We start from the raw sequence: 144,179 nt of genomic DNA on the forward strand, positions 1-144,179 counted from the left end.
GTCCAGCAAGCCCCAGAGGTAAGCCCTCCTGCAGGACTGCTTCTGTGACTCTTGCAGAAAGCCACGCCTCATCCTGGGGCGGACGTCACATCTGGGATGTGACCATGCCTGGGCCACCCTGGCCATCAGCTGCCCTGGGTGACAGGTGTGTGCTGTTGGTGGCTTCTTTTCCTTCTGTTCAGAGGCAGACCACAGCTGATATGACATCTGATACTAGAGCCCTGCATCTTGCTGAGGTGGACATTAGGGTCTTGATTGATGTTGCCTAATGCAGACTGGAGAGCGGCCAGGGGGCTCTGCACTCACCAGGTGCTTTGAGCAGAGGAGCACCCCAAAGAGGAAACCCATGACCTCCACAAGAGGCTTTGCAGAGATCCAGGAAACTCAAGAGTCTTCCTCTTTGCTCAACCCTTTCAAGTCTCCCTCTGCAAGCTTTGGTTTTGACCGACCGCTAGACTCCTGCAACCAGCCACCACTCATTGATCCACTCTCAACCATGCAGACTGCCTCAAATAGTCATTTGCCTACACTCATAAAAATCAGTTTGTCTCCTTGTGCTTTAGAATTAAAATGTGGTCACTCCCTGGATCCTGAATTTGACCTTAATATAAACTACAATTTGGGACCATCTTGAGGATGCCGATCACTTGGTTCACAATTTACATTTGTTGGAAAAAATCTGCAAGTTTGTGCATTCCCATTACCACTTAATATGAGTGTTAAGTTCAGGTTTACTCCATTCTGTGTACCCTATTCACCCAAAGGGGAAAACCTCTCCCGTAATGGCGAAAATTTATTTTGAAGGTTACAGGGACTGTGATTTACCACTTCAACTGCATTTTTTCTGAAGCTTCTCTCTCCAACAAATCCATTCCAGTCAAAACAGCCATCATCAGTTATGCAGTAAATGAGGGCAGAGGCAAGACCTGAACCCAGGACTTCTGAACCCAGGACTTCCGTCTCTAGAGCCTATGTGCTGATTCCCTAGAACATTTCAATTCTTTTTTCCTTTTGGAGACGTACTGAGGACTAAATCCTGGGGTGCTTTACCATTAAGCCACATCTCCAATCCTTTTTACTTTTATATTTTTGAGACAGGGGCTCACCAAGTTGCTGAGGCTAGTCTCGAACTTGCGATCCTCCTGCCTCAGCCTCCTGAGTGGCTGGGATTACAGGCGTGTGCCACATCAGACTAGAGAACTTCTAATAGTGAGAAGATGTGCTTCCTGCCATGGAGAGGCCCATCTGTGCCCCATCTCACTCCTGATTAGTCAATGACATAACCTTCTGCTGGACAGCTATGTATAACCAAGGACGGATTGGCGCTGCCGTCCAGGCTCCCGCTGCCTCACGCCAGCCCTTCGATCCTTCATTTTTCACAGAACCAGCAGCCAAGACCAGGCCCGGCCCAGCCCCAGGCACTGCCCAGTGTGTCTGTTCCCAAGCAGGTCCCCAACAGAACGAACGGGCAGATGTTCACTACTGGGAAACACGAAAACAGCAGACAGATGTAGTTCCACTCGCAAGACCCTGGGGTCATTCCAGCCCCCCCCAGTTTAAAAATAAATAAAAGCAGAAGAGAGCAAATGCCAAGGAGCTTGCATTGTTCAGCCTGGAAATGGAAACTAGGACCAGGGGTGTGGCCTAGGGGCAGAGTTCCCACCCAGCAGGTGTGAGGCCTTGGATCTGAGCCCCAGCCCTTCAAAAGGAAACCGACATTGACACAGACAAATTAGAATAGAACCAGCAAATAGCAGAGGAGGGCTCTGGGCTGCAGGTGTAGCTCAGGTCCAGACCTGCCTAGCATGCAGGAGGGCGGGATCCATCTCCAGCACCTCCCGCTGCTGGCCCACAAGGTGGTGCAGGTCGAGTCTGAGTATTTCTAACCATTGGAAGTGAGTGGGGGAGGGAGGGACTGGCCTCCAATGATCAGCAATGAGCTTGCGTTCTGTAAGAGCACCCTTAGCCTTGGGTGGCAAGGCAGCAGGGTCCCTGGGCCCAGAGTTAGAAGTCCTCCTGGACTGGGGGCAGAGTCCTGGACTCTGCACTCGGGTCACCCAGATTGCTTTGAACCCTGGGCTTCTTCAGAGAAATTGACTACAGATGTGTCCTGGGGTGTTCCCAGCCTTGGAGAGGATGGAGAGTCAGGCTCCTGATGACCCGGTGACCCAGTGAGCTCCTAGCACGTGCCAAGTACTTTCCATACAGTTTTCAAGTCTCCATGCCAGACTGGACCGACTGGTCATTCTTTGCTCAGAGACACTGGTGTTCACAAGAGAAGCCATGTGCCCAGTGAGAGCCAGACTAAGAGCTCTGGGTGGGACGGGCAGGAAGATTTTCAGCGGTCCCCTGGTATCCACAGGATATTAATTTTTTTCTTTTTTGGTACTGGGGATTGAACCCAGGGAGTCTCTACCACTGAGCCACATCCCTAGCCCTTTTGCTTTTATTGGGAGACTGGATCTGACTAATTGCTGAGGCTGTCCTTGAACTTGAGATACTCCTGTGTCGGCCTCCTGGGTCTGGGATTACAGGCGTGTGCCACCACACTCAGCCCTCATTTTATCTTTTAATTTTGAGCCTGATATAAGAGGTTGAGCCTGGTATAAGGGACTGAGCCAGGCACTTTACCACTGAGCTACAGCCCTGCTCCGAGGAATAGAATACGCAGGAGGATGTCAACCTGGGCCCTGGGGAGGAGCCTAACACACCTGGCAGGCTGGGCTTCCTGCCCCTTGGGAGACACTGTCATGTAGGAAGCTCAGCCCTCCTGAGACCACCAGGCTGAGAAGGAGGCCCTGGTGGGCATCAGGCCACATACAGAAGAGGACCAGAGGGCGCTGAGGTACATACCAGCCACTCAGGAGGCTGAGGCAGGAGGAACACAGGTTGGAGGTCAGCCTTAGCAACTTAGCAAAACCCTGTCTCAAAAAATAAATAAATAAATAAATAAGGACTGGGGATGCAGCTCAGTCATAAAGCACCCCTGGGTTCACCTCATACCAAAAAGAGACCTCCTGAGGGGAGGTCCTACTCGTGGGAGCAGAGACATTGTTCCTGATGTGCCTCTCAAATTCCCGAGCCAGGAACACCGAGCAACAGTTCCAGATCTACACAGCCCAGCTCAGGTGTGTCCTACGGCCCTGGACAGCTGGAACATCCCAAGTCCTAATCTAAGCCAAAGTCCCATCTTGGCCTCAAAGAACTGGTGGGGCTGGGCCGGTGTCTAGGAGGTACAGATGCAGAGTGCTCACCCAGCCCTGCGAGGTCCTGGGCTTTGGTCCCAGTTCTACAAAAATCCATAAAACAAAACCAGGCGCCAGGTGGATCTTAACAACTGGATCCCACACTTCCTACTGAGAAGCCTCTAATCCCTCTAGGTGTTTCCGTTACTCTTGGAACAAATTCGAGCCCTTTCCCATGGTCTCAGAGGCCATGCACCGCCCAGGGACAAAAGTAGCTCCAGAATATGCCAGGCCTTTCTTGCCTGGGGCTCCTCTTCTTCCCGCCAGCCTTGCCTGGAGAGGGTGGGTCACTTACCAGGTTGAGATGACTTCCTAGGTCCACTAGGGCCTCCTGCCTGACCCTGGGCTTTTCTTTTTTCTGTCCTAGTTCATGAGCCGGTTTTGACCACCTCTGGCCCCAGCTCTGGGAACACGGCAGGTGCCGAAATCCAGGTGCCTGGGCCTCAGCAGATGCTCACTGAGTGAATGCAGCTGCGCTGATAGGGACTCTCAGTGTGCTCCTGAGAGGCAGGGGCTGGTGTGGGTGGAGAGGAGACAAGGTAAAGGGTATTTCCAGGGGATCTGCTCAGCAAACTTGCTTAAGAAGATTGTTAACAAATATGAGCTGGGGCCTGAAGCCAGAGAGCAGCTTTGACCACCAGCCCTCGGAAGGCCGATTTTTCATGTCTGAAGCCGCAGAGGGTGAAAGGAGATTTGGGAGCAAGAAATGGGGGTCAAAGCATGGATTCCTATCATCATGGCTGCCACCACCTAGAGTCTTTCAGTGTCAGGGTTCTTCCTACAGGGGCATTTCCTAGGCAACACTGAGCCCCAGACAGCACTAGGGCCCTTTATCCTAAAAAAAGCATCGTCTAAGGAACAATGACATTTTAAAGAATGTTAGATAACAGTCAGGCATGGTGGTACATGCCTGTAATCCTAGAAACTGGGGAGGGTGAAGCAGGAGGATTGCAAGTTGGAGGCCAGCCTCAACACTTGAATTAAGCAAGACCACAGCAACATGTTAAGACCTTGTTTAAAAATAAAAAATAAAAAGGACTGGGGATAAAGCTCAGTGGTAAAGGGCCTCTGAGCTAAATCCTCCATACAAATAAAAATGGGTCAGATAACAGTTTTAAGTGGTGGCTCTTTTGGACTAATTTATACTCTAGGCCCTAACACACTAGACTGAAAATCAAAATGTAGTAACCCATACTATACTCAAACAAAAATTAAGCTGATATAGGATCTTTGTAGGAATCAGGATAGAAAGAAGACAAAACTTGAATTCCCAAAGAGTCCATTTCAATGGCATGACAAGTTTTTTTTTTTTTTTTTAAGATGGACACAACACAATGCCTTTATTTATTTATTTATTTATTTATTTATTTTATGTGGTGCTGAGAATCGAACCCGGGTCCTGCCGGTGCAAAGTGGGCGCTCTACCTCTGAGACACAATCCTAGCCCCACATGACAAATTTTAATCCTTATCTTTTTTGTGCAATCAAAAATTTAATAAGAGGGATGTAGATGTTGCTTTGTTGGACAGTGCTTTCCTGGCATGCATGAAACCGTGGGGTCAATCCCTGCTTAAAAAAGAAAAATTACTAGCAAAAATACTATTTTTTTTAAATGTGTACTGTAGATGGATCCTAGCGATGCTTTACTAATGAGCCACATCCTCAGCTCTTTTTATTTATAATTTATTTATTTATTTATTAAAATAAATGACACAGGCTTTGTGCCACCTGAGTTTTTTTTTTAATATTTATTTTTTAGTTTTTCGGCAGACACAACATCTTTGTTTGTATGTGGTGCTGAGGATTGAACCCGGGCTGCACCCATGCCAGGGGAGCGTGCTACTGCTTGAGCCACATCCCCAGCCCTCTTTTTATTTTTTATTTTGAGACAGGGTCTCACTAACTTCCCCAGGCTGGCCTTGAACCTGCTATCCTCCTGGCTCAGCCTCCCAAATTGCTGGGATTATAGGCTTGTGCCATTGTGCCAGACCAGCAAACTACTCTTTTTACTATTTTTTACTATTTACTTATTTTAACTAGATTAACTTCTTGCTTCATGAAGCCCTATAGGATGAAAGAAAACTAAGTCCAGTATTTAAAATATGTTTCACTTGATTCTAAATGTAAAGATAATTTAAAATTAAAAAGAATTTCTGAAAAATCAGTCTGTTTAGAATCATAAAAAATTGAACACATGTATATGGAACACATTTAAATGAGCATGTAAATAATTAAATTATTATTAAGTTTAATTTTTTTTCTTTTGGGTACTAGGGATTGAACTCAGGGGCACTCGACCACTGAGCCACATCCCCAGTCCTGTTTTGTATTTTATTAGAGACAGGGTCTTACTGAGTTGTTTAGTGCTAAATTGCTGAGGCTGGCTTTGAACTTGCGTTCTTCCAGAATGCTAGGCAAGCATTCTAGAACTGAGCCACACCCTGGGTCCACCTCCCTGTCTGTACCTGTGTTTTGGAGACTGTAATTGGCCCTCTCCCAGCCCATTTCTTGAGAAGAATTCCCATTTTAAGCTGCCCTCCTTTGTGAATGGTGGTCAGAGGATAGGGGAAAATTTTTTATTTCTCATTTATTTCTGGATTTCTCTTTCTCTTTCTTTTTTTGGTGATTCTGGGGGTTGAATCCAGCACCTTCAGCATGCTAGGCAGGCGCTCTACCACTGAGCTGCACCCGTTCCCCATGGTACCTTGGTTTATAAAAGAACGAAATTTTGGTATTGCCAAATGTGTTTATCTTCTTTATGTTTTTCTTTTTTTTTTCTTTTTTTGGTTTTTAAAAGGTGGCTTTGCTGGTATGAGGTTGTGGCTCAGTGGTACAGCGCTTGCCTAGCTCATGTGAGGCTCTGGGTTCCATCCTCAGCACCACATGAAAGAAATAAAGGGGAACTGGGGTTGTGGCTCAGGGGTGGAGCACTCGCCTAGCATGTGCAAGGCCCGGGTTCAATTCTCAGCACCATATAAAAATAAAAAAAATTAAAAATAAAGGTATTTTAATTAAAAAAGAAAAAGAAATACAGGTATTGTGTGTCCAATTACAGTAACAATAAATGCTAAAAAAGGTGGTTTTGCTAATCCAAAGTTATAAACAGATTGTTATATTTTATCTAATACATTTATAATTTTAGTCTGTTTAGGTTTCTAATGCATAGAGAACTTACTGATGTACACAGTAGGAAGAAATTCCATCTAAATTCAGTTTTTCTCAAATGGATCCCCCAACACCATTTATTAAATGGTTCATTTCTCCACTCACGAAGTGCTTCCTCTATCTTACACTAATTGCTATATATGTGCAGGGTTGTCTCTGGCTTCTGGTCTATTCCAGTTTGGTACCTGTTCCTAACCTACAGCAGCTCTCATTTACCATTGCTTTATAAATATTTACATATGGAATATAGCTCCTTCGTTGTTTCAATTTTTTTTCAGAATTGTCCTGATTGTGCTTTTTCCCTTTCATGTGAAGCAGCTCGTCAAATTCTATGCAAAATGATCTTGGGGTTTTGGCTGAGAGTACGCTGAAATCACACATTAATTTTGGGAGAGCTGGCATTGAATATTACATTGGAATTTTCCGCCCACCGGCAGGTGCTCAAGGGCATTCTCTGACGGTCTTTGGTAAAGTTTCTCAGTTTTCTCTTCTGAGGTTTTCCAAGTTCTGGTTGGGCTCTTCAGTGGACCAAACTCTTTACAAGTTTAAAGTCTGTCCTAACCCCTTGCTCCCACACCCTTTCAGAGGCCTCTGCAGGCCCTTCTGCTTACACGATTGTTACAGATTGCTTACTTTTTCCAGCTGTTCCCAAGTTACATCCTGTGTGTTTCCACATGTGTCAGGAGAAGTCTGAAGGGCCAGGCTGGGGTTTCAAGTCCTGCTTGGGGGGGGGGAGAACAAGGTTGGGCGAGGATCTAGGAAGATGGGAAGAGCAAGGGGTGCTTGGACCCCAGCCCGGGGAGGAAGGAGCCTGTCCTTAGTCCCTGGGAGGTGGCCTGTCTGGAGGGAGGGCATCTGCAGGCCCAGGGCTGGGGGAAGGGTGGCTAAAAGCTCCCTTCTTGGGAAAAGGATGGGCAGCAGCCAGCTCCTCCATCCTGTGCCTTCATGTGTGTGTGTGTGTGTGTGTGTGTGTGTGTGTGTGTGTGTGTACGCGCATGCATGTTCTGCACACGTGGCATCCCTGGGGCATTCTGTTTCTAGCGGCTTCTCATGTTTTCCAAGCGAGTGGCCTGGGTTCAGAACCCAACTCAGCCACTTCCTGCCCTGCAACCCAGTGTCCCCGAATGACACCTCCTCTGAGCATCAGGGCTGAGAAATTCTCTGTCCCACAGACTGTGAGCTCCAGGGGAGGTGGGTGAGAACTCTTGCACATGGCTGCACTCCAATAGGCACGTGACTCATGGAAGGTCTAAACAGAATTCATACATCCATCCTGCTGGGGAGGGGTGTGCCCTCTGTGCAGAGAACATTCCAGCCTGAAGGACAAAAGGGACCCAGAGCCTCAGTGGGAAAGGGCTTGGCCTGTTTGGGCTCCAGAAAGAAGCTGGAGGCCTGGGGTGTTGCTCAGTGGGGCGCTTGCAGCCTGAGGCCTGGTTAATCCCGGCACTGCCCCAGACAAAACAAACAGGACACAACAGGGTCAAACACAAGAGGTAGGAGCCAGTGACAGAGAGGGACCTGCTCTTTTAACAGGCTGCTCTCCTGAGGACAAGAGGTGGAGGGGAGGAGGCTCTCCCAGCTGCCCTGGAGAGAGACACTGGGGCCTATGGGCCTCCCAGGCCCCTTCGCACCTCATGGGGACAATCTGAGCTCAAAGCATATCACTCTCTCTGGCATCCTCACTGTCGCCCATACCTGATGGTTACCAAGACAGAAGAAGAGAGTACATTGTAGGTATTATAGCCAGAGAAACAGAGAAATGACCTACTCCTTTTAAAGACAGGTAGAGTCAGGCCGGGCTTGGTGACCCACACCCGTAACCCCAGAGACTTGGGTGGCCAACACCTCAATTGTCGTGTAGGCCACCGTGTTTGTGGTACCTAGTTACAACAGTCCTAGTAAACTAATACCCTCTGGAAGGAGAGGAAAGCCTGTGTGAGCCCCCCCCCCATGCAGACCTGAAGCTTCCTAGAGGAGGTGATGGTGAATGGGGCACTGAAGGATGGTAGGAGTTCACCAGGTGGGGAAGTCAGAACATTCCAGGCAGCAGGAAGAACACATGTAAAAGCCAGCAGAGGCTGTTTTTTGGACCTCTTTGAATTTCCTGCCTGCCCTGCCCAAGCATCTGAGATCCAGAAACTCTTTTGCTCTGAGATAATGGAAAGATGACATTGACCAGGGAGCCCCTTGGGCCCAGGCCATGAGATGCATCATTCTCACGGGTAGGGGGTGCACACAAGCCTGCCCATGAAGCCCAGCTGGCTGTGGGGGTGCTGGCTAGGTGGGTGCAGGCAGGAGGAAGCTCCAGCTGTTCCTCAGGGTCCAAAGCCTCTTCCTAGTGAGGCTAGGGTGGGCTGCTCTGGGCTGGCTGGGGCTTTCTTGTGGTTCCAAAGGATGCACAGCACCCTGGAAGGACACTCAGACACAAGTGGCTCTCGATACAAGTACTTTATTTTAATTACAATAATGCCACACAAAACTACAGTAGCACGAAACATAATACAAAAAATAGATTCCCACCTCCAAACCCCACACCCATGTGCCCACAGAGAAGCAAGCCCGAGGCTCCCCTGGTCTTGGGAGTGCAGCTGCCCATCTCCCCTTGGCCTTGACACTGTGGAGGGGCAATGGGAGTGGGGACACTGCCTCTGCGTGGGCCTGGACTTCTCCCCCTGCCCCGCACATCCTGACGGGGAGTGCCATCTCCATTCCCTCTGGCTAGACTCCAGCCCAAGATACTTCTGTCTGGCTGGTGGTGCTGACAGTTTCCTGGACCACCCTTCCCTGGGGAAGGCAGGAGGGTGGGGCAGCGGAGGCACAGGGAGGCGCAGGGACGGAAAAGGCTTACCTCCCAGGTGGCTGGCTCTAGCTCCTTCCCTGGTTCCTTCTTTTTTTTCTTCCAAAGAGCTCTCAGGCCTTGAACTTGTTTGTGAGGAACAGGGGCCTCACCTGGAGTCCACTCACAAGCCTCCTGCTGACCCGAGCTGTCTGTGCCTCTTGGACAAGGCTTCCTCGGTAAGGGGCATGCCATGGGGCAGGGCCTGGTCTCTCCACAGGAGCTGCTGTGCGGCTGCAGTTGGGTCCACCTACCTGGTGGAGCCTGAGCATCTGCTGTTGGGAGGAGCTGTGGCCTCTAGGAAGGGGTGACCTTCTTGGTCTCTTGACTTCATGGGCCAGACTGCGCTGAGGAACCCTTCCCTTAGCCTCCTGTCTAAGGAGGGGAGCCTGTCCAGCTGCAGGGGCCGTCCTGATCTAAACCAGGGGGCCTTGATGGCTGGAGTGCAGGGTGAGGGCAGCAGCATCTACCTTCTACTACCCAGGGCCACAGTCCTGCAGGCCAGAGCTCCTGGGGGCTGACGGGTGGCCCTGTGAGCATCAGGAGTGGGAGTATGGCCTTGGGTTCCAATCAGGACACTTGGGGGCTCCACTGAGGAGGCCAGGAGCCGCTGGGGCAGGGGTCATCTCCTCAGCACTGCCCAGGCCGCAGCCTCAGATAAGGCACTAGAGAACTGGTCTGGAAGCTGACCAGGATGGGGGCTGAGGACGGAGCTCAGGGGAGGATCTGGACCCTTCTGGAGACAAGAACGGCAGTCTCTTTCCTCCTTCCCTTGGGGGAGAGGGATCCTGCAAGGCAGAGCCCAGAATGGCTGGGGTGGGGGGTTGCTACAGAGAAGCAACACGTCCCACGGGGTGACCCGAAGAGGAAGGGCCAAAAGAGAAGGTCTATGGGCAGCTGTGTGCATCTGGTGCTGGAGGGCCCTGTGCTCCAGATTCAGGGCGCTTGGGTGCCCTCAGACTATGCTGGGGACCCTGACCTGGCTTCATCTGCCATAGCCATGAGTCCCTGCTGTGAATGTGGGGCTGAGATCTTCCTTGTTGGGGTTTCCATGGTTGAACTCTGGGGGCAGGGGCAGCAAGCTGAGAGCAGCTGGCCATGAACTGGGCCTCTGCCTGGCTCCCACATTTCCTGTCTGTGGGTGGCCATGCAGTAGTCACCACAGTCAGAGGATTTGTTTAGTGGCCTGGGGCAGGTGTGTATGTGTCCCTGCCTCAGCCCAGCCTTGCAGTGAGGGGGTAAATCAGTGGGGCTTCCTTGTCCACAGGTTATTTAGGAAAAAAAAAGAAAACATAATAAATATAACAATCCTTCATGCAAAAAAAAAGTGTTTTAAATGCATTTTTCCCTGAAGATTTCCAGTGTATTCCACAATGTTTAAAATATAGTTCCCCCAAAAAATTTATCTTAAAGCATTTGACACAGTGGTAATTGTGGTCTATGTGGTGCTGGATGTGGGCGAGGGGGCTGTGTCCCCTGGCCCTTGTCGCTGTGGGGACCAGGCCTGGTGAGCCACCAGCCCGATACCCAAATGCCCGCTGGAGCTGGTGCACGCTGGGATGCCGGTCTGCACAGGGGAGCAACTCGGGTATGTGAAGGACCCCCACCTGGCCCAGTGCTGGCTGCAAACCCTGCAGTTCGGGAAGGGTCCCTGGGCGGCCAAGGGGCTGGAAGGAGGGGTGGACTCGGCAGCCTCCCCTCGGGGCTCGTCCTCAGCCCCTTCCTCTCCTCCGTCTTGGCTCTCTGTGCTCTGCCCTTTACCAGACTTCACATTTGTGACGAGGGTTCATGGGTGACCCAAGGGGGCAGTGGAAGTGTTCTGAGAACTCTTTGGAATTGGAGAGGGAGCCGATGACCCTGAAGCGGGAGGGGATGTGGGGGTTGGTGATGAGGCCTTCGTGGGAGCTCTCGGGCGTACAGACAGAGCACCAGACCTTTGAGGGAACAAGGGGGAGAAGCTGGGGTCACTGTGCAGGGGTGGAATGAGCCCTCACCTGGTGCTCACACCCCAAGGAGTCAGGAAGGCCCGTGGGTGGGTCGGAGGGGAGGCTGGTGTGCGCCCGTGCCCCTCTCTGACGCAGGTGTCACCGAGCTGTGTCTCTTCAGCCAGAGCTGGGTCTCTGTCTGATGCCAACGTACCAGGCTGGGATTCTGCCCAAACTCTACTTTACAAATCTTGGATTTAGTCCAGATCTCATCTTTCCTGGGCAGGGCACTCTCTCGAGAAGCAGCTCTGGGAATCAACTGAAGGCCAACTCAAGTGCCGACCTGGTGGGTCTTGATTTCTTTCTCCCCTGGTTATGGGGACCGAACCCAGGATTGCTCTCTCACTGAGCTACATCCCAACCCTTTTCATTTTCTATTTTGAGATAGGGTCTTGCCAAGTTGCTGAGGCTGACCTCGAACTTGTGATCCTCCTGTCTCAGCTTCCCAAGGAGCTGGGATTATAGGCATGCATTACCGTGTCTGGCTATGTTAAGAAGTTTCTAGAACCCCAGAACCAGGAGGGGCCTACTCCACCACATACAGGATACTAGTATTTTTTCTTGGCCCTTCCTTGAATCTCTCTAATGACAGGAAGCTCACCTCCTCACAGGGTAATGACCTGAAGATGGTCTGATGAGTCAGGGAGCTGGTGATCGGAGGGGACCTGTACCTGTTCCCCTAATGAACTCACCTGTGCAAACCCCAGGAAGAAGAGCTGGTCATTGGTGAGACCCAGCATGGGCAAGGTCTGCTCCTCCCCATTCTTCTTTACCCAATTCTGGTAAGCCTGGGAGGAGAGAAGGCCAAAGGTTGAGGGCAGCCAAGACACAGGGGCGAGGGGCTAGTGTGCAGGCCCGGGCTGGTTTCTGGGGTCTGGGCCTCGGCTCAGCCTGGAGGATCCCTCCTCTTTCTCTGCTCCCTCCCTAAAGGGGAGTAAAATTGACCCCAAGGCCTAAAACGCCATACAATGCCGATGGCTCTCCAATGTGCACTTTGGCACCAGCCTCTTCCCTGATCTGGATATTCAACTGCCTTAGCAGGACACCCAAGGTCACATCCAACTCAGCATGGCAAAGAAGGAATAAGTCACACACACACGTACCCTCACCAAACCTGCCACCATACGATGGCAGCACCACCCTCCTAGTTACTCAGGCTCAAAACCCAGAGTGCCCCCCAACTCTTCCAGCCAAGTCAAACACCCCAAATCTGACCCTCCTCACCCTTCCCCCTGTTCCACAGGGCCTCTTGCCTGGTTAACCACACAACAGCTTCCAACGGGTCGCCCTGACTCAGAGGAACCAAGGACACAAGCCTGGTCCCCTCCTCATGTGGCAAACCATCTAGGGTGGGTGTTGGCAGACCTCCTCTGTGAGGGCCGGAGTAGATGTTCCAGCTTTGGGGCTACCAGTCCCTGTTGAACTATCCTCCTCTGCGTTCAGAGTGCAAAAGTAGCCACAGGCAACCTGTGGACACAGTGTGGCCAGGTCCCCCAAACCTACAGGGACAGGCTGGGGCTGGATTTGCCCACGGGTTGCGGGCTTGCAGACCTGCCTTAAAGAAGGATTTATATCATTTCTCCTGTTTGACCCTGTAGTGGCTCCCATTGTCACCAGAATAGAACCAAGCTCCTTTCTCAGTGACAGAGGCCCTTGCTTTCTATTCCTTCCACCACCCCCTGCCCCTGGCCCTTTTTCCTTGGTGAGTTGCCAGGCTGCCTCTCGGGCTGGGACCTGTATGAGAGTCACTTGCTTTCACCTCTGGCCACCTGAGGGTGCAGGTCAGGGGCTCAGAGCCAAGCCAATGAGCTCAGATGGTGGCCACTTACTCTAGACTAGGATCAGAACCCAGAACTGGCTCTGTGCTCAGTGTCCAACTGGACTCTGCTGCCCTACCTGGCAGTGGGTTCCCCCTCAAAGGTAAGAAGGGGCCAGTTCTGCAGGTGGACCCCACCCTGGCTCTCTCCCGGGTCTCTCAGGCAGGTGGTCTCCGAGCAGAAGGCCTTGGGCACCCGCGTCAGGCTCTGCATGCACAGTCATTGCTCTCGTCCTCCCCACCCCCACCGACAGATGAGGAAACTGAGGCACATCACTCCTGCAGTTTGCCAGGCATCTCTACGCTGACCTACTGATGAGGCATCTGGACAGATGTGGACCTGGACAGGTGCACAGGGGGAGCAGACCCACCCGATAGGCCGCCTTGAGGCCCCCGTTGTCTGCGATGTTCTCCCCAAGGGTGTGGCGGCCGTTCACAGGTTCCCCGTTCACGCTGTAGCTGCTATACTGCTCCACCATGCACTCCGTCTACTGCTTGAAGGCCTCCACCGAGGAGTTCTTCCACCAGGGCCGGAGGTTCCCGTCCTTGTCATACTCCCGCCCTGTGGTCAGAGCGCAGGAGTGGCACCGTGGGACCTGTCCCTGCTATTGCTCTTCTTCCCTCCCAGTGACAAGTGGGTTCCTCTGTCTGACCCCCACCCTCCAGCCTGCACAGGGACAGGATGCCCATCAGAGGGCCAGAGGACGGGCCAGACCGAGTGGGAGAGGGTGGGGGAAAGTGGCCAGGCAGGTGGCCGAGTGGCTGTGCAAAGGCTTGAGGCGCGGGGTGGATCTCCACTGGCCAAGAGCCTCAGATCCCAAGGAATGGAGGCCAGCAAGGGGCCAGTGGAGTTGACAGAATCAGAAGCACATGACAGGCCTGGTCTCCAGGGTCTCTGCCACTTCCTTCTTGTCCCCAAGAGGGGGCAGTTGAGGAAGACCCTGGACATTAGCTGCTGAGGAGGGTGTGACTTCCACATCTCTGATTCCCACTTTGCACCGAGCACCCAGCACCCTGCAGAAGGTGCTCGCGATAGTCTTCACACGATCCTCTCCACCCCCACCTGGATCTGTTGCACCCATTTTGCAGATAAGGAGGCTTGGAGAATGACGTAACTTGCCGAGTTGAGAGCATTTGGCAAGCGGCTGAGCCAGGGTTTAGACTCTGGTCCTTCTCTCCAAAGCTAAGTCCCAGGGAGCAGAGGCAGCGGGGCTAAGAAGCTGATGGGCTCTATCTGGAGGGACCCCAAGGAACCTGTATGTTGATCATCAAAAGCGTGAGTCATCTCATGGCCCACAACGACACCAATGCCACCAAAGTTTAAGGCCCTGGAGGGAGAAACGCAAAGTGAGAACAAGGCCTCTGGCTCCTGCCCTGTCATGTGGCCCTCACTTCTTGGGCCTGAGATGTAGCAGAGTCTCTCGGGGCTCTGTGGGACACAGCCCTGGAGACAGTGAGAGGCTGGGCAGTCTAAGGGAGCCAGCTGTGCCCTGTGGGTGATATGCACGTGCTGGACACTCTAGAGGATCACTGTCCCCTCTCACAGACTAGCAGTTAAGCTTTAAAGCAAATGGAGCCTGGGAATGGGCCAGCACCTCTTCCCAAGCTCCACACGGTCATCCCAGGAGTCCAGCTTCTAAGACAGCGCCCTCACCCGCCAACTCCCTGGCTGTGACTGCTCTAAGCCACTGTCACAGCAGTATTTCCCACATGGGGCTCTTGACTGCACAACTGTGCCATGTTTCCTGGTTGCAGGAGCTTTCGGCCCCAGAGACCCCTGGAGGGAAGGCAGGGGACGGGGGATGCTGCGCTCTGCACCCACGACGCTGCAATTCTAGGCCACCTGTCCACCGGGGCGCAGATGGCTCAGTAAGATGGCTGTCAGGGTCAGCTGCAGACACAGGGCTGGCTAAGGGGCGGGGAACCCATCGGGGCACCAGTACCAGAGATGGCCTACTTGGGCGAGGAGCGGGTGTAGAAGGGCGCCTGCAGGATCCCAGCTGGAAACACGATCTCATTCTTGGTAGGCAAGTAGTAAGCATTCACCATGGGCGGGGTCATGCTCCACCTGCAAGCAACAGGTGCGAGAGAGCCCAGGCGGTGGGCGGAGTGGAACTCCAGTGGGTTCTCCTTGACCCCGGGCCCAAGTCAGCACAAGGACATCGGGCAGCACTGTTTCTGAGGGGGAAACTAGAAAACACCTGAATGTCTATAATCAGAGATGTCACCTCAGAGGATGCCACATCGAGGCGCTCACAGACAGCAAGAGGGACCATCAGATATTGAACTGAGGTTATTTTTGAGGCTTGAAATGTGTCTAGAAACTGTTCTAAGGTGTGGTCTGTGGACAGTCCCCAAGATCCTCTGGTTTATGATGTCAAAACTATCTTCATTATAACATTGAGACACTTTGCCTCTGCCACGTGTTGAGATGTGCATCATGGTACAAAAGCAACTGTGGATGACACTGCTGCCACCTAGGCAGGGAGCCAGGCAAGTCCTAGCGGCCACCTCTCCTTCCCCAGAAGGTGCTCCAACCAAAACAAACCAGCCAGTCATTTTCATTGACAACACCCAGGAAAAAGTAGCCTAACTATTAATTCCATTAAATCTCGGCCCCCAAGTACCAGTCTTTAATATCCCGTGTGACCAATGGGGATATACCCACGTGGTGCTTCAGGCCTCTCTCATCCTCTTCGGATGACTGACCAGCCATGGAATTTTGGACTTGGGCAACTAGGCAGACATGTTCTTGAAAATGAAAAGGGAAGCTTAGCACCTCAGGGGAAAAATTCACATTTTGTCATTTATTACCAATGATAAAAATCTGAGGTTTCAAAAAAACTAAAGTTTTAAAGAAAAATTAAAATTTTGGAAAACTTGTATTGACCATCATGAATTTGATAGTACTTTAAGACTTTTCTCAGGAGGTCAACTATGATGTTAACTAATGTGAAAAAAAAATTTTGGCTGCAGCATATGAGAGTGAAAAATCTGTAAATCTTAGTGGAACCACAATTTTTTTTTCTTTTCTGTTTTTTTTTCATACTGGGGACTGAACCCAGGGTGTGTAACCACTGAGCCACATCCTCAGCCCTTTTTAATATAGTATTTAGAGACAGGATCTTGCTGAGTTGCTTAGGGCCTTGCTAAGTTGCTGAGGCTGGCTTTGAACTCATGATCCCTCTGACTCAGCCTCCTTAGCTGCTATGATTGCAGGCGTGTGCTACCATGCCTGGCAAAACGCTATTTTCCAAAGGACCAATGCATGAGGCCATGATTATGTAAAAAATCCAAAAAGTGCAAGACAGATCAATGATTTTAGTGTACAGGGTATGAAAAGTTCATGGATAAGTTTTCAGATTTTTTATATTGTATTTTTTTTGTGGGGGGGCAAGGAGGCTAATGGGGATTGAACTCAGGGCACATGACCACTGAGCCTCAGCCCACCTCTATATTGTATTGTATTTAGAGACAGGGTCTCACTGAGTTGCTTAGTACCTCACTTTTGCTGAGGCTGGCTTTGAACTTCTGCCCATGCCTCCTGAGCCACTGGGATTACAGGTGTGCACCACCACGACTGGTTCAGATTTTCCACACTGCATTAATCTTTCCTTCCTTGGGGACTGAACCCAGGGGTGCTCTATCACTGGGCTTCATCCCTTGCCCTTATTTTTTACTTTGCTAAATTGCCTAGGCTGGCAATTCAGGCCTTCTGCCTCAGCCACCTGCGTAGCTTGGGTTGTAGATGAATACTGCTGTGTCTGGCTAGAAGACAAGTTTAAGTGAAAAATTTTAATCTAAAATTTAAAAAGCCAGGTAAATTGGCAGTAGTGTCTGTGCCATATTCTGAAGGTGAAGGCCCACCTACCTTCTTGTTTGTTAGGGGGACCCTGGTTGACAATGGAAAACTTGGAGGAAAAGGATGTTTGAACCTCCATTGCCCACAAGAGGGCGCCAGAGGCAAAGAGGACTCATTCTGACTTTTGGTAAGATTTATCCTGTTTCAGGAGTGGAGGGACTAGTACCCGGCTGACTACATCTAACTTTCCTGGGGAGACCATTTTAAAAAGAAGGGTCTTTCTCCAGATTATTCTGACTTAAGATCTGGGGTAGAAGTTAGGCTATGGCCAGGTGCAGTGGTGCCTAAGTGTAATCCAGCAATTTGGGAGGTAGAGGCAGGAGGATCACATGTTCAAGGCCAACTTCAGCAACCTAGTGAGGCTCTCAGCAACTTAGTCAAACCCTGTCTCAAGATAAAAAATAAAACAGGGCTGGGAATTTAGCCCAGTGATGAAGCCCTTCTGGGTTCAATCCCTAGGAACTCCCTACCCCCGCTGCAAAAGCCCCCACAACCAAACACCACCATAACAACAACAACAACAACAACAAAAAAAAAACATCAGGAGGCAACCCCCACACCCACACCCACACTTTTGGCAGTGCTGGGGAGGGAACCCAGGGTCTCAAGTACTAGGCTGTACTCTACCACTGAGCTACACCCTCATCCTAGGAGACTATTTTTGAAACTGCTCCCTAAGGGACACTGATGCACAGTGGGATTTGCAGTGTGCTCATGTGCTTGGTTATCAGCGCCCATCTAGAACCTTCCCCAGCTCTCAGGGAGACAGTGGGAGAAACCACCGCTCCTGTTTGTGAGGAGTTATGGGACATTCACCCATGCGGAGGGCCTCCTCTCAGGGCCTGGCTCTCCCCAGTTCCCACACTGGATTGCTTCAATGACCCCAGAACCAGTTCCCTTCCCTTCTACTTCGAAGATAATGAAATGAAGGCCCTGAATGCGGAGGCCATGAAGCTGGGATGTGGTGCCAGGCCTTCACTCTGCCAACAGGCTGGGCGCTGCGGCACAGACTGGGGCCAGGATGGGCTCTACTCTGGCTTTTTTTGCAGAGGGTTCTGGGGATTGAACTCAGAGGCACTCGACCACTGGGCCACATCCCCAGTCCTCTTTTGTATTTTATTTAGAAACAGGGTCTCACTGAGTTGCTTAGTGCCTCTCCGTTGCTGAGGCTGGCTTTGAACTTGCGATCCTCTTGCCTCAGCCTCTTGAGCTGCTGGGATTACAGACATGGGCCACCGCACCCAGCGGCTTTTGGTTTCTTAATTTGAAAAGAGGGCCTCTGTGACAGTCACACCTGGCACCTGACAGTGGGTGGGGAAGGCAAGCTCAGCGGGGTGCATCCCTATGGTGGGGAACCAAGGCCTTCCTGGCCGGGCCTGAGGGACTCACTGGTCTCTGTTGGGGGCTTTCCTGAGCTGGTCAGCGGTGACCCTCCATGAGAAGTTGAAAAATCGCATGGCGTTCTCGAAGTAGAGGTCTGGAACTGCCGTGTACTGAAAAAAGAAGCAGAGACACAGGATGGGAGCACGCCCAGAGGAAACTCAGAAACTCAGACCCCTCGAGGTGAAGGGATGGGTCGGCAGGCCCAGGGCCAGAGTGTGGGCTCGGAGCTGCAGGCTCCGCCCCTCTGGAGGCCTCTAACCTGCTGGGCCCAGCAACAACTGTCTCCTTCAGGCGCCTGACAGTGTCACAGTGCTGCAGGATGCCCCGGCAGTGGTTCCCTTGGGCAAAAAGTATCTCCATCACTGTCCTGCAGGACTGTGACGATGGGTGTGTTCTCTGTGTGTTCTATACCCACCCTGGCCAATATGGTAGACTCTGGTGACAGGTGGCTACCGAGCATCTCAAATGTGCTAGTGTAATTAAATTTTAATTAACTTAAGTTTTGATGAATTAAATAGACCCCATGGCTGGTAGCTAACAAATTGGACAGCACAGATTTAATGAACCACGCTGGAATCTAGCTCTGAAATGTCAGGGGACAGGTGTTATCACACCCCTATCCCTGGGCAAGGCCTCTCAGCTCCTGACAGGTGCAAAGCCCTCCCCCAGGTCCACTCTGGATCTTTACGGTGTACCCAAGGGCTTCGATAAAACACTGGGCCCTCAGGGGCAGGCCCCTTCCTGTGGGCCCTGCCTGAGCTATTTCCAGGAGACTCTGGGTCTCGCACCATGATGACCGTGGGGTGTCTGAAATTATTCTCAAGAAACATGGCTGTGGAATGAGTCTCCTATTCTCAGAAGTAATTTTAATAGTCTTAGGTTTTAAATAGAACCATGATGAGAGGTTATTATAATTTCAAAAATGCCTGAATTTCAGAAATTTCACTCATGAGAAGATAGGAAACTATCATTTGGGGCAAAATCACAACCCACTTAAAGGGGTGATGTGCCGAAGGTTCTGGCAGCAGGGAGGCAGCAATCCCCCTCTGCCTCAGTGGAGTGTCACCGTGCATTTGGGATGGCTGCCTCCTCGTTCCCATCCCCATCTCAAGGTCAAAATTTGAGGTCCAAGTTTTCTCTGAGGAGGTTGGGGTACAACCCTGAAGACAGATGGCCGCTCTGGAGCAGGAATGGGGGTGTGAGGGGCTTCACATTTCTACCCACCTCGTGGTGTTTTAGGGCCATGATGCTGGCCAGCTGACCCCAGCCCTATGGGCTCTGGGCTCAGTCAGGGTCAGGTGGTGCTGCACCTTTTAGGATCTGCTTCCCCAAGACCTTTTTTTTAAAAAAAAATTTTTTAGTTGTAGATGGACATAATATCTTTATTTATTTATTTATTTATTTAATGTGGTTCTGAGGATTGAACCCAGGGCCTCACGTGTGTGAGGCAAGCACTCTGCCACTGAGCCAACCCCAGCCCCCCTGCCCCCCATTTTATGTAGTGCTTGGGTTGAACCAGTTGGAGTCATGATGCGAGGCCAGCGTTCTCCCACTGAGCTAATCCCCTGATGGCTGTCATGATGCCAGGTCAGCCTCCCTGCCTCCAGAAGCCCTGGGCGTCCCGCCCACCTTGGCCCCTCCCCAAGTGGGCACTTGGGATGGCAGGGCGTAAGCCACTCACGTCGTTGAACACTTTGTCCAGTTCCTTGGGGTCCATAATGAAGTTGGGGTAGCCTATCATGTTGTAGATGGCGTCCGCCTAGATGGGAGGGACACAGAACTGAGCACCTGCGATGCTGGCCAGCTGGCCCCAGCTCTGTGGGCTCTGGGCTCAGGGTCAGGTCAAGGGGTGGGGGATCAGGCACCTCCCCACTTAGGACTTTCACATCTCTTTTTGGAAACATTCCCTCCTTGCCTAACTTATCTTTTAAAAAAATATTTATTTATTTTTTTTAGGTGGACACAATATCTTTTTTTTTTTTACTTTTATGTGGTGCTGAGGATCGAACCCAGTGCCTCACACAGGCGAGGCGAGTGCTCTACCGCTGAGCCACCACCCCAGCCCCCAGTTAATCTTTTGGGTTTCTGATTAAATGTTGCTTCCCCAAGAGAAGCTGCTATGGTCCAAATGTGTCCCCAAAGTTCAAGGGTTGGAACCTTTGGCAGGTGATGAGGTTCTGAGGCTCCATCCCCTACCGCTGGGGAACTGGGAGCTGTGGAGGGAGCGGGCACCACAGTGGCTTGGTCCACCTCTCTTGCGCGTGCTCTCCTGCCTGTCCACCCTCAGCCAAGAGATGTGTGACACTAGGATTCAGGCTTTGCCCCCAGCCTACTACAATGGTCACAAGGCAGGACAGCATCCATGCGTGCCCAGGGGACAGGCTGGTCTCTCCTAGCCCTGCTCTCTCTCTCTGCTGCTCTCGCCAGGTGCAGGAAGCCTGGGTGCCCGAGCCCCTGGGCGGCCTTACCTTCTCCTTGGCTGACTTCTGGGTGTCCTCATCCATTCACTTCAGCGTGCTCAGGCTCTCCTCAAAGGCCTTCTTGATCTCCAGGATTATCTCGCTGGCCTGAGGAGACAGATGTTGCACCCTCAGCTCTGGAGACTGTCCCCCTGGATGCAACCAGTGCCCCAGGCAGGATGACACTGGACCCGAGGTCAAACTGAGCCCACGCTCAAGGCCTCGGGTTCTGCAGAGCGGGCTAAGAGGGTGGCCACGGCTGTGCTTCCAGACCATGTTCCTAACATGGACATCCCGTGAGACAAGACGGGCTTTCCGCGCACTGGTCTCTGTGGTTGAATGAGCTTGGATGTGCCGTGGGGAAGCAGAAAGGTTCACAGCAGGACTTTTCGGAGCCTTTAGCATGGTGGAATGCTCGTTTGGAGCCATCCAGAAGACATGGCCTCTCCCAGGCTGATGGGATCCTTTTTGATGGAATAGAGCTTTAACACCCAGAGAACTTGATCTGAGGAGCACTCAGAAAGGCCACACTCATGCGCAAATGGCAGCTGTTGAGGGTGACGATGCACGGGCAGACCCAGGGGCCAAAGATAGAAGATGGAAGGATTCTGGGGAAGGGGAAGGCAAGAGCTGTGGGGTTGGGGCCAGACAGACCTGGATTCAGATTCTGCCTCAGCAGATGTGATAAACAATTGCTGCCATTGACTGTAGCTTATTTTGGGCCAGGTGTTCTTTACGTGTCGCATCTCATTTTGTTATGGCCAGGCTTTGTGGGCAATGACCACACAGACTTCATTTTGCCCTGAGACTCCACATCATGTAAGAAACGCTTCTCCCATGGAAAAGCTCCGCCTCTGCACCCATCAGCGAGCGGTTGCCTAGCATAGCATGTTAGGCGACACAGATGGCAATTCTTATACAACGTAAAAGTGTCCTCTCTTCAGTTCCCATTTTTCTTGGACAATCTACCCTGTCAGAGGTGGACTGTCTAGATGTTAGTAGCCATTCTTTAACTTGTCCTTGACTAGGGACGTTTTGGCCCACCCTCTTTACTGCTTATGATTTTAGATCTTATGATGTTTGTTTATGGTTTTGAGTCATAGCAACAGCCACTTATGCGTTAATATGGTTTTGGACTACAAAAGGTGTGCTCGAACCCTGGGAGGGGGGGTGGAAGGGTGTGGACTAGCAGCCTGGCCCTTGGCCTGTCTCTTGCTTTAAGATCCACTTGGTGATTTATTGCAATCTCACCTTAACAATTTAACACCCCTCTGCAGAAGGGACAGCCCTACTTTCATGTCCCAGGTGAGGGGAGAACACCGCTCAAGTCACCCAGCCAAGTGACAGAGCCAGAATCTGAGCTGGGGGCTGGCTGTCTCCCCAGCACTCAGACATGATGATCCTGTACCTGCCCAAATAATTCTGTCACCCTCAGAGTAAGAAAAATGTCACTTCCAGGTCAACATTACCTGGTGGGGTCCTTCACAGCCCCAGGAGGTGGAGATGGCTGTGGTAGCCTGTGGGGTCACTGGGAAGATCAAATTAAATAACACAAACTGGCCTGGCCCTCAACCACGGAAGTCATTTAGTAAGTCATTCCCTGCAGCCTGAGAAGACGGCCTCTGAGTTAAAGAAGGCCCCAGGATCCTGTGGCCTGGAACAGGAAAGGCCCAGGGCAGAGCAGAGTGTGGGCTGTCAGGCTGGCGGCGGGGTGGGGGGTGGTCCAGCAGATGTGATGCCCACTCTGTCCACAGGGGAGGTACTTACTATGTTCTTGCTGTCCTCGGCGAAGGTCGCTTTGACAAATGTGGGGCCCAGGGCAAAGCCCAGGTTGTTTTCCGTGTCACTCATGCAAAACTTCCAGCGAGGAAGGCAGGTCTGGAAAACACGAGCACAGAGGGTCACTGGGCCCAGTCCTCCTTCTCCCAAGGCCTGGCTGGGAGGTGGCGCCATAGGAGGCCTGTGCTTTCCCCCAGAACTCCAGGGAGACAGACCTCTTCTGGCTGCAGAAGTTATTTTAGTCCACAGACACCCCTCATGGCCACCATCTACTGTCTCCTGAGTACCAGCCTCTGTGCTTGGCAGTTCACGAAGGTCTGCCACTGAGCACCCCTAGCAGGCAGGGATGGGCCACTGGACAGACAGGAAGCAGAAATTCAGTAAGGGCAGTCACTGGTCCAGTAGGTGACAGTGGGTAGGGGTGCCACAGGGATGGGAACTCTGACATGCCTGGTCCTCCATCCGGGTCTCCCGCCAACTCCACCTGGTCCTGCCTCCTGGAGGACACAAGGAATCTTGGAGGCGCAGAACCTCGGGAAGCTGCCCGTCCACCTGAGCAATGGCAACCTTCCCAGAAGGCCAGGGGCCCAGCCCCATTTACAGCCTCCTAGAGAGAGAAGGCCACAGTGACATCACAAAACTTCAATGTCGGCTTTTTTTGTTAATGTGCTAAGGATGCCAGGCAAGCGCCTCACCACTGAGCCGCATGCCCACCCAAACCCCAGCTCTTTCCTTATATTTTATTTTGAGATAGGGTCTCTCAATGCTCATTGCCCAGAATGGCCTTGAACTTGCAATCCTCCTGCCTCAGCCTCCCCAGCAGCTTGGATCACAGGTGTGTCACTGCGCCGGGCTTAAGTTGGTTCTTCCTCAGTCTCACCCACAAGCAGTGCTAGCCCACAGGACACCTCAGTATGAACCAGAAATGGTCCTTGAGCTGCAGCTCCCCAGAGCATGGGCTGATAAAGAGCACCGGGAGGGTTTCAGCCTCGCTGTCCCCCTGCCCGGCCATCCCTCCATGGACAGTGTGTATGACCAGGTGTGATGACCCTGCTTATGGAAACCAGTCCGGCTGCAGGGTCCTCTTAACCCTGAGGAACAGGCGTGACAACCAGCTCGGGGCAGCCTGCTTCACACCAGCCCTACTGTGAACAACCCAAATGCCCATCGGCAGACAGATGGATAAACAAAATGTGGTGTTTTTCTACAGCGACATACCACTTGGCAGCACGGAGCACCAGCTACTCAGAGATGCCACAACATGACGAATTCCACAGACTCACTGAGACAGGCGGCCAGGCAGACAGTGTAGGACTCGGCTGCCCATCTGTAGCACCTCGAGGAGACGCAGGAAGGGGCCCGAGGGCATGCTGGGTAACTGGGTCCACGGAAACCTTGTTTGTCCTGACCAGGCTGGTGGTCACACACACGACTTCATTGTCACAAATCAACCAACTGTATCCTTCACCCACACTCTATGCACATGTGTGTGCATATTGTTTTTAAGTGCTGGGGGTTGAACCCAGGGCATCACACATGCTAGGCGGGCTTGCTTTCTTTTTTTCTTAGTGGGGTGCTATGGATGGAACCCAGGGCCACCCTAACACCACACTAAACTAGTCTATGTCTCAAATTTTTATTTTGAGACAGGGTCTCCCTGGAATTACCAGAGTGTGCCACCATGGCCAGGAATACTGAATACTCTATTGTATGTAAATTATGACTTAAAACATTTTTTTTCTAGTCAAGAAGGAAGGGAAGGCCATTCGAGTCTAAGTGTAGCCCCTGGATTCTGCTTAGCTGTCCCAACCTGTGTCCGTTTCAATGGCTGCTTTCTGCTCCCCTCTCCCTCCTGCCCGCCGCCCTGCCAGCCACTGGGCAGCCCACAGCTGGACACAGACTTGGCCTGGATATGCTGAGGCCAAGCACATACTGGGTCACAGCTAGGGAGTCTCCAACTTTGAGGCTGGGCAGAGGCTCTGACGGCTGGATCACGGGCAGATTCTTATTGTCTTCTGCCCGGTGTCTCTGGAGAAGCCCATTCACTTTACACACACGCATTTGTGTCCTGAGTGACTCCCCTGCTCGGGGACTGTGCCAGGTCTCAGGAATTTAGAGCTGAATCAACAGCGGGCCTGCCCTTGAGGACTCTGTGGAAATGCCCAGAATATCCAGCAGGAGACAGAGGTGCAGTAATGATGTCAACAGCCGTGACAGCACTGAGCGCCTGAGAGCCCAGGGTGTGCAGCCCGCACGCCTAGAATGCTCGAGGGAGACTAAGGGAGAGAAACGAGGCACAGAGAGGTTAAGTCACTGGCCCAAAGGGAGCACCCAGGGAGTAAGTGCTGCGGTGGGCTTGAGACCAGAGAGTCTGGCTCCAGTGATTTCCCGCAAAAAGGCCACTCTGACTGCCTACGACAAAGGTTTTGGAATGAGGAGAAAACTCTTTGAAACAAGAAAGGGTCAGGCAGGTTCATCTGACGTGGGGGCCACCTCCGGGCAGAAAAGGAGGGCCAATAGGCCCCTGAGGAGGCTGTGCGACGTGAAGCCTCTTCACCGTAACCCGAGGAGCACCAGCAGGGAGTGGAGAGGGGTCCCTCCTCCCCACCAAGATCTGCGGATTGTAGGCAGGTAGCACGAGGACAGCCGGCCAGGCGTGCAGCAGAAGCTTCCGCCTTTGGAACCGACTTTACGGCCCGAAGAAACGGAGCCCAGGGATCACCTTTTCACAGACGGGAAGACCAAGTCCCTGCCCCATTTAAGTGACCCGCCCAAGGCTGTGTGGTAAGAAGCAGAACCTCCCATTCAAATCTCTGCCCAGCCTCCCCTGCTCTGCAGCCAGGGCACTCCCAGCCATTCTCTGAGCCTTAGGTACATGAGGGCAGGTCAGCCCTGGCACCTCCCAGGCAGGCAGGGCTCCTGGGCACAGATCCATCCCACCCATCTTGGTATTCCCACACTGGGCTTGAGGCCTGGCCCACGGTGACAGTGCAGGAGTAACTGTTTGTTGGATGCGTAAATGAGATGGGAGGCCTCATTCTTGGCATCAGAATTCTTGGCATCAGCTTCCCAGGCGAGAGGGAGGGAGGGAGGGAGGCCTGGAAGCCTCTTACAAAAGGAGCCGCAGAGGTTTGGGGGCACTTAAGATGGGTGGAGCCTACTGGATCTGGGGCCTGGGACTCCTGCTCCCTGAGAGAACCTGGATCTGGACTGGGTTCCCCTGACTACAAACAGGGAGGATAAGAATCAGGGAACCCTCGTGAGCAGGTGTTTGATGTGTTTGATGCTTCTGGGGAAGAAGTCCCCACCTTTAGAGTCACAGTTACATAAGGAGAGCGCTGACATCTCCACGGGGAAGCAGCTGGAGGCATAGAATAGAAACTACCTTCTCTGCAAACCAGCTGAGTTGCTAAGACTCCTCTTTGTGCTTTGGCTTGGCATAACCACCTCCTTCCAGAGCCTCTGCCCACCCTGGGGGCCTAAGTCCCCATCAGTGTTCCCATGACCCCAGATGGACCCTCAGTGGCCTCTTCATTCTCCTCCTAGACTCAACCCTCGTAAGTGCCTGAGGGTACAGTGGTCTTACCAGCCCCAGGGCAGAGCACACAGTAGGTGCTCAGCATGAACCCAGGAATCACTGTCGCAGCTCACCTTCTTGGTCCCATACATGACTTCCATAAATTCTCGTCAGCGTCCTGAAAGCGCTGGTCGAGGAAGGAGCTCATTTTCCGCACCAGATTCCAGATCATGTAGTTGTTCACCAGGCTGGGGAAGAGGATGCTGGCTCAGAAATGCCTGGGGCTCCCAAACAGCCTCACCCCGGCCTCCTTCCTAGCCTACCTGGGGCTCGGTTGGTGGCTGCCTTCCAAGCACATGGAATGTAACTCTCCGAGGAATGCCTGGTGCTCCGCCTAGAACCCCCCAGTGTCTGGTGCAATCACTTGCATACCAGCAGTGCTCAATACATGCTGCTGCTTAGCTGCTTTGTGTCTGAAGCTGTGAAGCCACTGCCTAGAGACTTGCCTGGTGGTGTATGCAACAGTGGGGAGGAGGCTGCCATTCCCTGCTGAAGGCCAGACAGGAAGTAGAGGCCTTAGAGCAGCAGGGGCAGGAAAGGAAGCTCTGGCCAGCCAGGTTTCATGAAGACAATTCCCATGTTCCACCCACAGGGCACAGGGAACCTATCTGTGGCTGACCAACTGACCATGCTGAGTCAAGTTTGCAAAGATGTTACCTTAGTACAAAGATGTTCGCTATATTCAACATCTAGCCTCAACCGGAATCACCCTGAAAGTCTGACTACGGGGGAGGGTATGGCAAAGATTGCATGTACAGTTGATGGAATACAATGCAAGTATAAAAATGATCCTCACAGAGGGTTTGGGATGGCACTGGGAAATATTCATAATGAAAGTCAAGGCAAGGCTTGGAGCGGTGGTGCATGTCAGTAATCCCAGTGGCTCGGGAGGCTAAGGCAGGAGGACAGTGAGTTCAAAGCCAGCCTCAGCAACAGCAAGGCCCTAAGCAACTCAGTGAGACCCTGTCTCTAAATAAAATACAAAAAGTTTGGGGATATGGCTCGGTGGTTAAGTGCCCCTGGGTTTAATCCTCAGTACTCCTACTACTAAAATAAAAATGAAAAGTCAAGGGAAAAGTAGATTATCCATCTAGTCACATTAAGGAGAAAGAAGAACTATGGATTGGAATCCTCTCTTCCCTCACACCTTCTCTCCCTGATATGCACACACACAAACACCCCCCAAAATGATCAAGAGTAGTATTTTGAATAATTTTACATTTTTCCTATTTTCTGTATTTTTCAACATTTCTATAAGCCTTTGAAATAAAAAAATAAAATAAAATAAAAAACCCTTAAGTATTAACCAAAAAATTATGGGTGGTATTGGCAGCGTCCCATTCCATGCCAGGAACGTGTTAAAACATGAATCAATTTGTGTGATTCTCATGAATCACCTGCTTGGCAGGTGCTATCTGCATCTCCACTTTATGGGTGACAGTATGACCCCAACAAAGGACAAGGGACATGCCCACAGCTACACAGCTGGCTGAGGGCAGCAGGATTTGAAGCTGCCCAGGGGACCAGCAACCTCTGCTGCCTCTCGGGGAAGCCCACCAGGGTGCAGCGCCCTGTGTCCGGCCGCCCTGCCCCTCCTGCCCCTCCTGCCCAGCAGGGCTGCCGGCCTCACCATCTGTCCATGGAGTTGATGAGGGCGGAGACCTGCTCCAGGTAGTCCTTGTCATAGACCACGATGGGCTCCGATGCGTTGATCTCCACGGGGTGGAAGATGGCGTTGAGGAAGGGCATCCAGTTGATGGCCGGTGCCAAGGTCTGCAAGGGAAGGGGACAGCGTGAGGCTGGAGGGTGGCTTCTCCTCAGCCCCGTCTTTGGGTGTCCCTCGGAAGGTGTCATTGTGCCTCTGCCCTGGGACCATGGTGCAGATGGAGCTCCAGGCAGAGGCTGGCTGGCTAGTGAGCGCTGCTGTGGACAGCGTCCCCAGGAGCCAGAGGCAAACCACATCTGAAGCGGAACCAGGGTGGAATGAGAGGCTGCAGCAGCAGCAGGCACATCAGCCACCACCATCACTATGCCCTTCCCATGCGGCATGTGCCACTGCCCAACTGACCAAGCAGTGGCCACAATTATCCCCATTTATAGAGGAAGACATGGAGCCTCAGACCCCTAACAATTAAGAATCAGGAGATAGGCTAGGTAGCTTTCCTGGTGTAGCTTTCTTGCTTATGAGCTGTGCAACCTTTGATAAGTTAATGTGCCCATCTGTGCCTCAGCACCTCATGTGAAAAACAGGGATCATCATGACAATGAGTCCCGTATATCTGGTAACTGGGAGGGTCACACACAGAAGCCAGCACTGTCCCACTCAACAAGGGTGTCAGCAGCAGCAGTCTGCTGCAGAGGATCCAACATTCAGGAGGGCCAGTGTTGTGGGGTAAACTGTAGTCCACAGGTTAGGCTGCCGAGGGGGGAGCTGGGACAGCAAAGTCGGTGATGACTGCAGCAAGAAGGGAGAAGCCTGCAGCTCAGCCCTGCACACACCAGGCCCACGGCTCTTTGTGCTTGTTTGTTTTGGGGAGTTATTGGGGTCTGAACTCAGGGCCACTTTACCACTGAGCCACACCCCCAGCCCTTTTTATTTTGAGGCAGCTAAGTTGCTTGGGGCCTCACTAAGTTGCTGAGGCTGGCCTTGAACTCTTGTTCCTCCTGCCTCAGCCTCCCAAGCCTCTGGGATTATAGTAGGCATGCACCATCATGCCCAGCGGCAGCTCTGTTTTTTTTTTAAGTATTTTTTTAGGTGGACATGATGCCTTTATTTTTATTTATTTATCTTTATGTGGTGCTGAGGATTGAATCCAGTGCCTAACCCGCATTAGGAGAGCGCTCCACCACTGAACCACAACCTCAGCCCCAGCAGCTCTGTTTTAAGGACCTAAAATGAGAACCTGTACCCAGGGCTTTCCAAAGAGACACTTGGCTTTTCATAACTATCAGCTCCCAACAGATCTCACTTTCCCTTTGGCACCCCAAGGTGCCCTGCTCAGAGGTGTCTCCCCCAACATCTCCACATCACGGCCAGCATCTCCTGCAGCAGCAGCCTCCAGCCATGCGAGCTATCCCTCTTGAGGTTGCAGATTTTTGTTATGAAGTCCTACAACATTTTAAAAATAAATTGTGGTAAAATATGCTGCACATTTGTAATCCCAGAAACCCAGGAGGCTGAGGCAGGAGGATCTCAAATCAAGGCCAGCCTCAGCAACCTAGCAGGACCCTGTCTCAAAATGAAAAATAAAAAGGGCTGGGGATTTGGCTCACCCAGCTGCAGATGACTTTTGCAAGACTGTGCTTTCCACTTCCGACCCCTACCTGTCTCTGAGTCCGACGCTGGCCCGAGCGGCCCGGCTTAAGTGCAAACACATAGAGATTCGGGCTTCAATGCTGGCGTGTGTCCCTTGGTGTCACTTCCTCAAGCAGAGCTGCGCAATGTGTCTGCTCTGGCCCTGTATTCCCCACACGTTCAGTTATTTTTAGTGTGTAGTTTTACAGAACACGAGGCTTTGGGCTGCATATCTAGTCTTTTAGCAAAGATACCTCTACATGTCAATCACTTGGATGGGCACCTGAATTAGCCAGCAAATCCAGAAATTACGATCATCGCTTAAGACCTTCCAAAAGTGGCCCTGGGCCTGTCAGATTTCAAACTCCATTCTCTATTCTCTTGAAAGGGCAAAATGTAAGACAAATACGGGAAGTGAGAAATGCATTCCCTTCATACAGAAAAACCGTACCCACAAAGCCACCTAAGATCCATCCCCGCCTGCTGGGAGAGGCAGTCAGTCACAAGACCCCCAATTCACAGAGGCTGAGTTTGCTGATCAGGGAAGGTGACTTTCCTGAGGTTATATGGTTTACTGTGGGGGTTAAATAAAACTCAAGGCACTCGTCTCTGGGTGTATTTGGCGGGGTGCTGGGGATTGAACTCAGGGCCTTGAGCAGGCTAAGCACAGGCTTTACCACTGGGCTCCACCACAAGGCCATTGTTCCTGGGTTTATTTTTTTATTTTTTATTTTTTTGGGGGGTTGTAGATGGACATAATACCTTCCTCTATTTATATGTGGTGCTGAGACTTGAACCCAGTGCCTCACACATGCAAGGCAAGCGCTCTACCACTGAGCCACAACCCCAGCCCCTGCTCCTGGGTTTAAGTGGACATCTAATCCATTGGGGAACAAACATCTCAAAGGACAGATGAGGCTGGGGACAGGGCGGGGGCAGCTCCCAAAGGCGGTATGGTGCTGGTACAAGTCATCGACCAGTTCTCATTAGGGGGCTGACTGGCGTCATCCCTGGGTGAATGTTCCCACCAACACCGATGGCAAACCCCCATGAGGCTGGGAAGAGAAGCGCACAGTGGGCCCCGAGCCGGCAGGTGACAGCACAGCCCCTTGACATGAGCTGGGTGACATGAGCTGGTGACATTGAGCTGGGCGTGAGGAGGCCTATATCAGAGTCCCCAGCAGGAACCAGCTCTGGGCACTGTCTATCCTTTCCCTAAGATGGGGTCAGTGACCCTGCCCCCAGAGCTGACTGCCACAGGCCTCTCAGCCTGGCCTCCCCCGTGGCCCGGAGCCTCCCCTCTCCCTGGCAGGAGACCCTCAGGCCAATCTCTACATTTCTGTGGCCACAGAATTCAGAGGTGTGTGATGAGACCTTCAAACTGGGTCCCACAATCAGGGTCACCTGAATGCATGGCCTGGTGGCAAAGACCCTGGGAAAGTGGGTTAGTTTACCGAATGTCACCAGTTACAGGGCTCACGAGAGCTTTATGAACTGAGGTGGCGGATCCCTGGTGCAGGGTGAGGCATCAGGTGTGGAAAACCCTACTACTCATCACAAACCTGCTCGTTCTGGGAGAGCAGAGTACTGACAGGGCAATTCTCACAACTCGGAGATAAAGAGGCTTGTGCTGACAGCAGGACGTCCACATTTCAGTGTCTTGCTTTAGTGAACTCCTGAGACGCAGGTGCCGAGATCCATCTCCATGGATGTGGAAGTTTTGTTTGTTTGTTTGGTTGGTTGGTGCTGGCGAATTAAACTCAGGGTGCTCGACCACTGAGCCACACCCCCAGCCCTATTTTGTATTTTCTTTAGAGACAGGGTCTCACTGAGTTGCTTAGCACCTTGCTTTTTGCTGAGGCTGGCTTTGAACTCACTATCCTCCTGCCTCAGCCTCCCGAGCCACTGGGATTACAGGTGCGCCTGGCTAATGCAGCAGTTTTAATGGACTAGGACACGTGGTACTCAGAGAATGGACATCAATCTGGCGTGGCCAGCAGGTTCTGCCCCGGGGCAGCATCTCCCCATTGCTTTCGCTCTCTTGTTTCATGGAAGAAAGGAAAGGTCATAACTTCAGCAGGGGCTGAAGACCACACAGTGCCTGCTGGGGGCCTGGAGTCAGAAGGCCCCCTAGAGGCAGGCCCAAGAGCTGCTTCCCATGCCCACAGCCTAGGAGGACCGCTGCGCACCAACCAACTCAGGCCTGAGGAGTGGGAAAGATGAGGGTGCTTTTGGGCTTCATTTTTATAGGAGAAATGGCAGAGGATGGGGCCGAGGCCCAAACAGCCTGTGGGACGGGAGGTCCTAGAAAAGAATGAGAAGGCCCCCCTCCACCCCTAGAGCAGCAGAAGGTGGTCTGACTCATGGCTCTGGATCCGAACTCCACTTGGGGCTAGCCTGGAACACCATTCTGTTCCAGCAGGTCTAGCCTTGAACCATATGTAAGCCTGGAGTCCCTCTCCTCGATTCATCTTGAGTAGGAGAAGAAAACAAATCTCCAGCTACCAGAGAAGAAGACACTCTGTCCCAGGGTGAAATGATTCAAGTTAATTTAGTGATAGGGACCTGAGAAATATCACTGATCACAAAAGCACAGCACTACTGATATTGACTTCTGGGATGCTACTTTTCGATGGCGCATGCCAGTTTACAAAACAAAATCTCATCTTCTGCGTCACGTTATGTCCTCATAACCCGCGAGCAGGCCAGGCAGGTTTCGGGGGCGTCCAGGACTTCTCTAAATGTTAGCCTGTGTGTTTTTTTCATGCACACATGTCCATTTTTCCTGGGTGACAGTCCGTAGTTTTTGAGCTGTTCTCAAAAGACTCCATGACTTAAGAGTTAAGAGCCCCTGTCCCTGGTGAAGGCAGGGGCAGTGTCTCATTTGTCTCTGTTCCGGCACAGAACAGGTGTGAGCAGATGAGCAAGGGCTTTTTACCTGGAAGGAAACCAAGGCTCAGGGTGGGCTCCTCATCTGCCAAGGCCACATGGCTCAAGGTGTGACCTTCTGACTCCAGGCCCCCAGCAGGCACTGTGTGGTCTTCAGCCCCTGCTGAAGTTATGACCTTTCCTTTCTTCCATGAAACAAGAGAGCGAAAGCAATGGGGAGATGCTGCCCCGGGGCAGAACCTGCTGGCCACGCCAGATTGATGTCCATTCTCTGAGTACCACGTCAGAGCCGTGAGGCGAGCGCTCAGGCCGGGCCCCCTGCACCTGGGGGGCGAACTGCATCTCCTTCCACCTCCCGGCCTTAGAGCGGAAAAACAGTGCCAGATGGTGCCCCACACAGGCTGCCGATCTCCATAACAACCCGTGCAAACCACTCACCCTGCCACCAACCTCCCTGGGAACCCGAGGGGCAGCTGTGCCACCAGAAGGCTGGGGTTTCTTGCCTCAGCCCAGGTCTTTGCATGGGCTGCACCTGTGCCTGAGAGACCCCATCCCCCGCAGCCCTCAGGATAAAGTGCGTCTCAAAGTCCAAGATCTGCTGCATCGGGGGCCAGGTGGTGCCCTAACCCCCGGGCCCAGCAGCCTCCCAGCTGGACCATGTAGTGCAGGTATCTAGTCAGCCAGGGACTCAACACTCCCAAACTGCTGCCCATTAGGCCAGGGTGGAGCAGGGCTGGCTGTAGCCCTGTGCCTGGGGCCAGAGGGACACACACTTCACCCAGGAAACCCAATGGAAGCACGACTTCCAGAATGAAGCCCACGAGGCCATGCACACACCAACGTCCCTGCAGGGCAGGTGTACACTCAGCTTCCCCAGCCCTTCCCCACCGGGCCTCAGCGCCCTGCTTCTCTCGCCCACAGCACTAGGAAGGGAGACTGGGATTGTTTCTTAGTGTCCCCACCAGACCAGAAGCACAGGAAAGCGGGGCCCAAGTGGCCCCTGATACATCTGTCAGATGGAGGAGGAAAAAAGGGCAGGAACTTCCTCTTCGAAGGAAGAGGGAAAGGATGGGAGAGAAGCCAGGAGAAGACTGACCGGCAGTGGAACCCACCGCAGGTGCAGGGTCCGCCCCAGCAGAACAGCAAGGGCCACCAGGCGCTCCTGCCTGAGGGCAAGGAACAGGGAGATCTGTGGGACCACTCTGCTCATTCCTCGGAGACCTCCAGGGCCCAGGACAAGCGGGTCAGCAACAGCACACGGGACAGAAAGAAGGAAGCAGTAGGAAGTCCACCCCAGGCCCTGGAGGCCTGAGCAGCCACCAGGGGGCAGCCTCGGCAAGGCTGACCTACGGAGGGGACAGCAGGTCTCCGGTGAGTCACACCAGTTTCACAGAAAGTACAGGTCTGACTCTCAGTTACGCCTCTGGATATTGCCTAGGGACATGGTCAAAAGCTGAGCCAAGCCTGAGTCCCAGGGCCAGCACCCCTGCCCTCAGGAGCCTCCGGGCCCTGACCATGTCTCTTCATCTCCTGTTCAGCAAAGGGAGAAGCAACATTGGAATCCACACCCCACCTTTACTCAGTGCTCGGTGCTGGATGACTGGGAGCTGCTAGGGAAATGCTGTCACACGAAGCAGCCCGGCGAGGGAAGAAGCCTGGCTCTGGAGTCCCTTTGCACTCTGTGGCCACCAGCATGTAATCTTACTTGTCTGAGCCCCAGTCTATCTGTAACCTGGGCATAAACACCTCCTTCCAAGGGTGGCTTTAAGGTCATGATGAAGTGGGTATGACCCCTCCCCTGAAGAGCCCTGTCCGACTCTGTGTACTCCAGTGGCCCTGCCCCTGCAGTAGCTGGCACACAGGGTACCTGCAGCTCGGCGGCTGTCACTTTGTGGTAAATGAGCTCCTCATCCCGATGCTTCTCCTGGGGGATGGTGATATTGGCCAGCGCTGTCTCAAAGTCCAGGATCTGCTGCATCTGGGGCCATATGGCGTCCTCATCTCCCCGGCCCAACAGCTTCCCCAGCTGGACCATGTAGTTCAGGTATCCCAGCAGCACCTGTGGGACCCAGCACCCCAAAACTGTCTGTCAGTGGTTGCCACCTGCCGCCCAGTGGGCCAGGTGAGGCCGGCCCAGCTGCGGCCCTGTGCACGGGGCCCAGGAAACATGCTGGAAAACAGCTCTGGAGAGGATTCTGGCGCTGTGTGTATTCACTGGTGTCCGTGGCGCTCCTGGTAAAGCCCACCGCCTCTGGGCACACATAGGTCCCTGAGGCTGGCCCCTGCTGCTCTGGCCCTGCCTTCACGGGTCGTCCTCAGCCATCTTCCTGTTCTGGAAATGCACCTTTTCTGAACCACCCTCTGCCACCACATCCCTAGAGCTGAATCAAGTCCTTTCTCGGCTCCCTCTGCCCTGATCACAATGTATACAGTTGGCATCTAGTTGGGTGGTCAGTTAAGTAATGTCTCTCTCTCCTACTGGACCTCGAGCCCCGTGGATAGGCGAGTGAACCTCAGGTGGGCCAGGCAGGGGAAGGGAGAGCTGTGAGGGGTTGGAGGTGATCTGGTTGTGGCTCTGGATCTCCCCACTTACTGGCTGTATGACTTTGAACAGGTCACTTCTGTCTCTGAGACTTATTTCTTCCTCTGTATAGGGCAAGGTAAAACGAATATCCATTTGACAGATAAAGCAAATGATGTTCAGAGAGGCTGAGTGAATTTGGGGTGACTGGGAGCGTTAGAGGTGAGGTATATAAAAGGTCTGAGACCCTCAAATGGTGGGGGCTGCTACTGCACCTCTCTACAATGGGGACAAATGACACCTAACCCCTGCTGTTTGTGCCCACAGTGCCTGCATATGAACTAGCGAGCCTGGGGGCATCCCTCCCCTGACTGGGCTGCCTGTTGCCCATCAGGAAAGTGATACCCCTGTGTTCCCCCAGCTTCTAAGACCTGCCCAGGTATGCTGTGGGGGACACGGTGGGAGAACCCCTGCAAAGTCCCACTCACCTTCTCGTTTTCAGTCTTGTTCAGGTAGTAATCTCTGGAGGGCAAGCCCAGGCCAGACTGGTCCACCTAAAGAGGGAGGCAGAGTGAGAGGAAGGCCCTGCTGCAGGCTTGTGTGTCTACTGCGGCCTCTGCCTGCCCCAGGACTTCTCACACCAGGCACTGAGGACCAGCTCAGGTCCGAGCAGGAGCACAAGCCGGTAGCCGAAGTCACAGATGGGATCACTCAGTGATAAGACAGACACGTTCCTGTCCACCTGTGGGGTCAGCTGCAGAGACCTGGGCCCTTCTGAGGGCTGGACAGAGCCTCCTTCCTCTTCAAACACCCCTTGGTCTCAGCAATGCACTCTACTTCTCTAAACCCTTCCCAAGTGACGAGAAGCCAACACAGGTGACTTAACCTTAACCCAAGTTACTTAACCTTTCTGATCCCCAGGTTCCTCGCCCAGAAAGTTAGGGATAACACCTAACCTTCGGAGCTAGAATGAGGATTCAAGAGGACAGTGTCAGTACAGGGTTTTTGAGAGTGGGGCAGGCAGAGGAGGGTCACTTCCTGATGGCTACCATTGGAACCTTCTGGCCACACCTTGACTCAACCTGGGTAGCTGCTATTATAGTTCATTAGGATGAAAAGGAAAGTGTAGCTCAGTGAGGGTGACGCTTGTAAAGGTCACACAGTGAGTGAGTGGCGCAGTTGGGCTGAGAACTAAGCCTTTATGACCCCTAATCGGCTCTCCTGGGTGTGCTGATCCTCAGCCTTGGGCAGGCTCTGGTGGGAGAGATGGACCAAAAGCATTCCAAGCAGCACCACAGAGCCAGAGGCTAAGTGAGGGGACAAAGAGGTGGCTACAGCTGTGCCCAGGAGTTGATATCACTTGTCATTTCTGTGGCCCATGATGAGCTACCCACCGAGATGGCTAGTTTGCCCTCTCATAGTCTCTTGCCTGTAAAAATCTCACTGCTTGGGGCTGCCAGAAATAACCCCGGCTTAGAAACCAGAGCCTGCTGCCACGGCCCAGGGCAGGTCTCCCTCCACCCGAGGAGGCCACACCCTTTGCTTCCCTGGCCCAGGCCTGCTCACCTGGATCACATTGCTATTGGAGTTCTTAGAGTCTGCACTGACATAGACGGAGAAGAAGGGTGAGGTTCGGTAGTGGGCAGTGACCACCTGCAGGTTGTCCTGGAAGTTGTCCTTGGCCCAGGGACTTGTGATATTCCAGCCTCCAAGCTGGGAGAAGGCAGAGCAGATAGGGAGGGGAAGGTGGTAAGGAGCCTGTGTGCAAATTCTGGTTCTGCAGCTGACTTGCTCTGTGACCCTGGAGCAGTCATCTGACCTCTGGGAGCGTCCAGAGCAAATGAAAGGGCTTCTGACCTGTGACCTGGAGACCCACGGAGGGAGCAAAGACTCATCCTTAACAAATGAGCTGTGAATCCCAGAGACTTTGCCCCCTGTGCTGTTCATTTGTTGGACAATCAATCACACGAACGTGATTACTATTAAGACATAAATCCAATTGTGACTACGGGAAATAAGGCTCTGTATTTTGAAAAAGGCTGATAAGCTAGGGTCTACCTTGGTCTCTCTCCAAGTTGGGACTTAAAAGAAATTCTCTTTGGTCCTCCAGGATTGGCACACACTGGCACATGGGGCCTGTGCCAGAGAGGAGGGACTGGGAGAGTCCCCATGCCTGCAGCAATACCTTCCCCGAACTGAGATAGGATGGCGAGCCCTTGAGCAAGCAAAGGGTGGCCAGAAAAGCCGCAGCCATCTCTGTCTGTGCCAGGCAGCCTGGCCGGAGGGAAGATTTCTCCTGGGCTCAGGAGCAAGGCGAGGCCTCCAGCCAGCAGGTCTGGCTCTGTTGCTGGCCTAAGACTCCCTGTTGGTTTCTCTGGAATAACACACACCTCTCGCACACTCAACCCACCTCCTGAGGAAAGGGAAGTGGCAATCCAGAGGAAGAGATTCCCAGTGAATATCGTCCCCAAGGCCCACGCAGATGCACTGAGACACTTAGATGTCCTCAACAGATGCTGACACACAACCCCACACATTACAACAGACAGTCCCCCCACGCACAGACGTGCATGCACACGCAGTGGCAGACAGACAGGCTGCGTGTTCCAGCTGGGTGCGGAGGCTGGAGGTGTGGGCTGGCTGAGCACCAGTGGGCCTGAGAGCTGCAGCCAGAGGGGCAGGCAGGAGGCGCGGCAGGAGGGAGGCCAGAGTGTGTCCCAGGGACTCACCTTCTCAATTAGCTCCATCAAGGGCTTGGCCCTGAGCTCCTCGATCCTGTTTTCATTCATACATGTGCGGTAGTATACTTGGGCCTTCCTTTCTGCCTCACTCGAGCTGGCTGTGGAATTTTCTAGAAGGATAAGAGATAGCAGATATTGAATAAGCCCCCATTTACCTGCTGGGGATCCCCAGGCAAGTTCCTTTTGGAGCCTCGGTGCTCCCCACTGTGAAGCCGTCAGGGCAGCTGCTGTCAGGGAGCAGCCAGCCCCAGTGGGTATGAGTGCCCCCATCCTAGTTGGGTGCAGATCAGGAGGGCATGCCCTGTCTCTGCCCATCTGCTGATCAGGCCTGAGGACCTGTCCCTGGCATGGCAGCCCGGGCCCACCCAGCAAGACAGTCTGCATCCCTGCCAGCCAACATGTGGCAGGAACTCCCCTGCCTGGTGCTGGGACAGAGCCATGTCTCGGCTTCAGATCACAGCTCACCTTCCTTGTGAGAAACACTGGGGTTGAGTGAAGCCTGAAAGGCCTCATTCACTGTGAATTGACTTTCTGCTTCCTCCTCGGGGGGCCAGGCATAGTCAACAGACCTGCAGACGCCTCCAAGGGCTGTTTTCCCCGTCCCTCCCCAACTCAGGCCAGCAGCACCTCATCCTCTTTGGTTCCCAGACCCCCACCCACCCACCCACCCACCCGGAGACTCCCTTCCCATCCCCCCTGTCCTTAGCCCCTGGTCCAGAGCCGCCTGCTGAAGGCCACCCTCCTGTGTGAACACAGCACGGAAGGTCCCCATCTGTACCTGACGAGTTTGAGTACTCAGGTCCCCAGGACCTACTATGTGCTGGGGCTTCTGGGTCTGCATGTTTGTCTCAGAGCTCCACTCCAGACCACGTAAGATTCCTGGCCCCTGTGTCCATCTGTCCAGCTTGCTTCCACCCTGGGCTGGCCACTTGTCCTTCTCTCAGATTAGTTGCTCTCTGACTTAAAACCTCTTCCTTTGCTTTCTCCCAAGATCTCTCCAAACCCACATCCTCCATAGGCACCTTTCTCATGGGCCTCTATCAACCCATCCATCCATCCATCCATGGGACGCAGAGCAAAGGGTTGCTCTGTGCCAGGTACTGCGGGTACTCTGGGGCCAGACAACAATGTCCTCAACCCCAGGAGGCTTCGGCGTGGGACCCTGCTAAAACCCCACTTGCTTCCATACTTTCTCAGTCTATTTTTTTTACCCAGAACCTCTCCTATGTTGCTCCTTCCAGAACATTCTCAGCACTCTGGGCACAAAATTAAGACCTGCTCTCTATCCCCAAAGAGCTTATAGTCTAGCGGGGACATAGATGTGCCAAGGAAGGAACACAGCACACAAAAGTGCTTTAACACTGCAGAGGCTCTGGAACACAGAGAAGCACCCCCCTCTGCCTGGGGGTGGGGGGGCCTCCAGAGGAGGTTCTATTGGAGCTGGGTCTCAAAGAGAAACAAAGGCGGTCTCCAGGTAGAAACAGGGCAAAGGGCACTGGGTGGAGGGAGTGGACAGCGTGGGGCCAAGGAAGGAAGCAGGAAGGGCTTGCTGCTAGAAGGAAAGTGTGTGGCATTCGCTGGGTGCCAAGGGCACGAGTCACTTCCTGGCCAGTCTTTAATCAGCTTCTCCAGTTCTCAACCCAGAAGGCTCCCCATCCCTCCATTCTGGCATAAATAGCACCATGGTTATCACTGGTCAGAGGGCATCAAGCCCAGTCTAGCTGAGATCTGGGAGGTAGCCCCGGAAAGGGCACTCAGAGGGCTGGACTGAAGACAGGTCAGAGCCAAGAGAAGGCCCTGAATGAGAGATGGAGGTTAGGGGCTTGAACAATGAGGGGCAGCCCTGCCCAGGAGACCAAGGGCTGCTGCTGGGCTCTGGAGACACCTGTGTGAGGCTTTCTGGGGACAAAGGAGGGAAAGGGGGCCAAGCTAGGGTTGCTGCCACACCTCTGACTCAGGAAGCAGAGCATGGGGCGGCAGAGGGGAGTCCCTCACCCCAGTGGCCTCAGCTCTGTGGCAATGCTTTTCCCTTCCCAGCAGCTAGGCTCTTGGAAGGACAAGCAGGAGAACTGTCATCATTTGCCAGGCCCAGAAGCTGCACCTCACCATCCACATCTGGCTCCAGTCATGACCCTGAATGCCAGGGCCACTGTTAGGGGAGGTGCTCTGTGCACAGCTAGAGGGCCTGGCATCTCCCTCCTCCAGAGCCCAAGGCCACCCAGATAAGAGGCCCATGGAAGGCTCACCAGGAACAGCCTGGCTGTGCTAATCACAGCACATTATGAGTTCCAGCTTGAGGCTGCCTGTCCCTTCCTTCCCTAGCACTTGGAGGTCAACGACACTGCCTTCAAGCATGGCCTCCCTCTCTTTTTTGTTGAGAGGTTCCCCAACCAAGCTCAAAGTTCCTCCAGCAACCTGGGATCCTACTCACTGGCTTTCCCACAGCTGTGGGTTTTTGGTGGCCACCAGGCTGGGTGTGGAGATGCACAGATCTGTCCGAGGAAGCTGGCAGCCCAGTGGTGAACAGATGGCAACTAAAGTCACAAGAGTGTTTGATTCCACACAGCGGAGTATGAAGAGAAGGTGCCGGAAGCCATGAGAGGATGGTGGGAGAGGCCTGGGAAAGTGGCCAGAGGAAGCCCTGCTTGGGCAGGAGGAGGCTGACATGGAGCGGGAGTGGGGCTGTCTCGCCCCACATTGTGTCTTAGTCATCCCTGTGTCCCCAGAACCTGAACAGGCACAAAGTAGGCCTTCAGCAACATGTGCTCAAAGAAGGGAGCTCGGCGTCTGTGTTTAACAAGGCAGGATGTCACCTCAGGGGAGGAGGGTGATGGGGCTGGTGCCTCCCAGGATTTGCATGGAGAGGAAATGCAGGTGTGTGCTGTGCTGCGCCCTCTCCAGGGACACCATGCCTGGACCCCGCTTCAGCTCTGGCTGGGGCAGGAGCCCTGGTGGATCCTCTTCCCACCTCTGCTTCCTGGGGCCCCCGGATTCTCCCACCCCTCTCCTTCCTCACTCAAGAGCTCCAGGGACAAGTGCTGAAGCAAGATGGCTAGATGAAGGCCACTGGAGTAGATCAGGTGGGCCAAGATGGGGGCGTGGGCCAGCAGAGGAGGGGTGAGAGTGTCAGGAACGGTGCCAGGCTTCCTCAGCCTGGGCAAGCAACTGCCTTTACCAGAATGTGGAGCCCGGGAACCAGTGGTAAGTGAAGAGCGTCGGTCTGAAGTTCAGGTTCAGACACCTGGGGATCTCTACCACACCCCGAGTGGACCTCTGCCCTGGGCCTCAGCCACTGACTCGTGCGACCTCCAGTAAGTTACCCAACCTCTCACCTATTAATTGGGTGTGGTACTAGTAAGAGCCGCAGTGGGAACTGTTAGGATGAGATGTACACACACGGCCACACCCACACAGGGGTGGCTGGTCCCCAGAGAGGCTTAAGTGGCCTGGGTTCAAATTCCAGGAAGCCCAAGCCGCTGTGGGCTCTGCCCTCCCAGGCAGGCAACTTCCCTCCCCTCCCTGGGCCTAACCTTCTCCCTGTCTCCGAAATGTGAGGATGATGCTGAATCCCCATGGGCTGTCCACGAGATCTCAGTGCAGGGCCTGGCCTGCAGCAGGCACCAGGAATGGCAACAACACATGGTATCCTTATGTTTTTTTTCCCTGCAGAACAAGGCGCCTTCTTTATCAGCTCCCGCTTTCCCTGAGACTTTGGGGAAGTTTCTGGAACTCAGGGCCCCAAGAAGAAAGTATCCAGGCAGTTGGAAACTCTGTGGTCTGGTCTCAGGCTGCCAAACAATTTCTATGCCCTTGGGACCCCAGAGTAGCCCTGTCCCCAGAATGTGCCCCACACGGAGCCAGCATTTCAGAGACACAGCCTGTCACAGAGGGCAGGAGGATGAAACAGCAAATGCGGGAAACCTAAAAACAAAACCATGAGTGATGACACAGGGTGACCTGATTCGTTGCCAGATCAGTGACGTGGACACATCTCATGCTGCTGGAATAGCGTACATGTGTAGATTGGTGTTTGGGATAGAAGGAAGGAGGCTGAGAACTTTCCTTATGATCCCGGTATTGCTTGAATTGTTACAAGCTTGCATTACGTTTTTTTGTTATGCAAAATATATATATATATATATATATATGATATTGTAGATATTGTAGAGTAAACCTGGCAGTACCAGTTCAGGCCCTAAGAAGCCCTTGGAAGACTCAACAGAGGCAGTGGGTTGAAGGAGTCTTGAAGGGCCGGGTGGGGGCACTCTAGAGACTGGATCCAAGCACAGTGGGAAAGCCTCAGGCAAGGGCCAGGCTAAGGAGTGAGGGGCCTGTCTGTTGGCTTCCCCGATGATGTGAGGTCACACTTTTTTTTTGGGGGGGTACCTGGGACTGAACCCAGGGTTGCTTAACCACTGAGCCTCATCCCCAGCCCTTTTTATTTTTCATTTTGAGACAGGATCTCACTAAGTGGCTTAGGGCCTCGCTAAAGTGCTGAGGCTGGCCTCGAACTTGTGATCCTCCTGCTTTGGCTTCCCAAGTGGCTGGGATTACAGGCCTGCGCCCCTGTAACTGGTGAGGCCACACTCTTGTCTCCCCTAAGTCCACAAGGTAGTGCTTGTATGTCTCTTGGGGGAGAGGCAAGAGTGCAGTGAGGCGCCTGTGTTCTGAACAGCTGAGGTCGCACCCTCCAGCCAGCAGGCTGCAAGGAGGACACACCACAGTGGCCCCGGGCCTAGTTCAGCCCACCTGCTCCAGGTCTCTGGATTTCCTGAGGGGCCTGGGGTGAATTCACCCATGAAAGAAACACACGGCTTGCCCAAGCTCACTTGGCACATGGATGGTAGTTGCTGTCCTCTGGACCAGTGGACGCTATCCTTGCCGGCAATGCAAATATCTTTTCCTCTGTCCATCTAGAAAGAAGTCTGCTCCGGGTGACCTCAGAGGAGCCTGAGCACTCTCTTTTGTTCCAGTGTCCACTCAGGTAACAAGGCCCCAGGTATCGAGGCCCACAGGTGAGGGGCTGTTCTAGACTAATCCCCAGGAGTAACCCTGATGGGGACGGGACCCCAGGATGTGCCTTCCAAGCCTCTGGTCAGTGTGATGCGAAGGTGATCCCAGTACTGAGTCAGGCCTAGGCCAGGGCTTGGCTGGCCTGCAAAGCTTGGTCAAGCAGCCACTGCAGATGGGAACCGTGAGGCCGGAGGCTCTGCTCAGCCAAACTCTTGAGCAGCATCACTCAGGGCTTGTCGGTGGGGAATCTGACTTCAGGAGAGCCAGGAGACAAAGGACAGAAATTTTGAGGCCCCATAGCTGATCCCAGCTCTACCTTTTCCTGGGAAATACACTTCTTTTGTCTTTGTGAGTCTCGTCTGTAAAATGGGAATATACTGGTGCCTACTTGAATGTACCATGGGAATAAAATGAAGTAACCCAAGGCCTTGGTGGCGGGGACGTGCCTGTACTGTCTGCTGTGGAGCCAGGTCCGCATCAGTGCTTCCCTGAGAAATAAAATAAGCAGAGATTCTTTCCCTTACAGCATCCTGATTAATCACATGAGCTAGACGCCACTTCACAGGTGGAGAGCTGAGGCCTGAGAGGCTGGTAGCCCTCTGCAGTCACACAGCTTGTCAGGATGAAGTCCGGTTGTAACCCACCCCACCAAGAAGGGCGCCTATGCCCTGCTGAGCCCCCGGTGGGTGCCAGGCCCTGTGCGTGGCCCTCTGAACCACACGTGCCAGTCAGTGTCACAGCAGCCTCACTCCCGGTGGCACTGGCTCCTCCATTTCACAGAGACTGGAGCTACAGTGGAGAGAAGCAGGTCACTTGGCAACGGCCAAGATCGCAGGCCAAGGCCACCAGACTTGGCAGCTCTCTGGTCTGCCTCCTGATACCATCAGCCCCTGGCCCTGGGGTCAAGGGTTTGATGGCCTGGTGCCGGCTGTTCTGTGCCCGGCTCAGAGCAGCTTTCCATGTACAACGGGACTCTCAGGGACACGGTGATGTAAGGCTACGGCCCAGGCCTGGAGGCCACTCCTCATGAGCCCTGCCACCGTACAGGGAACAGGACAGGATGGATCCAATCTTGGCACAGGTCTAAGGTCCTCCCAGTAAGAATCAGCTCCAGGCCAGTGGGAGGCCAGTGCCCTTGACCACAAAGCAAAAGGAGTGGTTCTAGGCCTAATTGCCCATCTTTCTTCCTCCCCCCCTCGATGCTATCTGCCCCCCAGAGCACCAGCCCCACTCCATTCTGGAATGAAGGTATGTTCTTGGCAAAATTATTTCACATTTCTGAGCCTCAGTTTCCTCATCTGTAAAATGGGAACGATAATCCCTAAGTTCCAGGATGTTAATGAGAATTAAAGGGGCAGTAGATATAAACAGCCTAAAACATAACAGACACTCAAAAACTGCCAGTGTCCTTCCCACTCTCCTTCAGCCCTCAGTGTTCTGTGCTCCCTTCAACACAGTGACAAGGGAGCTATGTCTGTCCCTTATACCTGAGGAGAGGGCATGGGACAGGGGAAAGGGCACAGGACCAGGAATCAGGCCAACTATGAGCCTATCTTGAGGACCTCTCTGAACCTCAGTTTTTTCATCTATCAAATGAGGTGAACGATACCTCCCCAGCTTCCACCCTACAGGATAAAATGGGATGACAGTTCAAAAGCGTTCTGTGAACTGTACAGTCCTGTATGGGGATTAACGTGAGGAATGAGAGTACTACCACCGCAAAGAGCAACCACCACATGCAGACTGAGGAGAGCTCTTTACTCATATTTTCCCATTAAATTTTATAACCTGGAGGAGCGCAGTTGCCAGTGTGTCAATGAAAAATCAGGCTCCGGGACTGGCCCAGACCCCGCAGTGAGAGTCGGCACTGAACCCAGCCCACCTCGATACGTGTCTGGACCACCCACTGCTTCGTTATGGTCCTGCCAAGGCCCCGGCTGTGTCACTGGGCTCTGGGGAAGGGACTGTCCTGAGTTGTAGCCTTGAAACCACAGACATATTTGCCACTTGAGCTTCCAGTTCTGAAACAAAAGGCGGCATCCCCTTTGGAAGACACCTTTGGTGGCCTCAGATGGCCCGGGGCCATCTCAGGCTGGGACTTGGCCATATTGGCCTGCAGGTTCCTTCACTCCACGTTCAAGTACCACCCTGCTCCATCCCTGGGGGGCCAGCAGGAGGCTGTCGCTGCACTGGGTGCTGAGGGGCATCCCACCCAGGAAATGCCCGGGTCAAGGAGAAAGGACAGGCAGGTTTTACCTGGTGGCAGCTGTGCCCCAGCACGAGGCACGAGTGAGTCAAGGACTCCTTCACCTGTGTACATGTTCCCACCTTCACCAAGAGCCCCAGCTGCCTTGATTTCATAATTGTCAAATTAGAATCATTTCCTGTCTTGTAAGGAGATGACTGTCCTTTTGAGAAGACTTGTCCCCTCTCAGGTAGCTTCTTCATTTTACCTACCTTGGGTGTCTTGAGTGGTTTTCAAAAAGTTAATGAGTATTTGTCAAAGCCAATGTCTGTCCAGCATGGCTGCATGGATTGTTTTTTTCATAATCTGGCCCTTCCCAGCATTTAGGGTCCCAGGACAGGGGATAGCAGGGGGCAGCAGTAAAAGGTCCCTACTGCCAAGGGGTTTGAGTCAGGAGTGGGGTACAGCCTGGCGCTGCAACTCCCTCTGGGTTCCATGGGGCTGATGGGAATTCAACAACATGAACCAGAAATCCAGCTGCACACAAGGCAGGCGGGGAATTGGAATCTGAGGATGAAACCATCAACCCCAAAGTCAAAAGTACTTTGGAGAGTCTGTGAGGCCACGGAAGACCCTGCCTACATGGACAACTTAACTCTCCGATAAGCTGTTAGAACTTCCGTTGGGCCTTAAAGTCTGATGTGGTATGTCCAGCCTTGACTCCATTTGCTCACAGCTTTCAAAACTCAGTCAATGCTAGCCAAGGACGATGCTGCATCCTGAAGCCACAAAATAAAATGACCACAGCTATCAGCTCCTGTGTGCCTGGTATATGTCACAGATGAGCTGACGCATCACAGTGTGTTCTGTAGTGCTCAAAGCCCTGCATGATTGTAATCTCAACTACTTTGGAGGCTGAGGCAGGAGGATTGCAAATTTGAAGCCACCCTGGCCAATTTTGCAAGTACCCTGTTTCAAAACTTTGACAAAGCACCTGCCTAACATATGCAAGGCCCTGAGTTTTATTCCCAGCACCTCAAACAAAACAACTCTACAGTTTGGATGTTATTAATGCTGTTACACAAAGAAACTGAGACTAGAGACGAATAACTCACACAGCAGGGCCCCACAGCGAGTGACAGGGCAAAGCCCCTCCTGTGACCAGGCCTGGCTGGCAGGTGCAGTAGGTGGCGTCCCCTGCAGCCCATTCCTTAGTGTCCCCATTGGTGCTTACCCAGCAGGTACTTGATGATGGCTTTACTGTGTTCCCAGAGGTTGCTGAAGGTCCCCCAGTGTGAGTGGCCATCAGGCACGGTGTTGGCCTTGATCCAGCCCCCACAGAAATAGATGAAGAAGTCCTGGCAGGGGTCCACCGTGGGGTCCATGGAGTTCAAGATGGAGCTGGTCACTGAGACGCAGGCCTCGCTCAGGCACACTGGGGGTGTTCCTGGAGGGGTAAGGGAAAAAAGTCAGTGATGGGCAGGGAGGAGGGTTGGGGAGCCTAGGGCCCCAGCACACAAGCTCCACCCTTGCCCTGACTGAACAGACTAGGAACTGGATGGTCACTAGACCCCGAACAAGAAAGGGTTCAGCAGCTTCATTATCTTCTGGTTTGTGAAATAAGACTTCTGCCCATTGCCTAAAGTCCCTTCTGTGGCTTAAAAGAACCCAGAGCCCAGGTGCTTTTTTCTCTTTCTAGGGATTGAATCCAGGGTCTCTTCACCACTTTGAGACAGTTTTGCTAAACTGAGGGTGACTTCAAATGTCCTATTCTTTTACCTCAGCCTCCGACGTAATCTGGGATTACAGGAGGGCACCAGCACACCCAGGGGTGCTTTTCCCTTAATCAACCCTTCCTCCACAAAGATTCTCTAACTTCTTATTATTCCCTGATGCTTAACACACTTATCCACTCATTCACGCACTCAGCTACTCCACAAAATCAATACTGAGGCCCTTTGCTGAGTACAGAGTGTGTGCGAGGCAGAGAGACAGGAGGTAGTCCTTCCCTTTTCTGTTGGGGACACACATGTTACATAAGCAAAGTCAAAACACACCAGGAGAAACTGCCACTTATTTACAAAACTAAACTGAACGTTGACTAGGAGCCAACTGGGTGATGTGGATATATGGTACCAGGACTCAGGGACAGGGAAAGGACTGGGAGAAGCCATTCCCTCACCAGGCAGGAGAGCTGCTTGTCCCAATTGAGGGGGGGTTGGTGTCTGAACAACCCTAAACCAAAACAATAAATAAATAAACAGAAACAACCTGAGAGGCTGGTTTGCCAAAGGTGTGAGCAAGGGCCAGACCCTGCCTCAAGGCTGTCTGATGAGCTCTTGCAAAGGACCAATCTGGCAGGTACCCAGAGGCTCATGGCCTGCCCACAGGAGCCACCCAGGCCACAGGGGGGACTGCTTCCTGAACAGGCTGGGCACCAGGACCACCACCCACGTTCGCGGTCTTTCAACCCTTGCTCAGCGTCAGATGCGGGTGGGATATCCCTGAGGAAACTGAGGCTCTGAGAGAGCGACCAGATCAAGGTCATCCAGCCTCACAGGAGAGCTGAGAGCAGATGCTGGCCTGTTCTGGCCCAGCAGCCCCAAGGCCGTGTTTTCCTGCTGTCTGTCTCCTCTTTGGTGGCCATAGCAGAGGCTGAAGTGGCCTGATTGGCAGGATTGGTTCCTTCAACACACAGGGAGGCAGTGAGGCTGGGTAGCTTTGGAGACTGGTAGATCTGGGTTCAAAACTGGTGCAGAGACCTCCTGTACAACCCTGGGTTGGGGGCGCAGCTTGGCAGTATGCATCTGCCACCGAAGGCCCTGGGTCAACCCCCAGCACTGCCAACGAAAACCAAAAACAAAACCTCTGAGCCTCAGTTTTTCCAGGGTCCATTTCACAGTGATGACAGGAAGACCTCACATGATCCCATCACACAGGGTACATCAGACAGGTCTGAGCTTCCAGGCTGATCTTTAGAGAGGAGGAAAGACTGCAGCCTTCAGCTCACTCAGAAACAATACCAGCAGGGCTGAGGGTCTTGAGCAGGTCCCCCGGGGGCTTATCCACCTCAGCTGACAAACCCCAAGTCCTTCAGGTGGATGAAGGGCTCAGAGGAGTCACACCACAGCAAGAAAATCAGGGTGACTTAATTTTGAGATTAGGCAGTAATTAAAAATTACTGAGCTACTGTGCGTGAACCCAGAGCTCTTCTACGGCAGGACCGAAGCTGCCATTTTCAATATTTCCAGATGAGCTCATCAGGAGTTTCAGAGTTGCATGTCCCAGTCCCCAGCCACAGTGACGACAGGATTATTTATGGGGGAAGGCAGAAGAGAACTTGTGTGTGGCTTGACAAGGCCTATTCACTATTATGATAAAACTTCATATTTGGGAAAGAAAAAGAATACGTATTGTTGTTACAACCAAACCACAGGAAGTAAAGCTTGGCACGATCCTGGCTGGTGGAAAGACCCAGAAGGCAGACTGCTGAGGGGCTCAGGGTTGAAGACAAAAGCAGAAACCAGCACCTAGAGTCGGACCTGCAGGTGGTATCCTCAGCGGGCGCCTCCTCTGCAGACACTGCCCTGGGTTCCTGGCTGGGCCCGGGCAGTGACCTTTAGGTTATCTAACTATTCTAGGGTTTGACGATCTTTAAACAAATAGTCTTGGCCAAGCAGGTCTTAATGTATATTTGGTTAGTTAATTAATGGTTTCCCACCCTGTTCATCCAAGGCTTCCGTTCCTTAGGGAAACCTTTCCAGACCCTCTTCCCCTCTGGATCCCTAACTGCCTGGGTGTTTGCCATCTCAGCGTGGGCTGCGCTGGGTCACGACCATATCTCCCTGTCCACCTCCTGCACTAGAAATGAGCTTGAGGGTGGGTTAGGTATCTCCCTTGCTCCTCTATGTCCCCTTCTTGTCACTGTGCTTGGCATCCGGCAGCTCTTCAATACACATATGTGGAATGAACAAGTGACTGAATGAAAGTGCCTTGCCCAGCGCCTGTCACCACCTGCAGCAGGGCTCATATTTCTTCCCTTTAGGATGTGTGGTCAGCTGAGAAGCAGGAACCAGACCCACGTTGAAAGCGTTCATCTGGATAGTGCTATCAAAGATGGTTTGAAATATTTCCTGGGAGAACATAATTGTTTGTTTGGTGGCTGCTGTTTGCAAAGCACCTGAGAGTTTCTGGGAGGGAGGGCCTAGCAGGAGGGTGGACAGGAATGCACTTCACTGGCCAGACATCACTCACCGGTGGGTCTTGTAGAATCACCAGAGGATCTGCTTTGACTGGCCTGATGTTTGTGCATCCGTGGCCAATGTCAGCACCTACTGCTGTGTAAGGAGGTTACTGTCAACATCCGAGGTGGCCACTGCTTTCTCAGGTGGCCCAGGGTCACTGATCCTCTGACCGGCTCATTCCTCTCCCGGGTCTAGGCCAGGGAAAATCTGTCTGAGGCCCTGAGAGCCAGGAACACAAGGCAGAAGCAGGATTCTTCAGTGTGGGCCCCACTTGGCAGAATTGTTTTGGGTTTGATCACTAGGAGCTGACCCTGGGGGTTCCCTTTTGGTTCCTGGTGAAGAAACTTTCTGTACAGAAACTCCTAAGGATGGTCGCAGGCAACACTGGCTGGTGAATCTGCCCCACTCCCCGTGTCCTGGGCCATGAGCTGAGCAACGGGGCTGGCCAGGCTCCACACTGACTGGCCAGTTGTTCTGGACTGACTTCGGTGAGGACAAGGTAAGGTGGCAGCTTCAGGGTGAGGAAGATCTGCATGTGCCCTGTTGACAGAGAGGTGCATGCACACACTCGCAACTCACACCTGCACAGTCAGGTACACACACTCAGCAGAGAAAGGCTTAATCCTCCTACTCTGTGGTTCACTCCAACTCCAAGTTCCTAGGCCAACATGATGAAGATTTGGGCCTACTTTTTCTTCCAGTAGGTGCAGGATCTCTAAGAAAATTTCTTCTATTTGATTTACTGTTTGCATAGTTAAGTTATGCAGGCACGATTCCAGGCACATATGGTTAGAAGTCTGGAGATTAGTAATTAATGAATCAAACAGGCATTAAGCACCTGTTGGGCCAGGCACATTTGGTAAAAAGCCAATAAACCATTAAATAGTTAAATAATCAAGTGATTATTTCTTAAGTATTACACAGGCCCTTAGCTCAGTGCCTGACACAGAGTAAGCACCTGTCACGTTTGTGGAATGAATGAATGATATGGGTCCCATACAAGAGGGATGCAGGGGTGACTCAGATGAAGTCTCTGCCCTCTCCTCAGGCCCCCAAGGGCCCTCCTCACCCCAGCCCAATACGGCTACCTTCACAGGTCAGCAACTTCACAGTGGCAAAGGCTCAATACAGCCATGAACTCTCTGATGGGGTGAGTGACCAAGTTGGTGGATGGAACCCCTGGGGCTGCTCACCAGGTGGACCAGCAGAAAGCAGGATGTGGGGGTACAGGAGAGTGGGCCCTTGGCCTTGGTTGTAAACTGAATCCACCCTGTTGGGTTGTGTAAGGGCTGAGCAATGAGGCACTGACTGGATCTACGCAGCTGGACATGAGATCCAGCCTCGAACTCCTGACCGCAGGACCTGAGAGGCCCCATGGCATCACCATGTGGGATGGAACAGACATACCCACTTACAGAGCGGTGCAAAGGCCTTGGGTCACAGAGCTGAGCTCCTCTGGGGTCCTGGTGTGCTCCGGAGTGCATCCTGATTACAAAGCCGGTGGGCAGGACCTGGGCCCCAGAGCCCTCAGGAGCCAGCAGCCTGTGCACACTTCTCCACTCCACCTGACACTAGACCCCCACTGTCTGTGTAAGCTTGGCCAAGTTACTTGGTCTATGCCCATTTCCTCATACGGAAAAGGACCCAAAGCAACCACACCTTGCAGGGGTGCTCTGAGGGGGACAGGAGGTGACAGACTTAAATGACAGACGTTTGGCCCACAGGTGGTGTATAGTAAACAGAAGCCTTTGTTACTAGTCTGTTGGGACTGAGGATAGCAGGCAGTGGCAGCCTGTCTAACTGTCCCACGTCCTAACAACAGCAGTGCCCAGAACCAAGCTGAGAAAGTCCTCTCAGGCACCAGGTACTTCCTCAGAGCCATCTCCAAATTGGGCACTGCTTACCCATTTAAAGTAGAGAAGACGAAGGCTCTGGGAAGTGACGTGGCTTGTCCAACTGAGAACTTGCTGGTCCTTCTGGTTCCAAGACTTTCATACCATCCATGCCGCCCACCTCCCTGGGCTGAGATATGAGATACAGGACACATGAAGAGGTGTGATGGAGACTCAGACCCAACTGAAGTCCCACCTCTACACGTGAGGACATTGAGAGACCCACATATATCTATGCACATACAGATACTTTTTGAAAATGATATGAATTAATACTTACATGAAAGTTTAGGAAAGATTTTAACCATCATGGAACTTATTTGGTTTGTAGTTTTCATGGCAGGGGGTAGGAACCATCCGATCAGGCACATTTAAAGCTTCAACTCAGACACCACATCCATTCACATTCCAAAACACAGGACATGGGCTCTGCCCATTCAGAGAAACAGAAAGCCACATGTCTAAGGGCTGGATGCACAATAATCCCACAGGGGAGACAGTGGATAGTTGGGAATAGGAATACAACTTACCAGAGTTGGCTACCCATGACACTCTGTCTGTTTACCTTCAAGACCACAGCTGTGGGCCATGCCTGTGGACTTCCAAGCTAAGGAGATTACCACGGTACCTCGACCAGGAAGGATAACTCTTGACCTCTGGAGTCTTTACTGGTGAGATTCGGGCAGGTTTATTTCCATCTAATGTGTTTTGGTCCTTCACAATATCCTGAAAATTCAAATTTGTTTATATATATATATATACACACACACACACACACAAATATAGACAATATATAAAAGGTGGTCTCATTTAGTGTTCACCACAGTGCTAAAGGACAGCTCACACTGTCCTCACTATGAATCACCATGCATCAGGGGCCTTTCAGATGCACTCAGGTTGTTCAGGTCTCTGATGTTGAAGATTGTTTTACATGCCATTTTTGAGCATTTGGGCTTAACGTTGCAACTGTACCTCAGCAACACAGATACATGTGCAACAGGTATGTTCATTTTCACACCTAAGACCCAGGCTTTGTGAAGTTAGGATATGAGATGGCTTTGGGTTCTTACCAACCCAGTGGAAGAGGAAGTCAGAGAGAGTTCTTAGGGTTTCAGTATAGGCTGAATCATGAGAATATTTTGGCTTCATGTAATTATATTATTGGTAACTGGCTGCTTATGTAGAAATTTGTCAGAAAAGTTCAGCACTAGTAAACTCAAAAGCTTCAGGGGCTGGCTAAGTGGATCACATAAAACCTTTCCTGCTGGACAGAGAACCAAAAGTGAAATCATTGTGACTAATTTGAAAACATATTCAATTAGAGAGGAAAATGAAAGCTGGGTATGAAGGCACATGCTCGTTATCATAGCTATTCAGGAGGGTAATGCAAGAGGATTGTGAGTTTGAGGCCAGTACTGGCAACTTAAAATAAAATAAAATTAAAATAAAAGGGATGGGGATGTGGCTTATTAGGAAGAGTGCTTGCCTAACATGCCCAAGACCTTGGGTTCAATCCCAGTACTGCAGACAAACAAAAAATGAAAACAAGAACTGTTCTGTCAAATAAGACACACAGGCAAGTTTCAGTGCAGAGCTATCTACATCTCTGACCTGTGTCCTCAAAGATTTATTTGAGAATATTTCAGTGTGTGCCCTTCAGTATAGAAAAGGAGCATCGATTCTCAGAGGTCACTGTGCCAGGGTGCTGTAAAGTACTTCTAGTTTTACTTAAATGTACACTCTTCTTAGTATATCATTTAAGGCTCTTGGGCTCTCTGGGTTTTACAATCATTATATAAATTTGATGCCTAAGATATATAATTACATCAAAGTCAAATGTGGTGTTTCCTTTTTTGGGAGAAAGAAAATCCAAATTTCTTTCAACTCAGTGGAGGGCACTGACCTAATTCTAACCTTAGCCCAAAGGTCCAAGTTCATGTATGCAAGAAGAGTTCTGTACACATTTTCCCTATGGCCACATCTTTTACTCAAGCTCCATATCTGACTCACCAGATGCTGCCAGCTGGTATCCTATTGTAACACAGTAAACGCAGTATAACATAGTGGACAGCAAAGGTAACCTCTTCACAAACCTGTGCTTGTTTGGGTTGGGGTTGAAGATGCTAAGATCTACCAAACATGATTTGGTCACTTATTGTTATTGTGTTGCTGTTGTCTGAGGACATTTCTCTCTCTATGTGGAGAAATGAAACAATTAATATAAGCATCATTATTGTATGACCAGAGCAATGAATGAAAAAGGGATTGAGCTAGATTTCGTTCGGACAGTTAATACTGACTCACTAGAAAACATTGAACAGGTTTCCTAAACTTTCTGTGTCTTCGTTTGCCTACGTTTTAAATGTCCTCTCTTGATCTCAGGTTATATCAATCAGGTCCTAATTTTTCAATTCCTCCACAGACCCCTCACTGGGACATCTAACAGTATGTTTTGAGTGCTTCCTCAGGCCAGAAACTGTTCCAGGAACAATCAAATACATCCTGAAGGTGACTTTATGGTCTTCCCTCCCTCACACCAGCTTCTCTCTCTTAGAAATCCTCAGTGGTGGAATAAACATCCATATCCCAGGGCAGAAGCCTGTGGGAGCCCACCTCGGCCTCTCTCTCTCTCCCTCAGCCCTCTGGTCAATGATGACCAAACCCTTTCAAGTGCATTGTCACTATCTTTTTTTCTCTCAGCACTAGAGAGTAACATCATGCTTTTATCAATAAAAAAACCTGAATGATACTTCTGGAAAATTAATGGCTGATATCCATAGCATACTGTTCATATCTGGGAGGTAGATTATATTGTCAACTATACTGGCACTTGTTTTGAATGGCTGAATTTTTATATATCAATAGTAAGCTAAAACAGATCTAATACAAATTGATATAAGGTCTGATAAAATAAAATACAAATCAGTTAAAGTTAACACCATGAAATTAAAGAATTCTTGTTTATATGAGAATAATAGGCTGAAAGCTTTGGCAAGACTCAATAAAAATCAATCATTAAATAGTAAATGCTGTTTTATTTGGTGTTACAGATTCAGGGAAATCATAAAAAGACAGTGATCCCTGACAAGGGATAACACAAGGTAAGCCTTAAAATTGGACCAGTTCTATACACGCCAGGCAGCATAGTAAACAGGGAAACCTAAGCAGAGCTGGGACATAATAGAGTGGAGAAGGAGCTGGGACTTCAGCAAGGCCAAGGTGATTATATGATATAAGGTGCAGGATCAAAAGGGACAGCTAAACAGAAAGAGAAGGTTCTAAAAATCAGCAAAAGAACCCTATGGTCTCTTTAGCTGAGTAGTAGAGAGTACATACATATGTGAAGAAACCACCCTAGGATGGAGAAAGAAGGACCAGAAAAAATGAGCATGGGGGCAAAAACACATGGGTAGAAAGTTTGTGTTCTGATAGGCCAGGGTGGGAACATCTTATAATTCACAGGAGACAGAATAGAGTACAAAATTTATTATCTAAATGCTGGAGAGAAAATTAGCTTTAGACTAAATGCTCTTCCAGTCCACTTAACAAACCTTAAAAGTAGGTATGAAAAGATTAAACATAACTGTGTCCAAGAAAAAAAGTACAAGTAATATTTGTAATAATATAAAACTATCTGAAACAGAAAGAAAAACCCAACATGTCAGGCATTCAATAAAAAATACAAGTCCTGAAAGGAAAGAGAAAAATGAAAAAAAGTACCTACATGTTCAAGAAGCTACAGAAAACCATAATATGTTAAGGAAAGACAATAAGAAAGAAAAGGAAGATCACAAACATAACAAAGAATACCATAACAGAACAGTGTAAAAGCAACCAGTAGTAGAAACATCTAAAAGTAACCAAAGTAAAAAGAAATTAACTACAAAGGATGCAAGAAAAGAATGACAGGAGACTTCCTTTTAAAGGTGGCATTAAGGCAATATAGAAACAGTGAATCTTTTACTTTAAAGAATAAAAACACAAAAAAGAACTTCAAAATTTAACCTAGATTTCCATACCAAGAGGCAAAATATTCATACATGAAGGTAGTGTAACAGAAGAATGAAAATTCTTCTTCACTCCTTGCAGGGGGCATATACAAGGTGGAGGTTGTTGCCAGGTGTGGTGGCACACTCCTGTAATCCAAGTGATTCTGAAGACTGAGGCCAGAGGATCAAAAGTTCAAAGCCAGCTTTAGCAACTAAGCAAGACCCTTTTTCAAAATAAATATCAAAAAGAGCTCAGGGTCAGGGATGATGGGGTTGTGGCAAAGTGGATGAACGCTTGCCTTGCATGTGTGAGGCACTGGGTTCGATCCTTAGCACCACATAAAAATAAATAAAAATATTGTGTCCAACTACAAGTAAATATATATATATATATATATATATATATATATATATTTTAAAAACAACAACAACAACAACAACAACAACAAAACCCAATACCAACCCCACTCCCAACTTTGGTCCTCTGGAAATCAGTTAAGAAAAAAAGGGCAAAAACATTTACTTATAAAAAGTTAGTGAACTTAGGATAAGAAGAATGGATGCCTATGGCATTCTGGCATGAAACTGATTTCTTTAAAAATCCTAAGATAGAATAGATTGCCAAGGTTGAGCATGCCTATGAACACCATCAGCTTTGATGCTCAGGGAGCTGATTTGTTGGAATCCAAGTACTAAATACTCATAAGCACAGAAGAAGGCAACTTAAAAGAATACATTCTATAAGAAAATAAGTGGGAGGAAAAGCTAAAGCTCTGTGCTCCCCCCCACCAGTAGAAAAACAAAAAACAAAACAGCAAAGTATGGCCCATACTCGGGATCTGAAACACTGTAGGACTCTGTGGGCCCACATGTCAAATACCAAGAATCTTCTCTTTTGATCATAATAAGGATTGATGAGACATAGGTCTCAAGAAAGCTAGGCAAACTGGGTGTGGTGGCACATGCCTGTAATCCTAAAAGCTCAGGAGACCGAGACCCTAAGTAATATAGTGAGACCCTGTCTCACAATTAAAAAAAATAAGAAAAAAGGGCTGGGGATAGAACTAAGTAGTAAAGTGAACCCTATGTTCAATCCCCAGTACCAAAAGCAGAATGCTAGGTAAGCACTCTACCACTAAGCTAATATGCCCAGCTTTACTAAAGACAATTTAAAGTGGCTCTAACAAATATAACCAAAGAATTAAAGGAAAGTTATCTGAAGAATTAAATGAAACATTATTAAAATAAATTAACAATAAATCATGAAAAAAGAAATGCATCAAGAATAAACAACTGCAAAGGAGAAGGATGCCCATTCTTTCATCACATTTGCAACATAGTACTAGAAATCCTAGCCAGAGCAATTAGGTAAGAAAAAGAAATAAAGGGCATACAAAGTGGAAAGCCATCATCAAATTGTCACTGTTTGCAAATGACCTGATTTTATATATTTAAAAAACAAAAACAAAAAACATCCAGACTCTCTGCTAGAAAACAATTACAAGTAGTAAATTAACTCATCAAGTTGAAGGAGACAAAATCAACCTTAAACACACACACACACACACACACACACACACACACACACACACCCTTCAGCAGCACTGTTATACATCAACAGTATCAAAATTACCTGAAATAAGAGTCAAGACAGCAATCCATACACCAAAGTACAAATGACATTTTTCACAGAACTTAAAAAAAAAATACTAAAATTTATATGGGTTCACAAAATACCCCCAATAGCCAAAGCAACCTTGGGAAAAAACAAAAATACAGGAGGCATTTTAATACCTCACTTCAAAATATACTACAAAACTGCTGGGCATGGTGACAGATGCCTATAATCCCAGTGACTTGGGAGGTGAAGGCAGGAGGACTGCAAGTTCAAGGCCAGCCTCAGCAATATAGCAAGATCCTATCTCAAACTTTAAATAAACAAACAAACAAACAATAAAAGGGGATGGAGATGTGGCTCAGTGGTTACCTATTTCACTTGGGATCAATCCCCAGTACCCCTCTTCCCCCAAATACTACAAAGTAATGAAAACATCCTGGGATTGGCAAAAAAGAGACATATAGACCAATGGAACAAAACATATTAGAAGTAAGCACAAGCATATATAGCCAACTGACTTTAGAGAAAGATTTGAAAAACACACATGGGAGAATGAATCGTGTTTTAAATAAATGATGCTGGGGAAATTGGGTATCCACATGCAGAAGAATAAAATGAGACCTCATTTCAAAAATCAACTGTACATAGACTAAAGATTTATGTAAGATCTGAAATTCTGAAACCACTAAAAGAAAACAGGAAAAATCCTTCAGGATACTGCTATGGCCAAGGATATTTTTAAGAAGCACACACACACACACAAACAAAGCAAAACAAAACAAAAAACAACAGAAATAGTATAGGAAACAAAAGCAAAAAAAAATGGTATCATATTAAACTACTAAATGTCTGTACAGCAAAAGAAGCAATAAAGAGTGAAGGTCTTAAAGAATGGAAACTTATACCTCTGAATAAGTTTAACACTGACCATGTTTTTTTACCTGGTTTATTCCACTTAAAATGCCCTTGAGCCAAAACCCAATGAAATTCAAATCCAGAAGGCCTAATAAGAAATCTCTCCATCTCAATTAGTTTAGTAAGAAATAATTTAAAAATAGTTTTTTATTTCACAGATATTATTTTTATATTGATTTGCTAGGTTTCTCCCTATTATTTAATATTGTATTCATTAACACAATTATATATATAAATATATATATATATATATATATTTAATGAATTAAATGGATTTACTCATTCCTCTTTCTCCCTTGTTCACTTTATATTCTCTCCCTCTTTTTCTTTTTGTGTTTTCTACTCCTGTCTCTCCACTGCCATTTCCTTTCCCTCTTTTCTCATCATGACCCCACAGTTTAATAGCAATGTACTTTCTTTAATACCTAATTTCTTAACTTATGATAGAGAATTACTCCACTTTCCACTTTTAGATAAAAGAGATTGAGAAGAACATGTTCAGAATATTTTTTGAAGGTTTATTAGTATATGGCTTTGTTCTGAATTGATTACAGCTGATTGTATCTCCTCTCAAAACAGTGTGAGGGACTGAATATAAAATCAATGTTGGGTGTGAGTTTTGACATAGACATATTCCCAACTCAGGGCACACAATTAAGAGAAACAGCTCACTAAAAAGTTCCTTACATAACACTGGAAGAGATAATCATCCTAGCAGATGTGAAAATATCAACCCAGAAATACAAAAAATGTGAGGAAACAAGGTAATAAGATAGTTTTCAAAATTCACACCTCTCCAATAACTGATTTCATAGACACTGAAGTCAAGAAAATGTCAGATGAAGAATTCAACAAGTTTTTGGACAGGGGTTGTAGCTCAGTGGTAGAGCGCTCCTCTAGCAAGTGTCAGGCACTGGATTTGATTCTGAGCACTGCATAAAAATAAGCAAATAAAATAAAGGTATTGTCCATCAACAACTACAAATATTTTTTAAAAATTCAAAAATTGGTTAAAATGATCACTGAAGTAAAAGAACATCTATCAAATAAACTAAAGGAAGAAAGGTAGGCTATAAAAGAGCATTTGAATTTAAAGATACAGATTCATAAAAAGCACCAAACAGAAATCTTGGAAATAAAAATCTCAATCAAATAAAAAAGTCATTTGAAATTCTTACTAATAGATTAGGTGATGTAGAAAACAAAGTTTTAGGCCTTGAAGAGAAAATATTAATGAGAATACTTTACATGAGCAGAGTATCTAAGAAATATGGGACATTAAAAGACCTAACAAGGCTCATAGAACAAGAGAGATACATGACACTGATATACCAAAAATACAGACTAAGAAAAGAATTTTTAAATGCTACAAGACAGAAATGCCAAGGTCATGTATAAAGGAAAACCAGTCACAATGACAGCAAATCTCTCAGCAAAAACTCTAAAGGCCAGGAAGGCTTGGAACAAATTGTTTCAAGCCCTGAAAGAATGTAATTATAAACCTAGATTGCTATTTCCAGTAATTATGTGACAGAACCTAAGAAGAAATAAAAAAAATTATGTGATAAGAATAAACTAAAGGAAATCATGACCACTAAGCAAATACTATAGAAAAATAGAAAATTCTACACACAGAAGATGATAGAAGTTTTAATAAGGAGATCTCGGAAAGGAATAAATCTCATTAGAAGAGTATATTAGTCATTCACAGACTGAAAATGAAAAGATGGAAAATTATATTTAATGCAGATGGAGCCTGAAAGAAGCAGGGGTGGTAACTCTCACATCAGAAAGAAACAAATTTTAATCCAAAAAAAAAAGTGGCTAAAAAGATCACTGGTAGAGAAAAAAGTCCAACAAGAAAAAATAAAGATTGAAAATATTATCCCCCAAATACCTATGCACTGAATGAGACAAAATAAACAATATTTGACAGTAAGACTCAGATAAATTCCAATACAACAATCATGGTAACTTCAATATAATTCTCCAATAGATACATCATAAAGACACTACACAAATAAAACCTACTATAGATCAAATGGACTTAGGGACATCTACAGAATATTTCATCCAACAACAGCTGAATATGCTATCTTTTCAGATGCTCATGAAATGTTCTCCAAGGTAAACCCTATTTTAGGACACAAAACAAGTCTTTGAAAACATTTTTCAAAAACTAAAATAATTCTTTGCATCATATCAGATTATAACAAAATAAATTCATTGGCCAAGAAAACTACAGAAAATATATAAATACATGGAGACTGAATAATGCAATACTGAATGATGAGCACAGGACAGGCATGTTAGGTCACAAAATAAGTCTCAACAAATTTGAAAAAAATGAAGCCAAAGCATGTATCTTCCTCTGAAAACAATGAAATATAACTAGAAAAACAGTAAGAATTTTAGACATTGACTATAGAAATACATGCATATTAGAAAATATTCTCTTCATTAACCAATAGGGAAATTTAAAAATTTCTTGCAAACATATAAAAATAATGTTCTAAAACTTATGACAATATGGTAAAAGCAGAACAAATAGGTAATTTTTATAGTAGCAAGTACTTACATTAGAAAAATAAGATTTCACAAAAACAAATTAAGGATGTAAATTAAAGAACTAGAAAAGAATTAACCAAACCCCAAGTTAGTAGAAGAAAAAAAATAACAAAGATTGAGCAAAAATAAATAAAATAGAGCCTTAAAAAATACAAAAGATTAATAAAAAAGGGATTTTTTAAAAGATAAACAAAACTGACTAATCTTTACTATATAGACTAACTAAACAACAATAGGAACAACAAAAAAGAAACAGAAGACCCAAGTAAATAACATCAGGAAATACAAATGCAAAGAATCATTAAGGATTATGATGTATAACTATACAGGAATAAATTGAAAAACCTAGAAGAAAAGTATAAATTTCTGGATACATATGACCTAACAAAGTTGAATCACAATGACAAAAATCAGAAGTGATCAATAACCAGTAATATAAAAATTTACCAAAGAAGAAATACCTAGGATGAGATGGCTTCATGCCTGAATTCTGCCAAATATTTAAAGAAGGAATAATGCCGGTTCTCCTCTAAATACTTTAAAGAAATGAAAAGGAGGAAACCCCTGAAAACTTACTCTGTTAAGATAGCATTACCCTGATAAATAAACCAGGCAAAAACAAACAATAGCAAAAACAGACTATAGCCAGGCGCGGTGGTGTATATCTGTAATCCGAGTGGCCCAGGAGGCTGAGGCATTAAGCAACTCAGTGAGACCCTGTGTCTAAATAAAATACGAAATAGGGCTGGGGATGTGGCTCTGTGATCAACTGCTGCGAGTTCTCTCTCTGATCCCTGCCCCCCCTGCTCTCCCCCCAAAACCCAGATCATTACAGATCAATATCCCTGATGAACAAATATGCAATAATTCTCAAAACTATGTTAGCAAATCAAACACAAAAGTACATTAAAAAGATCCTGTGCCATGATCAAATTAAATTTATCCCAGGGATACAAGGAGGTTCAAAATAATAAACTTAGCACAGTAATACATTAATAGAAGAAAGGACAAAATCATCTAATTATGTCAGTGGATAGAAAAACTGTATTCAATAAAATTCAATGTTCCTTTGTGATAAAAACTCTCAAAAAATTAGATAAAGAAGAAATGTACTTTGAGATAATGAAGCCCACATGTGACAAAATTGTAACCAATACTCTGAATAGGTAAAAGCTGACATCATTACCTCTAAGATGAAGGAAAAGATAATGATGTCTATTGTCACTGTTCTCATTCAACATAATATTGGAAATCTTAGGCAGAGGAATAAAGCAAGAGAAAGAAATAAAGGGCACCCAAATAGGAAAGAAGAAAGTAAATTATTTTTGTTTATAGAGGACATGATTTGATATATAGAAAAAACTGAAGATTCTTCTGAACTGTTAAAAAGAATACATTTCATTAAGGTTGTAGGATATAACAATTAGCAAAAATCAGTAGCTTTTTTATTTAAATATGCCAAAAACAAAATTGCTAAAAAACTAATCAATAAAATAGTCCCATTTGCAATACCTACAAACTTAAGTGAAAAGAAGTAAAAATAAAATACCTAGGAATAAGTTTAAACAAATGACTAATCTCTACAACAAACATAACAAAATGCTGATGAAATAAATTGAAGAGGACAAAAGTAAATAGAAAGACACTTCCTGTTCATGGAGTAAAAAAATCTTTATTATTAAAATATCCACAGTACTCAAATCAATCTACAAATTCAATATTATTCCTAACAAAGCAAATATGTTTTCTCAGAACATAACTAAAAGTTTTATGCAATCACAAAAGGTGCCAAATAGCCAAAGCAGTCCTGAGCAAAAAAAGCTGAAGGTATTATAATACCTGACTTCAAAAGATACTACAAAGATATAGTAACCAAAACAACATGGTGTTAACATAGAGTACAAAAGAATTGAGTTCCTAGAGATAAATCCACAAATAACAGTGGACAGTTTGGGATAAGGTACCCATAGTGTACATTGAGGAATGGAAAGTTTCTTCCTTGAACTGTTCCAGAAAAACTGGATATATACTGAATATCCACAAGATGAAAACTAGATCCCCATCTTTCACCATATATAAAAAATAAACTACAAAAAAATGATAAAAAAATTAAATGTAAGACCCGTATCTATACAACTACTAGATGAAAATATAGAGAAATGTTTCAGTACATTGGTCTGGGAAAAGATATTTTTTGCTATCAATTCACAAACACAGGAAACAAAATATGTGATAAATTGGATTATCATAAACTAAAACTTCTTTATGATACTGAAACCCATCAAAATAATGAAGACATAACTGACAGAATAGAGAAAATATCTGCAAGCCATGTATCTGACAAGGGACTAATATTTAGAATATACCAGTTAATCAAAAACTCAAGACAAAAACAATTCAGTTTTCAAAAGACTGAAAGACACAGACTTTTTCACAAAGACAGTAAAAAAATGGCCAATAAAGGATCAACCTAGGCACCTACTGACAAAAGAATAGATAATGAAAATGTGATATGTAGATACAATGAAATATTATTCAGTCATCAAAAGGATGAAAGCTTGTCCATTGTGAGACGAGAGATGAAGTAGAAGACATTATGTTAAGTGAAGCAAGTCAGGCTCAGAAAGAATATGTTCTTCGACATATATAGAACAAAATTTGGATCTCAAAGAACTGGAGAAGAAAATGGTGGTTACCAGAGCCTGAGTAGGACATGGGGAAAAGAAGACAGAGAGTGAATTATTAACAGGTAGAAGGGTACAGCTGGACAGGAAAAATAACTCCTAATGTTTTACAACACAACAGCCTAACTATAGTTCACAACAATTAACTGAAAATATTTCAAAATAGGTAGTAGAGAAAATTTCAAATATTCCTACCACAAAGAAATAATAAATGCCTTAAGTGACAGAGAAGCTAATTACCCTGACATTATCTACATTTGTGCACATGTATTAAGTGTCAGATTATACTCCATAAGTTTGTATAATTACGATGCATCAATTAGAAGTAAAGATACTTTTAAAGAAAAGAATGAAGAGATAACAGGAGCAAAAAGTAAAACTCTCTTTATTCAAAAATGACCGTATCTCACATGTAGAAAAGTTCTAAACAACCTAAAAAAAAAAAACAGAATAAAACAAAACTCACCACACCCTGACCAAAACTGCTAGGATAAAATTACTTTGTACAAATTTTAAAAACTGTATTTTTGTGTAATAGCAGGGAACAATCTAACACAAAATAATAAAATCGCAGTTACAAGATAAAATATGAAAACGATTAGAAAAGAATTGATTCATTACAATTCATATGAAAACTTCAGAAGCTATTGTGTAAAATAGGACAAGTTTATCCCCAAATTTGTATTCTGCAAAGGACCTATAATACTCAAAACAACTTTGAAAAGGAAGAACAAAGTAGAAATACTATATTACCTAATTTAAAAATATTACTCAAGGGCTGTGGCTGTGGTTCAGTGGTAGAGTATTTGCCTAGCACATGTGAGGCCCTGGGTTCTATCCTTAACATCACATAAAAAATAAATGAATAAAATAAAGCTATAGAAAAAAAAGTTACTTCATTTAAAAAAAAAATCTTACTCAAATGCTACTCAAAGAAGGTAGCATGGGGGTAAGGACAAATAGCTCAGAATGCAAACCAATCTACAAGTTCAGTGTTGTTATCTTTATACCTAAAGTAGTCAGATACATCCATTAAAATAAAGAGAGATTAATATATTTTGAAGATGCAAAACTTCTTGGGAAAATTCTAGCAAATCACATTCAATAATATTAAAAAATAAAAAGAAAAAACTACAACATGACTGTGGGTTTTGACCCATGAATAAATGTAAACATATGAAAGTCAAACAACTCAGTTCATCACATTAACAATGTTCAAAAAGAATATTACACAATGATCTCCAGATGCAGAAAAGCAACTCATAAAATCCAATGTACATTCTGAATTAAAACTTTCTGAAGAACAGAAACAAACAAACTTCGTCAGTCTAATAGATGGCATCTATGAAAACCTTACAGTAAACAATACATTTAATGGTGAAAGACTAATTTTTTTAGACAAAAAGCCAGACTAATGAGAAATATATATTGCATAATTCTATTTCTGCAAAAGTCTAAAAGAGAACCATGAATCAAATAGCAGAACAGGATGATGCAAGGGTAAAGTGCTGAGAAAGTAGATAGGGAGGAACTACAAAGTGCCAAGAAAAATCTTCTAAGGTTGATGGACTTATTATTTATCTTGTGGCTTTTCAGGTACATAATATGTCAAAACTCATTCAATTATACAATTAAATGTGCAGTTTTACCTCAATTATACATTCACAAAGAACAAAAGACTACATGACTGCATGCCACATACATGTAAGCTCTTTTTTTGTTGTTTCAAATAAATGGGTCAGTATTGGATTATATGCAAGGTTTATGCAAAAAAGAGGATATAAAGATCTAACCAGAGAATCCATACTAAAACTAAGGCCTTGGTCCTGTTTCAAAAGGTATTTATATACTTTTGAGTTAAAATGTTTAAATTCTGCTAAAATCTCAAAGTTATATATAAACACACACCTACACACAAAATTTCTTATGTTAAACTACTGCTTTATATGAATTTATCAACTACAGTTTCAAATCCATCTGAAAACAGTGCTTCTATTGGAGTGTATCTACCTATACATATACTGCATCTAAGTAACAGAAATATAGGTACACATACAATCTATTAATTTATGTCAAATATGCTTATATAATGTAGTATTTTCAAAGTTTTATGACTTCACAGAAAGACAAAATAAACTCATTCGTAATGTAGTATGACAAAAAATATTTCACTAACAATTCCTTTCTTATTCTTGTCCTTTTTCTTCTTAACAGACATGTTTAAAAAAGATTAGTCATTAATTTGATCATTAAACAAGAAAGTAAGTAACACAGATCAAGAAGTAAAGCATTTAATTTTTTTCAAATGTGAAAAACATATCTTATTAAGGCTACATTAATTTAATAATCACATAAATATTCTATTAGTACAAATGCCAAGTCCATAGGCTGCCTCCAACAGTAGACAGTCTGAGTTTGGAAGAATGTGGCAGTAATAAGTGCATATTCTCCACATGTCATTTACATAGCATTTACAGCCACAGTTGTTTTCCAGAAAACAAAAGTAATAATTAGTAGAGTATTATGGCTTCACAGTTAGTCTGTTACAAATAAGCAATAATTATCTAAGGTAAAAACTTTCTAAATGACTTTAAAAATCCCTTACCGGTATCTATGAACAAATATGCCCTTAAAAATAGAGTTCATCATATTTTCGATTTCGTCCTGGTTTTCTTGTAGCTGGTGGGAGGAGAAAAGACAGTAAAAAACATAAATTGAAAAACTGGCTATTTTATTTGGAATGAACATTTCCAACTGTTTTAAAATCCTGGTTATTATCTATCCTTTCTCTCATTATGCAATAGATGTTTGAAATAACCAGTATACTTGCATTATTTCTACAGCTTTATCACCTTAAATCTCTTGCTGTCTCTATCTAGACACGGATTAGCTAGGAATGGTAGTGAATATCTGTAATTTAAAGGACTCAGAAGCCTGAGGCAGGAGGAATTCAAGTTTGAAGCCAGTTACAGCAACTTAGCAAGATCCTCCGCAACTTGGTGAGACCCTGTCTAAAAATAAAAAAAATAAGAACTGGGGATTGAAAAAGAACTCAGTAGTGCCTCTAGGTTCAATCCCCATTTATTAAAGAGAAAAGAAACAAGAAGAAAAAATAGATATATACTACATAGTGACTAACAAGGTAAAGTGATCAGGCTCCTATCTCCAAAGTATCATCTGCTAAAAGATGGGAGCCATTACAGCATGTTAGCATAATGATAAGACTTATCTAATCCCAGGGGACAAATTGAAGTCAGAAAAGAGAGAGAGAACAATCTGAAAAACAATGTTCTAAAGTGAACGGGGATTAGATTCATTGTACAAATATAAGGACTGGCCTTAGAGGGCATTGTAGTAAGAGAAAAGACAGAACATATAGATATTACAACTATTGTAGCCAGACAGGTAGGTTTAATCCTTGAATAATCCTATTCTGATTGTTTCCATTAAAGAACAAGATAATCAACTAAGTGTGAAGACAAGACAGGAGGTTTTATAGTTTTGAGGTAAGGCATAACCTTGTAAGGAAGTGCAAATAACTCTAGAATGAAATATCATAGGGTTTACTAGGCAGCATTAAAAAGGTTCCATTGACAGATTAACAGAAAATCCAGCCATTATAGTTAGGTTTCCTCCCCAGTCATTTTCAGGTACTCTGATGCAAGTGTGGTGCATATGGTGATACAGGGTTTTCTAGGGAGTATGACAAAGGGAGACAGAGGCAAGAAATTGAGGGTATAAAGAAGGATGTGATTATAATAAATAATGAAAGGAAAAAAGAGATAGATATTGTGTGAAGAATAATAAAAATACTGGGATGGAACTGCAAATTGGTGCAACCACTATGGAAAGTGGTATGGAGAGTCCTCAGAAAACTTGGAAAGGAGCCACCATTTGACCCAGCTATCCCACTCCTCGGTTTATACCCAAAGGACTTAAAATCAACATATTATAGTAATGCAGCCACTCTATGTATAAAGAAGCTCAATTCTCAATAGCTAAACTATGGAACCAACCTAGGTGTCCTTCAATAGATGAATGGATTAAAAAAGGGGTATATATACCCAATGGGATATTACTCAGCTTTAAAGAAGAATGAAATTATGACATTTGCTAGTAAATAGATGGAGTTGGAGAATATCATGCTAAGTGAAATAAGCCAATCCGAAAAAACCACAGGCCAAATGTTTTCTCTAATATAAAGATGCTAATTCACAATAAAAGAAGAATGTTACCTTAGACTAGGTAGAGGGAATCGAAAAAAGGGGAGGAAAGGGGATTTAGGGATAGGAAAGATAATGGAATGAAACAGTCATTATTACTTTATGTATGTATGTGACTGCATGATCAATATGATTCTATAACATGAACACTCAGAAAAATGAAAAAATTATATCCCATCTATAGATATCAAAGTGCATAAATGCATTCTACTATCATGTATAACTAATTAAAACAAATAAAAAATTTAAAAAAATACTGTGTAAAAGTATTTCAGGACCAAACAGAAGAAAAACAGTAGATGAGTAGGAAAACAGAAAAAAAAACACTACACTGCCCTGGCTGGTCTAAAACTCATAGGTTCAAGTGATCTTCCAAAGTGGGGAGGGGACTATAGGCACATGTTACTATATCTAGTGTCTAAAAATGTTTGATAATGGGACACATTAGATTATTAAGAGAGGGTTGATAATACTTAATTTTGCATAAGCCTTACTATAAAAAGCTTAGGTTAAAAGGGGGCTATGATAAACTTCATCATTTTCAAATGATAAAGATTTAACTAATTGGGACTGGGGTTGTGGCTCAGGGTAGAGCACTTGCCTAGCATCCATGAGGCACTGAGATGCACCCACATAAAAACAAACAAAAAAACCAAAGAAATAAGCAAGCAAATAAAAGTATCCTATCCATCTACAACTAAAAAACTATTTAAAAAAAAGATTTAACTAATCCCTTTATCCCTTTAAATTTGAAGCAAAATAGGAAGGAGAAAAGATTTTTCATCTTCAAAGAATCCAGAAAATACCTGCAGTCTCAAATCACAAATATATGAATAGCAAGGAGACGAGGAGGGAACATTCAAATCAAAGAAAGAGGTAGAAAAATCATGACAGCTATTATCTGTGAAACAAAAAGCCATTTTGCTCTGTAAAATGCAGAAACAGACTGCATCTGTTCCACAGAAGATGGAAAGTGATATAGTCTGTAAAATATGCAATTAAATTCCCATGTCCTCACCAAACCTAGGCAGCCTGGCAATTTTTCTACCACATACTTATTTTGGAAGTCCAGACATTTATTTCTTGAGGAAAATAAACCAGAGATTTGGAATCATCGTATATATACATATGCATACATACACACACACACACATATGTGATTCACATTAACAATTATATGTGATGTGCAGAATGTCAAGCACTTCCTCACCCTACCCAACTCCAAAATGTCAAGACAGCCATTATACATGCTTCTGCAAAGAAGCTGATCTTTTACAGGAGAAAAAAAAATTACCAAAGCCAACATCTGAGGACCTATAATGAAAACATTAGTTTACCACTAGACAACCCCACAATGATACCCACCAATCTGGAAAAAACATACACCAGAGTATAGCACCGTAAAATTTCAGAATACTAGGAACAAGTAGCAAAATGTAAAAGTTTCTAAAGACAAGAAACAGGGTCATTACTTGGCAGAGCAGCTCAAGACTGTTATCCCAGTGACTGGAAGACTGAGACAGGAGGATTCCAAGTTTGAGTCCAGCCTCAGCAACTTAGTGAGATGCTGTCTCAAAATAAAAAAATTAAAAGGGTTAAGGATGTGGCTTAGTGGTTAAGTGCCCCCCCCCACCGAGTTCAATAGGGAGGGAGGGAGGGAGGGAAGGAAGGGAGGAAGGAAGGAAGGGAGGAAGGAAGGAAGGGAGGAATGGAGGGAGGGAGGGAAGGAGAGAGGCTTGAAATATTTTAATTAATTATTTATTTGTAAAGTTGTTGATGAACCTTTATCTTATTTATTTATATGTGGTGCTGAGAACCGAACCTAGTGCCTCACACATGCTAGGCAAGCATTCTCTCACTTAGCCACAATCCTAGCCCTTGAAATCTTAATAGCGAAGAACTTCTCAGGAGCAATACTGGAAGATAGAGACAAATTCTGAAGAAAATAATTTGTAATATTTAAATCTAAATTGCAGTCAACTATTAAATAAGAGGCCAAATCCATATTTTGTAAACATGCAAAATCTCAAATATTTACTTCCCTGATATCCTTTTATTCATAAATGTATCAGATAATATCCTATACCAGAAAAGGAGACTAAATTAAGGGGAAAAAATATAATAGGGGATCTAAAAGATAAAGGATCCAAACAACAGGAAAAACAGAAAATTTATATAAATTGAGGGACAGTACAATTGTAGCAAATAAGGTTATGATTTAAAAAAATTAAAAGCACATTAAAATTCTTGTTAAATAAATTTAACACTTATTTTATTTCCTTGATTCTATTTAACTTAAGTCACTAAGTTAATAAATACAAGATACAAAATGTTTGTAAAGTGATTTTTAAAAACAAGGTTTATTTTAAGAAACTGGTTTCTAAAATAAAGCCGATTTTCAGAACTGTTAAAAAAAACAAAAGGAATGTAAAAACCAACAAAAAGAAAAAATTTTAAATTACTCTAGACTCAAAAAAGATATTAAAATTTTAAAGTCATACTTTTCTTTTACAGATATAATTATATGATGTGGAGGTATTTGTGGTTTTGGCCAACTGTATATTAACCCCAAAATACTACAAGGTAATGATTAACAAATATTAGAAACTTGAATTAAAGTTTTATACCTGTAGTATGGGTGAGAAAGATGAATGATAAAGTAAAATAACAGAAGGGATAAAAGTACAAGGCAATGAAAACTTGTACTTTTTAAGAAACACTTAAAAATGAGTAGGAAAATTTAAATATAAAGACAAAAATTAAAAGAGAAATTATTTATACTCTATGGTCTCTTTTTTTGATGATGACAGATTGTACTAAACTTTTCAAATCCTAACCATAAAAAACAGAAATAATCTGTCTGTTTAAGAATTATAAAATACTTAGTGAATTTAATAAATAGAATATGGGTTCTGAGAATCAATAGGTAAGTAAAATGAAAATGCATCATATTAATATTCCTTAACAGCAATTTTTCTAAATTCACTAACTTGTCTTTTTTCCCTGATTTCCCCATTAGCCATGTCTATTATTACTATAAGTAGGTATTCAAACATTCTGTATGAACACAGACAAATACTATTAGCCCTCTTGTCATTATAGAGTAAGAGCTGCAACTTACTAAATTCCAGACACCATTCCAAACTCTCTTAATCTCTTTTAGAAAGAAGTAACTGTCATTATCTTTCCCACTTTGCATTTGAAGAAAATGAGACCAGGTAGGTTAAGATTATCCAACTAGTAAAAGGCACAGAGAAATGGGAATCCAGAAAGTTTGGCTCCAAAACCCATTCTATCAATCACTAATATATGGTTTCAGCAACTAAAAGCCAAAGAAAAGAAATGTCAATATTCTAAAGCAAAATGATTTTCACCCTACTATTAATAAATAAAGCAATTTCACATACATAATGTCTTTCTTCACAGAAAAAGTTTAGAGATGCTAAGAAATGTTAATAAATAATAAACCATATGCAAATATAAAATCAACCACAAGTTAACATAATAGTGTCAAACAATAAAGTATAAAGAAATATTTAATCCTTCAAGAGTTTTATCTTGAAATTTATCTTGAAACCATTTATCAAGACTGCCCTTATATAATGATCTTGACCACATTTTAAAATTTTTCCCAAACTCAATTTGGAAAAAATTAAAACAGAATCAATTACTTCATTATTAATACAGATACTTAATTCTTTATTCTCCTTTGTTCAAATAAGCATCTTCACCTTAAAAGTGAGAGGTAGCTAGCCAGTATTAGATTAATACTATCTGCAACATCATTAGAAAATTACATAGGTGAGAAAATAATGAAAAATAAAGTTAAACCAATGTTGCTCATTCTGAAAACTGCCATCTAACAAAAATTTGAAGTGAACAAGTTCTGAAGTATTGACATACAGTTTAAAAGCAGTTGCTTAAAAATGAGATAACTATAATTCTGAAAAAGATTCTTGGAAGAAACCATTATTTTCATAATTCCAAACAAAGTGCTAAATCAAAGAAAGTCCTATTTATTCATGACCATGTTTAAAAAAAAAAAAACTTTCTCCTAAAGTATAAAAACTTCATCAAATTGGGGGAAAATGTTCCCAGTCTCAGACTATAAATCCACCAGAATTAGTGTAAGAAAATGTTTCTTAGGTAAGTTAAATCCACAAACTGTTCTAATATGTCCAACTGAGAGCTATTATAAGGGTACTTAGTTCTGAGGATTAAGAGTTAATAAAAACTGTACTGCAATGTGAGCCTTCTTTATGTAACAGGTCAAGCAAATAAAACACTATACTTTAAATTTTCAATTAATAGAAAAGAAAAATAAGGAAAGTAGGAAATAAAATGTAACTGTTATCAGCCTGTTTCAATTTAATAATAAAAGTACTCCAAAAAGACTTTACCTCCAATGAAAAGTTAGAATACTTATAAACTGGGATAACAGACCTGAAGAACTACAGAATGTTGAAAACTTTTAACAAAAATGTAGTATACAGTTTAACTCAATGCATAAACACTGATAATAGGGACACATTAGTTAATTCATAATAAGAAAGTGGGATATTTGGAAAACAGATTAAAAGTACTACTGATAAGATCACTCTAGTAACTTATGAAGCTATGGAACTCATCACATCTGTACCCTACAAAATAACTAACCTGATTCTCTCTCTTCTCAGCTAAGATATAAGCAATGTCAAGGAGCATTTTATTCCAAAGCCGATAATCATATCTGGCCATAACTGCTTTGTAACTGTCCATGCACATAGTCTTTGAAGCAGAGGATTAAATGTTCCTGCCCATTTTATCTAGTCCCTAAGACTTGTCCTGCAAAGTGAATAAAAATGATTATCTTTTAATCTATGCCTCAATACATACCATAAAAAAAAGAGGACAAAGATGAGAAAAAAAAATCCTTGACAATATGGATAATTATTGTCCAACCTAGAATTAAGTTCTCAGCAAGCCCTCTGTGCTTTGTTGAAAGAAAGGTGATTGATATGTCTCACACATTTTATTCAACTGAGCTTCAGAAGATATGATGATTAATATAGACATATGGGAATTAAAGTACTATTTTGAAACAAATTTAGAGAATGACTGAAAAATAGGTTCTAAGTTTTAAAAAAATCAGTATAAACAATGTTGATAACTTCCACTTTTCAATATTTGATTTTGAAAAACAATTTCAAATGCAAATAATCTACATGATGAAATTTTTAAGAGTTTGGGTGAAAACAAAAAGGCATTCATAAAGCAATTTTAAGAGCTATCATGAACACAAGTAAATAATGGGAAAAGAGACAACAAAGAACTCGAAGGAAGCTACTCAACTTAAACAGAAGAAAAGCCATAATGAAAATATACAAAATTAGCAGATATAAGCAACCAAAGGGATAGTGAAAATGAGTCAACAGAAAGAAGAACTAAAATGAATCATCATAATAAATGTAGTTAAAATACAGAAATACATCATTTACATGGCATCGAAGGACAAATGCAAATGAATTAAAGTGTGTTGTTCAAAGAATTAAGACAACATGCTATTTTTGGTTCCGGAACTGAAGACAGGGAATTGTGCCTAATCATGCCCTCTACCACTGAAATATATATCCCTAGTCCCAAGTCAATATTTTAAAAGTGAAAATATCCTGCATATTTCTATAATACAATACTCTTTCTCTTTTCCCTTTTTTACCCCTCAGTACTAGGGACTAGAACCCAAGGGTTCTTTATCACTGAGCTACATACTCATCCTTTTTATTTTGAGACAGGGTCTTATTTAAGTGTCTGGGCTGTCCGTGAAATTTCCATCCTCCTGCTTCAGGCCGGCCAAGTCACTGGGATTAGAGGCATGCACCAAGGTGCCCAAATTCTGTTCTTAAATAGTTGTGTGGCACAAAGTTTTCTGGATTCAAGAGAGGTAGTCTACTGCTAAAGAAGAGCCCCAGATTGCTCTGAAACATAAGATCTATAAACTAACCTTTCTGTCTTTTTTGTGAATTGTCATTTCAAAACACTACCAGCAGAACAGTATCTAAGGTTAATCTTCAATTTGTTGCTTCTCCTTCTCTCCTGACTTTAAGAAAATAGATAATAACTTCTTTTTGAAGGCAAGTGCATTAATTTTTTATGACAGCAACTTTGGCTTTTTAGAAGCAATTTCTACCTTATGTTTAAGTTGTGTATATTTCAAATCACTGAAGTCTTTATGCATCTGACAACCAGGTAATTGGGCATTACTGTACACAGAGAGAAGTAAGATAAAAAGAAAATAGAAAACAAAAAAAAAAAAGAAAAAGCAGACATATGCAGAAGATATTAAAGGCCATGAAATTAGAGAGCAATGTGTAGTATCACACAACTTACTGAATAAACATTTTAATTATATTTTAAAAAATATATAACTACGTAAAAAACATTTCTCTTCCTAATAATGAAGAGGAGGATATTCTCAAAACAGAATAAACTGTGTTTGCTTTATGTTCAGTACAGAAATATTTAACAATAAATGATATTTCTATTTTACCTTTTATATAAAGATAAAACTAGGTAAAACATCTCCCTCTCCTCTTAACAATGAGAAAAAAGACAATGGTAAAAGAAAATAAATCGTTTCATATTTGTTTGGCATAAAACTGTAGAACACTAATCATAGCTGTATAGAACAAAAAATAAATAAATAAAAAGAAAATTGGAAAAAATGAATGGATTATCTCAAATAACTCCAGATAATATTATCATACTGGAATTGGGTAATAGGTCAAGCCAGAAAACAACACAATATTTAATCAGGCATTTGTAGCATATTGTTCCCAAACCACCAGGATCAACATCATTTAGAAACTTGTTAAATCCTGAGGGTGAGGCCCAATAATCTGTTTCTACATGTCTTTAGATGATTCTTATGCATGCTGAGGTTTGAGAAACAATGTTTTAAATAAATGAAATACTAAAATTTAAATGCAAGATGAAATGTATGTAGTTAACCTAAATCTGGTTTGTCATGGTAAAAATTAAGATGGAAGATACACAAAGTTACTGCTACAAAAAGATGTAAGTTGGGAATATTGAAATATGTTTATATATACACATGTGCTCTCACATGCACATTCCATACATGAATGAAAAGGAACAGTCATTTTAGGTAAGCACAGTTAAAGTAGTAGAGGCAAAACAGACAATTACTCAATTAATAAAATTATCTTTTGGGAAAACAAAAGAATGAATATACTTGGCTGACAAGTTAATAATAATTCTAAATGAAGAAAGCAAAGGTAAAAACTTATCAGTTTTTCATATTATCTGAATGAACTGATATTAGTACTTGAATGAACTGATATTAGAGACATTAGGTCTAGATATGTTTAAGTTAGCAAAGCATTAGTTACAGAAAGAATATCTGTTTTATACTAGATAGAATTGTTTAAAATATTTGCAATAAAACAATAAGCCATAAAGCAATGTAATTAAGTAGAGGAAAAAACAATGCCAATTTGGAATTTCCACTATCATTAATTGGGTTTACCAAAGAATATGGCATAGTTACCTCTTAAAATATTTTGGTTGTAAAATATAAAGATGTAGGAAAACACATTCAGAAAGAAATTTACTGACACATTTTTATTTTTAAGGTTATCAGATGCCAGATAAGCAAATAGGCTTAAACTTTACCCTAACAGATAACACAAATCACTGAGATGAATTTGGCAGAATGTTATTTTCCAGAACACTGGTATTAAATTAATATTTGCTCTAAAGAAGGCTTAACTGAAATAAAATATACTTAACAAACCAAATGGAAAAGAAAGAACATGTTGGTAACTTACCAGCAAGGGTACTTGTATGCCTAAAAGCTCTGACTTGGGAGTCTGACAAACCAGTCAAAAGGGATATTACTGTATCCATCATATACTCATCATAAATAATGCTATATTGACACTGTCGAATCAGGACTCCAATAAATTCTCAAAAATTTGATCGAAACTTTTTCCACTGTGGTCCAGGCATGGGAAGGGGACAATCACCACTGTCCTAAAAAGTATAAAAAGAATAGTAAGTATGACATGATAGTATATTGATCAAAGGTCCCCACCCCTCCTTTTTTTGGTACCAGGAATTGAATCCAGTGGTTAAGCCACTGGGTTAAGCCCCACTGGATTTTATATTTTATTATTTTATATTTTATTTAGAAACAGAGCTAAGTTGCTTAGGGCCTCACTAAGTGGGCAAGAGGAACAAGCATTGTAAGCAATATAATTAGCAAAGTCATACTAATGGGACCATAGAGCTACATTGTTTCATAAACTAAAATAGAATTTCTAGTATTAAAATAACAAAATAAGGGCAGGGGCATAGTGACTCATAAAGGAAACTAAGGAAGTTACACTTCATTCTCGAGGCAGTGGGTGGCTGATGAATGATTTTGACCAAGTGAGTAACTAGCTTTATAAAGAAATAACTGATTGCAATGTAGAGAATAGTCAGTCATTAGGCAAAGGAACAGAAAAAGAGCTAAGGAGACTTACCATTCTAACATATTCATAAACAAAGTGAGAGATGGAGCAGGAAATTTAAGACAGTAGCAATGGTGAGGAAGATAATGGAAAGAATGTGATAAACATTGAAATAGTGCAAAAATAAAATTACCAGTTTAAATGACACACAAAAATAACTTTTATGTTTTTGGTTTGGTTGACTGGTGGATTTTACACAACAGAAAATAAAAATTCATTGTTCCTGACAACTGATAGGTGTTGGGAAAAAGTATAATGGCAGCTGCACCCCAGGAAAAAAAAAAAAGCCAACATGGCGCCTAAGGACCTTCTCTTCCTATTTTCCCCTTTTTTCACTGGTGCGAAAAGTTCCCACCAGTGTGAACTCTCACGCTGGCGTCAATTTCAAATCTCTCTGGCAGGAAACCTTAGCCCCAATAAGAACTAATTTCGTGGGCTCCGGAACTGACATCTGGAGGAACTTACCAATAAACGAGTGAGCCGTCATTTACCTAAGCCCTGCCATCTCTCCTTAGATCTATATAAGCCCACAGCCTTTTGTAATAAAGTGGAACTCTCCTCAGCGAAGTGTCTTGCGTGGAGGAATTCTTTCAATAGGGGGACTAAGTTTTGTTTAGGAATGCCCAATTACTCTGTCCCATAAGAATAGATGGGACACACTTTAATTCAAAACATTTTATGTAGAATATCCAATTTCCAGACTTCAGGCCACACTGATTTAAAGATTTAAAATAAACCCAAAGTTTTAGGAACAGATTATTAATGAACACTGAAAGCATTATTTGGCCAATTTTCAATGGTTGTCAAACCATTATTTGGCAATTGCAAAAAAAAAAAGAAAATGTAATTTTACAAAGAGATGCAATTCACCTTAAACAAGGCTCAGTTTTAGCTCTGCTAATCAATACCCTGGTATATATTGCACACAAAATTTCACCAATGAATTTCCTTGAAAAAAAATCTAATCTAAGGAGGTCCTTAGACCTGACGTTCAATGAAAGAACAAAAAGGACATAGGAACATGTTAAATAATACAGAAAGAAAAAAAAATCTGGGAAACAAAAAATGTGGGATGTTTTACAAGACAACTAGTTTAATGCTGTAAAAAAGTTAATGTCAGGCTAGGATTATAGTTCAGTGGAAGAGTGCTTGCTGCACATGTGTGAGGCACTGGGTTCAATTCTCAGTACCACATAAATAAAGATCCATCGACAATGAAAAAATATATACTAAAAAAAGTTAATACCACCTAAAGAAAAAAAAAGTTGAGAAATTGTTTAATAGTTTCAAAATGTCCTAAAGACATAACAATTAAATACAGAAATGTCAATTAGTATGTTTTAGTCACACTAGCTTCTTTATGATCCTTTAAATACACTAGGTATGTTTCCATTTCAGGGTCTTTGCCCTTGTTTTCTCTTCCTTCAGATATGAGTTTAATGAGAGGCATCATCTTCTTCAAGTCTTTGCTCAGTGTCACACTCTTGAGAGGTGTTCTTGAATGTACTATGTTAAATCATCCCTTTTGGGCCAATCTCTTACTGATTTTATTTTTCTGCACAGTATTTATTGCCATCTATCATACTACAGTATTTTGCCTAGGTGTTTATTCTTTGGCTTTCTCCTCTTAACTAAAATAAAAATTTTGCGAGGGCAGGGGTTTGTGTCTAGTGCATTCAAGTGTTATATCCTCAACGCTTTGAATGTAAAAGACATTCAAATATTTATTGATCAAATGAATAAGTCACCACAAGAATACTATTTTCAATATGATTCTAAAAATGATGATAGGGATATCTAAGAATATTTTATTCATGTTCATTCTTTAATCATCAACTTTAGTGATTTGTTTCCTTAGCCGCAGACTAAGGAACTAGTAAATGAATTCAGCAAATTAACAGGATACAAAATCAACACTCATAAATCAAAGGCATTTCTGTAAATCAGTGACAAATCCTCTCACAGTACACTAAAGAAATAAATTAAAGAAGACCTTAGAAGATGGAAAGATCTCCCTTGTTCTTGGATAGGCAGAATTAATATTGTTAAAATGACCATACTAACAAAAGCATTATATTTAAAATCCCAATGATATTCCTTATAGAAATAGAAAAAGCAGTCATGAAATTCATCTGGAAAAATAAGAGTCCCAGAATAGCTAAAGCAATCCTTAGAAAAAAGAGTGAAGCAAGTGGCATCACTATACCAGAACTTCTGTATTACAGAGCAACAGTAACAAAAACAGCATGGTATTGGCACCAAAATAGACTGGTAGACCAATAGTACAGAATAGAGGACACACAGACTAACCCACATAATTACAGTTATCTTATATTAGACAAAGGTGTCAAAAACATATACTGGAGAAAAGATAGCCTCTTCAACAAATGGTATGTTTGCTAGGAAAACTGGAAATCCATACACAACAAAATTAAACCCCTCTCTCTCACCATGCAAAAAACTCAATTCAAAGTGGATCAAGGAACTAGTAATCAGATACCCTGCATCTAAATGAAGAAAAAGTAGGCCCCAATCTCCATCATATTGGATTAGGCCCCTACTTCCTTAAATAAAACTCCCTATAGCACAAGAATTAAAATCAAGAATTAATAAATGGGATGGATTCAAACAAAAATGCAAAAGAAGCAATCAGTGAGGTGAACAGAGAGCCTACAGCTTGGGAGCAAATTTTTATCACTTGCATATCAGATAGAGCACTAACCTCTAGAGTATATAAAGAACTCAAAAAGCTAAACAACAACAACTAATAATAATAATAATCCTCCAATCAATAAACGGGCTGAGGAACTGAACAGACACTTCTCAGAAGGTAATATACAATCAATCAACAAATATATAAAAAAGTTCAACATCACTAGCAATTAGAGAAATGAAATCAAAACTAAACTTTAGATTTCATCTTACTCCAGTCAGAATGGCAACTGTTAAGAATACAAACAATAGTAAGTGTTGGCAAGGATGTGGGGGAAAAGACACATTCATACATTGCTGGTGGGGCTGCAAAATGGTGCAGCCATTATGGAAAGCAGTATGGAGATTCCTTGGAAAAGTGGGAATGGTACCACCTTTAGAGCCAGCTATCCTATTGCTTGGTCTATACCAAAAGGACTTCAAAACAGCATACTACTGGAACACAACCACATCAATATTATTGCAGCACAATTCACAATAACTAAACTCTGGAACCAACCTAGACGCCCCCCTTCAGTAGTTGAATGGATAATGAAAATGTAGTATATATACACAATGGAATATTACTCAACAATAAAAGAGAATAAAATCATGGTATTTGCAGGTAAATGGATGGAGTTGGAGAATATAATGCTAAGTGAAGCTTGCCAAAAAAAAAAAAAAAAGCTAAATGCTTTCTCTGATATAAGGAGGCTGATTCATTGTGAGATTGAAAGGGGCAGCATGGTAAGATTAGACGAACCCTAGATAGAGGAAAGAGAAAGAAGGGAACAAGGGGGTAAAAAAGATGGTGGAATGAGATGGACATCATTACCCTAAGTACATGCATGAAGACACGAATGGTGTGAATATACTTTGTATAGAACCAGAGATATGAAAAATTGTGCTCTATATGTGTAATATGAACTGTAATACATAACAAATTAAAATAAAAAATTAAAAAGAAATGAATATATAAAATCAAAGCAACAATGAATGCCAATATCATACCTTTTAAATGTCTTGCCCAAAACTGTTATCAATTAGTTAAATGAGATACTGCCAAATGTTTTTCTTTTACTCTTATTCATGAATCTTGACAAACCTTTCATTTAGAGTGGGAAACAATCTATCATTAGATTTATTGGGTGGGGGGAGCCAACAACAATAAAAATTGGGATACTGATACCTTTGGGATAAACTAGAGGAGTCCAGTGATCATTTTGGTAGTATTGGCAATAAATGAGTTCTTCAATTTGTCAAGGGCATACTCACATATCCTACACAAATACTGAAAAGTCAAACGCCACAAGATTTTTATTATGTTCAAATCACATAGCTTTCCCATCTTTGACTCTTTAGCACTTACCTACAACACTGTCTAGTATACTTAGGAGAACAACAATGTTTACAGTATGGCTAATTTATTAACATCAAGGCCAATCTCCTGAGTGTGGTACACAAGACTATTAATGATTTGATTCAGCTTCATTTTTATTTCCCCTCAAGCACTCTAAACTCTCCTCATTAAACTCCCTCCAGGTTTTTCAGGTGAATTTTTATTCATCTTTAAATATCTATATTCAGGGTTGGGGATATAGCTCAGTGGTAGAGTGCTTGTCAGGCATGTGTGAGGCCCTGGGTCCAATTCCTGATTCTACAAAATAATAATAATAATAATAATAATAATAATAATAATAATAATAATAATAATAGAAAGAAAGCAAAATCTAGTTTGTAAAGACCTCACACCCTACATAGTTAAATCATCCTTTCATTCTCACTGGATTTTGCATGTTTCATAACTATTAAACATGTTAAGGTATTATTGCTGAGTATTCCCTCATTGGGTCTAAGTTTCAGATCATTGTGGTAGACACAAATTATATTTCAAGTATCCCAAGGGAAAGAGTAATGAGTTCAATACTGAAGACGGTAGACAGTAGAAATGGCACTCCTTACTAATATATTCACTTACTGTAAATTATGTATGTAAGTTCAATGATTTTTATAGTCTATACTCTGTATCTCCCCACAAAATACAAAAGTACTAAACACAGAGAAAAAAACAGAAACTAAACCTTAAATATTTGTAATCAACAAATGAATAATACGGCATGTGGTTGCACTGATACGACTGTAATATTTTGAAACACATGTAATTATGGCATTTAAATAAAATATTTAATTTTAAAAGTATGTAAAATATCCCTTTTGTCTTCACTGACCTTCAAAGATTACTTTTATGTGAATAATATTAATACAATAATAGATACACTTAATTCTATGAATAACAATATATGCTGCAAACTATACCTTATTACAATACATGAGGATTACACACTCAGTCTTCTACGTACCAAGAGTGGAAAGAAAATAAATCCTTTCATCTATTTATTTCAAATTACCAGATACTTTAAAATTAGACATAGACCACAACTAAAAGGGAAAAATGTGAAATAATTACCAATTACTTAAGCATACTTCCCATAAGAAATCTAGCTACTCTTTGAGAAGAATGTAGGCAACAGGGCAAAGAGGGGAGAGAAACTTTATATGTCAAATTAACTTTATCCCAAATTTTCACTATTAGATGGTTCGAAGGCTGAAAAATGCTTTCTTGATAGAATGTATAAATAAAAAAATTTAAGAGACTGTATTTGAGAATGCAAATAATTTGACCTTTCTTCTACACTCTACATCATTTCTTTTACATTTTTGAGGTTGTGTGCTATTTAACCACTTTTATACTTATTAACATTTTAACCCTTTGATTAAATAACTGTTCATATAAATAAAAATATGGAAGTTCCATACTTTAAATTAAAAAAAATTTAGGAAAGTACATATGATAACAAATGAGAAGAGAAAAAAGCTGCAGGGTAACTTGTAATCATTATAGAAAATCACCACATAATCTTACAATTTATAAAAAGAATTAAAGTGACTAAGTGAATATATTAAATGTGTTACAAATATTTCCTTATATACAAGGCATACTTAAATATATGAAAACTATATTAGCTGATCTTGGTAAAACATACCTAAAAGTTTATATATATAAATATAGTGCTAATAATCTGGAAAACAAATATTATATTTTGCCTTAGCTTCCAACGGCTGATTCCAAGAAGAACCAAATATACTTAGCTATAAACTGAAGAGCCATAGAATGCTCTGGGAATTAATTTATTTCTAAATTAGGTTGATAGCACTTTGGCTATGTGCAAGTTTGTAGGGCTTAAAAAAGTTTATTAACAAACTATTTGTAATAAAGAATAGGAACATTAGTGTACTTCTCAGGCAATAACATAGATTTTTAGACCACTTCCTGTAAAATCTATCTGTATTTGATTAGGTGATCATCTTCACCTGACTTTGCTATAATATATTTATTTCAATAATATTTTAATAATGACTACTCTTTTGAGAACCACTGTTTGAATTTAACAGTTCAGATCTTTTAAAAAACATTACTCTAAAACTTGATGTACCAAAAATAACCTCCCATATCCCCTGGGGAATAAATAACCAAAAAAGTATTTTGAAGGGAAAAAAATCAAATATGGTATATCTAGTAATATAGAAGTATTTAAACCCAAGTTCTTGGGAATATACAGAGTAAAAAAAAGAATAATATTTTCCTAAAATTACTGAAGATAAAATAGATGGCCTTAGAAGATAATCTAATAAATAATTCTGCTCTAAATGAACACATTCCTAGTATAACCAAACAGTTGTACAACCAAAAAGGAAAAAGATTTAAATGATTAAAAAAAAAAAGCAATCTTTGATTAGATCACTATCTCAAATGTTGGAAAAAATATTTAGAGAAATGAAATAAATCCTTTTAAAATAATTTTATTTGCTACATATTGATTATCACTTTTGGTAACAGTTAACTACCTTTTAATATATTCTGAATATATGACCGTATTGGCATATCATGACCTTTATTTCCATGAATTTCTCATCTTCTTCTAGTTGTTTAATCTTAGTACAAAAGTAATGATTTTTTCCTTGAGCTGGATGTGGTGCAGGTCTGTAATTCCAGAAATTTATGGGAGGCTGAAGTAGGAGAATCAGAAGTTTGAGGACAGCCTTGGCAATGTAGTAAGACAGTCCCTGTCTCAAAATTAAGAAATAAAATGGGCTGGGGATATAGCTCAGTGCTAGAGTGCCCCCACGTTCAATACCAACTACCAAAAATAAATAAACAAAAGTAACAATTTCTTGTTATCACATTCATTTTTACAATATATTCATTTGTTTCCCCCTCTAACTGTTCTCACACGTGAAGGGTTTTAATAATTTAATTCTTGGCTTTCTTCTTTTTATTTACCTTAAACCAGTAATTTCAAACTTTGATGTCTTGTTAGAATCCTGATGAACTTTTAAAAATTCTCATGCCCAGATCACGCACTTTACAAATTAATCAGAATATCTGGGGATGTGGCAGAGACAGATACCAGTACTTTTTAAAGATACCCAGATAACACCAATATGCAACAAAGGTTGGGAACTATTATCTCAAAAACTTGTAATAATCTTTTCATCAAGTGTTAATATTCTTAAGGTCCAAGATACACAATACATTTCAATTTGAGATCTGAATCACCTTTGATACAAGTCTAGTGTAGTACAATCATTCTGGCAGCTGATGAAGCAACTTCCCAATTACATGTTAACTTGATTTTGTTACCTACTGTTTGGCACATACAAGCTCTTGAAATAACCAGTTTATTTTTTTGACGAAAAGAAGCCCAACAGTAATATATTAAAATCCAGGTTTGTTAGTTTTAGAAAGTTAACTTCATGTAAGTTCAAATGCCTTACAGTCCAACACAATCCAAACAGAATCTGTGGCATGCCCTTCTAATTAAATATTTCCAGGAATATTTGCTGCAGTTTGTATTTGCAATGTCTCCTAAATGTTCCTGTTTTAAAGGCTTGTTTCCCAGACTGGTATTGTTGGGAGAATGTAGAATCTTTTAAGAGGTGGGGCCAAGACAGAGCTCTTAGGTCCCTGGAGGCATGCCCCTAAAGGGAAAGTGAGCCTCTTCCTCTTTATTTTGCTCCCAACATGAGATAAATGCTTTTGCCATGCACTGCTGCCATACCACAGCCCCAAACATAACAGGGTCAGCAGATCATGGACTGAAACTTCCAAAACTTTCCTTTTCGTAGGTTTATCTCAGGAATTTGTAAGAAAGAAATCTGACTAGTACCAAGTCAAGAATTAAGTAAAACATATACTCACACTGGCTGAAAGAAATCAAAACTGTAAATAACCTTACCTAAGTGGGAAAAAAAACAAAAAACTTTACAATGTCAAAGGCTTTTGGGATTACAAAATCGAGAACAAGGAATTATGGATATACATATGAATGAAGCATAATGTAAAGTTCCTAACATGGTACTAATATAGTTGAAAAGACACTAGCAGAATGTTTCTGTAAAAAATCACATGTAAAATATTTTGGTCTGGGGCTGGGGATGTGGCTCAAGCGGTAGCGCGCTCGCCTGGCCCGGGTTCAATCCTCAGCACCACATACAAACAACGATGTTGTGTCCACCGATAACTAAAAAATAAATATTAAAGTTCTCTCTCTCTCTCTATCCCCCTCACTCTCTCTTTAAAAAAAATATTTTTGGTCTGAGCTTGCTTTAGAGAAGGTGAACAACTGATGAGAAAGACATTCAAGATGTTATGTATGTTTGAGTGTATTTGTTTTATGGTGAGTTTGTACTACTTTATTCAACTGAAAATTAGTAACAATAAAAATAAAAAAAAACAGCTAAGCTTACACTCAAGAGGGGGGAAAAAGCAATCTTTGAAAGTCAAGAAAAAGGAACATCTGCCAGAAAATAGAAATCATATTTAAATCAAAAGGAATAATATTAAAACTGCAATTAGCAGTGCCCCAAAGCATAAATATAAAAGTAAAACTGAAAATGTTTCAGCATTTACAATCCATGTAAAAACTGTTTGAGACAATATTTCACTGAAAATAGGAAAGGGGATTATGAAGAAAAAAACAAAACATGTATTCTAAATGAAAATTAGAATACCCTGAAGTAGAATGTCCAAAACAGAAGTTTTAAGTTTCACATATTCACACAAGTAGACATAGGATGGCAGAGAACGTTCTGTTTCAAATAACTGGAAAATTCTGAGTCAAATAAAGTTAAGCCAATTTTTCTTCACTAGGAATCTTAAAAACTAAAATGTGCTTTGATACTAAGAAAGGTATAATATGGAACCCTGTTCAGATTTCTTTGACCTCTGAACCTTTTTTCCTCTAAAGCATTTAATGGGACTAGCATTCCACAGAAGAAAAGTGTTGGAGATGCATTTATAAATTTGGGAATTTGAGAAAGTTTTCAAGAATAAAAGTCAAGAATGAACTTCTACTTCATAATATTAATTTTCTTATCCTTATCAATCATCAGACATTATTTAATGCTACCTCCACACTATATAATCAAATCCCCAAAGCTATTAATTTTGTAATTAGTAGCATGGATTGATATTTAATATAAATAAGTAATATATATCTTCTCTTACAGTAAACACCAAATCAAAACAAAACTTGAAATAATCAACATGTTAACAATTTAAAAGTATAAGTAGGCAATCTGCATAAATATTGGAATGCTATACCTCATCAAATTCTTCAGTCATTTTTCTGATGATCTCTGCATTCTGCATATTTCAAAACATCTCTATTCTCACAATACCTGTGAAACAACAGATTTTACAGTTATTCTTTATCTATCTCATGCTAAACATAAAATTTAATTTAATCATTGTTTGAAAAATTAAAAAAAATTATAGTTTTTCTCTTTCCTCCTCAAATTCTTATACCATATATTCTAAAGAAACCTCTTACATAGGAACTTCAAACTTTTTCAGACATTTTAAAAAATCTGAATATCTAATGAACTAGATGATAAGTACAGAGAAAGAGTGTTGGGGAAGGAGAAGACAAAGACAAAAAACATTAAGTTTGTACTAGAAGAGACTAATTAAACATACACTAGTGATATCTAGACATATAGCTACCTGCTTTGTCTTAAAAATCTCCAACTATAGAGATCATATTTCTCTTGTGGCTATTTCTGATATTCTTTATCATCAGAATGTTCTTCAGTAAATTAAAATATCCCTTGATATAATCCATACCTGTTTTCTCTGAACATAAGAAACTCCTAAGTTCTACATAATTATCAAGAAATAAAAATTTACTTTTTCATCTTATTCCTTCATAATACTTCTCTCTTCGTTAGTTGATTTTACCTGAAATATGGTCATGTAAATTTTACCACTGGTACTGATAAGGAAAAACAAATGTAGTTTAGCTGAAAACTTGCATTAAAAATCAACATAATTTAAAGAAACTGAAATGTAATTCAAAAATCAATCTGGAACACAGAGAATAATTAAACATGACTTTTTTAATTCAAGTTTTTAAAAATTGCAAAATTAAGACTCTAAGAATAAATCCAAAAATAATTATAATCTGAAAAACTTCTTGTCAGTAATTATCAACTCCAATTCAAATCACATTTAAGAAAAGAGTGGAGCAACTCCTATAGGGTCCCTCTCACCTTACAAGTGATCGGTCTCTTTTCTCTCCACTTGAATAAATCCTATTGTCTTATGCTTTTAAAAAATGAAAAAATAAAAAGAGGGAAGAGTCTTTAAAATATACTATATATTTTTAAATATTTATTTATTTATTTTAGTTGTAGTTGGACACAATACCTTTGTTGTATTTATTTATTTTTATGTGGTGCTGAGGATCGAACCCAGAGCCTCACACACGCTAGGCAAGAGCTCTACTGCTTAGCCACAACCCCAGCCCCAAAAATGTACTATATATTTTTTTAAAGAAAGAGCACATAACAATAGAATAGTTTCTAGAAGTCAAAAAAGTGTGCCCTTCATTTAGAGTAATGGGTCAGTAAAAGTTCCAGCTACTCAAGTTAAGGAAAGAGAGTGACAAGTTTAAGGCCAGTTTGGTAAGCTTAGTAAGACCCTGTCTCAAAGTATTTAAAAAAAAAAAAGGTGGGGGGAGGGCGGTGCTGGGCTTAGTAGCACATGCCTGCAATCCTAGTTAATGGGAAGTTTGAGACAGGAGGACAGCAAGTTCAAGGTAAGACTGGGCAACTTAGAGAGAGCCTGTCTTAAACTAAAAGTCTAAAAATAAAAAGGGTCAGGGATATAGCTACATGGTATACTGCCCCTGGGTTCAACCCCTTGTACCATCCATAAATAAATAAGCAAGTAAATAAATAAATAAATAAAATGAGATTGATACATTTTTCAAAGGTCTAGAGATGTAGTTCAGGTGTAGATTAACCAAGGGTTGAATTCCCAGTACCTCAAAACAAAACAAAACAAAAAAAACACAAATGAAATAACTATATTGGCACATTAAATTTAATTTACTAATTGGAAAATTGATACTGTAAAACTGAAATCTGCCTTATCTTTTTAAATAGAATCATATTCAAGCACATTTTAGTTACTTAGTTACTTGGTGCATACTTGGTACTTCATTTACAGGATGCTGAATTTATCAATATCAATTTATCAAGTATAAATAATAAATTCCCTATATCCAAGAGGAAGAAGAAAAAAATATTTTAAAAGATTTTGTTCCAAACACACAATTCTTAAAAAAGATGGGAGGGCTGGGGCTGGAGCTCAGTGGTAGAGCACTCGCCTAGCATGTGTGAAGCAATGGGTTTGATCCTCAGCACCACATTAAAATAAAAGATATTATGTCCACCTATCACTAAAAAATAAATATTAAAAAAAAGATGGGAAAGTTTTGTATTGTAACTGTATTTACTTTGTATTATGACTATCTTTTTAATGATAAAAATAATCTTGAAGACAGTTTACTCACTAAAATATAAGCTTAATTTTGCAAAGATTTTTAAAAGTTAAAGAGGAAATCTGAATTAAATTTCTAATTATCACAAATAAAATCTGTCTCTGGCAGGCATTCCTAAAATCAGCCAAATTAAAACAAACAAACAAACAAAAAACAAAACAAAAAAAAACCCTAATTTAACATCAGTCCATCAAAGTTAAACTTCTTTGGGTTATGAATAATCTTATCAATTTGAAATAGTTCTCACAGATAAATATGTAATACACTTATTGTATTTATTTTACCAACCCCTATTTTGTTAGTTATTGTTTCATAGCACCCTGGATAAGTAAACTGATATTCAAAAAATTAAACAATTAAAAGAATTAAAATTAGATTTTTAAATGATTAACCATTCATATTTGTATACACATAAATTGTATTGACTACAGTGTTACAAAAGCCAATAAGTTATGCATAACATCATTCATGTTCATAGATTTATATGTTTTGTCATATAAATCTATAACAAAACTGCTAAAAGCAAGAAGGGTTTGTGGAGGCTCCAACATACACCACACACCTGGTTGCACATACAAAAAAAATTGTGGAGAGAATACAATGCTGGCACAGACAACATTCCCTGACCCTGCCTGGTAAGAAACACAAAGCACAGCTTGAATACCACTCAATTTGTTTAATGTGAGCTGACAGGAAACAACAGGTTTTAGATGGGACACACATAAGCTGTGGAAAGAATCTTCAACTCAAGTACCAGGCTAGAAGGAACTTTTGGCTTCTTCTCCCCCATGTATTTTAACTTCTATTATTAATTTTATTTCTCATTTTTGTTTACAGCTGTTTTCTTCTACGCCTTAATTGGATTTATGTATTTTTCTCCTTTGTTTGAAATTTTTCTTTGTTCTTTCCTCCCTGTCTCTCCTTCTTCACTATTATTGTTTTATTAATTTTACCTTTATCAACTTTTAACATTTTAATCAATTCTATATTATTTTTTACACTTCCCTATTGTTTCTTTTACTTGGTTTTTACTGTGTTTTATGTTGTTGTTACTGTTATTTGTTTTCTTCTAAGTTATTCTGAGAATTCATGTTTGGCAACTCAAGTACCTGGCAGGTATTTTGCCACTAAGCTACACCACCACGCCTGTTGAGAGAAACCACAACCTACTCTAGGAAAAACTTAGTCTCATTCAAACCATGGCAAATGAATGTATGAGAAAAATATCCTGTCACTTCTTATAGCTCTAAAATAGATGGCCCAGGAGGCCCTGGTCTGGTTCAGTCATGGGAACAGGGAAGTCTCAGTTTACACTTCTAAAATGGTGTTTCAGGACACCTGGCCTGGTTTGATCATGGAACCATGTTTGTTTCATTTTACATCACTAAAACAGCTGGTACAGAAGATTCTAGTCTGGTTTGGTGATGAGACCAGGCGTTTTCTCATCATGCAGCTCTAAAACAGGTGGTACAGCAGGCCCTGGCCTGGTTTGGTCATGGGACCAGGCTTGTCCAAATTTACAGCTCTAAAACAGGTGGCCCAAAAGCCGCTGCTTTTTTTTTTTTTTTTTTTTTTGACATTTGACCAGGCTTGTTCCATCTTACAGCTCTAAACAGGTTGCACAGGAGGACCTGGCCTTGTTCAGTCATGGAATCAGGGTTGTCACAACTTACAGCTCTAAATCAGGTGGCACAGGAGGACCTGGCCTTGTTCAGTCATGGAATCAGGGTTGTCACAACTTACAGCTCTAAATCAGGTGGCACAGAAGACCCTAGTCTGGTTTGGTTATGGAACCAGGTTTTCTCAATCATGAAGCTCTAAAACAGATGGCACAAAAGGTCCAGGCCTGGTTCAATCATGGGATTAGGATTGTTCTATATGACAGCTCTAAAATGGTACAGGAGGCACTCGCCTGGTTCAGTTATGGGACCAGGCATGCCCTATATTACAGCTCTGAAACAAATGGCATAGGTGGTCCTAAACTGATTTGGTCATGGGACAAGTTTTGTCCCATCTGATAGCTCTAAAACAGATGGCACAAGAGGCCCTGACCTGGTTCTGTCATGAGACCAAGCTTGTCCTATCTTCAAGGTATAAAACAGGTGTCACCGAAGGCCCTAGTCTGGTTTGATCATGGGACCAAACTTGTCCCATCTTACCACTCTAAAATAGGTAGCACAGATGCACCTGCTCTTGTTTGTCATAGGAACAGAAATATTCCATCTTGAATGTGTTCCTAGTCCCTTCTTTATTCATGGTCACTAGGCTACCTTGTTGCTGGGAGTAGAGACGTGGAATCAACACAGACTCCGGGTGAGAGAACTGGCTGGAGACCTGCCTCAGGTCGTCATCCAGTAGCTCAGTTTATTTTTGGAGTTCACACAACAGTTATAGGGTTTGAGTGGGGCATGCCTGTCAATCATACATAAGCATGGCAATATCCATAAGCCAATCATCTTGTGCCTAATGTTACCACATTGTGAGGAACCTCTAAATATTTCTGCTGTAGCAAAAAGCAGTCTGGAAGGGTCTTTAGCCCTTACTGAGTCAGGGGTTTTATACTCTGAAGCCCCTGACTCAGTTTTTTGGCTGATCAGTTTGGCAATGCTAACCATAAGTGCTGAGGATGTGGTTTCACCCCATCCTGCAGGCGCTCCTGTCAGGCCTGAAGGAAGGTGGCTATTTCAGGCACTTCCAAGCTGCTAGTAGCTGCTAGCTGAGACTGAAACTTATTCCAACATTTCCTCTCTTTTTATTTAAATTTGTTGCCTGCCGAAGTCTGGACTTGGCACAAGATCACGAGCCACCACACAGCTTTGTAGGTTCAAACAGCAATTCTTTATTCCCGATCTCACACCGCCTCCACACAGGTTCGGGGGCAATCCAAATCCCCTGCACAATTCACATCCTAAATACTTTCTCTCCAGGAGAACTCAGCGGGAACTCAGGCAGCAGGCACGTCCTACTCCCAGCAGCAATAATCTTCAACCTCCAACTTCCCTAAAACTCCTATTGTCACTCCCTAAACCCAAGGAGAGGGATACTTCCTGCAGGGTACACCCTAATCCTGGATCCACCCTGGTCATTGAGCAGGGTCACCTTACTCAAACACACAAGCAAGGTCGCAGCAAATTTCCAAGGCAAGTCCATTTAACATGGGGCATGCTTGCAAGGATTACAATGCGTCATTCCTACTTGGTAATGGCTCTCAGCAGTTGCCAAAGGAAAACCATGATGAGAGAAGAAAGGAAAAGGGAAAAGAATAGAAAAAGAGGGGAGAAACAAGAAAGAGAAAAGAGAAAACATCCAGACATGGCCCTTTCCTGTAGCTGCAGTTGTTTCCTGCTGTGCTGAGCAGACAGCCACTGTTGACTAGATCTCTGTCTGTCATTTGGGTCCTAATCTTAGCTGGGCATGGGGAGCAAAGCAGACATGAGGGACAGGAGACCTCTCTCAGAAGGGGTGAAGATTTAGGCCTTTGCACAGGTGGGAGGGTTGATGTTCTTTGCCTCACTTCTGTTGGTGCCCAAGCTTTCTCCTGATGGCCCCTCTGCAAGTGTGCCTGTCTTAGGTTGTTCCTCCCTTGAGGAATCTTACCTGTCATTGACTAACCAGTCATCCTCTGGGGCCAAACAGGGTGATGTGGAGTGTACAAGGCATTACTACTGAGAGGACTGCTGCAAAAAAGGCCCTGGTTTGCTTAGGTCACGAGACCAGTCTTATTCCATCTTACAGCACTAAAACATGAGGCCCTGGTCTGATTCAGTCATGGGACAAGGCTTGTCCCATATTACAGATCTTTAATCCTTAAGATGTAAGAGAACTATCACTCTGAGGTAAGCTGCAATTCAAATGGTTTTCTGATAAGATTCATAAGCATCCATCACATACAACAGATGCACTTGTCTTATGTACAGTCCAAAGAGATAATGCATCTGGGAGGTAAAGCATCTGTCAAGTCTTTCATGGAAGCATTACTCTCTGAAATTCTCCCCAGAGTGAAGAACCTTTAAGAGTGCAGATTTGTGGCTGTCAGTCGATGCATGGAGTTTTTGTTTGTGTATATTCTGTGTGGTGCTAGTGTGACCACTATTCTAGGCTGTGACTCTTGCCCTATTCATGACTCTCTCATTTCCCTTTGAAGAGCATTATACTGCATGTAGGATCTAAGCTGATTGGACAGGTGGACCACCAGCCAAAGAAGCTGTCCTCTCTCAAAGCACTTGTGTGTCCTTGAGGTCTTTCCACTGAGATACAGTTGTCTATACTGGGGTCCATCCTCTGTTGAAGCCATGAACTCTGAACCATAATAAGAATGTTAAATATCCTTCTATAGTTTTCAGAGGCTTTGGGGATAGTGTTTAGCTTTTCTTCTCTACTTTATTTAAAGGTTCATTGAATACCAAGCAGAAAACTGCCTTGTGTATAGACTTCAACTTAATTTTGTCAGTTGTGTTCTACTAAATAACACATTTCTGTTTTTTTTAAATTTTTCTTTTTCTTTCTTTACTTTATTTGTCACTAGTAGTTTTTTAACAGCTGCTGACAAGAATAATCAGTTTTCATTTTACATGCATATTCGGAAAATTCCTCAGGGATAAAGCAACTGAAGTTCTCAACATCCAAGTAGAAGAAAACTACATGTCCACAATAGGGCTAAGGCAAGATGACCACAGCATCCCTCTAAGTAGCCACCCACATAGGGAGAAATTATAATATACACCAGAGAGTCCCTGGAAAGTCCATATCAGAGCATTGATACAGTATTGATAGTGGAATACCACATAGTAATAAAGGGAAAAATACCAGATCACCCAATAATATGGAAGAATTTCAACAGCATTATGAAAGTGCGGGTGAAAAGTTACATACTATCTGATTTCACATGTAAGTATTTTCAAGGCAATGGAAAAGTATGCATGGCTTCCATCAAGTACCTGGAATGTATGATGGTTTCAAGGCTCCAGTGAGGTGACCTGCATGGTAGGGAGATTGACTACAAGAGAATTGGAGAAATTAGTATTGGTGAGCTAGTTTTCTTCCATTTTGAAAAAAATACATAAATAAGCAAAGGCAGAACCTGTAAAAACCCTATGGATTGGGCTAGAAGTGAAGGTATCATTTAGATTTACTATACAGGGATCTATTTAGTATATATAGATGTGATAATTAGTTGTCTATTGCTGAAAGAAAAGACCTGATAAAAACAACATCAAGGGGGAAGGACTTAAACTGGCTCAGTCTCTAAGGATTCAGTCCACAGTTATTTGGCCTCTGGGCCTGTGGTGAGGCAAAACAGCTTGATGGGAGGGCAAGGCAGACCTGAGCTGCCCACCTCATGAGGAGGGGAGAGGAGAGGGAGAGAGAGAGAGAGAGAGAGAGAGAGAGAGAGAGAGAGAGAGAGAGAGAGAGAGAGAGAGAGATATTGAAAGGGCAAGGGCAAGGGCTAGGGACAAGATGCTCTCTCAGGGCCCTTACCCTGGGACAAACTTTCTCCAACTAGTCACACCTACAGATTTCTCAAAAACCTAGCAATTCCTTTACTTATGACCCCATCAAGTTGTTAAGCCACTGATGTGGTCAGAACCTTACACCCATTCCTAAAGCCCACCACTAGCTATGGCTGCACATGGCACCAGCCTGCAACACCTGAGCTTTGGGAAGCATCCAAGATCCAATGACAACCATTGGTAAATGGGCAAAATGAGAAAGTGTATACATGTGAGTGTGGGGACAAGCACCCAGTGTCCCTAGAACTCTGTACATGGGTAGGGGAAGGAGACTAGCATGAATCCTCCCTGATCACATGCATGTGGGAAGGGGATGAGCACACATTATACCTAGATTACAGATTCTAATTTTTATTCTCCAATAAAAGAAGCCAGTGTTCTTTGGAGAAGTAGCCATTTAAGGCACATATAACTGTGCTGAGATTGAGGAAACATTTATAGAACAAATGGGAGAAGTTAAAAAGTTATAGGAGCCAGCTTGAAGAGATTTGTTGGCAAGTGAGGAAATCTGTAGTTTCAGAAACAAAGACAGTAATCTCTTATACGCAACTGAAGGAAATGGGGATCCATGATTCCATTCTACTTTAAATTAGTGAACACGTAAGTTGGCTTTTGCCTTTGGGTTAAATGCCAAATACAGAGAACGGCAACATTAACAAACAAACAAACAAAACAAAAACATTAGTTCAAAGCCATCATTGTAGTGTTATAGTTAAAGCTTCTTCCTGGATTTCATAAACTGACTTGCAGACCACTCACATATAATCAAATCAAGCCTTTATTGAAGCTCACTAGTAGCGACTGACCAGAACATAAAGCAGTTCCCCTGATCATCTCAGAACAATTGAAAGGGCTCTCCTTATAAGCCTGAAAACTGCAAAAGTGATGTTTGGGGGTCTAGCCAATGCAAGCAAGCCAGGGTACAGAAGTGGGAGAGTGCAGTCAAGTGGAAGGAAGCCTAACCAATCACAGTCCAATCACCCCAGTTACAGAAACAGAGCCCCGTTACCCTAGTTACAGAAACAATGCCCCATTAGGTAGTTCCCTGTTCTTTAAGGTTTCTATAGCAAAAGGAAAAGAACATCTTGCCCCAATCATGACCCTTCTACTTGGCATGGATGTTTTACAGGATGAAGTCATAAAACAAAATGGAGTCACATTTGCTTCTACTATTGCAGTAGTAATGGACCCAGATAAGAGAAAACAGAGGCTGCAACTAGGGGTGGAATTTGAACAAGATAAAGAGTGTCTACATAATTTCAAAGGAACTCTACAGATTCTTCTTAGTTAATAAATGAAAAATGCTTATGAGTTAATTTAAGACTGATAAAACTTATCAGACTCTTTATAAACCAATTATAAAAGACAAAAATCTCTAAAAATGAGACACACTTACATCAATTGCTTCTACATATAAATATTAGATTATTACAGAATTTGTGAGGCATTCCTGCCTTTATTAGTTGGGGTTCTCTAGAGAATCAGTTCCAACAGGAAGTATAATTATACAAAGGGGATTTTTTAGGTTGTCTTATAGGAACAGAAGTAGGATACTCCACAATATCCATCTTCATGCTGGAGAGTTGCAGGAGCTAGTAGCTGCAAAGACCAAGATGCTGAAGCCTCAGAACAAAAGGGATCAGTGATGCTACCCAAGTCTGACTCCAAGGGCTTCTGGAAACTTCCTGGAGAATACTTGGCAGAGTCTGCTTTGGAAGAGTGAGGATGTGATATACTCAAGTGATTGCAGCAGCAATCAAGAACACATTCAAGAAGAATTGCATCTGCACCTGCTGCTTTTTTATTATTCCAATTTTTATTCCATCCAAGCTACCATCCTATTGGATACTAATGCCCACGTTTAGGAACACATGCCAATCATTTCTAGACACACCCTTACTGACACACCCAGAAGCTTCTAAATATTTGGCATCTCTTAATCAAATAATTTGACAATTCAAATTAATTGTTATACAGCCTGAAATAAATAATGATTTAAAAATGTCCCAAAGTCCCATATTGAGAGACCATGTGCTAAATGAGTGGCCTGTGTCTTAAAGAAGGCTGCATCATGGAAGATATGAAAAACTGAAGTGCTGCTCAGACACAGACAGATGAGAGACACTTGACCAGTGCAGGCAGCACAGCTCTGGGCTGGACTTGATGGAAAGGGTAATTGAAAAGGGCATTATCAGGGACACTTGACAGAATTTGTAATGGTTTTGATGTGAGGTATCCCACAAAAGCTCAAGTGTGAGATAATGAAAAAAGGTTCAGGGGAGAACAGAGTGGGTTGAGAGTCCTAACCCAATTAGTGAGTTTATCCCCTAATATGGATTAACAAAATGCTACCTGAAGTGGTAAGTTGTGGCTGGAGGTTGTGGGCATTAGGGTCATGTATTGGAGTATTTATTTTTATCTGGTAAATGGAGACCTCTCACTATGTTTCCTGATCATCATGTGAGCTGGTCCCTCCCCCCCCCACCACTCTGCAATGATGTTCTGCCTCACCTGGAGCCCCAAGGAATAGAGCTGGCCTTCTATGGACTGAGGCATCTAAAACCATTAGCCCTCTAATAATCTATTTCTCCCCTACAATTGTTCAATTTGAGTCCTTTTGGTCACAACAGGAAAAAAAATGGATTAAAACAAAATTCAAAACCATTGTATAGCTGGGAGGTATTTTGGCATCAAGATTACTTTTCAACAGACAAGGTTACAGTGAAAACATTCTTGTCCTTTGAAGAAGATTGCTTGGATTGGGCATCATGTCCACATTTACAGATGCTTTAAAACTCCACAGATGCTCATGTTTGTGTAGTCATGTGTGCACACAAACACTGGACATGGACAACACAGTATGTGGGGCACTGTAGTGAAGGCTTTGTATGTTTGCTTTTGTTTGTTTGTTTGTTGTGGGATTCAGTGAGAAAATCAGTTTATATTGCCCTTTTATTTGGAGCCAATGCCTAACTTTCTTGGACATTTGGGACACTCCCTCTCCCCTGTACTAGTGCTAAGAGTTCATTGTGCTAAGAGTTAGTCAGACTTGGGAATGTTCTTCATCACCTCTACCTCTGACAAAAGAAGCTGTGTCTCCAACTTCTCAAGCTATGAGAAGTTTCTTACAGAAAACACTGCTCTCTGTTGACATTGCTATCACAAAATTTGGTTCTAGAAGTCAATACAAGTTTCTATTAAAAAATAAGATGCTCAGAAAATATCATTCAACATAGGATGGAGTGCCTCTCTGCCCTGGGTGCACTGGGGAGACACCCAGGTTAGAGGGGACTCCACCCTGGAGGGAGGAGTGCCCCTCTTCCCTGGGTGTGCTGTGCAGATCCTCAGGACACCCAGGTTAGAGGGGCCTCCCTACCTACCTAGAGTTCCTTTCACACTTGCAGTCCCCATTGGACCCCAGCAGGATGCTCGCAAAAGTCTGGTGTGCCCTAGGCCTAGCCCTACCTGGAACTAGTCTCTAAGCTCCCTTCCCCACCCTAAGCCCCCAACCACCATGGCTAACACTGCCCTCTGCCTGCAGTGTGGAAAGGTACACCTTCATGGAATCCATGATGAAACCCCTGTGGATCATGGGGACATACCACCCAGCCAAACTCCTGCCTCTACCCTGGGGGTGCTTCCTTCTCTGCAGGTACACACCAACCCCAGAGTACCCTGTTGGGCAGTGCAAACAGGAGGTCCATGGCAGTTGTAGGAGGCAGGCCCAGGCAGGGGCATTAGTTAGAGGATCTGGGCACACACATAACCTGACCAGGGGCAGACACTCAGGGGCAGGTGCTGGCTGGATGCAGAACCCCTGCTGGTTTGGGGCTGGGGGAGGCTGGGAGGAATTTATCTATGTCCTCCTCCTCTGCAGATTTCAAAGCTACTGAGAACACACCTACAGCATTCTGAGGCACCATGGGCTCCTCTTCCTCCAACTCTTTGCTCTGATGTGGGCAGCAGGCCTGCCTGAACTCAGCTCCTCCAAAGATATCCAGTATGTGAAGGTATGCCAGCACAGGGCCACACCAGACTGGAGGCCAGGGTCCACCACATACTTCCCAAGGCCTGCCTGAACCTCGACAGGTGCAGAGGAGCATGCCTGACCTGGGTATAGTATAAAAAATGAGCTTGGCAGAGCTCATCCTGGTCAGAGTGCATCTTGCCCGAACAGCTCAGGGACATAGGAGATTCACCTCACAGATGGGGGCCCTCATACCCTCCCAGGCCCAGCAGTGCAGTATGATGGGAAGTGGACAGAGTGGTGTGCTCTCTGGGGCTAGTCCTGCCCAGTTGCAGGTGAACTGTTATCTTGTTTGGCCATCCCATGTGTCCTCAGTGTCTTTCAAGCTGAGATAAAGTCCCTTGTAGGTGTGCAAGACACTTTCCATTCCTTTCTTTTCAGTTGGTGAGAGGCAGAGTGGGAGGGGGTGTATTCCGTAAAGCTTCTCCTGCCCTTCTCTCAGCTAAGGTGAGGCTGCCTGACCATCTGCTTGCAGTTCTTTTAGGAAAGAATTTCAACAACCCAAGGGGGCAGGAGTATAGGGAGGCAGAAAGGATTGCAGATGCAGCAGGGTCAGGATCCCTGAATGTTGATGCAGTTGTGATGATTCTGTCCCAGGACACCCTGGTGCTGGGGAAGACAGAGGAGGAGGGGCTGAAGTACTTCCGGGTGAAGTTCAATGAAGCCCTGAGGGAGAGCTGGAAGACCAATGTGAACTGGCTGGCACACAACCTGACCAAAGACAACCGGCAAAAGTGGCCACCTCTGAACCGCCACAGGCTGGCAAACCTGTTCTGGGGACAGCTACCCTGGGTTGTCCTAGATGGGGCCTCACACCTGAACTGCACCTCATGGGAAAGAACAACACAATTGCCTTTTGTTTACACTAGTTATTTAGACAGACATGCAAGGTTTAAAGATGATGGGGGAATGTGATGGACATTATTAACCCAAGTAGATGTACGAAGACACAAATTGGTGTAAATATACTTTGTATACAACAATAGATATGAAAAATTGTGCTCTATTTGTGTAATAAGAATTGTAATATATTCCGCTGTCAAATAAAAAAAAAAAAAACAACTGTAATCAAGAACCAAACAGGCAGGCCTGGGGTTGTAAGCTCAGTGCTTGCCTTGAGGCGTGGTTTCAATCTTCAGCACCACATAAAAATAAATTAAAATAAAGGTATTTGTCCATCTACAAGTAAAAAATAGCAAAATAACCAAACACCATGAATGCAAATGCATCCTCGTGCAGAGGAGAGGTGCTACACTGTGTCCAAGCACTGTGAGTTGGGCACCTTGAGGTTGTACCTTGCTCTTGTCTTAGGATGGGCATTCCAGGTCTTCCAGCTGGTGGATCTTGCCCAGAAAAGACTCACCTCCTCTTGGGGAAGCCTTGTTCCCAAGCTCCTCACCTAGCAGTTACTTGGCCTCCTGTCCATTTAGGACACCTCAATCCCCAGATCACCTTCTGCCACCTGTGTGGCCCACCCTGTATGTTCTCCATTGACCAAGTCCTGGGCAGCTCCCAAAGAAACCAGGGTACCCTCTAGACACAGGGATGCTTATTCTTCACTGCTAAAGTGACTCTCAGGTAGAGGATGCCCTCATCTCTTTCTCTTTCAGGTAAGAAATTAATAACACTCTATTTACTGAACCTCTACAGCTTCAGAGGAGCCTGCCTCCCCTATGTATAGTATAAAAAATGAGCTTGGCAGAGCTCCTCCTGGTCAGGGTGAAAGGTCATAGGGGTTCTTTGTGGTGATGTGTAAATAGGCTGCCTGCTCTGGCAGGTTTAAGGGAGGGACGGGGGCTTAATGTCCCCCAGGGCTCACCTTTGAAGAACCATCTGGGAATAATCTTGGGCCATGTGAGGCAGGGTCTTTCTCTCTGAAGGCACTTACTCTGAGATAGTCCAAGCTTAGCCTCAGTAATCCCAAAGGGCTAGACAAGAGAAACTGCCCCTACTGCAGGTTCCTGTGCCTCTTTCAACTTTCTGAAGCCCGCTGTAGTGAAGCATCCAGGACTTGGGCTTTTAGAAACCCACAGTGGGCTGGGGCCAGAGCCCAGTCATAGAGCATGTGCTGAGTATGCATGAAGCCCTGGGTTTGATCTCTAACAGTGTAAACAAAAAGTATGAAAAAGCCCCTGGTAAACCTGATGCACAGTTAGCTCACTCAAGACATGCTGGGCTCACTACTGATCTCTCAGGTGTCTCCCAAGACTCAGCAGAGCCATCAGACTCTGGCCCTTAGCAGCAGAGGTGCACAGCTTAAAAGGAATTCTAGATGCCAGATTGCTCCAATTTCAATAGCTGTTGTGCCACCAGAGCACCTGTCTCATCTGCAGTAGCCAGAGATGACACTTTTGTTCCCAAATAAATGCTGAATTTAATCAGGCCACCTGCCTCCTTTACAGTAGGAAAAACCACACACATGTCTATGTATTATGCTTCAAGGTGTGGTCACAGACCTTGCACAACCTCAGCAATTTCTGGGTGTATGGTCTGTTGCCCAGTGAGAATAGCTTCTATTTGTTTTCAATAATTTCATGTTGCATGTTAAATATCACTGTTGTGGGTTCAGTCTGCTGTCTTTTGCCACAAGACGGAGAGGCAAGTGGAAAGAAATTAAAGCCTTTCTATGGTCTTATGTTCTTGGTTCAAAAAGAAATCAAGGGAAAATAAAGTTTAAACAATGCAGTAAACAGGCATCACTTCAGCTGGATTTAGAACCAGAACTTTACTGTAGTGTACACACTTTCCCACCTAGCATCAATACATGCATCTGGGCAGGAATACCAAGACACTACAGACCATATGAGGACATCCCTCTCTGTTAGCTTCAAGCACTGTTTAGAAGGCATCTACACAGACTGCATGTGGATGGGCAGCCACACAACAGCACAGCCATCCTTAAGACTGGCAGTGAAGACACAGGGGCAGTGTGCAGGATGACCCCCAGGTTTACAGTCTACATCTGACATGTACATGAAGAGCAAAGTTCTTTGTGGCTCTAGCCCCAACTTCTTTCTCTCCTGACCTTCCCATGGATCAGAGCAGTAGGACTCTTGGCTACTGAAGTGAGGATCTGACCCCAATGCAGGGGCATTCTGCAGGAGCAACCCACAAGGGCTGGGGTGGTGTAGATGCAGACTGTTTTGGAACATTGTAGCACTCTTCCTTCCTTTATTATGAGTGCAGATCCCTCAGGAAACCACTGCTGTCTCCAAATACAAGTGGTCAAGTGATCTGCACCACAGCTTTCAGTTTCACTCAACCACAGAGAACTTCACCAGCAGAAAAATGTACATTTATTAAGCCTCAGTACAGGAACACAAAGCCTGGGTGACAGAAAAGGAAGCTTCTGTTCCTGAGAGGAGTGTGTGAGAATCCAGGGACCCCACAGCTCCCATCCCAAACATGTCGCTAGAAGTGTGCAGAACCCCAAAGATGAAGACCCATTTCCAGACTTCCAACAAACCACTACTCTGGTCCCAAACAGCACACCAAATCCTGCATAGCCTCATGCCTAGACCAGAGTGAGTAGGCCTCCCCTCCTAGTTTCTCGAGGGAGAGGGAACAGAAGCAGAGTCACTGCACTTTGCATCCTAGTCCTGAGTACACTAGCACAAAGGACACAGAGAATTACAATGTATTTACAAAGCATTAAAAAGTCAGTTGATCATCTACATATTAACCCCCTTCTACCACTTATAAAAGCACTAGTTTGGAAAAATAAATAAAGACCTTCAAAAAGAAAATAAAAAAAATGATTACCAATTTTTACTCTTTGTCAGCTAGTTAAGTCACTGCAACTTTTCTGGAGGTGCAAGAGGTGGGCAACTCACTGGATGGTAGGAGCCTGGATTGCTGCAGCTCCTGAGCTGGCAGGACATGGCAGGGAGGAAGAGTCAGCTCCTGGCTTTTGGGAAAAAGAGATCCAGAAGGGGCGGGCAGATGGTGGGAGTTAGATTTTCACACAGTGGGCGGATAATCAGCAATGGGGGTCTTCAGACCTGCTGACTGAAGATATTTTGTACATGGAGTACCAGCTGGCTGGGAGCTGGGTAGCAGACATTCTGAGGTGGGGATGCAAGTGTCCAGATTGCACTCAGTAGCTGAGTGTGGAGCTTTCCCAATCCAGCTGCTGATGCTGGTTGAAGTTCTAGATGTCCCCAGGGCCACCCTTCTTCTCCTCACAGACCTCCCACTGGTCAATAGTGATGTCTTCCTTCTCCTCCTCTCCAGCCTCACACTGCTCTTTCTCTTCCTCCTCCTCCTCCTTACCACTGTGCTGGTCCCGGTAGGTCTGCAAAGAGAAGGATGTGCGAGTCCAGCTAATGGCCAAGTCATCCAGTGTCCACCTTCCAGGAGCAGCATCAGAAGGGAGATGTCCCCCAGTGAGGGAGACTGTCCAAGGAAAGGGGCCTAGGCCTCACTGGAAGTGGCCTCTCCATGGAGTCCAGGCATGCATAGAGCTCCTGGATAGGGATGCTCAGTTCCCTCCTTGGAGCACTGTCTCTGCATAGAGTGGCAGGAGCACCAGCCTGAAGCCAGCTCATCTCTGCACTTACACTTACTTGGTTGTATGAACTTCAGTAAGGCCTCACTGAGCCTCAGATTCCCCCTCTGGATTTGAGGATTCTAGCTCACCAAGTTGTGTGGTTATAAGGTGGAGGCACATGGACATGGAGGAGCCTGGCCTACAGTACTCTGCAGCCTGGGAACTTGTCTGCTCCTACCTCCTTTTGGAGTTCATGGTGATGGTCAAGGCAGAGTCATTGCCATCCACCTCATTCTCCTTCCCTGTGTCCTAGTCCCATGAGGTTCACTTATGTGCAGCCCAGATCTGAAACACTCCCACGATGATTATAAACACCAGGAAGTAAATGCAAACAACAATCACCATGGTGGCAGGATTCAGGATGACTGTCAAGGGAGAAAAAAGGACACACAGGGCTACAGGGAGGTCACCAAGATTGAGGCTTCCCACCTGTCACTGGCTATCCTAGGTTGGCACACTCCACATGACCCTCAGAGACTAGAAAGTACCATGAACAGCTTTGCATGGTCTCAAACTTGCTGGGTCACTGTGGCTGTGGGCAGGCAATCATTTCCTCATGTGTGATGGGGAGTGGGAATGGTGTTCCCGTGCTCCCAGACAGGTGGGACAGGGATATCTGCCTAAGCTCTGTGTGATGCTTAGTGTTTGCACCTAGGTGCCTCCCACGTCCTTCCTGTAAATGATTGAGGACTGAGCAGGTTGTGGCCTGACAGGTAAACAAAAAAGCATTGCTTAGGGTGAACAAACTGTGGTTGGGCTGCCATGTGGCTGGCATGTTCCACAGGATTGGCAGCATGGATCATGTTCACCTGCAATGGACAGGAAGAAAGGATCACTAGGGTTGAGAATCCTGACTGCTTCCAAGAGGATAAATGGGGCAGAAGCAGCTGTGAACAATGCTAGTCTTAGTACCCCTGGGCCCTGTTGTAAGAAAATGGTGCATGTGTCTGTGACCAGAAAAAAAAAAGGAAACAAAAAAATACTTGTAAGCACTTAGAAACCACTGTAAATCTGATGTTGTTCCATGTCCAAGAAACAGCACCTTTCTAATAAATCCTTTATAGTTAACTTTATCAAATAATCCATCCATGAGAGCAGTGTGGCAAAGCAACCTCAGGTCCTAGTCATTTGGGAAGTAGATGGTGTAGACATTTCCCCTGATTTAACCCAAAACCTAGAAACTGGAAAGATGACACAATTCAAAATCTTTTATTTCCTTTCATGGTAAAGATGGTCAGTTGCTAATAACAACCCTGGATCCAATTCCCTAGACCATGGAGCCCTTGAGCAACAGGAAAGCCACAGAAGATGCTGATGAAGGCTTCAGAGCAGGGTGCTGCTCTCCCTGCTGTGGTATGACAGTGACCACTGCCAGCTAAGACAGTGTTATCCCTGTGTGCAGTAGGTCCCTTCATCAGTCCAAGGACCCAACTTCACTGCCAACAGAGCCAGTGACCTGACACCACTACAAGGATTCTTTAGTTAACAAGCTGCTGTTCTTTATAGAAGAGCATCCTTGTGTCTCATGTGTGAAAACTTCAGCAACAACCTTGTCCCTTCCTGTGGTATTCCCTGACACTTGCCCTCTATCACCTCCCTCCAGGATTCCTCAGGCTCTCACTCAGAATGCAGCAGATGGTAGAATGGAGCAGCAGCCCAATCTGTCAGTACAGACTGCACAGGTCTATCCACATCAGGCCAGGGTGAAGAAGGCCACCACTCCTGGGGGAAGCCTCATTTCCCATGATGAGTGTGCTAAAGTGTGTCTACAAACATCAGGACCAAGAAACAGGGCCCTCTGTCACCACCACAGGTGGCTCTTCTGGGTACCAGCCCTGTACACACCTCCTCCTTAAGTTCATTGCTGAGGTAGCAGCCATTTAGCTCAGAGCAGATGAGAATGAACTACCAGATGGTCAGTTGAACTACCAGTTGGTCATTGAACTACCAGGTATGCCAGTTCCCATAGCACAGGAGTTACAAAACCTTTTGGTAGCTGTCCATGGTGCCACACCTGCAGGGTTAAGAAGATACCAGGTGGCTCAAGTTAGGAAGCTGGGTGGGGCCAGAGCCAAGGCCCCAGTGGCTAAAGGTAGGCACCTGGGTTGCTGAGCCAGCAGGACAAATGCATGTGGTTTTCCAATTGGGGAAATAAACAGCATGCTTGCCATTTTAGGGGCATATGCTAGTCCTTTGTATGTTAGTGCCACATGTCCTCATTTTGTTCAGAAGGGGGACACTGTGCAACAATGCTGTCTCTCCACAAGTTTGAAGATATTGGGAGCCATGTGGCCTCCAGCTGGCTCTGGCCTCTCACCTGTGAAAACAGTGCCCAGGTCAGAGGGGTTCACTTCAATGACCTTCTGCTACAGGTGGGCTGTGTCCACCTCCAGGCTCTCCTGCTCGGGGTTTGGTTCCTCTCACTCCTCAATATGCAACCACCTCAGATAGCAGGGACTCTTCAACTGCAGAAATGGCCCAACCAGATGTCACTGAGCCTGTCGGGCCCACCAAAGCTGATCATACCTAATGGACACCCAACTCAGGCTCAAGCTCAGAAACCCATTTTCAGGACAAGCAAGAGAGGTAAGGGAGAGTCAAATTCAAGAATTGGGGCCTACTGAGGGTGTGACTCAGTGGTAGAGCATGTCCTTAGCACACACATGGCCCTGGGTTTGATCCCAGTGTGAAATAAACAAAGCAAACAAACAAATGAGAGCACTGCACAAATCCTGGGCAACAACAGCAGGAACACTGTCCTCTTATGGAGTGAGCCAAAAGATATATCTCAGAGCCACAGATCAGTCAGGGAAAGGTGGAAAGACCCTGAATTGGTTTCCAAAGAGCATGATGACACCAGGCAAGGAAGAAGCCCTCTCAGGAAAAGGATCTCCCAAAACCTCAGAGGGAAAGAAGGTGGGTACATCAGCAGCAGTAAGGAGTGTCCAAGCAAAGCAGCTATTACCCTGGGGTCTTCAGATTCATCCCCCAGGAGCTACACTTCTCATGTGATTGTGCTGATGATTCCAAGCTCAGGGAACAGGAAAACCCCTAAGAGCTCTGAAATTTAGAAGCAGTTCAGGCAAAGCAGTGGACTCCACTGTGGTTGATCCTGGGCTTTTCCAGCTACAATATCATGATGTAGCTTTGGACTCGGGGGGGGGGACTGCAATGCAGGGCACCTTATTAAAACACCTGCCACCAAGAATGAGGCTATCAGGGCTCTGAAAACCACCTGGGAACCCACAGGTGCAAATGATGGTGGAGGGAGACCACACAGGTTCTCTTTACCTTGGGACAGAAGATTGTGGCCTCTCCAGGAACCACAGCCATCAGCACAGCTCCCACCCACACCATGTAGAGTGTGGTGCTGGCCAACTTGGAAAAATATCATAATTATCATGCGAAGTTACAGAAGTTACACACAATGTCTGCATGCTGTAGGCTTTCATTTAGGTAAAGCACTAGAAAATACAAAATAATGTATGGCAACAGAGAAGAGACCAGTGGTTGCTTTGGGGTGGGTGGCTGGGGAGTGGGGGGTTAGCAAGGCATTAGGAAAGGGCTAGAGAAATGTTTGGGACAATAAGAGAGGAGTTCACTATGATTGTGGCAAAATAAATCATGGGTATATACATATATCAAATTTACCAAACTGCACACTCCTAAATATGTGAAGACTATTACAGGACAATGATATTTCAACAAACACATCTTTAGAAAATACAGGGAGAAGAAAAGTTTCCTTCCCTCTGGAACCTGTGTCTGTCCAGCAGAGTGAATTCCTCACATCCATGGACTCCCCAGCCCACATAGGGCCAAAAGCCTCACCTGTAGAGGTCCCCTTAGGGGCCACTGCCAACCATGGGGAGGAGCTCGAGATCTGCCCCAGAGTCTGCCTCAGGACTTCAGAAAAAGGCTGAGGAGGGGCCTCCCTCTCAGATCTGGGCCGGTCCCACCTGCCCAGCCTGAGTCGCCCTGACTCCTGCTACCAAGCATGAAGGGTGCCACTTCCCAGCAAGGAGCCTCAGCCTGAAGCTCTGCCTGCAGGAGGAACAAGGGAAAGCCCGGTGGGCCTCGCAGGCTCCAACCAGCAACAACCCAGCACCTTCCGTCCCTCCCGTGGGAGCTGAGGAACATGGGCCAGGAAGGCTCCCAGCGCCCTGCAGCCTCTTTTGTGCTGTGGCTACTATGGCTGCCCTGACACTTGCTGTTGCCACGCCCAGCCTGCCATCCTCAGGCCCAGGGACAGCAGAGTACCTGAGAGGACGGCCCATCTTGGTTGACTGCCTTCCAGGCCTTATTTCCTCTGCAGCGCCCTTGGATCTGGGTGTCTGGGTGAAGGGGGGAGCTCCCCCCTGCACCCAAGGGAGAGGGCACTCTCCCCTCCAGGGGAGGCCCTTGGGACTTGGGTGTCTGGGTGGCGGCGAGAACTCCACCACCTATCGCACCCAGGGGAGAGGGCACTCCCTCCTCCGGAGGGAGGCCCCTCGGACCTGGATGTTGGGGTGGGGGGGAGCTCTACCACCCCCGCAATCAAGGGAGAGGGCACTACCACCTCCCAGGGGGAGGCAACTCAGACCTGGGGAGCTCCACCCCCCACCCTATACCCAATGGAGAGGGCACTCCTGCTTCCAGGTGGGAGGCCCCTGAGACCTGGATTTCAGGGTGAGGGGAGCACCCTCCTCATCCTCCCTGCACCCAGGGGAGAGGGCACTACCCCTCCACAGGGGAGGCCCCTCTAACCTGGGTGTCAGGGGGGAAAGTTCTACCCTCCGCACCCAGGGGAGAGGGCACTACCCCCTCCACAGGAGAGGCCCCTCTTAACTGGGTTTGTGGAGGGAGCTCACCCTTGCACCCAGGGGAGAGGGCACTCTCAACTCCAGGGGGGAGGCCCCTCTAACCTGGGCAACAGGGGGGAGGAGATCTCTGGCTCTGCACCCAGGGGAGAGGGTACTCTCCTTCCAGGGGAGAGACTCTTCTAACCTGGGTGTGGTTGGAGAGCTCGCCCCCTCGACACCCAGGGGAGAGGGCACTCCGCCATCCAGGAGGGAGGCCCCTCTAACCTGGCTGTCAGGGATAGCTCCCCTGTGCACCCAGGGCAGAGGGGCACTCCCCCCTCTAACCATAACTCTAACCCTCCTGGGGGAGGCCCCAGGAAACTGGATGTCAGAGTGAGGAGGTGAGCCAACCCCACCGCACACCCAGGGCAGAGGGCACTCACCCCTCCCTCTGCAGGGGAGTTCCCACCAACCTGGGTGTCAGGGAGGGGGTGAGCTCCCGAACCCCCCACCCTGCACGTACGGGAGAGGGCACTCCCCCCTCTAGGGGGGAGGCCCCTCCGACCTGGGTGTGTGGGGGGGTGGGAGCTCCACCTCCGCACCCAGTGGAGAGGGCATTCCCCCCTCAGGGGGATGCCCCACTAACCTGGGTGTGTAGGGTGGAGCTCCCCTTCCGCACCCTAGCAAGAGGGCTCTCTGGACTCCAGGGGGGAGCCCCTCTAACTTGGGTGTGTGGGTGGGAGCTCCCCCCTACGCACCCAGGGGAGAAAGCACTCCCCTCTCCAGGGGCAAGGCCCATCTAACCTGGGTGTGTGGGGGAGAGATCCCTCTGCTGCACCCAGGATAGAGGGCACTCCACCCTCCAGGGGCTAGGCCCCTCTAACCTGGGTGTCCAGGGGAGCTCCCCAGTGCATCTAGCATAGAGAGCATTGCTCCCTCCAGGGATGCAGCCTCTCTAACTTGGGTGTCAGGAAGAGCTCTCCCTATACCCAGGGTGAGGGGCACACCCACCTCCAGTGGAGAGGCCTCTCTAACCTGGGTGTCTGGGGGAGCTCCCTTGCGCACCCAGGGCACAGGGGCACTCCCCACTCTAATCCTAACCTTTACCCTGCGGGGGGGTAGCTGGAAGCTCCGAGTTGGAGTTGGCGGGTGAGCTCCCCCCACCCCGCACCCAGGGGAGAAGGCTCTCCCCACTCCGGAGGGGAGGCCCCTCCAACCTGGTTGTCCAGTGCGGGGGAGCTCTCCCTCCACCCCTCACCCAGAGCAGAGGGCACTCCCGTCTCCACTGGGGAGGCTTCACCAACTTGGGTTTTGGGGTGGGGGAGGGAGCTTCCGTCCCCACTCCTCACCTAGGGGAGAGGGCACTCCCCCCTGCGGGGGAGGCCCCTCCAACCCGGGTGTGAGGGGGGTGGGAGCTCTACCTCAGCACCCAGGAGAGAGGGCATTCCCTCCTGGGGGGGAGGCCCCTCTAACCTGGGTTTGGGGGGGAAGCTCTCCCCACACCCAGGGGAGAGGGCACTCCCCCCTCCGGGGGCGATTCCCCACTAACCTGGGTGTGTGTGGGGTGAGCTCCCCTCTACACCCAGGGAAGAGGGCTCTCCGGACTCAAGGGGGTAGGCTCCTCTAACCTGGGTGTGGGGGTTAAGCTCCCCCCTCCGCACCCAGTGGAGAGGGCATTCCCCCCTCCAGATTCGAGGCCCCTCTAACCTGGGTGTTTGGGGGAATATCCCAACCTCTACACCCAGGGGAGGGGGCACTCCCCCCTGTGGGGGAGGCCCCTCCAAGATGGGTGTCCAGGTGGGGGGTAGCTCCCGCCACCCACCCCACACCTAGGGGAGAGGGCACTTCCCCTTCCGAGAGGGAGGCTCCTCTGACCTGGGTGTCCTGGGAATTGGAGCTCCACCTCCGCACCCAAGTAGAGGGCATTCCCTTCTCCGGAGGGGATGCCCCACTAACCTGGGTGTGTGGGGGGGAGCTCCCCTTCTGCACCCACTGGAGAGGGCTGTCCGGACTCCAAGGGGAAGGCCCCCCTAACCTGGGCGTTGGGGGGGGAGCTCATCCCCCCTCTGCACCCAGGGTACATGGCTCTCCCCCCTCCAGACACCTTAAATAAATCAATTTTAGGCAAGGAAATAGAATATGCCATCAAAAGCCTATCAACCAAGAAAAGCCCCAAAGCAGATAGATTCTCAGTTGAGTTCCACCAGACCTTGCAAGAAGAACTAATACCAATATTCCTCAAATTATTCTATGAAATAGAAGAGGAGGGAACCCTTCTGAACTCATTCTATGAGGCTGTTATCACTTTGACACCAATTGCATACAAAGACACATCAAGGAAAAAACTTAAGACCAATACCCCTGATGAACATAGACACAAAAATTCTCAGTAAATTCCTGACAAATTGTATACAAAAAACACACCAAAATACAGTGCACCATGACCACGTGGGGTTCATCCAAGGGATGAAAGTTTGGTTCAACATATGGAAATCAATAAATCTTATACATCACATCAATAGACTTAAAGAAAAGAATCATACAATTTTCTCTATAGATGCTGAAAAATATAGAATCATTTCATGTTCAAAACAATAGAAAATCTAGGAATACTAGGATCATACTTCAACATTGTAAAAGCTGTCTACACTAAGCCCAATGCCAGCATCACACTAAATGGAGAGAAATTGGAAGCATTCCTCTAAAAACTGGAACTAGTCAGGGATGCCCTCTTTCACCACTTCTATTCAACATAATCATTGAAATCTTAGCCAGAGAAATTAGGTAAGCAAAAGAAATTAAATGGACACACATAGGAAAAGAAGAATTCAAACTATCACTATTTGCTGATGACATTTATAAGACCCCAAAAAATTCCTCCAGAAAACTTCTAGAACTAATAAATGAATTCAGCAAAGTATCAGGATACAAAATCAACACCCAAAAATCAAATGCATTCCTATATATCATCAATGAATCCACTGAAAAAGAAATTATGTAAACGATTCCATTCACAATAGCCTCAAAAATTAAATATCTGGAAAAAATCGAATAAAAAGGTAAAAAAGTTCTACAATAAAAAGTACAGAACCTAAATAAAGATATTGAAGAAAACCTCTGAAGATGGAAAGATGCTCCTCAATAGGCAGAATTAATATTGTTTAAATGGCCATACTACCAAAAACATCATACAGAAATAATGCAATTTCTATTAAAATCCTTATGACAGTCTTCATAGATATACAAACGGCAATTATTATATTTTTTTGGTAAAATAAGAGACCCAGAATAGTAAAAGCAATCTTTAGTGAAAAAACTGAAACAGGAGGCATCATAATACCAGAACTTAAACCATACTACAGAGCTATAGTAACAAAAATGGCATGGTATTGGCACCAAAATAGACATGTAGATCAATGGTATAAAATAGAGGACACAGAGATAAACCCACATAATTTAAATATGGTTATCTCATACTAGACAAAACATTCACTGGAAAAAAATAGCCTATTCTTTCAACGGATGGTGCTGGCAAAACTGGAAATCCACATGTAGCCAAATGAAATTAAACCTCCATCTTTCACCCTGCACAAAAATCAAATCAAAGAGGATCAAAGTTTTAGGCACTAGAACAGAGACTCTGCACCTAATAGAAAAAAAATATAAGCCCAAATCTTCACCACTTCGGCCTAGGATCTGACTTCCTTAACAAGACTCATAAAGTGCAAGAAGTAAAATCAAGAATAAATAAATAGGATGGGTTCCAATTAAAAAGCTTCTTCTCAGCAAAGAAAACAGTAAAGGTGAGGAGAGCACCTGCAGACTGGGAGAAAATCTTTACCACATGCACCTCTGATAAAGTCCTCATCTCTAAGATATATTAAGAACTAAATAGACTTAGGACCATAAAAGCAAATAAACCAACGAATAAATGGGCTAAGGAACTGAACAGATACTTTATAGAAAAAGAAATACAATTGATCAATAAATACATGAAAAAGTGTTCCAACACCTCTAGCAATTAGAGAAATACAAATAAAAACTACTCTAAGATTTCCTCTCACTCGTGTCAGAATTGCAATCATCAAGAATACAGGCAACAATTAATATTTGTGAGGATGTGGTGAAAAAGCCACACTCATATATTGCTGGTGAAACTGAAAATTGGTGAAACCACTATGTAAAGCAGTATGGAGAGTCCTTGGAAAACTGGGAATGGAACCAGCGTTTGACCCAGCCATCCCACTCCTTAGTTTATATCCAAAGAACTTAAAATCAGCATACTATAGTTCCTGAATAGATGAATGGATAAATAAAATGTAATATATATATATATATATGTGTGTGTGTGTGTGTGTGTGTGTGTGTGTGTGTGTGTGTTTCAATGGAATATTACTTAGCTTTAAAGAAGAGTGAGATTATGGCATTTAGTAGTAATGACTGGAGTTGGAGAATATCATGCTAAGCGAAATAAGACAAACCCACATAACAAAAGGCTGAATGTTTTCTCTAATATTGGATGTTATTTCAAAATAAGATGGTGGCACTAGGGAAGAATTGTATTACCTTAGATTAGATAGAGGGAAGTGTTGGAAGGGGAGGGGAGGGGAGGGCATGTGAGCCTAGGAAAGAGAGTAGAATGAAACAGACATTATTACTGTAGGTATATATGTGATTACATGACCAATATAACTCTGCAACATGTACACTCAGAAAAATGAGAAATTATATCACATCTCTGTATGACATAGCAAAGTACATAACTGCATTCTAATGTCATATATAATTAAAATAAATAAAAAACTCATTAAAATTGAAATAGATAAATGTAAGTCAATAGTAAAAATACTCAACTAAAAATGATAATACATCGAAAATCACATGAATGGACTCATAAGAGTTTACAGTAACAAAAGACAGAATAGCTTGAATGACAAAATGTATATAAATAGTGAATTATAATTCACAGAATGGAAAAAATGAGTACAAACTGATATGTAAACTGCTATAGGAGAGTTCTTTCTTACAGAATTCACATTAATGAATGAAATAAGGTAATTCTTTAAAAAATCACCATTACAATACTATAATAATTGTTGCAGGAAATGACCACAATGGGTGCTAAAAATAGTGGACAAAAGATTAAGGAAAATTAATATATTTGCATGGACTAAAATGAACATCAACCACAACAATTATTAATTAAAAAAGAAAATTATTAATTTTAAAGTGGAGAATCAGAGGGATAACCAATAAACCAGGCATGGTGGTGCATACTTATAACTTGAGAGTTTGAAGCAGGAGGATCACAAGTATGAGAGCAGTTTCATTAAATTAGTGAGAATCTCAGCAAGTAAGCAAGACCCAGCCTCAAATAATAAACAGGACTAAAGATGTAGCTTAGTGGTAAAGTGCTCCTGATTTCAATCTCAGTACCCAAAAGAAAGAAATCACCAGTATATGACTTATCAACATTATATATCCTCTAATATAATTCATTGAGAAGGGCACCATAATCACTATTATGTTATTTTCAGCAGAAACAAATATACTCAAAGTAGTCACAAAAATACCATAGAAATAAAAAATGAGTGACACAGTCCAAAATATCTGAGCAGGACTTTTTAACATAGCAAGGTCATAAGAGAAAAAGAAAGGAGCCGTGGTTGTGACTCAGTTGTAGAATGCTTGACTAGTATGCATGAGGCATACTGGCACCACATAAAAAATATAAACAAACAAAATAAGAATATTGTGTCCATCTACAACTAAAAAATCTTTTAAAAAGGAAAGACTTTTAGTCCTTCAACTAAAAGACTTTCATTGTTTCAAATTTTCACAGATTGGAGGAGGCTACAGACACATGGCTATTAAATGTAATGTGGAATTTTGAAACATAAATTGGACATTAGATAAAAAAACAAGAGCAATAAAACAAATTATTAAGTTAAAATAATTGTAACAATATTAATTTCTTGATTTTTACCATTATTTGTTAATATTAGGACAAGCTCAGTGCAGGATATATGAGAACCTTCTACTGGTTTTACAGTTTTGCTGTAAATCTAAAGTTCACTCAAAATGAAAATTAAATTAAAGATATTAGTGATACATTAGAATTCCTTTTGAAATGATTACAAATGCGTGGGGTATAATTTGCTCCAGTTCTGTACTAAATTTTTACCCTCATCCTCTCCTCTTCCTGCTCCTTTTCCTTTAATGATATTTCTGCTAGTTACTTACATTTATTTTTCTTAATTACTGTCTTGTGGATACACATATGGATATACACTGTATTATTGTGGATATACTCTGTACTATATTAATATTAGACTTTTGAATGAAAATGTAAGAACTTTCAAAATAAAAAATATATATTTTCCTATGGCATTACTGTTTCACAAAGCTCTAATATGACAACCTTTAGTGATACACTAAGTAGAAAGTGATATGAATTTAAGGTCTTCAGATAAAAAAAAAGAAAGTCAGAAAATGAGCAAGTAGAGCCATAATATATCTGATATATAATATATATTATATATCATTATATAATATATATTTATATAATGGTAAATAGTTAGATGCTTTAAAAACAAATGACAACTTAAAATTAGTCAAACATTTTCAAATTCATTTTCTCCAATGAAAATCAGAGAAGATTCAGTTTGTAATAAATGTCTAATTACATCTACTTTCTATCTAATTTTTAAGCCTATAAAATAATCTCAAGTAATGTAGCATTAAGTAAATCACAGAGAAAATAGAACTGATAAAAAAGTATAAAGAATTTTTGTTTAAGATTTTTTCCACTATAACTTTAATTAATTAATTTATTTATATATGGCACTGAGTATTGAACCCAGGGCCTCATGTATACTAGGCAAGCATTCTATCACTGAGCCATAACCCCAACCCATATTAGGAATTTTCTGATATGGAAAAGCACTCAAAAATTATTAATTATAACACATACTAAAATCAAAAGAAATAATTCAAATCCTCTTACCAATTTCAGCAGGTCTGATTTTGTTCCCTCAAATGCCACGTTTTCTGAGTCTTGACAGGTTTCTTATGTCCTTTTCTACATTAGTTATATGATTAAAGCGAAGGTAGAGAGTGGTGAGAGAATCTAACCTACACACCACTGAAGGAATTTCTCTCAGTTTATTATGCTGTAAATCAAGCAACTGCAGCTTCTTCATGTCATCAAGAGAGTCAGGCAGACTGGTAAGTTAATTTTTACTTAGAGACAGTATCATGAGATTTACTAGACAGCCCACCGCTGCTGGGAGAGACTGCAGTTTGTTACTGTATATGTAAAGTTCTGTTAATTGAGTCAAGTGTTTGGTTGATGCTAGCCATATGTGCATAGACCTCTTGGATAAGTCCAAAAACACACTGAATTCTCTTCCAGGCATATATTGCTCTTTAGTCACTTCTGCATTACTGGATTTTTTTCCTAGTCCCACATGCAGGACTTGACCACTTGATTGTATTGTCAACTGAAAAAGCCATCCCTAGTTGGGCAACATTGGAGACTTTTTTCCATCTTTGTCATCTTTCCCTTTGGTTTTAGATTTTTTTTCATGGCTTTCTGTCCCCAAATCTCCAAAGGCCTTTGACACCTTTTCTCTTTCCTTGACTTATGGTACTTTGGGCTCTTTCTTTTTAGGGTGTTTTTATTTTCCTAAACTACTAACTCATGGTGACTTAAACTTGGAAAAAAAACCCACAAACTTTTACATTGTTTGCTAGCAATCAAATTCAAAGATAAACAGACACCTTACACAACACCTGTCTGTCACATGTTAGATCTAAAAGCACTATTACCATTTCTGACAACTCATTCCAACTGGTAAAATGGTGCTGGTCAATCAATGATTTATTAGAATTTCTGAAATATAATAGAGAATATTAAATTACCTTCTGTTAAAATTTACATTAAGTAAATAACCTCAGGAAAACAATCTTAAAGTTAAGGTTGCTGTGGAGAGCAGTGACAGAGAATGGGAGAGCTGTGTTTGAGATTGAGGTCTCTGATAACCTCATGGCTGTGGCCTACCTGTTACATGGGAATGTTTCTGTGCAAAGGTGCCAGAGTCCCAGTGGCTATACACTGCATGAGGAGACTCTGTCCTAGAGACTTACCAGCCTCAATCTTGATCTCAGACACACAGCTACTGGGAACAGAGGAACTCTCTTGATAGAAAACCACAATTGTTCACTAGTCTGCTGCAACTGAACCTGTGCACCTAACAGTAACTTCAGCCAATGGACTTTATTGAGAGCTACACAAAGCTCCTAACATTGCACACTGCAATTGTGGAATGCAACTGGGAATAGTTGCATGATGTTGCTAGCCATATAAATATATGAGTACAAAGAAAGATGCTGATGAGGCATATATAAATAAAGATTGCTGAAAGATTTCTTTAGACCTGCTTCTCCATCAGAGAGCAGCATTCCACCTGACCCCAGCTTTATCTTCAAAAACATTTGTCTGTGTGTGAGTTTTTATTTTTCTTATCCTCCTTTGCCCCTTGCCGAAACCTGCTACTTTGAACACAATGGTCACAGAATTTTGCCAGCATCCTATTATTTGATACACTATTTACTGAACACTTTATTATGTAAAATCCATTAAAAATTAATAGATCAGGCACGCCCTTCAAGAAATTTGTAATCTAATAGAGGATTTGTAAATTAATATGCATATTAATTTTATATGTACATATATAAAAACAGCACTATGAGATATATATATATATATATATATATATATATATATATAACATTACTATGACAATGAAGCACAGAAGTATTTTTAGATAGCTAGTTTTTTTATCTTGTAAAAGAAAAAAAAACTTTAAAAATTTTAAAAATGAACAGCATATATCTACAGCCTATATTCCTAACCAGCACCCGAAAATTGCTCTATCTGCAACTAACTATAGCTTTAGAAAACAGGGAGGAGAGGGTCATTATAATACAAAATACTTGTATGAAGATGTGAATTTGGTGTTAACATACTCTATATACAAACAGAGATATGATAAATGGTGGTATAAAGATGAATTAAGAATTGTATGCAAAAATTAAGAGAAAATAGGAAAGGTTTCAAAGTTGATAAAAGAATGGACCAGCAGTGTGACAAAAGAACAAATGGAACAAAATGATATGAATGGAAAAAAGTAAATAATTCAGGTAAAAGAGTATTAAAGTATGCCATTTAATAAACACTCTAATTGATTCTCATACAGGTATATTGGAGGGCTCACTCCTGACCAACTATGACAGAGCAATCTCCAATGATGTCTGTATTCTAGGAAACAGGAGAAAGATCAATAACAGGAAAATTACAAAAAGTTCACTGGTGAAGAAAAGTTAAGTAAAACCTTTGTGAAGGGCATCAGTCCCCCCTAAGCATTTTTAAATTTAAAATAAATTATTCTTATTTTTAACTCTTGTTAACTCTAACTGATAAAACCGCTTGGTTGGCATACATCATTCCTGTTTGATCACAGGAATGGGAAAAAATATTGTAGGCTATGGCCTGTCTCCCACACAAGACTGCAGGTTAGACTGTCAGAAGAATTATGACAACTAACTAGGTAACATAGTATATTAATTCCTCTTAGAGTGAAACAAGCTATAGAATTTTTAATACAATCATTATCAGTGAAAACAGCTGAGAGGATCTTAGGTGAACTGGTGCTTTATTAACTGGGTAGAGTTCAAACAAGGAGAGGTAGGTGGTACACCATGAAGGGGAACACTAAGGGACTACAGACCATATGAGGTTTGGGAAGGAACACCAAGGCACTACAGACCATATGAGGAAATCTGTGGATATATGCTGTTCATTTTAAATTTTTTAAATGTATTTTTCTTTTACAAGATAAAAAAACTAGTTATCTAAAAATACTTCTGTGCTTCATTGTCATAGTACTGTTATATATATGTATATATATATATATATGTGTGTGTGTGTGTGTGTGTGTGTGTGTATCATAGTGCTGTTTATATATATTCATATAAAATTAATATGCATATTAATTTATAAATCCTCTATTAGATTACAAATTTCTTGAAGGGAAAGCCTGCTCTATTAATTTTAATGGATTTTACATAATAAAGGGTTTAGTAAATAGTGTAACCCTCTCTGTGTTACCTTCCCCACTGTCTAGACAGCATCTACACAGACTGCATGTGGATGGGCAGCCACACAACATACAGCCATCCTTAATACTAGCAGTGGGGTCACAGGGGCAGTGTGCAGGATGACTCCCAGGTTTACAGTCTAGCATCTGACATGTACATTAAGAGAAAAGTTCTGTGTGGCTTTAGCCCCAACTTCTTTCTCTCTTTCACCTTCCCATGGATCAGAGCAGCAGGACTCCTGGCTACTGGAGTGAGGATCTGACCTCAATGCTGGAGCATTATGCAGGAGCAACCCAAAGGGGCTGGGGTGGGGTAGATGAAGACTGTTTTGGAACATTGTAGCACTTTGTCTTTCTCCATTATGAGTGCATATCCTTTAGGAAACCACTGTTATCTCCAAAGCTAAGTGGTCAAGTGATTTGCACCACAGCTGTCAGTTTCCATGATCCACAGAGAATGTCCCCAGCAGAATCATGTACATTTATGAAGCCTCAGTACAGGAACACAAGACCTGGGTGATATCAAAGGAAGCTGCTGGTCCTGAGAGGCCAGGGACCCCATGGCTCCCATCCCAAACACAACACTAGAAGTGGGAAGAATCCCAAAGACAAGACCCATTTCCAGACTTCAAACACATACACTGTTCTGGTCCCAAAAAGAACACCAAATGCTACATGGCCTGCCTCATGCCTGGACCAGAGTGGGAAGGCCTCCCCTCCTGGTTTCCCAAGGGGAAGGTAACAGGAGCATTGTCCCTAAATTCACATCCTAGTCCTGAGTACACTAGCACAAAGGACACGAAAAATTCCAATGTATTTAACAAGTAGTAAAAAGTCAGTTGAATATCTACATATTAACCCCCTTCTACCACTTGTAAAAACACTAGTTTGGAAAAAAATGAAGACTTTCTAGAAAGAAAAATTGATTACCAAGTTTTACTCCTTGTCACCTAGTCTAGTCATTCCAACTTTTCTGGAGGTGCAAGAGGTGGGCAACTCACTGGATGGCAGGAGTCTGGGATGCTGCAGCCCCTGTGCTGGCAGGAGGTGGCAGGTAGGAAGAGCCAGCTCCTGGCTTTGGGGAAAAGTTATCCAGCAGGTGTGGGCAAATGGTGGGAGCCTACAGTCCCACACATTGGGCATGGGAGGATAATTAGCAATGGGAGTCCACAGACCTGCTGGCTGAAGATATTTTCTACATGGAGGACCTACTGGCTGGGAGATGGGTAGCAGACATTCTGAGGTGGGGATACAAGAGTCCAGATTGCACTCAGTAGCTGAGTGTGGAGTTTTCCCACTTCAGCTGCTCATGCTGGTTGGAGTTCTGACTGTCCCCAGGGCCAACCTCCTTCTCCTTGGAGCTTTCCCACTTGTCAGTAGTGATGTCTTCCTCCTCCTCCTCTCAAAACTCATGCTGCTCTTCCTCTTCCTCCTCCTCACCACTGTGCTGGTCCTGGTAGGTCTGCAAAGAGAAGGATGTGCGAGTCCAGCTCATGGCCAAGTCATCCAGTGTCCACATTCCTGGAGCATCAGCAGAAGGGAGATATCCCCCAGTGAAGGAGACTGTCCAGGGAAAGGGGCCTAGGCCTCACTGGAAGTGGCCTCTCCATGGAGTCCAGGCATGCAGAGAGCTCCTGGATAGGGATGCTCAGTTCCCTCCTTGGAGCACTGTCTCTGCATAGAGTGGGAGGAGCACCATCCTGAAGCCAGCTCATCTCTGCACTTACACTTACTGGGTTGTATGAACTTCAGTAAGGCCTCACTGAGCCTCAGTTTACCCCCCGCTGGATTTGAGGATCCTGGCTCTCTGAGTTTTGTGCTTATAAGGCACAGGCACATGAACATGGAGGAGCCTGGCCTGAAGTGTTCTGCAGCCTGGGGCCATGTCTGCTCCTACCTCCCTGGAGCTCATGGTGATGGTCAAGGCAGAGTCATTGCCATCCATATCATTCTCCTTCCCTGTGTCCTGGTCCCACATGATTCACTGATGTGCAGCCCAGATCTGAAACACCCCCAGGATGATCATAAACATCATGAAGTAGATGCAAACAACAATCACCATGGTGGCAGTAATCAGGAAGACTGTTAAGGGAGCAAAAGGACAAAGAGGACTGCAGAGACGTCACCCAGATAGACGCTTCCCACTGGTCCTTGGCTATCCTAGGTTTGCATACTCCACCTGACCTACCGAGAGTAGAAAGCACCAGGAACAGCTTTGCACGGTCTCAAACTTGCTGGGTCATTGTGGCTGTGGGCAGGCAATCATTTCCTTGTGTGTGATCGGGAGTGGGAACTGTGCTGCAGTGCTCCTAGCCAGGTGGGACAGGGACATCTGCCTAAGACCTATAGTGTTTCCACTTAGATGCCTCCCGTGACATTCCTGCAAATGGTTGAGGACTGAGCAGGTTGTGGCCTGACAGGTAAACAAAAAGCAGTGCTTAGGGTGAACAAACTGTGGCTAGGCAGCCATGTGGCTGGCATGTTCCAGAAGATTGGTGGCAAGGATCTTGTTCACCTGCAATGGACAGGATGAAAGGACTACTAGGGATGAGCTCTTCTCTGCATGGTCATTGGCAGAGTGGCGACCCCTGAGCTGTTGGGCTGGCTGCGACCCTGGTGCTGACTCACGGGGCCCTGTGTTGCAGCCAAGACCCTCGTTGGTGGCTGCAGATGCTGGGCAAGGCTGGTGCTCCAGCACCACCTATTCCAGGGCAAGGTAGGTGGCAATGGAGATGGCGCTGCTGGCCGGGTGCGGGCCTGCTCTGGGCCCAGATAGGGCAGTCTCAGCTGGGCACAGGCATGGGGCGCCTCCTTATTGGGCTTGGATGGGCACAGAAGGGATGCTGCCAGGGTGGCCTAGGGTGGGCACAGGTTGGGGTGCTGCTGGCCTGGCCTAGGGTGATCGCAGGTCCAGGTGCTGCCAGGATGGCCTAGGGTGGGTGCAGGCTAGGATACTCTGTGGAGCAGGGAGGGGCCACATGGTGAGCTTTAATTGAGAGAGATTCTGGTCCCCAGGCATTAGCAGGTAGAGTTCTCTTGCCCTTTCTGCAGTGCCTCATTCTGTGGGTGATAAGTTGTTCACAGTATTGTGCTGTTCCACTTGTCTTTGAACAGTTGTACATAGGGATAGTTTCGTGTTTGTCCACCTTTCTGGAAGTACGATTGTTGTAGCAAAGTTCTGCAGTCTTTTCAATATGAAATCCCTGAGACAAAATAATTTATCCTTGGTTTTTCTTTTACCAATACAATTTACCTTTATTCTTCTTGTAAGAATTGCTGTAGAGTGCAGACTTAATTCTCACCCAGAACATTTACTGACCTTGATAACTGACACTTGAATATTTTACAGTGTTTAGCACTGTAGTTAACAATTAAATTCCATAATGGGAAACTCTAAATACAAGAGGTATGTGCCCATTCCAAATGATCTTTTATCTTCAACTGAAAATCTTAACATTGATGTGAGTACTCAATGTGTTTAGATTTTCACATAAGGGAAAACAGGTCCTCAGCCGCTTAAGGAAGAGTGCCTTCCTGCCTTCCACAACCACTTGCTGGTCTGCACGCCTGCACATGGCCTTCTAAATTATCCCTTTCCTTACTTTTTTTTTTTAATGAGAGTAGTTGCAAGGATTGGCTTAAATAATGTAAAAACCCAACCACACTGTTAATGGTTATTGTTTACTCTTATTCTGTTATCATCTTTCCTTTGCTTACAACTTTTCTCCCTTTGAAGGATCAAGAAGATGCTTTCTCCTTCACAGGTTTTCACTATTTCACCCAGCTAGAATAAACTCTAATGTCTTATAGCATTTTTTCTAAATCTTTGATGTAGTACTTGGAAGCTTCTGTCTAGTGTTAAACATAAATAAACTCCTTCAGACCACAGATTGTCTTTCTTAGAGACTTCAGGACATTGCATGCTCAACCAGTTAGAGCTGAGCTTTTTGAGTGAATTAATGTGTAAGATGACATTAACTAGCCAAGTTTGATTTTTCCTTTTTTTTTTCTGCCACACAAGTGTAGATGTTCTCCAGGTTTCCACCTGTGACCTTTTCTACCTTATAATTTCATCAGTTCTTTGGTGCTATCTTTACTAAACAAATGGATTCACCAGTATTCCCATATTTAACCTTGGGTCTGATTCAACCTACCATAACTCAAATGCAATATTCCACAACTAAAGTCATCATTACATTATCTAGAGCTGCACCTGACCTAGGGAAATGCTTTTTTGACTGTTTTTATTTGTTTTGTTTTGTTTTGTTTTTTGGTGCTAGGGATTGAACCCAGAGTTGATTATACACTGAGCCACCTCACCAGCCCTTTTTACAGTTTTTTCTTTAGAGACAGGGTCTCCCTAGGTTGCTGAGGCTCATTTTGAGCTTGTAATCTGCCTGACTCAGCTTCCTAGGCTACTGGAATTACAGGTGTGTGCTATTGTGCCTAGCCTGGGGCTAGTAGTTTTTGGTTTTGGAGTAAGTACATAAATGTTTGAAGAGTTTTTTATCTATATTTTTATCTTACTTTTAAGGTGTTGTTACTCAGACCCTTTTGAAAGCACTTGTCTGATCCATTGTTTTTACATGGGAAAAAATCTTCCTTTGTGAAAATAATCTCTTCAGCATAGGCTGTGTCCTATAGAGGGAAGGCTGTCTACTAGAGAGGGGAGACACAGGGCAAAACACCTGACATGCAGAGGGGTGTTTTGAGTATTAAATTGACAATGCCCTTTCCAAACATGTAAGGAGGACTTTCAAATGACAATCAGTATAAGAGTGAATCTTTATGGAAGATAAGAATGAGGTTTAACGTTTAAGATACAGAGGAAGAGGTATAGCATCAGTACAGGGAAAAATAAAGTCTGAACTAGAAGGCAAGATAAATAATTATGTCATTTCTGCATTTAGGGGAAAAGGAGATTTTAAAAGCACCTGTTGTAACTAGTTATGTGTGTGAGTAATAGAGTGCCTACCTAGTATGTGCAAAATCCTGTATTAAATCCCCAGTACTGCAAAAACAAAATGTTGGTTCACACTATTAAGTACTGCATAGAGGTCAAGGAGTGTAAGGCCCAGAAGGCAGTCAAAATCACTTTTTAGTCTTAGAAGTTGAAATTTATTTACCTTTGGAGTGAAAAGCAATCAGTTTAAGTTTAATTATAAGAAATTGGAAACTTTCTTAAAATGCTTTACTTCTTATAAAATTTTTAATTGAATTAGTTGTAAAATTTGAAGCCTGGACTTATCCTTTGACTTTTCTTCCCATTTACAATTCATATGTTTTGCTAATTGAAAATTCTAATATTGAGTAATATGTGACATTTGTTAGCTCAGAGATCCTGTTGCAAACCTCGGATGTGTTATGTATCTGTGATTCTTCTCAGTGGAACTTAAATGCAATAGACATGTTGCCATGAAGTGAAAAATGTGCTAATGTTCACCTGGAAAAGCTGTGTTTTAATGCAGTACATTCTCTTATTCACACTGATTCTTCTCATTTTTATTGCATACTTTATATCTTTATATGCCGACATTGCAGCTGCTCCTTCTCATCCATGTTTTGTATATTCTAGCACATATTCTCATTCCTGAGATTCTACACAATGGAATGTCATTTGGCTATGTTTAAATATATGCAAATATTTCTGTTCTTGGAGTGGTCACTCTCAAATATTTAGCACACATAATTGACTTTACAGAGCCTAACATTAACCAACGTATACTGAACTGAACCTACATCCTTTTTGTGGTGCCGTACATCTGTAATCCCAGTGACTGAGAAGGCTGAGCTAGGTTCAGAGCCAACATGAACAGCATAGTGAGGCCATATCACAAAATAAAAATTATAATGTAACAATAAGTCACAAGGGGGATTCATCTGTTATCTCCTTCACATGGTAGACTTTTGTTTTGTTTTTGTACCAGGGATTCAACACCCTGGAGCCTATCCACAGAGCGAGTACCCAGACCAAGCAGGCTGCAGTATCTGTCGCAGGTCCACAGGGGTCGCACCCAGCGCGGGAGACCGCGAAATTGCAGGCGGGCGGGCCTGGTGAGTTTGAAAAGAGCCTTGACCCAGGGGGCGGGTCCAGCGCTAAACCACTTCTCTCTGCTAATCCTCCACAGGCAGGCGAGGAGGCTTCACCAGACGGCAGGTGTGTGGGCAGGCGATCTTTCTTTTCAGCCTAAGGTGAGAGCAGCTACCAGTGCAGTAGAGAGATTAAGATAGGCAGTGTTAAAAGATGAAACTGAAAGGTACTGAGAATTATGCACAAAGAATTAACATAAATTTTGGCCATTAGGAGATTCCTGGTATTGCCAGAAGAGAAAAATGAAAGACAAACTGGCAGGATTATGAATGAACCCTCTTCATGAATACAGGTGGTTCTATGACTTATATTATGTGTGTGTATGTGTGTATAATCTAAATGTACAACTTTCCATAAGATAAGAGTAGAAAAATGTTTATTAGCATTTTTTAAAAAAGACAACTTTATGGAGAAACCTACCAAGTATTTAAGAAACAGATAATTCCAGTAATTTTTAAGTTTTTAAAGAGTATTTAAAAAGAAGTAAAACATCCATTTTTTTCCAAAACAGATATTACAATGATTATAAATCCTGCCAGGATTGGATTATAAAAATCAGATCAGACAAATATATTACATAGTGTGTATGGTAGGTGTCCCAAAATGATTTTTGAGTGAGTTAAAATATTAACTTCAAGAAGGCTGAAATGAGATAACATAGTTGACTTCAAGCATTTGAAGGGTTTCCACATGGAAGACACTTGTTCTCTTTACTTCATTAGGTAGTATTAGGATCTTTTAATGTCTGGAGTTGTTCAGATTTAGACAACTACCTCATGAAGCACTGACCCTTCCTTGTTTCTTTTTGTAGCACTAGGGATGGAACCCAGGACCTTGAGCATGCTAGGCACGTAATCGATTACAGAGCTATATGCCCAGCCCCTTCTTGCTCTATAATAATTTAAAGCAGAATATGAACATATTGTAGGATGCTATAAAAATATTGTGGAATTGAGTTTTCAAATGACTTTTAGGCTGTAATCCTTATAGGATTTTATTATGGTTTGATCTCCATTGTCCTTCACAAGTGTCATATACTAAAGGCTTGGTCCCAGCTGATGGCACTACTTCTAGGAGGTGGGCAATGTAGAATGTAGGGCCTAGTTGAAGGAAGTGAAGTCATTGGGTTTGTGCCCTTGAAGATTATACTTGGACTCAACTCCAAACCATCCCTTTCTGTCTCTTTCCTGGCAGCCATGAAGTGAGCAGTTGGTTCTACTACATTCTCTTTGCCATGATATTCTGTCTTACCACAAGCCCCAAACAACAGATCCAAGCCACCATGGGCTGAAACCAGGCAGAAACAAATCTTTTCTTTTTTTAAGGTGATTTTTCTCAGAAAATCTGATTAATATAGATTCTAAAGAATCACTTCAGAATTAGGAGAGGGGTGAAAGTAAAAGAATAGAAAAAGCTAATCAAATAAATTTTTAATCCCCAATTTTTCATCTGTAATAATAGTTTTAACATTCTGGTATTTCTGCTACAGTATAGAATCAATAAAGATTCTTTCAGGGCTGGGGATGTGGCTCAAGCAGTAGCATGCTGGCCTGGCATGCACAGTGTGCTTGGTTCAATCCTCAGCACCACATACAAATAAAATAAAAATATTGTGTCCACCGTAAACTAAAAAATAAATATTAAATCTCTCTCTCTCTCTCTCTCTCTCTCTCTCTCTCTCTCTCTCTCTCTCTCTCTTAAAAAATTTCAAAAAGAGTCTTTTACATTTAGATTTGATGAGGACATACATAGCATGTGTGCTTGCTCTCTCTCATGCTCTTTCCTTCACTCTCTGTCTCCCTGTGCACACACACACTCACACATTGCTTGCTTCAACCTTGGGCAGTAACAGCTGTGTCTCTGCACCACACCTTCCACGGTGGTGCCACTCCCAACCCCTGAGGGGAGAGAAGGGTGTGACTGCAGGGTGGACCGCCTATCCCAAAAATCCTGTGAGACTCCAGGCCCAGAGGGCAGAGGCAGAAGCAACAGGGTTAGATCAGAGTCCCTGAGCCTTCCCATTGTCCAAATCCACTCTGGCCTGGAGGATACTGAAGATTGGCAGCTGCCAGGTGCAAGGGATGTGTCAGAATTGATTTGAGGAGGGGCCTAGAAGAACACTGCTCAGCCCCAGGAGGAGGTTTCTCTTATTCTGTGCCCTTGCCCTTGTCTAGGACCATTCTCTTTGGACTGCATCAGGGCCACAGTGTGCATGCCCTGGAGGGAAAGAAAGGGCAGGCCAGAAAAGCAGCCCAGGTGTGAGAGAGTGGCAAATGGGTTAAAATCCTAGTGCAGGCTCTCAAAGGCTCAGGGTCCTTCATTTCTTTGGGCTCTAGGATTTAATACTATCCCTGCCAAGTACCCAGGTTGTGCCAGTAGGGCAGAGAATTGCCACAGCCACCTCCAACAAAGCATTTTTGGGTTTCCATGCCTGTGGGGCTCCTCTACTTCCAGTGACTATGAGAGCAGATGAGATTTGGGGGAGAAATAGTGCCTTAAACTAAGTCAAACTGCAAATGTGTTCCATTTTATGGAAATGGGAAGGAAGAAGCAGGGCTGCTGCCAGAGGCCTCTGCACTGGAGCCATGTGAAAGAGCAGGGGCAGCATCCATCTGGGTTCACAGGTGCAGGGTGAGGGTCTGAGCAGACACTTTATGTCCTAGGGGAGGTGGCAGGAGTATCTTCAGGGCAGCTTGGGGTGGCTGGATAAACTGAGATCAGTCTGGGAGGCCAGGAGCCCATCTTCTGGCATCACCCTCCACAGCCTTGTTAGGCAGATATCCTTTTGGAATCCTTGAAGCTGTCTTAGGACAGGACATCTGCTGATGAGGGTTTGTTTGTCCTGATTCTGTGTTGCCCCCTGTGAGTGGCCTCCTGTGCCTGAATGTCAGCTTCCAAACACTTGGGGTCACTGGGCTGTGGGGATTTCCTGGTTGCTGGGCCAGTGACCTGGTTGTAGAGCAGAGGGTATATCACTACCCTGGGATGCTCAGGCCTTCTTTCTGCACATGAAGCCTGGGTTGGACAACCAGGAGGGGATCCTACAACCACCTCTATCCCCTACCTCCCACAGAGGGAGCTGCCAGGCCTCCCACAGTCTTCCTTGTTGGGATTCAGGAGTGGGCCACCTGTTAAGTTTTGAGGCTGTGGAGGTAGGCAGCAGGTGTCTTCCATAGTTAGGGACTCTGTTCCATGCTTTCCTAAGGAGGGCCTGATTCAGCTGCATGTCCTCTGTGGGTTCCTGGGCCCTCTTTGGGGGTGGATGTTATGCAACAGTTTCCCAAGTGGAGAAGAGCCAAGATGAGGTTTTGCATTTCTGCTAAAGAGAAGAAGCTGATTGCTTCTCCTAGACAGTTGCAGGTGACAGGTCATTGAGTAATATGTATCCCCCTTCATATTTGGGGATAGGCCCTTTGTCTCTAAGGTAATGCTGAGGTGGGTGAAGCTGTTCTAGTGCAGCAGACATGGTCAGGATAACCAGTATATCTTATGTTGGACACTATTGGTTGGAGGAGCCATAATTCCAACCTTGGAATGTTCCTGCTTTGGTTTCTGAAACAGTTGTCAAGGCCACTTGGCACACATTGACTCTTATCCTGGATCCTGCAGAAGTTGCTATGTGTAACATGGAGTCACTTTGAGTAACCCATGGTAGCCTGAATCTTGGCTAGTCACCACCTGTGGCAAGTGACAGAACTGCCACCTACATAGAGGAGACAAGTCAAGTCTGGTGTTTCTTTGGCCCTGTACCATGTTGATTTCACACTCTGAGCACAGCCAGGCTGATGGTGTCTGAAGAAGACAGCCAATGAAAGATAGAAAACCAACATTGTGTCTGTCTTTGGACACTGTGTCAATGAGACTCTGGCTGTTTGTTTATGATTGATTGATTGATTTCTTTTCTTCTTTCTTTGTGAGACACCTCAGAACTTGGGCAAAACTGCTGGGCCTTATTAGGACCCCAGAAAAATGTTTTGACTGGAAGTCGAGGTTCCCTGATGAGTGATTTCTCTCTCCCATCTCTCTGGGTTGCTGTAGGTCCTTCTCACTCCCCCTACCATGGATATGCATCTCTTTGACTACACAGAGCCAGGAAACTTCTCTGACATTAACTGGCCATGCAACAGCAGCAACTGCATCCTGATTGATACAGTGCACTGCCCAACCATGCCCCACAAAAGCATCCTACTCTACACACTTTCCTTCATTTACATTTTCATCTTCGTGATCGGCATGATTGCCAACTCTGTGGTGGTCTGGGTGAACATCCAGGCCAAGAGCACAGGCTATGACACCCACTGCTACATCTTGAACCTTGCCATCACGGACCTGTGGGTGGTCATCACCATCCCCGTCTGGGTGGTCAGCCTGATGCAGGACAACCAGTGGCAAATGGGTGAGCTAACCTGCAAGGTCACGCACCTCACCTTCTCTGTCAACCTCGTTGGCAGCATCTTTTTCCTCACATGCATGAGCATCGACTGCTACCTCCTCATCACCTACTTCACCAGCACCTCCAGCCACAGGAAGAAGATGGTGTGCCACATCGTGTGCGTTCTGGTGTGGCTGCTGGCCTTGTGCTTGTCTCTGCCCAACACCTACTACCTGAAGACTGTGGTGTCTGCTTCCAACAACGAGACCTACTGCTGGTCGTTCTACCCTGAGCACAGCATCAAGGAGTGGCTGATCGGCATGGAGCTTGTCTCTGTTGTCTTGGGCTTCATTGTCCCCTTCTCCATCATCACTGTCTTCTACTGCCTACTCTCCAGGGCCATCTCAGCCTCTGGTGATCAGGAGAATCAGAGTATCCGGAAGATCATCTTTTCCTATGTGGTGGTCTTCCTTGTATGCTGGCTCCCCTATCATGTGGCAGTGCTGCTGGACATCTTCTCCATCCTGCACAACCTCCCCTTCACCTGCCAGCTGGAGAACATGCTCTTCACAGCACTACATGTCACACAGAGCCTGTCCCTGGGTGAACTGCTGCGTCAATCCTGTGCTCTACAGCTTCATCAACCACAAGTACAGGTACAAGCTGATGAAGGCCTTCACCTTCCAGTATTCTGCCCAAATAGGCCTCACCCAGCTCACCAACACCTCCAGAGTGTCAGAGACAGAGTACTTGGTGCTGGAGCAAAACTCCAAATGACCTGATGTGCAGAGGCCACGTCATGGAGCTTGTGAACATGGCTTATGGTCTTCATAAGAGAGCAAGGGAGCTTTGGGTCTTGATGCCCAAGTGACACGAAGAGGAGAAGGCGTGACATTGTGCATCTTACTCTCTATCTAGTGCTGTCTGTCAAAGTCAGCTTCAGGAAACACTTGAATGGACATCTATACAACAGAACCTTCTGCTCTTCCTGAAATTTTTATATGTTGAATTTTATTTACGTCTTCATTTTCTCACTATTGACATACTGCATAAAAAGTATTGGAAAGTTAAATGTATTTTAAATATTGCATGGGAGGTATAATCCTACTCAGATTGCTGTAGTTTTAAGATTAGTTTGACTTTAGTTTTACTAAGGGTGTCATTTTTAACTAATTTAAAGTTATGTATTTATATACATGTATATGCATATATATAAATGTACACCATTTTTCACTGAAATGTGTTCTTTATAAAAGTTTTATATCTCTGTGGTTGGTTGTATTTGCACAGGATATGGAACAAAAATGGCTTCATAATGCTGTTTGGGATGTTAATAGTTTTGCAGAGTTACATTTAAAACAAAAGAAGACTACTACAGACTACAAACTTGTGCATACAATGAACAGAGTTCTCTTAGTCTGTAAGTTATTTCTTTAATAAAGAACTTTGTTTCCTAAAAGTGCATTCCTGAAAGTGTGAAAGTGTGCTGGCATTGAGGTAGCATTTATGATGTTGCTATGTGGACACACCTGGCACACACAGTCAAGCTGAGCAAGAATAAAGAGAGAACTGCCACAGAGCAAACTGGAGGGTTAGTGTGGGTGAGTGGCATGAAAGGCACAGCATTCAAAGTGCTGAGTGTGTTTTATAAGCTCTTCAGGTGGTGTTGGGGAGGGAGGTGGTGGGCAGATGTCTGGAGGCAGAAATTCAGGAAATGTGAGCCTGGATCAGCCAGGGCTCCTCTGCTCCCAGCACCAATGTGACATCCCCTCACACAATCCCTGCTGAGGGTTGAAGGCAGCGCTGCTTTTACATTCTTAGCAGACCTAAGAAAAAGCTGCAAAGGAAATGCATATTTTCTACTTACCATAGACCAACTAATTACATTTGTCCCCTGTCATCTGCACCAGATATGTCCCAAGATCCCCTGAAACCTGGAAAGTACCTGACTCATTGTGTATATTTTATGTATTTACTACGCATTCTCCTAGACATACACATTTACCGTACAGTTTAATTTATAAAGTAGACACATAGATCAACAATTTTGAAAATTAGAATGACTATATAATTTTCTGTAATAAAAGTTATTTAAAACTTAGGAATTATGTATTTCTAGAGTATCCCATTTAGCCTTTTGGGGGGCTGCAAGTAACTGAACTGCAGAAAGTGAGCCTGTAACAAAGGGAAGGCTATTGACTGTGCTTGAGGCAGTAACCAAACTCTGGCTTCTGCATTTCCACATGAACCTTCACTGGGAGGACTCCTTGGAGGAGCACTTTCAGAGCCACAGGAGCCACAGACTTCTACAGACCTGGCTTTTGGGTAGGAGCTCAGGGAAGTGTCCTTCCCATCTTAGCACAGGTGAGGCCATCCACAGGTGGGTCTTCTTGAGATCCAGGGGCTACTGCCCTTTTGGAATGTCCCTGAACATATGGGCTCACCAAGACTCACAGCCCAGGGGTCCCTCGGGGTTACAGATAGCACCATTTGCAAAGGCTGCCCAATCTGAGTTCTGAGGCCAGGCATTGTGGCATGCTGACTCCAATATGCTTGACACATGTTCACAGGTGCATGCATACTGTCATGAATGCTATAATAACAGCAGATCAATAAGTGAAAATGCAAGAGAAAGGAAAAATAACACAAGGAGCACACAAAGTTGGGGAAAATCATAACATGATAAACACTTATTACCATTAAAATGGGGCCATGTCTACCCTGAGGCTTCTAGAGGTCAAGTTCAGACAGGAAACTCCCAACCAGTGAATTGAGGAGGAGAATGGAGAACAGAAAAGCTGAACTTAAGTGGAGTGTTCAGGCCCCTCCCACTCAGTGTGGACCCCTCCTAGCCCAGGAGTTCAGGCATATAGATGCATAGTGCTGGGTTCAGGTGGGGTTCCTTATCCATTCACAGACGTCTCCTGTGCCACCCAGCTTTAGTGACTCCTATTGCCCTTGCTTAGTCGGACCATGGACTACTTTCTTACCACTCTGTAGAGCCGGGTGACCACTCAGTAACTTACACCCACTCTGAGGTGCAGAGCAGTTAGGAGGTTTGTGGAGAGCAGGCTGTGCTGGCTCCAAGCCATTCCACACTATGCAGAAGAACACTGCCCATACCTGAGCTACCCTGTTTTATAAAGCAGCAGATTTTCCTGGGCTACACACTTCTGAGTCCAAGTGATGAGGCAGAATGACTCATGCCTTGAAAGACCAAGTGGATAACCACCACTAGGCAAACAGAACTTACTGGAAAGAATTAACCCAACTGGGCACAATGGTGCATGTCTGTAATCCTAGCCTCACAGAAAGCTGAGGTAGAAGGATCACTGATGTCAGGCCAGCCTAGGCAACTTAGTGAGTTCCCGTCTCAAAATAAAAAATAAAACTCTGACAGGTTTAACTCAGTGGAAACATGCCATGCTATGAGGTTCAATCCCCAGAACAACACACAAAGAAATAAGAAAGAAGGCAATGACCCAGCTGTGCAGCAGCAGCATAAGGCACAAACACATACATAAGTGAATCAGGTTAGTAAAAAAATTACTCCCTGTGCATTCACTAAATTAAATCAGAGACACATGGACTCCTGGGCACATCAGAACCTCATCCAGAAAACCAGGACCATGAGCTTACCAGACACTGCAGACTCATCACTGGAACACCAGGAGAGGCACGTGGGACTGTGGCAGTGGCATTTCTTTCTTCATCTTGTGTTTTAGTAATCTGGCTTTTTTCTCATTTTCCCTTCATTAGCATAGACAGAGGTTTATCTATTTTATTTTTCAAAGAACATCTTTTTGTCTTGTCATTTATTTCACTTGTTTATTTTGTTTGAATTTCGTTGGTTTCAGCTCTGATTTTATTTATTTCCTGTCTTTACTGCTTTTGGTGTTGATTTGTTCTTTTTCTAGGGCTTTGAGATGTAGTGTTAGAGATTTTTACATGTTGTATAAGTGTTCCCATTTACCTCTAAGAATTTTTTTTGTATTTCACCCTTGATTTCTTCAACTATCCATTCACCAATCAATAGTGTATTATTTAGTCTCCATTTGTTAAATATTTTACTTTATCATTGATATCTAATTTTATTCCATTGTGATCTAAGAAAATGCAGAGTATTATCTGTTATTTTGTATTTATTAGGACTTCCTTTGTTGTGTAAGATATGGTCTATTTTAGACAATGAGCCTTGCTGTGGAGAAAAAAATGTATATTTGCTCATTGATTGATGAAATATTATCTATATCTCTATCTATATCTATCTGTCTATTATATATATATATATATATGTATATATATATATAATATCTTTCAATTCTAAATTATTGATTGCATTTTTAGTTCTATGGTATATTTAATTAGATTTTTTTGGGAAAAAGACTCTGCTAAGTGGAAAAAAGATGAGCAACTGAATGGGAAAAATATTTAGAAAGGTCATACCTGACATATGATTTGTATCTGGAATGTATAAATGCATATAGAGATGTATACACAATTAAAATTATTGAGGTGTACGTGTGTGTGTGTGTGTGTGTGAGTTTATGGATAAAATTTTATTTTCAAAATTAACCTTTAAATTATGTTTTTTTAATATTTATTTTTTAGTTGTAGTTGGACACAACACCTTTATTTTATTCATATATTTTTATGTAGTGCTGAGGACCGAACCCAGGGTCTCGCACATGCAAGGCGAGCACTCTACCGCTGAGCTACAACCCCAGCCCAACCTTTAAATTATGTTTAATTGCAGGTGAATATTTATATTGTTTGAAACTTTTTGATTGTTTTGTTGTCCTGGTAGTTGTACACAGGGACATGTGTGTGTTTTTTTTTTAATTTTTAATATTTATTTTTTAGTTCTCGGCAGACACAGCATCTTTGTTGGTATGTGGTGCTGGGGATCGAACCCGGGCCGCACGCATGCCAGGCGAGCGCGCTACCGCTTGAGCCACATCCCCAGCCCGGGACATGTGTGTTCTTGGCAAGAACAACAGCACTTACATCACATCCCAAGCCTTTTCATGTTTGAGACAGGATGTGTATATATTCCCTGGCTACATGGAAAATGACATCAGCCTGCCTCAGCATCCCAAAGATCTGCAAATACAGATGTGGCCCTCTTCAGCCAGGGCATATTAAGTCATTTAGAAAGTAATTGGATGGAACCAATACTTCAGAGACACTAGAAGTTATCATGGACAATGCATATGGAAATTTTTCTGCTGAAGGAAATATTAAGATTACAATGGAAACAAGGAACTTCACACAGTGTACTATGTCATGTTGTAATAGTAATTTTCCAAGGAACACCGCACATCATTTTTTGTGTTCACACACACACACACACACACACACACAAGAAATCACACCTATACTTTTACCAGTGAGCTCCATTCTCCTTTAATTTCCTTCCTCTTCATTTTTTGTATTGGGATGCACACTGTTTTTTTGAAGCCTCCTTCCTTGTGCCTATTATACCTGACATATATTGTCTTTGCTTCCCTGGTGCTACCTCAGATATTGATCTGCTTTTGTACTGGGTAGTAACTTCTTTCCCTGTAACTTATGCCTTTCCCTCTCTAGTCCCTTAGGGTATAGACTTCAGAGGGCTGCTTTTCCATCACAATGCTGTCAACAGTTTATATATTTCCACCCAAAATTGGGTGTGAGGTAAGAGTCTGATCCAGTATCAGGTGCCATGGAGGGTGACTGTTCTAGACGTAGGGATGTACAGAGACTTGATGAGTGATGGGATCAGCCAAAGGCAGGGAATGTTGAAAGTGCAAAAGGCTCAATCATAACACAGAGACAAGGATTGGCTCTATGTATTTGTCTGATGGTAATACAGGTATGATGTTGCTCATGGCTGGCCTGTTGAACCATGTCACCAGCCTTCCTTACCATGTAAATATTCTTGCAAGGAAACATGGACCATTTTGGGTCAGCACCTCATCTATCTTCTGGTTCCTTTCATGTTTTCTGGAACCTAGTCTGAAGCTTAATGCAGCTTTGTCTGAGCAGATATTAACAGTGGTCAAAGAAATTAGGGAACAAAAAAATACAAAAAAAAAAAAAAAACAAGAATTTCCACGAATCACCCCAAACTGACCTGATCACACTGGGCCATTATTCAATAATACAAAGAATGTATTTGTTCTTTAAGTCATTGTACTATTGGATTCCTTGCTATAAGAGCTTTGTTCTTACCCTAAAACATGCACTCCATATGCTATTCATAAAAGGAAGCTGTGTTTATTAGCATTCTGCTGAAAAAAATGAGAGCAATAATGAAGTTTAACTGCATAATAAAGAACTAGGATGGCATATAACTTGAAACAGAATATGTGCATGTTTGTGTGACATACACATCAGTTAATTATTATTCTAATAATATCCTTTAACCAGAACTTCCATGGGGTACTTTTCATTGATATTCTTTACTTAGTCCACAGTCCCCTTAATAAATGATAACCTCCTTCCCAAGTTCAATACTGCATTGCTCATATTCTGTGTCTCATTATAGTGTGTGACCCAGTGTCAAACTTTCCTTCAAGAGAAATTTCATTCTCAACTATCAGTTTGCCTTTTAAGTACATAACAGTTACTTTTCTTGCCTTTCTAGCTAGCTACCTTTTCAAAGAGAATCTTTCTTAGAGTCAATTTTTTAAATTTATCCTTTTTGTGTTACATAATTTCCCCAGTGTTTCATGTTCATTTTCCCATTCCTCAGATTATGAGTTATATGAGGATGGTTCTCATTTCTATGTCTAACTTTTATGTCTTGCATTTCCAACTGTGTAACATATATTTTCAAGTAAGTGTTCAGCCAGAAAAGCAAACATAGATATTCATATATTGGAAAGATTTTTAAGTCAGTAGCAGACACTGTGCTAGGCATTATAATGACCAGTAAAAAGCATAAGGCCCCTGCCCCATGAAGCTTATATGCTATGGGTCAGGAATTACCTAAAGGCCCTATGGGAAGGGGAACAGAAAGTCCAAGGATGTAAAGATCAGGATCTTTCTAGATAAAGGGGGAAGTAATGGAACACAGAAGAAGCAGGCACAGGATAGATTTGCATGTCTTGTAAGCCAGAAATGTTTAAGCAAGCTTGGTCATCTTTGCCTTGAAAAGATTACTGTGGATCTGGGAATGTATCACATGTTTGGAGAGCAAAGGTGAGTTAAAGATAAAGGTTATGGGTTTTCTGCCCCCGCCGCCTCCCGACCTGCCGCCGCCTCCGCCACCACCGCCGCCGCCATCTCCGCCGCCGCCGTCCCCACCTCCGTCGCCACCGCCGCTGCCTCCGTGGGGTTCTCCGCTTCCTGTGCACAACGCAGGCTCTCAGACCCAGAGCAGGAGCCGCACTCCGGCGCGGGGCGCAGGCATGGCGGACGGCGGCCCCAGCAACCCCGCCTCGCTGCCGCCGGGCGACCCGCAGCTTATCGCACTCATCGTGGAGCAGCTCAAGAGCCGCGGCCTGTTTGACAGCTTCCGCCGGGACTGCCTGGCGGACGTGGACACCAAGCCAGCTTACCAAAACCTGAGGCAAAAAGTGGATAATTTTGTGTCAACACATCTGGACAAGCAGGAGTGGAATCCTACGATGAACAAGAACCAGTTACGAAATGGGCTGAGGCAGAGTGTGGTTCAGTCGGGGATGCTGGAAGCAGGAGTAGACAGGATTATTTCTCAGGTGGTGGATCCAAAACTCAACCACATCTTCAGGCCACAGATTGAACGAGTGATTCATGAATTCCTGGCAGCCCAGAAAAAAGAAGCTGTGCCAGCACCCCCTCCTGACCCAGAGAGCCAGGACCTGCCTGCCCCGTCCCAGGACACTTCCTAAGAATATTCCTGGCACCTTTTGAAAACTCCATTTAATTAATGGTGAAGAAATGGATCCCTGTTCCGAGAGAGCATGACTTCATCCAGCTGGGGGCTTCTGAACTCAAGATTTCTACCCTGACTGTGGGGCAGTGTCCAGATAGGACAGGAGCAAGCTTGGCAGTGGGAACTCTGCCTGTGGGTGCCCCTGCCTTGGGCTGCCACTGGCCTGCTTGTCCAGGGGTGTGGCACCCAGTACACACTACAGAGTATGAACACTACAGCCGCTGGGGTGGTTCTCAGACAGCTTTATACTTGAACATGGAGACTGCACATGGACTTTAGGGTTTGTGCTCTGGGATGACTAGAGGCTATCACGGAAGACCCTAACCAGTCCCAGAGGTAGTTCAGAGAATAGGGACAGTAAAGCTTAGTGGGGAGTAGGCATCTGACTGCACTCGTCCAATACCTTTCTCAAAGTTCCAGACTGTGTGTACAAGCCCTTAGCATCAGATAGCCTTAAAGTTGGTTGTGACCTTCTTGTCTGTGACTCTTGAAGCCAGTTTCCTCCCCATGTCAGAGGTGACAGAAGGTGGAAACTTAGAGTGAACAAGTAGGCCGAGACATCAGACATGATTGCAGGTTTCCTGTGCAGGGCTGCTTCCTGTCCTCCAAGGCCTGGTGAGCCTTGGATGCGTTTGTTCTTTTCTCGTGTTTGTTTTTTAGAAAAGTAAATTATCAGTAAATGGCGTTAAGTTTTTTAATAAAATCATTTGATACTCTGAAAAAAAAGATAAAGGTTATTTGGAATTTTTGTAGGCAAAATGGACAAGATTGGTTTATAAGTGAATATAGAGTGGTAGGTAAGAGATGACATGAATCATTTCAAAGCTTCTTGGCATGGACCACTGGAAGGATTGTGGTACCATTCACTGAGGTGGGGACTGTTGGACAAGGACAAGGGGTAAAAGCTAAGATAGGTGCTAAATAGGCAGCTGGATATCTTGACTGATACTTTATAGTATCTGGTGTGGAGATATGATTTTTAAGTTTTCTATGATGATGACAACAAGGCTTGGGTGTGATTTTCTAGGAAAAGAGTATATAGTGAAAAGGAGCAAAATCAAGACAAAAACTCCAGAAACAAAGCCCTAAGTGTTAGAGATTGTGCCAGAAGATATTGCTGAGTAGGAGGGGCCAGAGTAGCAGGAGAAAAACCAGTGGTGGAAGACAATGTTTTCAGAAGGAGGAAATACTCAACATTGTACATGCAGCTCAATGAATTAAGAAAGAATTCCAAAATAATCAAAGGACCTAGTGGAGTAGAGGCCTTGAGACATTAATACTACAGATGGAATGATGGGTGGAAGCCAGTTCAGAGATACCTGAAAAGGGAGGGAGAGAGAATAAAAGGAGAGGGCCAGCATATGTAGCTCTGGAAGGAAGATGAGATAGGAAAGACTCGAGGAGGAGACATGGGATCCATGGTGGTGTGTCTTAATGGGAGCTTCTGGGAAATGTTTAAATGTGCATTGAAAGGGTCCAGTTAGGAGGAAAATGGATATTCATAAGTTTTCTGAGAGGACTTTGCTTCGAATTCCCAACTCTCCACTCTTCCATAGTCCTCTCAGATTACCCCAAATGGAGATTTCTATTCCAGTACAAGTGTGAATAGAGTTGTAATCAATATTTTAATTTAATTCTTTCAGATTTACCCAAATAGAAATTAAAGGTGTTTACTGAGAGTGATAAAAATTCTGTGAATGTTTATGTGTGAATATGTGCACATTCAGGCGTGTTTGGGAAGGGGTGTTTGTAAAAGTTTCAAGACTCTAGGGAAGTAGTGTAGTCATATGTCACTAATTTGAAGTTTTGAAAACAATTCCAAAATCAGTTTTATTATTCATTTACCTTTCACATAAAAAGTGTACACTTTGAAAACCTTAAATTGTTATCACAACTTGAAGCAAAACAATTTGCAGGGAAAAAAGGAACTCTTTTTTATTTAAATCAGTCTTGTTATTTGCAGGTAAGACAGCAGATGTCATAAAACTCGAATATCTAAACTATTGTTTATCAAATGTAAATACAAATATACTTAAGGAAAGCAGCTTACATCAAAGAAGAGGTCTATAGCATACTGTCACCCATACTTAATAGTCCACATGGAACTCCTTCTTAACAGGGACATGGAAGAAGATATGTGAAAGAATGCTAAAGAAAGCCATCTACCCTCAGGGGTAGATGGGGTTTAGTCATGGTCCACCATTCTGTCCTGCCACACTGAATTTTGTTTCCACAATGCTGACAGGTTGCCTCTAGAGCAAGCCTGGCACAGAGTCAAACAAAGAATTGCTGAGAAGACTGGATCATGAAGAAATTTTACTGTGACCAGAATCTGAAAAATTATATACAGTACCACTGGGAGCCAAAGGATGACCTGCATGAGAAATAAAACGACATAAGTTAGACATTCTAGGTTCACAACATCAGAATGAAGTCCACCAAATACAAGCAACAAAGAAAGTAGCCATGGATTATCATCATTGAAGTAGGGTTTCATTAACAAAGTGAATACAACATTAAAGTAAGTGTTTAATCTGATGGAGCTAAATCATGTAATTAAATGTTAAAAAGGGACACATACATCTGTATTTGTGTGTGTGTGTGTGTGTGTGTGTGTGTGTATGTATACTGCCCTGAGTGTATTTATACTGTCATAAAACTATGAAATGATGCAGAAACCACAGCATAACTTGAGTATTTTTAGCTCCCTTGGCTTTGAGTTACACTACTATTATAACCCATAAAGGGACACTGGGTCTGGGGGCAATTACACACACCTGCAATCCCAGCAGCTCTGAAAGCTGAAGCATGAGGATCATGAGTTCAAAGCCAGCCCCAGCAAAAGTGATGTGCTAAACCACTCAGTGAATCTCTAAATAAAATAGCACATAGTACTGTGGATGTGACTCAATGGTTGAAATCCCCTGAGTTCAATCCACATCACCCTCCCTAACAAAAGTAGAAATTGGGCTGGAGACAATTTACAGTAGTGCTTGCCTAGCATATAACCATGGCCTCGGTTTGAATTCCAATATTGGGAAAAAATTAAAACAATTGAGTAGACCTGAAAGTGAGATTTTTTCCAAACTTCAAAGTCATTAATCTTGTTTTTAATTTTTAGAGTGATAAGTGCAGCAGAGAAAAATTCAACTGAAGATTGTCTTCAAAAAACAATAAGAAATAACACCTGAAGAGTGTCTCTTTGGAATTTTGCTACTTATTTTTCAACATTAAGAATGTATTAGCAGGATGGGGTTGTGGCTCAGTGGTAGAGTGCTCACCTAGCACATGTTAGTCCCTGGGTTCGAGCCTCAGCACAAATAAAAATAAATAAATAAAAGAAATGTATTGTTTCCAATCACAACTAAATAAAGAAATACATAAATAAGTGAAGAATGTGTTAGCTGAATCACATAAAAAGTTAATTGTTTAGGATACAATGTATACTTTCCCCAAGACCATCATTGTAAAATGCCTCAACACATCTCCATTTCCTGTCCTAAACAGATCATATAACATTAATGCAGAAGAGTGCTTTGAAAATATAAAACATGCTGATACTCTAGATTTATTTTTTTCATTATATTAATATGAGTCTTGATTATCTTTTTGTTGTATTTTTAAAGAGACTACATTTTAGGCAATCAGAATCTTTTCCTTCTATGGATTCATTCTTATATTAAAAATAGTTAATATTCTTCCACATAATTCTCCAGGTTCACCATATCCTTAAATTTCCTTTGTTACTAAGATATTTCTGAAAATATCAAGGAAGAGGCTTGTCTTGATGTGTTTAATAGAAAAGAAAAGCAAACCTTCTCAGGATTTACTTTTTTCTTTTCTATAATGTATTAAGGACACCACAGTAGATATATATCCTAAATATATTATTTTATGTATAAATATTTAGAATATATATGTATTGTAAGGGCTCCTAACTGAAGTATGTTTCCAACTATATAATAGTCAGGTACTTACTCATTTAGAGTTTACACCTGGGTTTAAAGATTTAACATATTCTTATATGAAATATCTTTTATAAACAAAAACTACAAATTCTAATAAGAAAGATTTAAATCCCACCCTGAAATTTTGCTAAAAAAGCCCAAACCCAAACCCAAACCAAAAGCAAAACAAAAAAACAATAAGAAAGAAAACACTGCTTAGAAAAATCATCACTCAGATGGAGCACCTGACATTGGAGGAATTCTCCCATTTCCTTCATCTATTGAGATGAAGCAAAACTGGGGTGAGAAAGAGAGGAATCATCCCATGGGTCAGTGGTGCCTTGGTTTTCTAATTACTGTTTTCACTCTCAAGAGAAGTGGAGGTACTGGTTAATACCCAGAGCCAGAACATCTTAGCTGACTTCCACTACCACCTAACAACCAGATGAGAAATGAATTGAGACATATCCACCATTTAACAAGGGCCTAGAACAGACAACCACACAAAATGCACAGATGCCTGAAATGTATACAAAAAGAGCAGCCATTTGTTGAGTGAGTGAAATCTAATAATTGATTAACTTTTTAGATCTTCCTCGAAAGAAAACTAATTCTTAGCTCTTTTACTAATGATTGACACCCACACTTTTAATTAAAGGGCAGGAGGAGGAAGGAACATGGAGAGTTATGGGGAAGAGAATTATCATCTATTTTAACATAAGAAAGTATCCATATAAGGAGAATATTTACATTGCCTAAAACACAAGACCCATATTAACACAGTGGAAATATAAATCAGGAACATCAGTATTTTGTTGTTTCCAAAGAGCTTTTTTTCTGTATTAATGTTTTTTGATCAAAATAAGTTATAAGGAATTTTCACATAAACAGTATCTTTTATACACAGGGCCAATATAAACCTTAAATTTTAGAATGATTTTATATTTATTAATTTAATTCTATGAAGTATAAGAATAATATTAAAAAGAAATAAAAAAATTTCAAGTCTATTCACAGAGGGCAAAAACTCCATTGAACATCATAAAAGAGATAATTAAAAATTATTATAATATTAAAATTCTATAATATGATACAATATAGTAATTCAAGAATTTTCTAAAACTGAAAAGTATAGATTTTGATAAAGGAAAAGAACAACTCATTTTGTTCTACCTTTCCTTGGAGAACTCTGTGGGGAATTTGGAAGAGGAGACAGCTGAGAAGATGCTTTTGTATTTTATCATCAGCTGGATTCTTGTGACATTCCAAAGTTCCTTCCTCAGTTAGGGAAAGAATTTTCTTTAAAGCTTCTGGAGAGCCAATGCTTATAAAATAAAAAAATAACTTAGGTATGCATTTTGAAGACAAAAATAAATAGTAATGACTAAATACATTTTTGTGTTAAGATTTACTTTTACAGTCTGATTCATCTTACCTACAATCTAAATGTTCTTTGTGTTACTACTCATGGCACAAACAGATCACCAAAGGCACAAATACCTGGATTTTTTTCATAAACATGTATTTTTAGTTGTATGTGTACACAATATCTTTATTTCATTTTCATGTGGTGCTGAGGATTGAACCCGTTGCCTCACGCACACCAGGTGAGTGTTCTACCTTTGAACCACAACCCCAGTCCTGAGATTTTAGTTTTGACTGGTATCTACAAGACTACTACAGATTGTTTTTGATATTTTACTTTGTATTTCAAACCTAAAAGTTGTCACTTTTATTCAACAATGAAGAATAAACATACAATTATAAAACATCTGAATTTAGGATGACAATGTCACAGCCAATTTCAACTCCAGTTGTTTCAGCTTTAGGATGGAAACACATTGTGGTGTGGCTGGAAATGTTAGCTGTGGAGAAGTGGGAATGATGGAGAAAAGCAAAGGGGCAAGGGTTAAGAGGAACTTTCTCAAACAGTGAAGGAAAGAGCTGAAGGAATTCTGTGCCCTGATACTTAAACAAGCACATGAAAGAGGAGCAGGAGACACCATGTAAAAACACTGTGTCAGAGAGACAATGACAGGAGACCTCAGCAGAGGGGTAGGCCACTGCAGGATCCAGTAGCATGAGGATTTAAAGTGGCTCAACATTATTTTTCAGAAATAAAGAAGTCAAATTTTACTTTGAAATAAAATTATTTCATTAATTAGAATGGGGGAAATCTCTCTTATTACCTTTAAGTTACTATTTTATATAACATTGCTTTAAATATATTATACTAAACATAATAAGATGTCAAGTAATATTTAAAGCACATGTAATTTCATAAATCCAAAATGAGCTAAAATATATTGAGATATTCTGTATAGAAAATGGGAGAGAGCTTCATATGTAGGCACACATGCATTATATAAAATATGGCTAAAAAGCTGTTTTTAGCTAAAAGGAAGACTGATCATCTTCCAAATAAAAATGTCAGCACAGGAGACAGAAGTCAGCCTGCAGGGAATTTAGGAATACATATCTGTTGAGAGCAACAGCAATCAAGACACGTGTAGTTTGATTTTTTCAGATAGGAAGAATGACACAAAATATTTAAAAGAGGACTGATGTCAAGTAAAGGTGTTCTTTTCTCACATTCCCATAAAACTCAACAAGACACTCGCTGGTCAAGAGGAACAGGGCAAGGATAGAGTCCGTGAGTGCTCCAACACATTAATAATGTCCAACTCACAGAATGCAGGAACTCCATTACTGCCAAATAAATTTATCTAAACAAACTCTTTGCTATCCATCCCCCTTTTAAAATTTCTTTAGTTTTATTAGCATTGTTTCCTTCTACCTATATGTAGAAAAATAGAGCCCATCCATTTCATAAAACTTACTTGTTTTACATTCCTATAAAGGGCCTAAGTTAGTAGATAAGTTATTTTTTAACATTTTTTTAGTTTTAGGTGAACACAATATCTTTATTTTATTTATGTGGTGCTCAAGATTGAACCTAGCACCCAAACATGCTAGGTGAGTGCTCTACTCATGAGCCACAACCCCAGCCTTAGATGAGTTATTTTTCAAAGGAAAAATTAAAAATGTTTTTTGCTGTTTAACATTCAGGCATTAGATGTATTCTCACTGCTCCCAAGTTTCAGAATCAGTGATTTAATAAAAAGAAGTCACCTTCATGCCTACCATGCACAAGGCCCAGAGTTCCATACCCAGTACCATAGTAGAATAAAAAAGAAACATAATCACTTCCACAAAGATCACATAGCTGAAAATATTGCGACTATATTTCTACAATTCATTGATTATAAGGCAAAACTAGTTGAAAAATCATATATGAACATAAACTCATTACTAGAAAAATTAAGTTACTAAATGTGTAACTTGTACATTTATTTCCTTATTTTGCCAAGACCAAAAAATGTTTTTTAATAATATATTATGTTTAGAAACTGTCTGATTACTGGTAAAAATAAAGTGTACCTTGCTGAGTATTTGTTTAGTTTGGAGATAATAGTCACAAAGAAATTCAAGCATGATAGACAAGTTAGTCCAGATAAACATTTTTTTAACTAATCTGAAAATCACAGCAAAACATTTTTATTTTTATTTTTATTTTTATTTTTAAGGAATGCATCTCTCTTTGTTATCCAGACTGGCTTAGAACTCCTGGGCTTATGATCTTCTCCCCTAGTCCTCCTGTGTAGCCAGGACTAACTACACATGTGATCTATCAAGCCTGGCTCATCATTAGGCCAACCTTTTAAAATGCTGAGACCTACACCTCAGGCTAAGTTGTGGCCCACTCGGTGGTAGAATTATTGTTTTAAATAACAGCTGAATATGTGTCTGGGAACCATATAGGCTGTGGATATACATGACAGTACAACATCCAGTCCTGTGCCCCCTGACCTGTGAGGCCCCAACCCCTCAGGTTGCACATTGCTTTGTGAGTATTTTGGTAAGAAAACAAGCAATGCAAATTTGAACTGCATCTGCCCATGTGTCCTGTAAATGAGTACTGGCTGCAGTGGAATGAAAAAAACAACATGAGTATGTCCATCGTCTTGTCCTCCATACACTAACTCAGCTGGACACAAAGGCTTCATCAAGGACAGGGGAAATGTTAGTGCACTTGAGAACTAGAAACCTACTTGTCTATACTGGGCCTTATCCTGTCACCATGCACGTCACTGCACAGGAAACAAACACACATGGCAGTCAGAGTCTGCAACCATTTCCAGAAAAACTCATGTGTGTTGGTTGCTGGCTCACACTGCAGAGACATCACATGAAGACTCTCCTCATCCATCTCCAGCTCCAGATTGGACAGGTACTGCTTCACTTTTAGAACTATCTGCCTATCTTCATAAAGCATTTTGGTGTTGATTAAGGAACTTCAGCATGCCCACATTTTAGGACCACCTTCTGAGCCACCTCCAGCACTGTTGCATTTGTTCTACCCTGGCTGAGAGACCTGAAGGATGGAAAGGTCCTTATGCAACTCACTTGAGCATGGGGTGATTTTATCTATTTGAAACTTCCAGAAACTATATACGTATTCTACATTTGAAAGGTCACATGCCTCATTCCCTAAGCAAGCTGTTAAATGGATCAAAGAATACTGCAGATAATAAATCGTCTTTTTTGTTGTTTAAAAAGAATTACACACAATACATACAGAAAAATGTGTTTGGCACTCATTCTGATTCAATTAGGAAATTCTAATATTTTCCTCTACAGAGCATTCAAATGTTTATATAGAAGACAGTGAACAATTATATAATAAAGCTCATGCAAGAATTCAAGGCTATAATCATTAAGCCTTGTATTATCTTTACATCTCCTAAAAATGGTGTTTTAAAGATTCAAATAAAATTAGCTCCACTATTTTCAATTTTTTTCATATTCCTTGGGTTGAATGAGATGAGTTTTTATAATAATATAATAAATCAGTTAATATAACAATCATGCAAATGTGATAATCTACACACATAAACTGTTTAGCACATGAATTGTTAAAAATCATTTTTTAAAATATTGTTTTATATATAATGGAAACTGTATTTCATTAACCTGTAAACATATGATTTTAACTCTGTGGGCACCTGTTACTTTATTCATATGTACTAAAATATCTCTGCAGTAGTATTTAAATTGCACAATTTAAATATTTTCTAATATTCTTCTTCCCTTCCCCTCCTTTGGGCTCTCCTAATTTCAAGGCACAGATTATATTAGTTTTTTTTTCTGAGAGCCTGGAAATATGTCTGGCCATAGTTCCCCAAATAATCATCAAACATTTCACAGGTCTCATGGATCATGACTTCAAAAGCACAGGCCCCAACAGATTAAATTTGAAGTCAGTTTGACATCTAAAATTCTGTTAGGGAAAGAGATTTCAAACAATGCAAATTGTCAAAAAATATACCAGGTAGGAAAATAATGCAATGAACTGAGCAAGAATTATGTGTGGCTATGCAAGTCCTCCACCACTTATCCCAAACCCTTCTCCCATTTCTTCTTCCTTTATATGTGAGCCATGGAGATTGAAGCACAGGTTCAGAAATAGACAAGGAGATCACATGTTCAGAAATAAAGGTCTAAACTTCGGCATAAGCCCTTTTACAAGTCCACAAATATTAAACTGCATAATTGTCCCGCACACACCACCTTACTAGACACATTTTTTTCTGGTTGAAAAGACAAACATATATATTTTTGTTCTAGAAAAAGATTGACTTATTTTGTCTCCTAGTCATTTTTTACTAAGGTGACAACTAAATCTATTATGTGAATAAGGAGACAATACTGTTTGGGATATTTACATATTTACAAGAAAGTGTTCTAAAAATAAGGAATAAATATCTATGATTCATGTTCACTTAAA

At 43.7% G+C, this 144,179-nt stretch overlaps 1 protein-coding gene and 2 pseudogenes across 2 annotated transcripts; 2 read left to right on the forward strand and 1 right to left on the reverse strand.

Moving 5' to 3' along the window:
- Window positions 1-8,843: 8,843 nt before the first annotated feature.
- Window positions 8,844-74,865, reverse strand: LOC144374239 (endothelin-converting enzyme 1-like; annotated as a pseudogene). The gene is made up of 17 exons (XR_013433684.1): window positions 74,711-74,865; window positions 45,986-46,198; window positions 37,542-37,663; window positions 36,379-36,525; window positions 35,301-35,366; window positions 34,159-34,350; window positions 27,738-27,880; window positions 26,182-26,295; window positions 22,519-22,629; window positions 20,761-20,859; window positions 19,974-20,051; window positions 18,299-18,402; window positions 15,005-15,115; window positions 14,302-14,375; window positions 13,419-13,609; window positions 11,924-12,019; window positions 8,844-11,180 (listed from the first exon to the last, which is right to left on the reverse strand). The product of XR_013433684.1 is annotated as an endothelin-converting enzyme 1-like (transcript).
- Window positions 74,866-126,171: 51,306 nt separating this feature from the next.
- On the forward strand, window positions 126,172-127,670 carry LOC101977086 (atypical chemokine receptor 3-like; annotated as a pseudogene).
- Window positions 127,671-133,689: 6,019 nt separating this feature from the next.
- LOC144374237 (biorientation of chromosomes in cell division protein 1-like) lies at window positions 133,690-135,068 on the forward strand. The gene has a single exon (XM_078037163.1). The coding sequence runs from the start codon at window positions 133,690-133,692 to the stop codon at window positions 134,338-134,340; it is 651 nt and encodes a 216-aa protein (XP_077893289.1). The 3' UTR covers window positions 134,341-135,068.
- The last annotated feature ends 9,111 nt before the right edge of the window (window positions 135,069-144,179 follow it).

This window comes from Ictidomys tridecemlineatus, unplaced genomic scaffold (assembly GCF_052094955.1).
Source record: "Ictidomys tridecemlineatus isolate mIctTri1 unplaced genomic scaffold, mIctTri1.hap1 Scaffold_63, whole genome shotgun sequence".
Lineage (NCBI taxonomy): Eukaryota > Metazoa > Chordata > Mammalia > Rodentia > Sciuridae > Ictidomys > Ictidomys tridecemlineatus.

What these genes read in the sequence shown, in the direction of transcription:
- LOC144374237 (XM_078037163.1), top strand. Translation starts at nt 133,690, where the DNA reads ATGGGTTTTCTGCCCCCGCCGCCTCCCGACCTGCCGCCGCCTCCGCCA.